The sequence below is a fragment of the Ruditapes philippinarum genome, unplaced genomic scaffold (genome assembly GCF_026571515.1).
Source record: "Ruditapes philippinarum isolate M1 unplaced genomic scaffold, ASM2657151v2 ctg2400_1_1_1_1, whole genome shotgun sequence".
In the NCBI taxonomy this organism is placed as follows: Eukaryota; Metazoa; Mollusca; class Bivalvia; order Venerida; family Veneridae; genus Ruditapes; species Ruditapes philippinarum.
In genome coordinates this window covers 145,784-274,339 of record NW_026856098.1, presented here as the reverse complement: position 1 = coordinate 274,339, position 128,556 = coordinate 145,784, and the positions used below count along the sequence as shown (strand labels likewise).

The window sequence follows — 128,556 nt, the reverse complement described above, 5'->3', positions numbered from 1 at the left end:
GCCCCCCTACTAAAACATTGTACCAAGAGGATATTCTCAACACTGACACAAAAAGACACTTCTAAGCTTTACCCTGAAGACAGGTCACAACTCACACACTGACACACAGGACACTACTCAAACACTGACCTGACACACAGTACACTACATAAACCCTGGATAGATGTGTTCTTCAATCACCTTGTTTCCACGTGTCTCCATATAGGGGAATCAGATGGTTATTTGCGTGTATCCCCAACTACCACCCAAAAGGTTATTTAAACATTACAGGTATTCATCAAAAAAAAAAATATTTCAGATATTTAATGATGTCACAGTGAAAATTATCAAAATGTAATTTCACACTTTTCAATGAAGGGACTACATTTAAAGATTTTCCCCATATAGTATTTCAATGTTTTACAATTGCGGCATTATCAGGGCCGCTTAGACCATATCAAAGCTGAAATACATAAATAACTTTTATTTCAAATGTAAGACAAGGCTCAATTTAGCAATCACCAAGATTTATATATCGACTCTATTTTGTTATTTCATTTTAAAAGTATGAAAAATACACTTTCTTCCACATGTTAAACTGCTCTTGTTGATACCTGGTTATTTAAATATCCCACGATCAATAACTGTACTACGATATATAACAGCAATGACAGAAGGAAACAATCAAGCGTTCGTAAGACAGCCTTTCAAAGTCTGTAACAATCTTCAAACATTTTTTTCTTATGAAAAGATGTAGAATTAACAAATCCAAATGAAATCCTTCTAAATCAGAACTTATCTTTTTGCTCAAGACGTCTGAAATTTGGGACTATAAATGGGGGAAAAAAATTTGATATTGAATTTATTGTTGAGGGAAATTCATTTAAACTTGTTTTTTAAGCATAAAATAAAAAAAGAAAATTTGTTTATTTGTTGTGTACTTATATGTCATTTTATTTCATCTAGTGAACTTCAAAAACAGTATTCTTACGAGTGATGAATACTGTTTTAAAGATCACTCGATGACAAAAAATTCATCTTACACAAAAACAAACAAATACCTCTATATTTTAAGGCGGATTAGCAGACTGAAAAATCATCAGAAATAAACTTCGTCGTGAGTAAAATGTGCTTTACTACAAGAATCAAGCGAAAATCTGCATGTCATGTTACAAATGTCACGAAATTCGGGTAATTATACGACTTTTTCAACAATGTAGCGTAATGTTTTGATGGCGTCGTGGACGAGAGCACAGATTGTTACTAGACTAACTTTTGTAAAGCACGAAATAAGCAGAAATTTGTTTGTCTGTTGTAATACATATTATATGCAGAAAAAAACAAATATCCTCTCGAAATGCAAACGTACCATACCAAAAGTTTGTTTAAATTGTTACTTAAATTGTCATTAGCGAGTATGGAGCAAGCATAATGTAAGTCCAAATATCATCAAGCAAGATGGAATAAATTCACTAATTCTGTTCCATATGAAAGACAGGGCGAAAAAATCTTAAATAAGATTCAATGATTGTGTACATAGCCCCCACCCAGTATATAAAAAAATGATAAAAAACCACCCTGTTTGATTGTGATGCTGGAATATCTGACGACTGAAGCGGTAAAACATTATACAGTTATTATTAAAGTTACAAACTGGATCTTAGTAATGAAACACCATAATTATACTCGTTTAGGAAGTACATTTGTATATAAATCATGCTAATTAAATGTAAATGGCATGTGTTTAAAACATCAATTTATATATGCCTATATTTAGACGCATACGACAAGTTCAGAATTTGACAATCACATGAACCGTTATTTTCATGGATAAAGGGAAATTCAAGAGATTTCCAACTTGAAATCGTATAATTTCACTTCTTTTTGGCATAAGCACTGATATCCCTTGAACTGAAAACACTCTTAATGGTTCATATTACTTGTATCATTCCGTATATAAACTGTGCTTCAAAAATCGAAATTTCTGATAAAATTCAACTTCCGACATAAATTTTATGGGATCATCTCTATCCCTAAGTATCTGTTTGTCAACATTTATTTCCTCAAATACTGTCAGTTCGCGCATATGTTGCACGTATATGGGACGAAATTAATTCAAAATCAATACTCAAAACTAAGTGGTATTAAGTACTACCTCAAGGTAGCCCCCTCCACATCTTCCCCTTCCTATAACACACGGGGAGGAATCACGCCGTTCGTTACCCAAACAAACAAGATGGCGGATGCAGCCAAAAAGTAGGTTTTTCCCTTTTTTCTCTGAAATTCATGATGTTCTTGTGTAAAGGTACATATAACAACCTTCTACACAATTTTCCTTGCACACAGAAATTTATTTCATGGTGTTTCGTCCCGTACTTCTTCTGAAATGCGCGTCACCAGATTCGAAGCGAGAGAATTTTCCACCGGTTTGATCGTGGTAACGTACGGCTTCTTCACTCAAATTCGCTGTTTCTTTTACATATATGTATATTAACTGAAACCACTGACTTTAAAAATTTGTAATATGTTGTCAAGTAATCATTCATGCCCATTTTGGCTAGATTCACTGGTGTAATTATTAATATCGGGGTATTTCTGGAAATGATAACGTATGGCGCATAAAATATCAATGATAACGTGCGGCGCATTTTTCTTCTTGGTGGATTTCTATTTGTCCAGTCAGCTGATAATAAATTATTTGTATGTAGGAAATGATAGATATTTAAAAAAAAAAGTTTGTCATTTCAGAAATAAATTATTGAACAATGCTGCACCATCGGGTATCAATATCTTTAGCTGGTGGCATGATAGATATTCGTTGTAAACACACTTTTATAGTTTGAGAATATTTTTGTATAAAATGCAGAATGGAAAAAAAAGTCTTCACTTTCAGGAAACATTTGTGTATTGTTGTCTTCACTTTAAATTTCGCCAGTGTTGTGCGATAATTATTGACTTATCCCCTTATCAGAAAGAAGAAATGCATTCACCAGAGCAAAAATGTTAAAATGGTACGGAAGACTTGATATATTTTCTTTTCCAAAATTACTTTAACAAATTACAGATAAGAAAATCTTAATATTTGAACCACGTCAAACATAAACAAAACGAAAAGTGATTGCGACTATCTTACACGCAGATGAAATGAGCCTGTGTTTATACAATCTGGTCGCTCATTAAAAGAAAATTCATAAAAGAGAATAATGAATGAGTATAGGTTCTATATTGAATTTATTGAATTAGTTAGAAAATAATGTTTTGCGAAAAAGTTCAATAAATTTATTAAATAAGAATTTCCAGTTTTATTTGAACGAAACGTTTTCTAATTTAGCGTGACGTTGTGCCACTATGAAGTCCAGATATATTTGCACGACATATCCGGAAAGTTTTTATTATAAATGATTTGATCAAAACAATTACATCAAATTCATAAATTTGCCTATCATATTTTGGCGTTTTTATCTCGCAAACGCCCCAACAAAAACAATCAATCTCTTACAAATAGTATTGCAGGTATCGGCAATAAAAGAGTGTCATTGAAATTTGCGGTAAACATTTTACCGACCATGATAAAGTTTCAAATCGGATTTGGATTTCGATGTTTTATCCTTGTCCGAGAACCCGTCTGAAATCATTAAAGCTAGACCGCTCATGAATGCGCTCAGATGACGTCATTATCTTTATAAGATTTTATGCCCACATAAAATAATTTATGTCATTGGTCTGTCCCTATATTATGTAACATTTGTCATTTATGGCATTTAATAAATGCCCTATTTCATTCAACCTAAGTGTTGTGTTTTATCTCATACCAAACAAGTTCGTCTTGCCAGTTATATTTGCTTGACCTGGACAATACATATAAATGAAAGAACAGCTGAAAAAATTACTACGCTACTATGATAATAGTGTTTACGAAGTATATGTTAGTAACATATACTTCGTTAACACTATTATCATAGTAGCGTAGTAATCAGTTAGTGTTCATCTGTGTTGTTCTACAGAATTTAGAAACTTTGACAGGAGCGATAGCGGCCGGAGAATGTTTCTTATTTCCGATGAATACTAACATACTCAATCGCAACTACTCGCCCCTTTCCGTCAGTCTTCGGATAAGGACCTCGAACACAATAGTATGAATACACAGAACGGATGCGGTATTTCGGTATAACCTACGCTCAGAAACTAAACATGTAAAAAAATAGTAATTTTATGCTGGGATTTGTTGACAAGTTTATTTCCAATATATGTAGTAAAAGTCCACCTAAAATAAGTGAACTCATAGGCACAATAGCAAACAATACATTGTTTATATATTTATTATCGATCATGGTTGTAGAAACCGAAAGTACAAAAAACCAACCTGTTGACATTCAGTCGGATTTGTTTAAAATTTGACATCAGTGAGCATATTTAAATTACAAATTGTTGTCAGACATATTTTCAAGCATGAGAGTACCGGGACAGACATTAGATGTCAAATATATACATTCGTTTTACATTATCTCTGTTTCTGTTTACATCTGAAACCACGTGGTAGAACTTCTTTCAATAGGTTATTGCATAGATAATAGCCGAGGCAGTTCTGAATGCTAACATACTTAGTGTCAAGCTTTATTTGGCTTCATTAATATTTACTTTCTTTCGTCACTATACTTGCCTATTTTACGAACACGGTTCTATATGAAGCACTTTGAAAAATAGAAGTTTATGTAGTGTCCAAATTTATTTCTCACCAAATGAAAGCGCTGTATTTCTTAAAAAAATCTGTGCGTTAATTTTCGTTGAAGAACAAAAGACGATACTTTATCGAATTCCGTTCACAGTCGATTTCTCATTTTCATAATAATTCATAGAACAGCATAGTGACGTAATTAAGTGCCAAAAAAGCTTGACACTTAGTATGTTAGTAGTCATCCGTAGCTGTTAACATCCTTCTGTCGCTATCGCTCCCGTCAAAATCTATTATTTCTATAGAACAGTACGGATGAGCACTAACATAAACATAGATATTTGAAATTTGGGATCAAGTTTCACTTTTGACGAAACTTTAATTAGATCACCAAAGGTGGAAAAGTTGCTCTATATTCGACTATGATATGCAAGAAAACATAGCACTCGTGATTACCTATCGGATTTTAATATCCATCCCACTGGCACCTACACAAGGGCTGTAAGTTAGCAAGCATCGTTACAGCCCATTGCGAAAGAGCCATCGGATCGGATATTTCCATTCGATACAAAAACACATGACAGATATCATGCAAACACTAAATAATATTCAGTTTCTTTATTTGGTTCTACACATCCTCTTATGTCTGGTATCTGGTAACATAACTTTTCTCTTATATAGAAAATCAATTAAGCAGACAAAAATGCGCCGTACGTTATCACTGATATTTTGTGCGCCATACGTTATCATTTCCGGAAAATGCCCCGATTTTAATATTTTCAGCGGTTATTCTAGCCAGAATGGGCATGAATGCTTAGATGCCGACATGTTACAACTTTTTAATGTCAGTGATTTCAGTTAATATACATATATGTAAACGAAACAGTGAATTTAAGAGAAGAAGCCGTACGTTACCACGATCAAACCGGTGGAAAATTCTCTCGCTTCGAATCTGGTGACGCGCATTTCAGAAGAAGTACGGGACGAAACCTCATGAAATAAATTTCTGTGTGCCAGGAAAATTGTGGAGAAGGTTGTTATATGTACTTCTACACAAGAACATCACGAATTTCAGAGAAAAAAGGGAAAAACCTACTTTTTGGCTGTATCCGCCATCTTGTTTGTTTGGATAACGAACGGCGTGATTCCTCCCCGTGTATAAGTTCACTCGACACTTTCTTTATAATCTGAATACCTCTTTACTGAAAGGTTTAGGACTGCCTTGACCGTTATGCAATTATATGGGATTTACTTAATGGGTGTGAGTGTAAGTATCGATTCTGAATACGGACCTTAGTCACTACGAAAGTTTGAATGAAATGATGAAAATGGAATGCAGCTAAATGCAAAGTTTAAATATCATAAATCAAGATGGAATCAAGCATAATGCAAGTTCAAATGTCATTTAGCAAGATGGAATCAAGCATAATGCAAGTTCCAATGTCATGAAGCAAGATGGAATCAAGAATTATGCAAGTTCCAATGTCAATAATGAATTAATTCTGTTCCAAAAGAGCCAAATTTTGATTGAAGTCGGTTTATAAAGGGGCAAGCGTTCAATTACCAAGGATTTGACGCTTTTATTACAAAACATATATAACAAAACATTTTCTTTTAATTTATTTCAAAATTCTTAACAAGTAAAACAATAACAGTAGCACATTACAAATGAAAGCACTTAGGTTTGTCATATTTATTTGGATAGTTAAATGTCTATTGCATAGGAAAGTCTACTTCTTGATCGTCTGCTAGTCTTCTGTTTCTCTCCAGCCGTCCAAGATTTAGACTTGACCCGGAAATGACGTAAATCGGAGGCATGGTCCTCGTGCAGCATTGGTTTGTAGCTGATTGGATCGCACAAGTCTTGAAATTTATAGAAGAACGCCTTGTATCCACTGTCGAGTAAATATATTTCGGGGTAGTTCAGAAGTGGGTACCTGTCTTTGTTCAACTCACGATCCTGACTTCTCAAGAAGCGATACCTGAAATGCATGAAAAAAATAGAATACAATATAGTTGCAGAAAAGTATGATACATATTAATTTTTTGATGGAATTCAACATTCTTTTTAAAAGGACTCCACTGAGGTTTTTGACATGACGGGACAGGAAATAATTTTTCAAGATTTCTGTTCCATTTGATGTAGGTGTAGAACAAAAATTAAATTGTGTCCAAAATTTCAGATCATTCGTTCACTCCATTTTTCCAGCATAGTTATTCTAATTGTGAAAAATAAACCAAAATTGAAAAGCGTTGCAACCCTTTTCACTCAAATCCGGCTCAAAATATCACAAAATACGATTTTCAATTTATTACCGAGTATATTTCTTATTTATCTTATGCAAATCTTTCTGTTTTAAGTGTCCCGGTTGATCTAGGTATGATCGAAATTCAAATTTCATGTTTAGGTTTTTGGACCTCAGTAGAGTTCCTTCAATAAAGAATTAGGATTAATTTAGGATTTAGTGCAACAATGTCAAATTTTTAGTTTTATAGAGTAAAATCAAAGACGAATAACTTACATTTTTGGACCCCTCTCTGACGAGAATTCACAGTGAAAGATCAGTACACGTGGCTTCTCCGACGTCGGTGTTTCTTGAAGCAATGTGTTTACAGCGTCTTTTGTATAGAGGTTCACAGCCCCGCGGATATGACCTCCCTCAAATTCGTATGGATATCGACAGTCGACAACAGTAACGTTCCCTAATTGATCGGTATATTTCCCCTGCACAACGTCCGCCATTGTTTCCGAAGAGATGGATTTGAGGTCACCATGTTTTCCGGGAATTGTGGGTAATGTGTAACAACGACTCCCGTCTGCGACAAGTTCACGGGATTCTAAACGCTCAACAGCTTCGATGATGTTGTTGGAATCCTGGAATGTTAAAAAACGATTTTAATTAAGTAATCTTATGTACAACATGTCAAAGCAAGTCCGGTTTCAGAGGATTCCGGTTTTCGAAGGTTTTATACATTTATTGATAATAATGATGTGTTAAAACATGTTTAAATCATTTTGTATTTACTTTTCAACCCTTTTGTCTATGTCTTTATATTTTAATTTCTTTTTTCAGAAAATGTTTTAACTAAAGCTACACAATTCTTGGGTTTTTTTACGTTACATTGTATTTAAATAATTAATTGACGCAACTTACCAAATAAACGTCTCCTTTCTTTGATTTCTTCGTTGCAGAAGATTCTACTTCATGATTATCGTCTGCAAGTCGTTTACCAGAAAACAAGCTTCTTCTAGCGTCAGCGGATTGGTGTGTATTGGTGAAACGGGAAGGAATCTTTATCTGTAAAATAAAAAAAAACAATGAATTAATGTTTTCATTAAATTTCTGAAGCATAAATCAAAGACAGTTAGATATTAGCATACTTAGTCTAGTTGAAAATTTGAAAACCGCTTTAAAGCCAGTGGCAGGGGCCGTAATTATATATAAGTATAAATAGTTCCATATGATTCCATATGTTTGATATTTTATCTGTTGGTTATCATTAACCAATGTTTTGAACAACCGGCCCTTTATTAAAAGTAATTAAAAGACATTAGAAATGATAATTATTTTGTTAATCACCGAAAACTCTGCTCCTGAATCATCTTCTAGTTTATCCTTTCTATACGGCGTTATTACAGCCTCGATCTCGTCCCAAATGTCACCGGAAGTTGTCTGCATCGGAGATTCCCCAGCGTTCTCGAACAAACGAAGTCTGAAAGTAAATTGATTGATCAAATTTAATCATATGATAAATTAAAAAGCATATTTTGTTTGAGATAAATTTATATTTTTTTTGTAAAACCAATAAAAAAGAAAACAACAAAGAAACACTGTTGTTCTTCTATTGTTCTAAAATGCTGAATTAGAAAGAAGAAAATGTGCAATATATAACAGAAAATGCACAGAAATGAATCTTGTATTAAAACGAATTGTTATATATTTAAATTTCAAATATAAACATGTACTCACCGTAAAGCCATATTTCGTTGTGTTCAAGTAAAATTTGTAAATTTTGGTAATATATTTAAACTGTTGTTTCATTAACTGGTGAAGAAGTAATGCCTGAATTACAGAAAACTCTTATTATATACCTTTCAGGCAGTGTCTTATACTCTGTTCTCGTAATTATTAACTAATTATTAAGCTTCCGATATAGCTTTGAGCAGATTTTGTCTGGGCAATAAAAATTGTACAAATACTGTGAAAAACATTTCCGTTTTCCTGTATTTACAACTCCTTTAATTACAATTGTTATACGGGCAGTTTTACACCTATGTATTTTCCGGCTTGTGTGACAAAGTGAACAGGATTTGTGAAAAGATAATATTACTGTTTATTTTATTAATTGCAATTTTACCCAGTTCCTTATTTGTTTAGTTTGATCATATAAAATATGTCATGACAGTATGAGGTGAGGAGAAAAAAAATTAAGTGAACAAATTACCTAATGAATTCTCTTTATAAAATTTATAAACGGTAAAGTTATGTTGTTTCTGAAATCTTAATTATGGTTAATTCTCTAAAGAGATCTAACGTCTCTCTTATTTTACACAATGTCCCGGGGGGGGGGGGGGGTTAAGTAGGATTATAACCGTTTAGCAATTGTTTTGTGCATCTTCTTAAGTTCAAACATTTTTTTTTACTTTTGGCAACAAAATATAGCTTCATTTTATATTTATAAATAAAAAATTGAGAAATAATGATGAAATAAAATGCGTATTTTCTTTTTCTGTATTTACACTGCTTACATTTATTTTTCACTGCAGTAAAACATATTTTCAGTATTTTCACTGGTGTCATGCCGGACTACTGTCTTCTAAATTCAGCCAATACAAAAAATTAAAAGGGAATACTTCCTATTCATTAGGGAAAAAAGAGAAAAAGTAGATAATAAACAGCAAAATCAAGTTTTTGTTCTATTAAAACTGCATTTATTTTCATCTTGTGATAGGAAAATTATCATACATTTATTTCACTTGTGGCTCCCGCAAATTGTGAAATATTTATTTTAATATTGGCTTAATTTCCACATTGAAGAGTATTGAAATAGGCTAGAATCACTGTCAACTACATTGAAGCCCTGGGACATGGGTTCAAACCCCAGAAGGGACAACCTTTTCTTTCTTTCTTTCTTTTTTTAAATTTTATTTTTGAAGGAAGGAACGGACGGACGGACAAACGAATGAAAATCCATATCTAGAGCGATTCTTACCCTAATTTGAGTTAAAAGCGTTTAAACGCTACTCATTCTTAGGTCACTTAACACAATAAAAATTATTATTTTAAAGACGAAATGAGCGATTGACCTGAATTTCTGTACTGAAGTTATTGGTATGGACTTGAAACGATCTTAAAATATGTTCAGTACTTTCATGTAAAAAAAATTTCGGCGGAGTCCCTTTAATGTAATTTGCTGAATTTACTCATGGAGCTAAATATATCTGTGATTTACTTTGTTACATTTAAAGGACTGAAAAATGCGCAAAATAACTGGTTTGCTGTTCTTTAAACTGTATTAAATGTACGTTATTTAAAGGTATGCATAATTTTATATTTCTACATTGAGAACATTTTTCTCTGTTTCGCTACACAGGTGGCAGTATCAGTGTTTGGACACCCCACCCCTATCTGCCCCTGGACCACTACTACAACCCTGAAAAAAATTCCACACTCTACGGCTTACTATAAGGTACCAAATACGAAACCACCGATAAAATGAGAAAAAAAAATCCACTATCAAAATTATAGTTATCTATTATTTTGATGGTGGATTTTTTTAAATAATTCTATCGGTGGTTTTGTATTTGGTAACTTATAGTAAGCCGTAGAGTGTGGAAATTTTTTCAGGGTTGTAGTAGTGGTCCAGGGGCAGATAGGGGTGGGGTGTCCAAACACTGATACTGCCACCTGTGTTTCGCTATAGCAATAGGCTCGCCTTGTGCCTTGTACGCGTCAATTCAAAATGACGTCAGTAACATTCAAACAAAACTGGGACCAACGCTTACAGGGATGCAAAACATTGGATATATTCAAACATTTTAAAACCTCTTTAGGGTTTGAAAATTCTTTATTGCAATTTAATTTTAGAAGCGTTTAGTCTAAGCTTATACTATCATCGCACAAGTTAATCATTGAAACAGGTCGTTACGCTAGAAATAAAGAAATTAGCGATATTGTATATTTTGCAGCAATAGAGATGAAGGAGACGAATATCATTTTGTCATGGTATATCCAGTGTATGTTTTCATTGTACTTGAAGGAGCTTCAATTTTACTGGACTTTCATAAAGCTTGACAAAGAAAAAGTAATTCTTAAAATTTATTCATTAAAATCTTCAAAAAATAACAAATGTACGAGTATTAACTGTAAAAACAATAAAAAGTAAAACTGTATCATTGTGTTCAATGTGTAAGCATTTAGCTTCTGCTGATTTTATATAAAAATGTAAATGGCACTACATATAAACAAGAGGGCTATGATGGCCCTGAATCGCTCACCTGAGTCAGAATATTTATTGATTTGGGTTTTTGAAAAAAAGATTTTTTTGTTATTACTATAAGCATATAATGAAAATCAATTGCTCCGGGCCAATTTTGACCCCAAGGCTTTTTTTTAACAAATTGGTAGATACTCAATAGAAGATATTTCATGCCAAACATTTAAGCTCTAGCTCTTTGGGGTTTTTAAAAAAAACCTTTAAACCTTTTTCTTGTTTTTATAAATATATATAGGAAAATCAATAACCCCCTCCCCACCCCCGACAGGGCAAACATGGTAGACACCCATTAGAAGATGTTTCATGCTGAATATCTAAGCTCTAGCTCATTGGGTTTTTTAAAAGAAGACTTTCTAAGTTTTTCCTATTCACATATTTGGAAAAAGAATGACCCCCTGGGGCGGGGCCAATTTTGTCTCCACAGCTTTTATTTGAACAAACTTGGTAGACACCAATTAGAAGATGTTTCATGCTGAATATCTAAGCTCTAGCTCTTTGGGGTTTTTTTAAGAAGATTTCTAAAGTTTTTACTATATACATATAGGAAAACAGTAACCCCCAGGGCCAATTTTAACCCAGGGATTTTATTTGAACAAACTTGGTAGACACCCATTAGAAGATGTTTCCTGCTAAATATCTAAGCTCTAGCTCTTTGGGTTTTCTTAAAGAAGATTTTTTTAGTTTTTTCTTTTGGTTGCCATGGCAACAAGAGTTTTGCATGGAATTAAATTCTTTGAACAATTTGAAAGGTGACCACCAAAGGAACATTCCCATGAAGTTTGGATGAAATTGGCTTTGTGAATTACCAGAAGATGTCGTTTAAAGTAAAAGTGAACAACAGATTTCTGGACGGCCGGACGAAAAGTAATCACAAAAGCTCACCATGTCGCTTTGTGATAGGTGAGCTAAAATTATATTAACATTTCATAAATACTTAAAGTCTGAACAAAACTTCGCAAAAGAAAATAAACAAAAACATAATTTCTAGTCACAACATTATAAAGCATGAACATAACTTAATTCCTTAACATTAATTAATAATGTGAACAATCTGGAACTATTATTTCCCTGCACACTGCTTTGTCAGCAATGTATTATGAATGGCACTGTAACTCTAAAATAATTAAAAAAATATGGTTCTTCAACACTTAACTTTTCCTTACTTAATACGATCCACCTATGAAGTCTCAATTTTATACCTGCATAAAGTTTTGTGATACACTTAAGGACAAGCAAAGCCCCAATGGCAAGACAGACAAGCTGATTCCAGTATGTGAGAGGGACATAGAGAAAGTACTTAAAAATAACACACTGCAACTGACTGAATAAAACTGCTATCAAAATATTAAAGACAAGTGTAAAACAAGAAATGTCGAACGACACATATGCCCCCCCTTTCTAGCTCTTGACTCACATTATATGTAATTTTGTTATAGAAACTTGCCATAAATGGGTACATGGAAGTGTTCAATTATGGAAAAAAGAAAAATAATGAAGACTTTATGATAAATAGTTTTGAAGATAATGAGACATTTAAGGCCCCTGTGACCTAGACCGTTGAACAAGTGACCCAAAATCAATAGGGGTCATCTAATAGTTATGACCAATCAATATTAAAAATATGAAGACTTTGTGATAAATAGCTTTCAAGATGAGCGGAAACCATACTAACATTCAAGAACCCTGTGACTTTGACCTAGTGACCCTAAAATCAATAGTTACTAGTTATTACCAATCAGTATGTGAAATATGAAGACTTTGTGATAGTTTTCAAGATAATAAGCGGAAACCATTCTAACATTTATGGCTATTGTGACCTTGACCTTTGAATCAGTAACCCCAAAGGCAATCATACTACCATTCGAAGACCCTGTAACATTGACTTTTGACCTGGTGATCTAAAATCCCAATCAATATGTGAAATATGAAGACTTTGTGATGAATGCTTTTCAAGATAATCAACGAAAACCATTCCAACATTTAAGGCCCCTGTGACCTTGACCTTTAACCTAGTGACCCCATAATCAATAGGGGTCATCTACAGGTTATGACCAATCAATATGTGAAATATGAAGACTGCATGTGATTAATAGTAACCAAGATAATAAGCGTAAATCATTTTACCATTTAAGGCCCCTGTAACCTTGACCTTTGACCTAGTGACCCAATCACTTTGTAAAATATGAGGACTTTGAGATAAATTGTTTTCAAGATAATCAAGGGAAATCATGTGGTCTACCGATGGAAAGACCAATAGACAGACAGACCGACCGACATTAGCAAAACAATATACCCCCTCTTCTTCGAAAGGGGGGGCATAAAAATATCACAATTTTTATAAGGTGAAATCTTTAAACAAATATCCACAAACAAAGACTTGTCCTTTTTAATTACTTGTTTCTTAATCTGGTAACTATAAAAAAAGGAAATGATCAATTAGTTTTACAGAAGTTATTGCAATCAACAATATATCCATTAGAGATTTGCACTCAGCTTTATGTCACTATCTTGCTTTTTTTTAAGAATGCTGAGAGAATGTTTCTTTGAGAGGAGTGAGGACATGTTTTAGCACATCAATACTTGATGCTTTCATCAGTTCTTTTTGCCTCTTGCGAAAACTTATGCCAGTATCTGTGTAGTGGATTGGTAATCCGAGAAGTCTGAAAATAAAACAAGTAAATGAGACAAAAGGACTATAAATAAACAAAAGACATGTCGAATATGAAGCTATGGCCATAAATTGCCCATCTATATACTTCTGTAAAAGGTCCACAAGCCAGTTCTTTATACTCAAAGGGCAGCTTTGTGAAGATTGAATATTACAACTAGACATGGTAATGATTATTCCGTTAAAATTTTGATGAAATTGCACCAGCAGTTTCTGAGGAGTAGTTCAGACAAACTTCTGTGTAGCTGGCAAAAACACCTTTTTTTATTCAAGGGCAATAACTCAGTCAAAAATCATTCAAGCAAAAAACATGTGTTTTTTACTTGACCTACCAATTAATCCTGTAAAGTTTCATTGAAATTGCACTAATTGTATATGAGGAGTAGTGCGGACAAATTTTATTATTTCAAGGGCCATAACTAGGCTATAAATCATTCAAGCGGAAAACCCGTGTAATATGCACAAGTGCTTGACCTACCAATCAATCCTGTAAAGTTTCATTGAAATTGCACTAATGGTATATGAGGAGTAGTGCGGACAAATTTTATTATTTCAAGGGCCATAACTAGGCTATAAATCATTCAAGCGGAAAACCCGTGTAATATGCAAAAGTGCTTGACCTACCAATTAATCCTGTAAAGTTTCATTAAAATTGCACTAATGGTATATGAGGAGTAGTGCGGACAAATTTTATTATTTCAAGGGCCATAACTAGGCTATAAATCATTCAAGCGGAAAACCCGTGTAATATGCACAAGTGCTTGACCTACCAATCAATCCTGTAAAGTTTCATTGAAATTGCATTAGTTGTATATGAGGAGTAGTCCGGACAAACTTTAAAAATGAAATAAATTAAGGGCCATTACTCTGACAAAATTCATTGAACCATAAAAAGCCGTTGATATGAACAACTAAACTTGGTACTAAACATTCCTGTAAAGTTTGGATGAAATTGCACCAGTATTTTTTGAGAAGTAGTCCGAAAAAAGCTTTTGTGTATCTGGCAACACAGAAAAACCACCTTTTTTATTAAAAGGCCTAAACTCTACCAAAAATCATTCAACCGTAAAGCCCTTGCAATATGCGTAAGGACTTCAGCTACAAATTAATCATTAAAATTGCATAAGTTGTATAAGAGAAGTAGTCCGGACAAACTTTAAAAATAAAAATTATTAAAGGGCCATAACTCATAAGCATTGAACTGGAAAATGCTGACGATATGCACAACTAGACTTGGTACTGATAATTCCTGTAAAGTTTGAATGAAATTGCACCAGTAGTTTATGAGGAGTAGTCCGGACAAGTTTTGTGACAGCCGGACAGACAGACGGACAAACAGAGAAGTGATCCCTATGTTGCCACAACTCGGTAGAGGTGACACAACAATATATTTTAATTCTGTAATCACTCTTGTAAAGGGACTACGCTCGACATTTTTTTAATTTCTAATGTCAAATACATCAGAGGTAAAATATTGTTTTCTCCTACAAAACATAATTTTTTGGTAAAAAAATAAATAGCTAATTTCATATTGGACCTTGACAGTCAATGACACATTTGAATCAATTATTATGTCTGTTTTGTCATAATAATGTGTTCTTTTGTCCAAGAATGAATTAAATCCATAAATAAATCACAAAGTTATGACAATAAATTCATTAATTTGACCTTCAAGGTCAAGGTCATAAATAAGTCAAGGTCAATTCAGTCTGCTCTTCTTGAAGGTCTTGTCCAAAAGTTGTTGTTAGCAGTTTTAAAGACAAGTATTTAAGAAACAAGAGGGCCATGATGGCCCTGAAATTGCTCACCTGTATAAAGGCCCCTGGCCAAGGCCAATTTTAAACCAATGGCTTTTATTTGAACAAACTTGGTAGACACCCATTAGAAGATGTTTCATGATAAGTATCTAAGCTCTAGCTCTTTGGGGTTTTTAAAAGAAGATTTTTTCAAGTTTTTACTATATGCATAAAGGGATAAACAATGACCCCCAGGAGCGGGGCCAATTTTTACCCCAAGGCTTTTATATGAAAAAACTTGGTAGAAACCCACTAGAAGATGTTTCATGCTTAATATCTAAGCTCTAGCTATTTTGGTTTTTTAAAAGATCACTTTTAAAGTTTTTACTTTACACATATAAGGAAAATCAATGACCTCCGGGACGGGGCCAATTTTAACCCAAGGGCCCTTATTTGAACAAACTTGGTACACACCAACTAGAAGATGTTACATACTCAATATCTAAGCTCTAGCTCTTTTAGTTTTTTTAAAAGAAGATTTTTTAAGTTTTGACTATACAGTCGACATTGTATTAAGAGACCACTCAAGGGTCTGCCAAAAAGTGGTCTCTTAATAAAGTGGTCTCTCAATAGAATTCTGGAAAATTCGAGACTTTTTATTACAAGTCATAGATATAATAACATCTTTTTTATACGAACAAAAACTATACAATATTATGTATGTATTACAGTTTTATAATTACTTATGCCTTTTTTTTAAAAAAAAAAAAGTCATCAATATTGTTTGTTTTTGTTTTTGAGTAGAAATTTGTGTACAAATGTGATCTTCGCTCATGATACTGTCAACAGGTTATTTTGACCATGAAACAAAGCATATTGTCTTATATTTTAATATGTTCATACACATCTCCTGCTGAACATACTTTAGAATCATCAGCCAGTCTCAGCTCCAGATAATTTTTTATGCAATGAGTTTTAAACTTCTTGATTTTTTCAACAATTAGTTTTCACACTACCCCGATTTCGAATTCAATAAGATTTTTAGAGATCTAGGATTTTTTTGTCGAAGGGTCATATTTAATGGGGTACTTTATGTATTTTATAAAGCATCAGATGAGCACCTACACCATCAGCAATGAAAGGCTCCGTTCTGTAATGTTTAGTCCACTACGTTTCACGATTTTATTTCGACTACAATATATGACATTTGCTATTTACTCAGACTCAATTCCATGCACGATTTCCTCATACAATTTATCCGGTCTTATTAGTTGTCTGTTTTTTTTTACGCTCAATCCGACGTCATTTTCGATAAGGGAGGTCACTCTGAGCACATGACAAAACTATGCAAATGCGGTGTTGTGATACGTTATTGCTCTGACAAAATATGTAACAATAAATATTACGATCGGAAAATCCGATTTTGAAACGATTGCAATTGTTTTTCATTTCGTTTTTAAACGACACTTATTTGTGACCAATGACCATGAAAAATATTTGTTTGCTTGTACACATCTAACCTACCCGCTAATTACACAGGTGAGAATGCCCGCAGGGACGATTGTTTGTCACGGCCGTTTAATAGATACTTTAACACATAATTTTGTACATTTGGGCCGACATTCAGTGGCCGCTGGCTGCGATATAGAATAGTCGTTAAATGGAATTGAATTAAATAGTAAAAATCATCGGGAGGGATTTTATGCGGACGCTTAATAAAAAAGTCGCTTAATAAAGGTGGACGCAAGTACGATGCCGACTGTATACAAATAAGGAAAATCAATGACCCCCTGGAGCAGGGCCAATTTTTACCCCCGGGCTTTTATTTGAATAAACTTGGTAGACACCCACTAGAAGATGTTTCATATATAAGCTCTAGCTATTTGGGATTTTTTAAAAGAAGAATTTTTTTTTAGTTTTTACTTTATACAAATAAGGAAAATCAATGACCCCCTGGAGCGGGCCAATTTTTTACCCCAGGGCTTTTATTTGAATAAACTTGGTAGACACCCACTAGAAGATGTTTCATATCTAATCTCTAGCTATTTGGTTTTTTTTAAAAGAAGAATTTTTAAGTTTTTACTTTATACAAATAAGGAAAATCAATGACTCCCCAGGGCGGGGCCAATTTTGACCCCAGGGCATTTATTTGTACAAACTTAGTAGAAACTGACTAGATGATGTTTCATATCATATATTTAAGCTCTAGCTCTTTTGGTTTTCTAAAAGAAGATAATTTAAGGTTTTACCTTCGGTTGCCATGGCAACCAGGGTTCTGCTCGGATTTAAATTCTTTGAACAGTTTTTAAAGGTGACTACCAAAGGAACATTCCTGAGAAGTATGCATGAAATTGGCTTAGTAGTTTATGAGGGGATGTTGTTTAAAGTAAAAGTTTACGGACGGACAACGGACAGACGACGGGCGAAAAGCGATCACAAACACTCACCATGTCACTTTGTGACAGGTGAGCTAATAAAAAAGGCCAGCATTAATGTTTCTGTATGGCAGTGGGAACGACAACCTGACTGTAGCAATAGCTCAAAATTTTTCTTTGAAAAAGTCTAGCTTAAAATGCAAGTTACTTTTCAACTTCTGTTGGCCAAATCTCTACATCCTTTCCATTCATTTTCACAGGTAAAGTAAACACTGTGCTGTCATCAATGTTCATCTTTGGTACAGAGGGTGGTATAATGATTTCTTCCTCCTCCTCCTCCTCTAGGTCACTGCTACCAAAGTCATCCACCAGACTGCTATCAAAAGAGACCTCCTCCTGGCTGCCTCCGGCATGGGTCTCCTCCTCTAGGTCACTGCCACCAAGGTCATCCACCAGACTACTACCAACAAAGACCTCCTCCTGCCTGCCTCCGGGATGGGCCTCCTCCTCGTTGCTACCAACAAAGTTCAAATCTAGTATCCTTTCAAAGGATTCAGATCGGTCATCAGGTGAATCACTAAACACTCCTTCATCAGGATCATTTTGGTCTTCTTTGACTCTTTCAATATAAGTAACTATTGCCCAACCACGTAACCTTTTCACCTGAAAAATATTGCATTTCAGATTTAAATTCCTCTGCCATGAACAAAGAAAGTCATCTTGTTAAAAACCAGGGACTTTCTGACAGCTAAGAGGATAATTGAAACAATCAATTTTACAACAAGTGATTAGAGGTTAGAGGTTATAACCACTTGACCTTGACAACAGATATGATCTTTTCTTATAAACATATACTTAAGTTACTTTTATAAGTATCAAATAAAAGTAAAAGTCCCATATATATTGCAGTTACAACTGGAGTATTTTCAAAATACCTGCACTCACATTTCATATCAACTGATTTTTAACATAGACTTCTATAACCTTGACCTTATTTGTACCAAATCTTCAACTTGAACGACCCTGACCTTATTCTCATGTAATAATACTATAGAAATGATTTGAACAAACGGCTTACTTTTTGTCATCTATTGTAGTTTTAATTCAGCATTTGAATTTCAACAACAACAGAATGGCAAGACTCATCAACAGTGAATCAACCAGCCTCTGGTTACACAGCCCGATGATTTAACAAAACAAGAACTGTCGGAGGACAGTAACGCTCGACTATTCGAAAATTTGTCACAAGGGTGTTTCATTGAGTATAATAATGCTTACCTATATGACTACATAAAATTGTCCGAAAAGGTACAAACTCTTCAAGTTTCAATACATTCCCTTCAGTAGTTATGGAGATACAAGCTTACATGCAAAAACTTAACCAAGAATTCATGAGTCGAAAAAGGGGCATAATTATGCAAAAAAGCAAATCAGAGTAATGGGACTCGTACCAATCATCCTAGATAATCACAGAGACCAAGTGTGTGAAGTTTCAATCCATTCCCTCTAGTAGTAATGGAGATACCAGCTTACACGCAAAAACTTAACCAAGAATTTCTAAGTTGAAAAAGGGGCATAATTATGTTAAAAAGCAAATTAGAGTTATGGGACTTGTGTCAATCATCTTAGATAATCACAGAGAACAAGTGTGTGAAGTTTCAATCCATTCCCTTCAGTAGTTATGGAGATACCAGCTTACACGCAAAAACTTAACCAAGAATTTCTAAGTCGAAAAAAGGGGCATAATTATGAAAAAAAGCAAATCAGAGTTATGGGACTTGTGCCAATCATCTTAGATAATCACAGAGAACAAGTGTGTGAAGTTTCAATCCATTCCCTTCAGTAGTTAAGGAGATACCAGCTTACATACAAAAACTTAACCAAGAATTTCTAAGTCGAAAAAGGGGCATAATTATGAAAAAAAGTAAATCAGAGTTATGGGACTTGTGCCAATCATCTTAGATAATCACAGAGAACAAGTGTGTGAAGTTTCAATCCATTCCCTTCAGTAGTTATAGAGATACCAGCTTACATACAAAAACTTAACCACAGGGACGCCGACGCCGACAAATGGGTGACTGCATTAGCTCGATTATTCTGCGAATAGTCGAGCTAATGACATAACATAGACAAAAACAAACACCATTCATTTTAAAAAACAACTTCTTTGTTTGTTTGTTTCATTTTATGCCTTTTCCCAACAGTATTTCAGTCATATAGGCAGGTAGTTTCCTAACCATCGTTCCTGGAGAGTTACACCAGTACTAGACTACCTTCCTCCGTGCTAAACTACCAAAGCATCTCCCGAGGATCAAACCCATGCCAGAGAGGTAATTGGATTAGAAGTCATCGACTCTAACCCCCGACCACGGAGGCGGTCAACTTCTATGTACTAGCTTATCAACAAAGGCCTGTATTGTGCTATTACCTCAGCAGATCTGTGCACATGTGTCATAATGTACGAATCTAGGTTTGGAACTTGTCCCTTGTTGGCTTTGTAAAACTGGAATGAACTGGAAAGGAAATAACAAGTTTCTAATCAAATTTTAAAGGAGGAATGGTGTTGAATTTTGGCAATTGGTAGCCCTGTCAATTTTAAATATTACAATTCTTATTAGTTATAAAATATTTTAACAGGTTGTATAGACCTATATAAATGGCTGTTTGCATATATTTTTGCATATATTTCAAACAACCATTTATATTCTGCCAAACTTGTCAAAAATATTCATAAAGACTTTATAGTACAACTTCCTTGGTTAGAGAAAAATGAATTTATTTCATAAACTGACAGCAGCCGTGTATATAGTTTATATAAATATCGTTATTATCGATGAAAAGCAGATTTACAAGCATGCAGTATTATAAAGTGACTGATATCAAACAGAAGATAAGACTTAACTTAATTTACATAAAACTAATTCAAAATTTGCATAAAAACAGTCATGTGACACATACAATCCAGAAAATTAGAATTAAAACAATTGGGGTCTGGGAAAAATGATCCCTCGGATTAGCATTTATCATAACAAAATTACATGAAAATTGCAGACTCAGTTTGACTGGGGTTGTACATGAGGAAAGTGCAAAACCCCTCATGCCCCCTAGCTCAAAATTTTCCACATTGTAACTTCTTCAGTGAAAGTGTCAAATTAATGAACCAGTATTTCCTATGATCAACTTCATTTAGAGCAATCAATCTTGATTAACAGAAAAAAGGCCATGGTTGACAAGCTTATTAAAATAAGACATTTTGCAATTAAATCATCCAAACAGGAAAATGCAGAGAAAAAAATGTATCAAAGGCAGAAATGGCCACTGGTTGCATTTATAAACCAAATATCATAACCCTGTGATGTTACAAAACCTTTGAATCCCACAATATGGGACCATATGTTAATGCTGTATACCAAATATCAAGAGGCTGTTGCTGTCAGAGAAAAATTTTACAAAAATTTTCTACCATTGACCACTATATATATGCATGTAAGAGATTTATGAATATTTCTTTAAAGTCGTGTAATGCAGTTGTAATGGGAGATTGTGGAAGATACCCAATGTATATATATGCAACAAAAAGATTAGATGAACTAGGTTATAAAAATTGGGTGACAACTCTACGATTAAATCTCTATAAGAATGGTTTTGGCTATATTTGGGAACAACAAAAGGTTGAAAATGCAAACTTATTCCTTACCCTTTATGTAAATAGATTAAAAGATCAATACATGCAAAATTGGAACAGTGAGTGTTTAGAAAACAGAAAGCTAGTATTCTATAGAAATTTTAAATGTAATATTAATTTTGAAAAATATCTGGACTGTATAGATATATTGAAATTTAGGAGTAGTCTTGCTGCTTTTAGGTCATCTTCTCATCAATTGAGGATAGAGAAAGGAAGACATATTGGTATTCCAAGGGAAATCCATTTTTGTATACACTGTCGATATGAAATTGAATGCGAATTTCATTTTCTGTTAAAATGTCCTTTATATGATAATCTACGTCAACAATTTATACCAAATAAGTATTGGGAACATCCAAATAATCATAAATTTAACTTATTAATGTCATGCAAAAGTGTTAAGACAATACGAAACTTATCAATGTTTTTATATTATGCATTTAAACTGCGAGATGAATCTTTATCTTAAACGTCTTTATGTCAGTTGCTAAATCTTATTACATAATTATATGTTTTGTGAAAATTGGCTAAAATGCTGCTCTGACAACATGTCATTGTACTTTATACAACTCTATGTAAATCTGTATATTATGCGATGTTATATTATCCTAACTAGCTGCCATGTCATTATGCTATTGTGTTTATATATATATATATATATATATATATATATATTTTATGTATACATGTGTATGGGCCGGTGGCCTGAATGCAAATTTGAAATAAACTTACTAAAGTCGAAAATGTAACTAAGTCGGTAAGGTAAACAGGAATTAGATGAGTGACAGACATGAAATTGCATCCCATAATATGGGACCACATGTAAATGCTGTATACCAAATATTAAGAAGCTGCCATAACTAGTTGCTGAGAAAACTGTTACGAAAATTTCCTACCATTGACCAATAAAGTCGAAAATATAACTAAGTCGGTTAACCTACCTTAGATGAGTGACAGACAGGAAATTGAATCACATAGTATGGGACCACATGTTAATGCTGTATACCAAATATTAAGAGACTGCGATTACTAGTTGCTGAGAAAACTGTTACGAAAATTTCCTACCATTGACCATTAATGTGGAAAATTTAACTAAGTCTGTTAACAGGAAATGGTTGAGCGACAGACCTGAAATTAAATCCCACGATATGGGACCACATTTTAATGCTGTATACCAAATATCAAGAGGTTGTGATAAGTAGTTATTGAGAAAACGTTTACGAAAAATTTTTACCCGTCCGTCTGTCGAACCCCCGCCGCCCAACATTCATCATAATATATCCTGGGTTTGCACAATTGGCCAACAAAATAAAACAATTTGTGTCACTTAAGCCAGAGTTTAATAAAATAAACAAACCTGTACAGGGCGGGAATATTTCCCCAGTAATACTTCGGCAGGATGATTGGTGAGAAAAACTGTGCATCCCACATACATGGTTCCCTCTGTAAAAAAAAGGAGTATAAAAAGAGTAAAACAAGTAAAATAACAATCATATTTATCCTTAAAAATATCAGAAAACAATATATGTATGTGATAAAATTGGTGCTTAAAACCATCAACGCTAACAACAGCTGCCAGTCAGGACACCATGTTCAATCTTTCCAGGGCTTTTTATTCAAAGACCATGCTACAGTTACAGTTCTTAATTAGTGAAATACACCCATCATTTAACTGTGAGGTTTCAAGTGTATACCTTCAGTGGTTATAGGTTTTGGATGCAAATCTTAACTATGAAAATAAGAGGGTAGTTTTATACAAACCTCAAATAAATTGGACAGTACTGTTTTGTACTCAGACATCATTGTTGCCGTCGTCTCGACCAGCCAGTATACAGTGTTGGTACCCTTACAGATCAGCTGGATAGTCTTTAACATATCCAACACTTTGAACATCATCCACCCTGATCCATCTATTGTAAGAATAATTCTATCATATCAAAAGCATGCCTCCAAATGAGCAATAAAAAAAATCGAGAAAATCAACTCCGAATAAAATGCTAAAATGTACTAAAATTTTAGGAAAAGTAAAAATATTCACAATTCAAGTAATGATTCACATGATATATGCAATGAATAAATTATTTTGCATCACCATATTTCATCTGTGTGACTAACAAAATAGGCAATTTACGTGGAATGAAAGTAAATTGTTAGTAAATTACTTCCTTCGTTCACTTGTTAATAAAAAAATATTCAAAATTCATAAATCCTGAAGCATGCTGCTTTAACCCTTAGTCTAATGACGACAATTGATTCTACAACTGCAAACAGTAGAAGGAAATCAATCATGGATTCATTGATTCTACAACCGCAAACAGTAGAAGGAAATCAATCATGGATTCAATCATTTTCTAAAATCATCTGCACAACAATATCGGGTCTGAAAAAAACCTGCAACAGCATGCATTTAAAGCCATTGTTAATACTTTACTAGGCTATCAGCTATCTGTTTGTTTGTTTGTTTGATTGGGTTTTATGTCACCCTGTACACTATATAGCAAATTAGGCGACGTTTCCAGCTTTACTGGTGGAGAAACCTCAGGTGGCCCTTTCGGCGCCATTATCTTTCAGGCACAAACGGCACCTGCAGTACGAACCGAACCTTCCACAAGTTAGCTGGATAGCTCCCTCACATGAAAGAAGCTATCTGTTAAGTAAAAGTGTTGTTCAACAATTCATATAGTATAGAGTTATTGAATATGGATATGTTAATTGTAAATGATCTGCCATATACTTGCGTAGAACCTACCATTCAACAAGATTGATGAAATTCAACTTCTAGTTGCTGAAATGCAAATAATAAATTTAACCCTTACCAAATTAAACAAGTTAAATGAACTTGTCCATCTTTCATTCTGGACAAAACCATTCATTACCCCATCTTAAAAGGTTGGTGATATGATGTCATATTACTTGAAAAAAATATGTCTGATTTCATGACTCCATGCTATCATGTTGTCATTACGGTTACATAATTTCAAACTGTGACTTACTAAAGCCTTCATGGTCCCTATTTGTAATATCAAGATCTTCTGTAGGAGGTCTTGCTACAACCAGATCTATTGGGCATATCTCCTTAAGCTGAAACAAATAGGCAAGTACTGTATCAAATCATATTGTCTATAACAGTACTGTATACTTTTGGAAGTAAATTAACAGTACTGCATACCTCTAGAAGTAAATTAACATTTTTACATTAAGATGTGTTATTAATATCCAATCAAGTTATTTTTTTAAAAAAAGGCCAAGCATGGAATTGGAACAAACCTAAGATATTCAAAAGAAAGCCCACTTAACTATTTTCAGTGCTTGATAGTAACACAAGAGCCTAGACAGTTAACAAAGAGGAATATTTCATTTGAAAGTCATACAAGAGTTATGGGTCTTCGAAAGTGAATAACAACAATAATCCTAAATGCATGTGTGAAATTTCCTTTTGCAGTTATAGATATACATGTAGATCTTGTATGTTAAATTTTAACCAGCAATTTGCCAATAGTTCACAAAAGGCTATATAGTCCCTATTACTCTTCTCTTTGAAAAGTCAGGCTTAAGCATAACAAACATCAATCTAATGCCATCCCATGTGCCATACATGGTTACAGGGTTCGTACAGACATCCAGTATCAAAATTCAAGGACTTTTTAAGCACTTTTTAAACATATTTCCATTTTTAAAGCACAATATGTTGCGTCTATATCCTACACAATGTTTAACCAATATTAATTTAGAAGTCATTTTTTGTTGAAAACACATTTTCTGGCTACAGCACACTTTTACAGTTTCTATAGAATAACAACAAAGATGGCAACAAATACAAACTTACACTGCGAAAAATATACTGATATACGGGAATATACGGTCCCGTATTTTTGACATATACGTGCGTGTACGGGATGTATTTGTCGAATATACGGACCAAGTATACGAGTCCGTATAGGGAACACCGGGTATACGGGAAGTCCGTATATGCATCAGGCATATACGGAATTCCGTATTTGCACCATATACATGTACGTATATTTGTTCGTATGTTTGGGGTATACGGAGAATAAAATCCCGTATACGGACTTTATCAAGGTTGTTATCCCTAGTATACTTTAAATATACCAAGGATATACGGGACCGTATTTTCTACGTATACAGAGGATATACGGACTCGTATTTTCTACGTATACAAAGGATATACGGAACCGTATATTCTACATATACAGATGATATACGGACTCGTATTTTCCACATATACAGATGATATACGGAATCGTATTTTCCACATATACAGATGATATACGGAATCGTATTTTCTACATATACAGAAGATATACGGAATCGTATTTTCTATATATACAGGGGATATACGGAATTGCATTTTTTAGTTGTACACAGGGTATACAGAACTGTATTTTCGAGATAAAAGAAGGTACAGATACCATCAAAAGCATGCATTTACATGACCGAAATGCAGGCTTGTACAATAGAACATGTTTGATTACACATTGTGAATGGGAATTGTAGTCATATGCTTAAGAACTTTATCTTCAAAATTGGAGTATTTCAAATAATAAAGTAAAAACCAAATCGAGTCACTCTTAAATATTTATTATTTCATAAACATATATTCAATATGTATACATATATATAACAAAATAAACATGTCTTCGCTACAATAGTCATATATTGTTGTAACCTTATTCCAGAGGGACACATTAATGTAGCGTTGCAACGGAAAGGCGATATACCGGTATGTTGCGATACAGAGTCATGAAATACGTATCACAGTGCAGAACATCTGCACCGCGATATTTTCTTCAGAGATCGAATTATACATGTACATTTCGATATTTTCAAGCCGTAACATTTATGAATTGCATGTTGTTTAAATCTGGAACAAACTATGCTAACTTGAAGTTCTTTTCGATTTATCTTAACAATGATTCATATGAGCCACTTATATTACACCCATAAAACATTTTAAAGATATTCATATCATTTGTTCGTGTTAACATTCACATATTATTTTAGGAAAATGAGTCCATAGCACAAATTGATAATTACAGAAAGTTTTAATAATAATCATTAAAATTAAAAATCCGTATTCACAGAAATTCGTCATTCAAACACTGTTCTTAAAAGCAGTTAAATATATCAATCATCTATAGGAATGATACGTAGACCAGTGTGACGGTGTCTATTTCGTGACGTAGGAAATGTTTTCTCCAGATATTACAATCTTCTTCGGCATGTGTGTATCTGAAAAAAGAGAGTTTAAAATCCTGTTTAAATAATGTCATGAAATAGTTATCACAACTTTCAAAAAGACTATACACAAGCATTTTTTTAAGCGTATACATATATACAATTTTTTTTCTTACTCAAATTTCAAAATTATTTTATATTATTAGGATAAAGATGTCATTTATAAGCAATCATTTACACAGGATTTAAATGAAATAATTAATCTATGACGGATGATAAGTTATATGTTTTTGTTATGAAACTTTTACGAATATATATATTTCACACTTGTAATATAAATTATAATGGTATCTTTGTTCTATGTAAAGAGTATTTTATTGATTTAAAATATATTTAAACAAAATAACATTGCATTGGGAAAAGTGCTGACATAATCTTTTTGATCGTTTTACGATGTATATTAGCATCGTTAGTAGGAGTCAATTCGTTTGGGAAAAAAAAGGTTTAAAATGTACAGATATTTGCTACTCAGATGTAGATCCGTGTTTGCACAATGATATCCAGTTAAGTAAAAGGCAGAATACCCAGCTATACTTCTCATTTATATAAAAACGTAAATCTTAACAAATTTGAATTATTGTTTGTTTCAGTTTCAATTCTTTCAAAAACTATTCCATCACAACTTCACAGCAACGAATGAATACCTTCAATGGACACTAGTGTAGATTAATATTTTTTTACTGTTAAGACTGTTTAACTAGGTAAGTTGACAATAGAATCTCCTACAGTGTGCCATCACTAAAAATAAAGTGATAATTCTCACAAAAATTATAAATCAAAATATTCTCACTTGCCTATAGCATTAATCTAATAGTATGAAATCAAATTCAGATAATGAAATATATGTATCATATGTGACAATTGCATAAAATAACATAGGAAATATTTTAGTTACTACATGCGAATGCGACAGTATTACGTGCGCACGTGAAACATTTACGTATCAACGCCATATGTTTCACGTGCGCACAAGTACTGTGCGTTTAGTATAATAATTAAGTGACGAGGTGGTCAAGTCCACTATCCAGGTGTAAAACAGCTATCATATTGTGTTTATTATCTTCAAACAGGCTAGCTATATAAAACAAATTATCAACAAATTTACCAACTCTCAGCGTAATGCAGTAGGTAAGGTTGTGGTAAATATCAATGCAAGACAGCTAGGCTCGGATTCGCCTTTTCCCCAAAAATATTGCTTTATAATTATCAATCAAGTAAGAAAGTTTTGTATCATCTATTGTAAAGATTATAAATGCTGTGCTATTTTCTATTAACTTCTCATTTTGTTTTAAATGTAGCTACATTTAGCCCTATTTAGCAAGTTGGTGCAAACTTATACGGAATGCATGATACTGTACACAGACTGTTTCAACTATAGTTAAGTTTGCACGAAATACTCCTGCACTGCAAAAGTACTATGACTACTACATACTACACACTATACAGGATAAAAATCACTATCATCCGTGCATGTATGTCTAAATTATTAAATATCATAACAAAACTACCTTTCTATCCCAATTCATTTTTTTAATGTAAAATTAAAAAAAAATATGGAAAGAAAAACGCAAAAAAGTGAGACAACTTGTGAGGCTCGAACTCGTGATAAAATTTAATGTGTATGACATTCGAATGACTTTACTAACTTTTCCATCAAGACATTTCAAATTCTGTTTCTTATCTTACATAATATTCGCTTGTGAAAACCCTGTTTTACCTATTCAGACAAAGGTTGTTAACTTTAGTGTACATGCACAAAAGAAAATGTAGAGTCACTCTCACATTATCAAAGCGGCCTACTTATCGCTTATGCACGTAGTAACTTAAAAAAAATTACTATCATTAACATATGAGCCGTGTCACGACAAAACCAACATAATGGGTTTGCGACCAGCATGGATCCAGACCAGCCTGCGCATCCGCGCAGTCTGATCAGGATCCATGCTGTTCGCATACAGACCCTATAACAAGTAAAGCAACTGATAGCGAACAGCATGGATCCTGATCAGACTGCGCGGATGCGCAGGCTGGTCTGGATCCATGCTGGTCGCAAACCCATTATGTTGGTTTTGTCATGACACGGCTCAATTATATAAAAGTTATATTTTTTGATACAGTAATATGTTTAAGAAAAGAAAACTAATTTAATAAAATAAAGTCGCATGCACAGTGCATCTATATCAAACAATTGTGTGTGTTCGAGTTGTTTCTTCTATTTTATATATTTGATTTTTTCATATTAAAAAGCAAGGATGTTTAGCATTTTCAAATGCGCTGCAAAATGCTTATATGCCTTAATTGACATCATTTTATGAAGTGTGACATCATTCCGCCAACAAGATATAAAAGAGAACCAATGTATTTATAACTAACCACATTCATTCATGTCAAAATAAATGCGTGTAATTAAGGAAATTTGACTTTGCCTTGAGAAAGAATAAAACACATGATGTCAGTACGGATGGGAATATATGAGTCTGGGTAACTCTTCTTTACAGACAGTACGTCCGTGTAATTGTCTTATTTTATTCACAAAATACAACAATGTATATACGTGAACTTACATCTATATTACTTGCTACCATACTTTGCTTCATCTATAATTGCTGTAAAGAGGGCACAGCTGCATTTCTGGAAGATTTAAACACGCTGTACACTGTCCTGAAAAATGATAATATAACTTCAGCATAAACTGATAAAGAGCACATTGAAAATATTTCATAAGTGATCACATGTGCGAAAGTGTTAATACTGTAGGAACGTGTTCACTTTTATGTGCATGTGTAGTTATGTATGTTTGTGTGTTCGTGCGTGCGTGCGTGTGTTACCATATCGCTTTATGTGAAATATAAGTCAAAATATGGAATGTCGAAAAATTTTCTAATGTACAAAGGCTCTATACAGTTTTTCAAGCGTTTAAATTTATGTATAACAAATATTAAATAACTGTTTCCTCAAACAGGCGCGTGTTTGTGACTGACCCATGCGATATCACCTTATGCGTAATGTTTATCTTAAAAACTAAACAAAGTGTTTTAATTATAATAAGAAAAAAATATTTAAATTTTAACTTGTCCAATAAAAAATCCAATGTAAATGTTGAAAACTCAGTTCATGTATATACAATTTAAAATCTGGGTTATCCTGAACAACGTAGATAAATAACCAAGAAAAATCGAATGAACAAAAAAGAGTTGTCCGTCCTGAATTGCGAGTAAACTCGATCTTGCTAATTATTATATATATGCTAAAACAATACAAACAAAACCGTTTTAAAACTTATGGTTCGTCGCTATATTTTATATTCACGAGTTTTAAAATTCTTACACCGACACTAAGCTTCGTATCAATGTAAAAATAAGCATATCTCATGACACCAAGGGTAAAAGGTGAATTAACACGTAACTTTTAAACGTAACACCTGTCGGTCATATAACATGCAATCATGCAGATATTTATCTGTCATTCTTTGTATTAATGTAAATAAAAAAATTCTGACAAATATTGTCATTTTTTATTCATCTAAATGTATAATGATTTAAATGAAAAAATAAATATTTGTTTGCTATTTTTGTTTCAGATTTGTATTCATTTATATAATTATAGTTAATATAAATAAGAAATATATAGAAAAATGTGTACAGAAACTTAAAAAAAAGTGAATAAAAATGAAAAGAGCGGAGTCTTTAAAGTGACTTATATTTGCATCAAATAATAGGGATTTGTATAAAAAAAATAAAAACTGCGAATATAAAACAAGTATTCTGCTCGTTGAATTATCAAGACTGAGAAAGACGATTTTATCTAAAATTTATAAACATATTTTTTAGAAGTACTAAACAATTTTCTTTTAAAATATGTTAATCTGTTAAATCTCATAATTTTTGTTATTATATTTATTAAATTGATTGCACATTGACTCGCACCCCTGATTTTAAGTGATAATTGAGATTATAAAGTCCAATCAGTTGACCAATCAAGCATACATAGGTCGTGTCACACACACTGATTAATCCTTTTGTACTACCATGTCCAGGGGCTGTAATACCTTGACATCTTCGATGTTTAAATGTCGTAAATTTTAACGTCTCTTTCTTACCCAAAAGGGAAGTTATTATTAACGTATTTAAGAAATGCCCTTTTCATTTTGTTGTTTTTGCATTTTTCAAACCACAAGATACAGTTTAGAAATCAAAATCAAACTCGTAACCTCCCAGTCTAAATTTAGGGATATATCCCTGCTTTAATTATCTAATCCGGCGGCCATATTGGATAGCGAAACAGATTAAAAAAGTGTTAAAGTTTTCTAAAAACAAATCAGTTTAACCCTGAAATAAGCTGTTGTTCACAAAATGCAACAATTCTATTGATCGCATATTGATATTACAACGATAAAAAATAACTTTTAACCTACCTTGTTTTGCAATATTCTGAATTTTATTAACCATCCATTTCCAATCGCGTTTTTCTTTTTTCATTTCGCCCGCGCTATTTCTGATTGGTTGATAGGATTCACGTCATACAAAACCAACGCTTCAAACTCATTGGCTGTTTTGAAAACGCGTGATATGTCTAGATACCGTTTGTGTAATTAAGCATTTAGCATTAATGCCACGGATTTATTTTAAGGTCCGTGATAATGCGCTAAGTCAAAATAATGCAATATTAAATAGGAAATATCATGTATCCATAAACGATAACTTTGCATACATGTATGACATAACCATTGATACTTTTTCATAGGCAAAACATTGATTCTAATGCTTAATCGGTTATTTATTTTTTATAATAATAATAATAATAATAATAATAATAATAAAATATAATAATAATAAAAATAATTATCATTTATATTATTTTAGTTAGACAACTATAATTAAATAAATGTATGTGTGTTTTAAAATAATAATAATGATTGATGATGATGATGATGATGATGATGATGATGATGATGATGATGATAATGAATAATTAATAATAATAATAATAATAAATAATAAAATAATAATAATATTTATGATAATAATAAAAGACGTTTTAGAAGCGCTAAGAATATTCATAAATTACACAAATTTTTGTTATAACAACAATAAGCGGGTAAAGCATGAAAATAATATTTAAAAAAAATAACTTATCAAGAGAATGTACTTTTTATATTTCTTTTCCTTTTTAGTCGAATTGTCAAAATTCTAAAATATTAAATTTCTTAAATAAAGGATTGATAATTAATAGTAAAATTTATCATATATTTTAGTTTGACAACTGTAATTAAATAAATGTATGTGTGTTGAAAGCTCAGTATTTATATTAAAAAATAACTTTTTATTCATTATCTGCTCTAATGGAATAACTGTTCTGTTTGGGACTTAATTCACATTATGTCCCAGTTTCTATTATGCAGTAGATTATTACATTTCATTCAAATAGGCTTTAAAGCCGATGAGGACACAAAACATACAAAATAACCAAAAGTGTATGACATCAACATATATACATTATAATAACAATCATCAAATGTTTGGAGATGATCGATTTGATTGATAAAGAAACTACCTGCCAAATTTTTCATGTAGGTACACATAATATTACAAGTCTCTTACCAAGTACATTACACCACGGATTTATATTACTAATGTAATATAAATCCGTGATTACACTCAACGTTATTTCTCTTAAGAACACAAAACTCTTCAGTACAACAATTTTGACTGATATGATTAACACACTGCCAAAGAATGTTGACGTATAGTAATAACTTAATTGTGTCTTGTTTAAATTACGAATTCCGCCAGATAAAAGGATAACAACAACACGACGCTGCAAAAACATTTGAAAGAATACAGCAGCTATGTCTGTTTCATTTTAATATGTCAGGTTATAGTCTTTATAATATCTGGAACAAAATCACATAGAAATGTATGTATACGAATGAGACAAAATATAGAGACTCGGTTATGAGATCACAATTTAATTCCTTTATTTCGTACATGAATTATATTAGAAATTAACAGTAAAAATTACCGTTAAGACATTCAACACCAATTGCGCTAACTTACGTAATCGGAGAAAAACCGAAACTCGTTATACCCTGCTGCGTTTATGATCAATATCCGGATCAATATCCGGCTTAATCAGTATTGGCTTCGATTATCGCAATACAGCACGTGGCTATTACACAATATTATGTCATAAATGAGACCGCGCGAAAAGAATCAAAATTGGGGAAGTCGGAACTTCATAAGATTTCTATTCAAAACTTGTGTACAAAAACGCAAATCTTTATGTTTCCTGAAATAAAAGATTAAATAAATAAATAAATAAATAAATAAATAAATAAATAAATAAATAAATAAATAAATAAATAAAAAAATAATAAATAAATATAAGAATAAATGAGTGATGAATGAATGAATGTATGAATAAATGAATGAATGATTGGTTGATTGATTCAATGAATGAATGAATGAATGAATGAATGAATGAATGAATGAATGAGATATCATTGTTGATTTTTTTTACATATGCAAGTACATGTATTATATTATGTATAGCCTATTTTTTGTAGGACATATATAAACGTAAAATTTAAATGTGTGTGTGGACAATCCCGATTTCATCTTCGTGATTTCACAATTATTTTAACTTTCACGATTTCAACTTCACAGTTTCACGATTTTAATATAATTAATTCATGTTTTAAACATCACAATTTCAACTTTATCATTTTCTCATGTTTGGCTCATCATTATAGAATATCATAATGATAATGAAAAAGAAATTACAAAATAACATGATTCACCATAGATGCAAAATACAAAAAAGGACTATCTAATAGTAATCAATCGCAATGGTAAAGTATTCGCTATTTATCTGCGGATGTATGCTAAAAAGCAAACACAGCGGTATTGAGCTAGAATACCGCGTCTGCATGCTACAGGTGGATGTCGCACTGACGGTATCATTCGCTATTTCTATATACAGAATCCGTATTTGCACGAATACGGAATTTCGTATTTTAGTAATATACGGACTTGTCATAAAAATTCCGTATATTAGTAAAATACGGACTTCGTACATCAAATTTCCCGTATATTACGAGTGTACGGAGTTCGTATACTAGTCATATACGGACTGATATAATATACGGTCCCGTACATCTCCGTATTTCAAGTTTCCCGTATTCTTACACGTATATTAACGATATATAGTATTCCGTACACTTCCGTATATCCATGTCTTTTTCGCAGTGTTAACTGCCACCCTGTTTTATGGCCCTCTGTTAAAACCCTATCTTCAATATATCATGCTACCCCCAAAAAAACAGAATAGTATTTTTGATGATTATTTTTTTCATGTATATTTATACCTGTGCTTATAAGCAGAAAAATTGTGAAAAGAGCACAGATAATCGTTAATCTGCTCTTTTGTTGTTTTACCTGTCAATCAGTCAGGAATCATATTGTTACAAAAAAGTCTCAATTTCATACCTTAACTGTGACATGCAAACACTGCTGAATTAAGTTAATCACACAAGCCCAAAATCAATCATAAAGCCTACACTTTTTACTGATAGAGATGGTGTTTGATTAACTAAGGGGCACAACTAATGCTGGAAGCTTTCACTACAATTGTAATGGCGAACTGCTTCCATTTGTGATTTATGTTTTTCTTTCGTAGGTTTCCGTTTCTTTTACATTGTAAATATAAATTATATAACATGATAAAAATTATGATATATATCTACATTATCAAATTGTTTTACAAAAAATAATGTCAATATTCATTGAATGGTAAGTAAAAATCATTAGCATTATACATAATTGCAGGGGGTGGGGTAATGCGGTGATCTCACGATGAGCGTTACGTATCAGAATCGGGCTAAATGCTGTCTTCACACCTTGGAACACAATATGAGCATTATAAAGGGGTTGAAGTGAAGTTCAAATCAACTTCAATATGTGCCTGTTACATTGAGCAAACATTACAAAATTCATTGATTTTGGTATTGAACAAGATTTTTTTGGTTTTTGTTTGGTAACTGTTGTTTTTTACCGACACAAGTCTGTCATTCAATCATTTTCAAGCACATTTGTAGTGAATTAAGCACTTTTTAAGCACTTTTCAAGACAGTTATCAAATTCAAGGACTTTTAAGCACTTTTTATCATTTTTAAGCACTTTTTATCATTTTTAAGCACTTTTTAAGACTGTACCAACACTGGGTTAATATCAGACATGCAATCTTAGGAATTGCTCGTAGGATTGCTGGTCATTGAGGTTCCAACCCCGTTATGAGCAGCATGCCATTTCTTCCATGAGCAAGGAACTTAATACTCACCACTAGGTCTGGTTGGTTCCTGGGTTGGATTTGAGTGTTACACTTCCAACACAATCAAACTAAAATAAATTTTGTATAAACTCATTGCATCACAATTTGTTTCTTAAACATGTCATACTAACCTTTTCCCTTGTTATAGTATTAAAATCTCCAAGTTCAACGATATCAGATTTAAACTGTTTGTTGCTGATTTGTTTACCAGTTACATCACTCTCAACAGCAAAGTACTTCTCTATGTCCAAGTGCAACTGATCCAGTGCCACCTTCACATATCCCATGCCATCAAAAAGGGAAAGAACTCTCAACTTCCTAGTAGACTGACTCTCAAATACTGGAGACACAGTTACCTGAATAAAACATTCATAACAATCTATGCATTAACCAATTTGAAATAAAATGTATATTCACAATACAATGGGCTTATCAATTTATAAACAAATAATTTTAACAACAGCATACATCTCTCAGGCCTAGTAAAGCATGTTTCACTATCTGACTTCAGCTAACAAAAGCAGTTACATCGAAACTTACAATGTTGATGCATCTCGATATGTTTCATCTGCCACACACATTTGAAGTTTCTAGGTGAATACATTTTAATTTAATGGCCAGATTTCTTGACCTTTTGACCTAAATGTGTACTTTAGTGCTGTTGATAATGACCATAAACAAAAACTTAAAGAAAGAAGGATAACCACGCTAAAATATGTGGATCATGACAACAGCTTTGCTTCAATAAATGTGGCAAATATAATCAATGTATCACACTAAATTATCACCAAGCCAAAGACAGTATGGTAAAAATAAATATGAAACTTATATATTAAACCTGATCAAATTCTGGGTTGAAGAATTTGACAAGTTCATCTTCCCAATCGGCCCTGGGTACCAGTGCACCATGACTCTCTATACTATACTGGTTACACAGGAAACATGTCCAAGGGGATTTCTCTTGTACCTTCAAAGTATTAAAAACACATGCATGACTTAGTGACAGAAAAGAAGACAAGAAAATGGTTATATCCTGTAATTTGGCTTACATATATACATTAAGAGGCCGCCATTAAGGTTTTTTAAATGAAGGCAATGGAAATATTTTTCGAGAATGATGTACCATTTGATGAAGACTAACATTTACTTGTATGCAAAAATTCCCAATAATTTATTTACTTCAATTTTCCAGGAACAATATTTATTATCGTACAAAACAACCAAAATTGAAAAGCATTTAAATGCTTTTAATTCATATCAGACTAAAAATTGCACAAAATTCCATTTTCATTTTATTTCTGAGTATACCTCTTCATTATCTACTTATGTAGATAATTTTGGTACATAAAAAGACAATGCACTCCAATTTCTCTAAAATCAGTATCATTGGAAAGCTAAAGCTAATAAAGAACTGATCATTAAAAAGAAATGTAGGTTTTTTAAAAGTTTTTCAAAATTGCCAGTAACCTTTAGAAATCACCTGAAAAGGAACATTTGATGCAAGAATTTGCAAATTTCATGCATTAGGACCTTTTTTAATGTTTCACTCTTTTTTCATACAAATAATTAAAAAAAAAAAAAAACAGTAATAATCAGACTGGATTTTCTTGTTCTTACCATGGTGCTGTCAGATGACATTTTCCATGGTAAAAGGACTCATAATATGCTTTGAATGACGTCATTCCACAGTCATTACGAAATAACATTGTTTATCTATATATTACTTCAAGAAAATAAAAAGCTGAAAATTCTTTACTTGTTCATTATTTCTCCAACATACACATCTACATTCTTGAAGTGGACATTGAAAGTGACCTTGGGAGAAAATAAATGAGCCGTGTCATGACAAAACCAACATAATGGGTTTGTGAACAGCATGGATCCATACAGTGAGTCCGCGCAGTCTGATCAGGATCCATGCTGTTCACTTACAAAGTCTATAACAAGTAGTGAAACTGATAGCAAACAGCATGGATCCTGATCAGACTGCGCGGATGCGCAGGCTGGTCTGGATCCATGCTGGTCGCAAACGCACTATGTTAGTTTTGTCATGAAATGGCTTAAATACAATTTGAGAATATTCAGTCATTTACATAAATTTACTCACCAGTTTCTGGGCGTCAGTACTCAGATAACGTCTCATACATCTTACACAGAAAGTTCTAGAAAAATTAAAATAAACTTAGTAAATGCAATACAATTGACCTTGTGTGATACATTTTTTTTAAAATCTAGTTTCCTGTCTTTAAAGCTATTTATAATTAATATTGTTTATCTGATTCTCTTGACTCGGTGTGACAGAGGGGTTGCCTTTAATGGTTGAGGCATAAGAATTGCAGTCACAGTTTATCCCTGCGTGATTAAGAGACTAAATGGGTTTGAATAATTGGAGTCTAGGCATTTTTTAGCTCCAGCAGGTGAGGTAGTTTTGACACCTGATGTTACTTTGAAGTTTGTAACACGGTACACCCAAGGTTAGTTCAAATTATCTTTCCTGTTTCAGTGCCATATGACCTATACTGTGCTGATGCGACCTTGAACCAAACAGACAAGCAATCATTTTGTGTTTCGTTCGCATTGACAATGTTGCAACTCTCCAGATTTATTTGCACTGCAAACCTATGTGGTTTATTTTAGGTAAGTGAGGGCATTAGAGTAAAACCAATGGCCTTTTGTAAACTTCTTTACATGAAAGAATTCAAAGTCACTTTCAGGATTTAAATTTACATCTGTAATGGTCATGTAGGCTGTAAGTAATAGATCTAAACCTTTAAGCCACTACCTAATTTTCTATAAAGCTATAACCTTAAATCACTTAAAATGAAGAAGAATATAGTAATCAGTAGTACCCTTAATTCCAACTCTATAACCTCTATATTAATGCTTCTATTTATATCAATTATGTTTAGAAAACTAACCAATAAAGACAAATAATGTATATTAATACATCAATACACCTGCAAAGCTTTTGTAATTTTAGGCAGTACCTTATCCATAATGTTTTACTTAGATTATCAATTACCTGCCACAATCGTTCTCTTCACAGACATACAACTGACCTGACCCTCCACAAATGGAACAGAAAAGCTGTAATATAAACATGCAGTGTAAAACAAGGAAAATCATAACAACTTATGAAAAAAAAAGTAGTCAAATGGTTGTGTTTTTGAAACAAAGACACTGTTTCAATGTCATATGGTAACTTCTGACTGGATAAAGAAGACAACCATATGCCCTTGTTCCTTTTCAGTTACCTGAGGGATATCAAACACTGGCAAGATTGGTATTTCTTTTTAAATAACAAAGTACATGTATACACATATTATACTTTAAATATTATTATAAACTTGTCAAACCTATTAAAATCATATAAATGTATCTGGGCAGATTTTTTTCATTAAGTAAAGGTTGATATTTTTGAAAAACATTACAGTATCAAACAAGAGAAAGAAGCAATCACTGATAAAGCAATAAAGACAAAATTTAGAACAACCCTCTCAAACACATTCCAGGCAATTTTATAGTATTTAAGCAAACATTGGGAGACAACTCTTGTCATGTTTACTTGTGCACATTTATACTGTTACTGGCCCTTATAGCAGTCCCCTTTGAATCAATCTAAAGCAATTTATTGGTTGTTAAATCTTTTAACAAAACAAAATTATTTTACATTTACATGTACTTACATAAAAACCATCTGTATCAATCACATAAAGGCCCTCCAACAGCTTGCCCTGTTAGTATTAAAGTATTAAAATTTACCCTTAATTATCTGCTAAATTTCTAGAATTGACTTGCTAAATTTAAAGTTTTGGAAATGCCCATTTTCAGTTTTGGGGAAATCAGAATGAAAATTTGAAATTAAGTCATCAAACAGTGCTGAGCCTGGTCAGACTGCATGGGTGTTCAGCCTGACCTCGATCTATTCTGGTTATAAAGGTTAATCACTTTCAATTCCAGCAGAGTAAATGTTAAAATGATTTTTCTAAAATTTAAGTGACAAAAAAAGAACTAAATGCCACCTATTGAACATGGCTAAAGTAAGGAATCTTCAAGAAAAGAAGAGAGAAAAAAAAGAATTCCCATAAAAAGAGTATGACTCCTGTCTGTGAGAATGTAAAGTTTTGTTTATTTGCTTGAATTTTTACGGCATGTCAACACATAACTGGCCATATCGTGCCGACTGCTAAAATAGGCTTAAAATGTTATGTAAAACTTTGTAAATGACAATAGAAATGAGCCAATTAGATCCTAGAATACAAGTTTATCTCTTTCAAATAACCAATTATGTTTTTTGATGGAACCGCACCAAAGAGCTCCTTGAGTGAATTTACAGAATAAAATCCATCACGGGCCCGTGAAAAATCATGACATTCAAGAAGAAAATGCTTGACAGTAAAATCCTCACCACAACCCTCACAGAAATGTGAATTAAGGGCTTACAATAATACAACTGTCAAATACTATCATGAAAGTTAAATACATATGGTGACTTTTCAGTTTTACTGGTGGATGAAAACCTTGAGTGCCCTTCTCAGTTCTGTGTATTATTTCAGGCACGAAAGATTTCCTGAGCTTGAACCACAATGTTCCTTTAAGCTGGTGGATAGTTCCCCTCACATTTATGAAATCTAATGGTCCACTGAACGGAATTTTGAACTAAGTGGTGAGGGGAATTATTTGAAGTCAGAAACCTTAAAACCAAACTCAGCCATAGGAAGCCCTAGATTTTAACTACTGGGTTTTGCCTTTATTAAAGAATCCTCCTTTTCATTAAAAACATGCTCTTTTGGAAGAATTAAGTGGTCAAAGAAACCAATATTCAAAGAATTTTACCTTACAACTATTGCACACGTTACCCTCGGAAAATTTTGGATGGTGATAAACAATTTTTCTTCCCAAATACCTTAGCACAAACGTGGTTCTGTGACAAATAAAATCAGCCTGAAATATAGAAAAAAAAAGGCATTTTTTTAAGATCAAGATTAAGATCCAGATACAAAAGCATTATCTTGATTGGAGTTTTAAAATTCAACGGCACTAAATATTATATCTTTTACATATTTTATTTATTTATTTTGAGATCAGAAAGTTTTCATTCATGTTATTTATTTATCAAAGGTGTCTATGGTTTTGAATCTAAGGTATAAAATGAAGCCTATATTCAATGTATTCCTAAAAGAGTGATAAACAGTGGGAGATGAACACTGAGTGATATACAGTGAAAGACATGCAATAAGTGATATACTTTGAAAGATAAACAGTAAGTGATATATTGTAAGTGATATACAGTAAGAGATATACAGTGAGGGATATACAGTGAGGGATAAACAGTGAGAGATATACAGTGAGGGATAAACAGTGAGAGATAAACAGTGAGGGATAAACAGTGAGAGATATACAGAGAAGGATGAACAGTGAGAGATAAACAGTGATAAGATATACAGTTAGGGATAAACAGTGAGAGATATACAGTGAGGGATATACAGTGAGGGATAAACAGTAAGAGATATACAGTAAGAGATATACAGTGAGGGATAAACAGTGAGAGATATACAGTGAGGGATAAACAGTGAGAGATAAACAGTGAGGGATATACAGTCAAGATATACAGTGAGGGATAAACATTGAAGGACATACAGTAAAGATATACAGTGAGGGTTATACAGTGAGAGATATACAGTGAAGGATATACAGTGAGGTATAAACAGTAAGAGATATACAGTGAGGGATATACAGGAAAAGACAAACATTGAAAGATAAACAGTGAGTGATATACAGTGAGAAATAAAGTGTAAGGGATACAGATGAAGATGTATATGGTAAATGATATACAGTGAGTAATATACAGTGACAGATATATCGTGAGTGATATAGAGGAAATGATAAAGAGAGGCATAAAGTGGAAGATATACAATGATACACAGTCAGACTAGTGATATACAGTGAGTGATTTAAAGAAACTGATATAGAGGAGGGGGGCCCAAATTGTGAGATTAAAACATTGAGAAATATGAAAGGTGAGAGATACAGAAAATTTCATTTATAGCGAACAGGGGTTTAAATAGAAATTTCCCGGTTTAAAAAGGGGAAAAAATTTTTTTGGCCCAAATTTTTGGCCTTTTTATTTAATATAAAAAAAATACGGAAAAATTAGGAACCCGGTTAAAAGGAATAATCGCTTTTTTAAGGGGAAAAATTTTCTTAGTCCCAATTTAGTTAACAGAAACAGAAAATAACATTTTAAAATGAACCCCAAAATTGGGCTATCCTTTTAATGTTTTCCCTTTTTTCCAATTTTGGTTTTTCTTTGGGCCCAAGGGGTTTAAAAACCCGGGTGGGGAATGTCCCGTTTATGTTGTATTACTTAAAAACCCATCAAAGGGAAAAATGAATTTTGTATAGCGGGTTATGTTAATAGTTGCCCTATCAAAAAAAATTTTTTTAGAATGAGTTCTTGCCACCAAGATAAAACGGTTATTCCTTTTATTCTATTACATGTATTTCTTTTCTTCAATAGTTTTGCTCTAGTAAAATAATTATAATAAATTATTATTGGTTTTCAACATAATCACGCATGCTGGCAAGCATAATCCATTGAAAACTACAAAGAACGCTTGATTGAAATGAAAAGAAATCTATATCTTTCATTAGTAAAAGTCACCCTTAAAATATAATAGAAGATATTCAATATAAAAGGAAGGAAATATTTAAAATCTGGTTTATTCTTAATCATGGAAAAAAAACAAAAAACACTGAGTTAAGAAACAAAATACGATTTTTTATGTATTGAAAAAGGAAGTAAAACTAAAACTGAAATAGCAAAGAATTTTCAAAAAGTACGCTCTCGGGTATTGTGTCTAAAAAGAAACAAGAGGGCCATGATGGCCCTGAAGTCGCTCACCTGTATATAGGCCCCCAGAGTGGGGCCAGTTTAAACCCCAGGGCTTTTATTTGAACAAACTTGGTAGACACCCATTACAAGATGTTTCATGCTAAACATCTAAGGTCTAGCTCGTTGAGTTTTTTAAAAAATGATTTTTTAAGTTTTTACTATACACATATAGTTCAAAGCAATGACACCCCTAGGGCAAGGCCAGTTTTGCCCCCAGGGCTTTTTTTTTCACAAACTTTGAAGACACTCACTAGAAGATGTTTCATGCTTAATATCTAAACTCTAGCTATTTGGGTTCTTTTTCAAAGAAGATTTTTAAGTTTTTGCTATACACATATAAAGGAAAATCAATGTCCCCCAGGGCAGGGCCAATTTTGACCCTAGGGCTTTTATTTGAACAAACTTTGAAGACACTAACTGGAAGATGTTTCATGCTTAATATCTTAACTGTAGCTATTTGGGTTTTTTCAAAGAAGATTTTTTAATTTTTTGCTATACACATAAATAACATCAATGACCCCCGGGGCAGGGCCAATTTTGACCCCAGGGCTATTATTTGAACAAATTTGGTAGACACCCATTAGAAGATGTTTCATGCTAAATATCTTAGCTCTTTGGGTTCTTTAAAAGAAGATTTTATAAGTTTTTACTATATGCATATAGGGAAAATCAATGACCCTCTGGGGCGGGGCCAATTTTGACCCCAGGGCTTTTATTTGAACAAACTTGATAGACACTCATAAGAAGATGTTTCATGCTTAATATCTTAGCTCTAGTTTATTGGGTTCTTTAAAAGAAGATTTTATAAGTTTTTACTATATGCATATAGGGAAAATCAATGACCCCCTGGGGCCGGGCCAATTTTGACCCCAGGGCTTTTATTTGAACAAACTTGGTAGACACTCATTAAAACATGTTTCATGCTAAATATCTCAGCTCTAGCTCTTTTGGTTTTTTAAAAGAAGATATTTTAAGTTTTAACTATATGCATATAGGGAAAAACAATGACCCCCAGGGCGGGGCCAATTTTGACCCCAGGGCTTTTATTTGAACACACTTGATAGACACTCACTAGAAGATGTTTCATGCCAAATATCTAAGCTCTACCTCTTTGGGTTTTTTAAAAGAAGATATTTTAAGTTTTTTCTATCGGTTGCCATGGCAACCAGAGTTCTGCATGGAATTTATTCTTTGAACAATTTTTAAAGGTGACCACCAAAGGAACATTCCTGTTTGGATGAAATTGGCTCAGCGGTTTATGAGGAGATGTCAATTTAAGTAAAAGTTTACGGACGACAGACGGACGCCGGACGAAAAGCGATCACAAAAGCTCACCCTGTCACTTTGTGACAGGTGAGCTAAAAATAACAAATGCTCTTCAAAATGGCGGATAATGGTAAACAATCAGTTCGTTAAATGTAAATATGTTCGCCATTAAAAATCCTTATACAAGGAACTAATTCGCTATATGCTTAGTTACAAGGAACTCCGGATATAAGGAACAGATTTTGAATGTCCCAATGAGTTCGTTATAAGTGGAGTTTACTGTATACAGCCAGTTTTAAACACTGATGAAATACAATACCTTAGAAGCATTATTAAATATATGTTTATCACACTAGTATCTTTAGATTAAAATCCCATTGCAAGTTCCATACTTCAAACAGACACCAATTATGTAAGATCATGGTTGAGTAATGATCAGATAGTACTAAGACTGATACACTGACTCAATTCCTGACACACATCCTTAGTTTATCTTTTACTGAAATAATGTAAAATGAATCTATGCAGTAGGGATGAAAAAAGTACCATCTTTGTAAACATCAGGCTCAAAACTTTCAACTTCCTCTTCATCATTGTCACTGTCAGGTACACAAACCTCCCTTCGCAATTTTTCAATTTCAATTAAAATGTAAGAGGGAAACTCTGATCCTGTATCATATACAAATATTTTAAAGAAATAACATCTTAAAGAATAGGACAGAATATTTTTCAAATATTATTGCTACTAGATCTAAGTACTATTTTATCAATATAATTGCAAATATTTTATAAATAATATTATTGCTAGAATGCATCAGATCTATTAAAATAACAAAACAAAAAAATTATACAATAAAATAATGCAAGATTATTCACACAAAAAGATACTTAGGCGATATTTTACATATAAAAACACATCAGGGATAGAAAATACACCTCGGCTGCTCGTATTGACACTGCATGTAGGACAAGTAGAAATTTGAAGCTACTTGTCCTGCAGGATAAGTGGCTCTGTAAAAAACTTTTTATTCCCTGTATTATCTTACCTGTTTTAGGTGTAAAAAGGTCTGTTCCTTTTTCAGCAGATTCGACAAGTTTGAGAAAACCCCCATCTAACAGACCCCACCTCTTCACATTTTCAAATCCTGTCACGGGTATCCCAGCTCGGTCAGCACAAATCTGTAAAGTATAAAATTAATCATGTTCAATATCGGAGTTCTGATCTTCTCGAAATTCAAAAATATATGAATTAGAGCTGTCATTGATTGAGTGCAAAGCACTGTTTATAAAATTAATGTCCATTTGGCCACCTGCTTTTGGGTGAAATTTTTATAATTTAATGTAGACATTTAAATAATAAATCAAAATCATAGATTTTTTTAAATGTTCATAGATTATTGATCAGCAGAAAAATATCAATGATATCATACATCAATATTATCTCTATCGATGACAGCTCTAATATGGATACAAGACAGCCAAGCAGCAGCATTATTTCATCTACCCACAACCAGAGCAAGGTTAATACATGTATATACGCCTAAATGCAGATTTATTTGAGGAAACCAACTTACATGTACTATTATGATGATGGAAAAGTTCCAAAAGTAAACACCCGTACAATTCCCTGAAACATTTTATTATATGATACATGTATTATGCAACTTATGTATGCCTGAAATATCACTTCTGCACACTGTTTCCACTTCTGCACACTGTTTCAATAGAAAAAACATGTGAACAAATTAAAATGAGTAAAAGATCCTTAAGCAATTCAAAATACACAAACCATGCACAAAAAGCCATCTCATTCTTTTTATCTTAAACTGTGACCTTGACCATGAACTTGGTGGTCTAGAGAACTGGTTCTGCTTATTTTTTTTAGTAAAGCTTTCAGCCCTATTATAATGTCTATACAGTGGACAAAAAATAATTGATGGTTCACATCTATTACTTTTCAATGTTAAAGATGAATGAAGTAAGGTGCCAGAAATGTGTACTCTACATGTTGTCTCAAAAACATCAACAATTGACTCAAGTATCATGAAAATAGTTCAAGAAATCATACAAAGTAGATATAATACAAAATAGATGGAAGAATTTGCTGACTCATGCCTTTAACCTTAACAGTGACCTTGATCTTCAAGTGGGGCACTTGGATTGCATTTTACATGTTTACATGATTTCTCCAATAGATAAACAATTTGCCCAAGAACCATAAATACTGATTATTCAATCAGTTCAAAATATATGCAGCAGACACAAAACCAAAGGACAGACATTCTACCAAAATGACATTACAGATGTTAAGTTGCAAAATGTTATACCCTCGTTCAGGTCTATTATCAGCTTAAATTACTCGACAAACCTGAAGAGATCACTAGTCGCATGGGTTCAAACCCCATCAGGAGCAAGTCATTGTTACCTTGAGCAAGAAAATTTACACTCATTGCTCAGTACTGGTTGATTCCAGGAACAGATAGGAAAGTGTGTCCATAAGCATAATTATAGTTTAGTTAAGCACAGTTGAAGTAAAATAAATTCTGTGAACCAAACCTGAAGTGCTTTGACTATGGCTATTTCATTTGCTGAAGAAAGCTTGTGTGTAGTGTTCTGCCTAAATCCATCAGCAAACTGCACTACTTGGCCGAGTCCCATCTAGAAAATGACAAAATGTATCTTCATGTAATGAAAATAAAAATCTTGGTATAAATGAAAGTGATAAAGTCATTGTTATCAAAATCTGTATAGTACAACTGTATCAATTAACAAGAGCTGTCGGTAGGACAGCACGCTCGACTATTCTAAGTGCTTGATAGTAAAAGAGCCTTGATAATGTTAAATTTTTTAAGATCACAAAAGGTCTAATTTTTTTTTAATAAATTCATGTTATAGGCCTTAGAGAGAGTCTAATTATACAGTATTGGCTTGACTATTCGGAAGGTAATGTCACAAGGTTGTTTTATTGAGTATAATAATACTAATTACCTATGAATACATAAATTTGACAGAAAAGGTACAAAGGCTTCTAATTAAGATGTTTTATCAAGTAAATCACTGCTTTATTATTATGAATGCATAAAATTGTCCCAAAAAAAGGCACAAACCCTTCAGTAGTAATTGAGATAACAGCTTACAAGCAAAACTTTACCATGAATTTCTAAGTTGAAAAAGGGGAGAAAAATCAGCCTAAATGCAAGATAGAATTATGGATCTTTGTCAGTGACCTACAATTATGACCCTAAATGCATATGTGAAGTTTTAAATAAATATCTTTAATAGTTATTGAGATATGTAAAACTTGCATGTAAACATTAACCAAGAGACTAAGTAGAAAAGGGGATATGAATCAGCCTTAATGCAAGATAGAGTTATGGAACTTGGTCAGTGACATACAATTATGACCCTCCAATTATGACCCTAAGTGCATGTGTAAAGTTTCGAGTAAATATCTTTAAAGACCTTTAACCTTTAACCAAAATTTCTAAGTTTCAAAGGGGCAAATAATTCTTCAAATTTTGCAGGCAGAGTTATGCAATTTTGCAAACTGATGTACATTGTTACTATAAAAAAGTATTTTAAATTTCAATTGAATATCTCAAGCAATAATTGAGATATTTGACTTTACAAAAAAAATTTAACCAAGATTTCTAAGTTAAAAAGGGGCATAATTCTGTCAATATTGTAGGCAGAGTTATCTAACTTGTCAATCTGATGTACCTTGTTACTATTAATAAGTATCGTAAGTTTCAATTGAATATCTCAAGTAATTATTGAGATATTTGACTTTACAAAAAACTTTAACCGAAATTTCTAAGTTAAAAAGGGGCATAATTCTGTTAATATTGTAGGCAGAGTTATCCAACTTGTCAATCTGATGTACCTTGTTACTATAAATAAGTATTGTAAGTTTCAATTGAATATCTCAAGTAATGATTGAGATATTTGACTATACAAAAAACTTTAACCAACGCAGACGCAGACGCGGACGCCGACGCGACTACAATAGCTCTCATATTCTTCGAATAGTCGAGCTAAAAAGGAAAAAAAATCAAATTTATAGCATTAGTATAGTAATTTATATATTCCTTTTACCTTGCCCAATATCTTGAATGGACTTTGTCTATCTTTGATTCTGGACAAAACCATTTGTCCTGGATATCCTGGCTAATACCTTTGTTAGCACTGGATGCAACACGCTAAAGGTTCAAATAAAAGGTTATACTTACTAGAGTTATCTTAAAGTCTTGCAACCATATCAGCCATGTCCAGCCTGGCTTTGCAGGTTTCTGACCAGCCATTGGTCCTGGAAATATCACTCCTGGTAACCAAGTTTTAAGAAACTTTCCCCAAACTATACATCCATTACACAGTGTCTTCTAAAATAAGAAATTGCATTTCATGATATTTATTAACTGCATAAGAAATATTTCTAATAATAACATGCAATTATCATAGTATTGCAAGCAATCCATAAGTCCCCTACCGGTTAGAACCCCATCAACATTCTGAAGGGCCATTGGCCATTCACTAATGTTTCAATTTTTCTCTATTTTAAGTAAATTTGTTGGAAAAGTTCTTTAAAAAAGATCACAGGAAACAGTTTTTCTGAACAGACAGACAGACGGACCGAAGGACACTCTAAAGTTAATATTTGAAACATCCCTGTTACCAAAATATAACATTTTAAAAGCAAAACTCTTAAAGAGGAGATAACTCTTGAATTAAAGATGCTATTTCATAAAGATTTTCAGCTCTTTTTGACTAATCACAAATATTGTTATATTTGCCATGTTTTAAGCCTATTTGTTGCCAAGGCAACCAATATTTTTTCAAAATAGGAAGAACAGATAAGACATGCATAATCTCAAGACTGCCATCTACCCATATGTCAAGTTTCATAAAAATATTTCTATTACTTTTTGCGTTAACACTGGATCCAGTTTATGTGTAAAATTTGCCATATTTTCAGTCTATTTGTTGCCATAGCAACCAGAATTTTCAACATAGGAAGAAAAGTAAAAAGACGTGCATAATCTCCAGACTGCCATCTACCCATATTTCAAGTTTCATTAAAATATTTCCAGTACTTTTTGCGTTATCACTGGATCCAGTTTATGTGTAAAATTTGCCATATTTTCAGCCTATTTGTTGCCATAGCAACCAGAATTTTCAACATAGGAAGAAAAGAAAAAGACGTGCATAATCTCCATACTGCAATCTATCCATATATCAAGTTTCATAAAAATATTTTCAGTAATTTTCAAGTTATCGCGGGATCCAGTTTTGTGGACGGACGGACTGACAGACGGACAGACAGACGGACGGAGGGTAAACCTAAAGTTCCCTAAGGTAAACCGGTAGGGGACTAAAAACATGTCGATATGAAAATTATATAAATGTATTATTAGTTATAAAAACTTTGACAGTTATATGACCCAGTATAAATGGCAATACAATTGGCAGGTCAGGTAATATAAGTTAACAATCAACTGTTTACACATAACCATAATTATAACCTGTCAATGATTTATAAAATATATAAAAAGTTACAGTCTGGACATGAATGTGTATCTTCAAACTCTTCTCGAGAGCATGAGTACCTTCCAACAATAAGTGTGACCTTGACCATGACAAAGTTATAGTCCAGACACAAATGTGTGTACCTATAAACTCTTATTGTGATAAAGTGAAACTTTCAAAATTTTTTAAACGTCCAGTTATTTTGAGGTAGGCTTTTATTTGAACGGACCACTTTTCATGGTAGACAATACCAATTTTTCAAAAATCCTCGATCATGAAAAATTTAAGCCCCGAACACGATAGGTGTGTACCTATTAAATTCTCATTGTGATAATGTGAAACCTTAATAGGTTAGTGTGACCTTGACCTTTAAGGTAGGGATCTATGTAATTCTTGGACGTGACAATATCATTGTCTTGATGTGGTTGACATTTATGCTTAGTTATTTTAAAATCATTTGATGCACGACAAAGTTACAGTCCGGACACAAATGAAGTGGGGATGCACAGACGGACAGACAGACTGACGGGTGGGATTTTAATATGCCATCCTTCGGGGGCATAAAAATGTTGTATAATTTCAATACCCTTTTAGAGTTTCTATGCTGTGATTCCCTGAAGTCCAACATGTTATCAGCGCAACCAGGTGTATGACCTGATCTCATTTCTACATCTGAGGTCTTTTCGTTTTTATCATCAGTTGGTACCATTTTGACATCTGATTTGTTGAATCCAACTAAAATGTAAATAAGACAGTCATGACACAGGGTAAACTTGGAACAAATTAAATTTCTAGAGACCCAAGAGATGATGCCACACTAAAAATATTAATTTAGCTCAAGTTGCCAAGTTAAAATTTTGTGTTTGGTTGCAATGGTAACCAGAGCTCTGCTTAGAAAGGAAATATTGGTTAAAAACCTTTCTGCAAGCATTATCCCTGCACAATAGTTTCAACAACGGCTCAGTAGGTGTCAGGGGTATGTCTTCAGAAACAAAATATGAACAGATATACAAAATAGTATGTACATCTGGCAATCAACAATCTTAAAAAACATCCTGAACATTGCCTGTTTTTTCTCAGGAGAACACATCTATTATATAGTATACAGCAGTATTTTGACTGAGGATAAAAATGTTTATTGAAACGGTCTTAAGTTAGTCCTTAAAGCAGCACGCCTCCAGATTCATGGTAATTTTCATGAAAATTTGAAAATGTATTTAACAGTATAATATCGTGAAAGTTACAAAAAGAATGCAATTTTCACATTATCAATTAGGGGTGTGGATCGTCGGATAAGTGACGATCCGATCCGAACCACGATTCAGCACTTACGATTCACAAATCGAACCACAAATCTTTTGTTATCAAGGCACACATAACAAGGGTGCCATAGTCACAAAATACGCCCGTTTACGAAAAAGCTTTAGATGGAGATGGGGGCATTATGGATAAGTGTTATCTAGCAAGCAAGTTTTTATTCTTGGCACTGTGTTGTTAAATGAACCTTAAAACAAATCAGTAGGGAAGATATGCACAGAATGTGTGACCTTGACCTTGGTCGCAGGGACCTGAATTTTATGCACGGCACTCAGCCTCACAATGATGAACATTTGTTGCCAAATTATATTGAAATCCCTCTATGCATGTAGAAGTTTTGCTCAGACAAGTGTTTTTCTATGAGCTCTAAACTGTGACCTTCACCTTTGACCTAGAGACTTGGCTTATGTGCAGGGCACTACGTCTCATGGTGGTGAAAACAATTCTATAAAAGTAACATTAAAATTCCTCCATGCATGTAGAAAATATGCTCCGGGGACAACATCTGGATATTTAATCATCTCCAGTGACCTTGACCTTGCAAATTATTAACCTAAATTAAAATGTGTAACACCTGTAGTCATGATAGTTACCATTTGTGCTACAATCCATCAATAAATTGATGACTAAATGGTCCCTATAACCATCTTTCAAATTTTTATCTGAACTTTGACCTCTATGTGTAACCTTGACTTTGGTCGCAGGGATCTGAATTTTGCATGCGACACTCAGCCTCACAATGGTGAACATTTGTTGCCAAGTTATATTGAAAACCCCCTATGAATGTAGAAGTTTTTGCTCCGGACAAGCGTTTTTCAATGAGGCTCTAAGTGTGACCTTGACCTTTGACCTGGAGACCTGGATCATGCATGGAGCAATACATATCATGGTGGTGTGAACATTTCCATAAAGTATTATAAAAATTCTTCCATACATGTAGGAGATATGCTCCCGACAAAATCTGGATATTTTCACCATCTTTAGTGACCTTGACCTTGCATATATTGACCTAAAGTACATGTGTCACAGCCGTAGTCATTATAATGACCATTTGTGTTACAATCCCTCAATAAATGATGATTAAATCGTCCCTATACACATCTTCATATTTTTATCTTTTTTTTTAACGGGCGTATAAAAAGTACATGAAATTGTAATTTAATAACTAAAAAAATTCTGATTTAAGATTTTATTCTAGGGAAATACACTTCATTACAATTCTTAATCTTTGAATGAGCTGAACTGATATTTACTTGAAAATTAAAATATAATTAAATTTCTATGAGAAAGTATTTACATTTGATAAGGTAATTACTGTATGATCTTTATGAACAAATACCAAGTCTACAGAACACCATAGTTATCACAGTTAAGAATCTTGACCAATGAATGAAACATGTGTAAATAAATATTATATTCTTTAGAACATACTCAAGTCCAAGAAAAGAGGATTATTTCATGCCCTTTTTATTAAATTCTATTTTTAGAATTGAAAGTGAAAGTAGATCAAGGGAAGTAATTGTGTAAGTCATTTATGAACAAAGTAATAACTTTTGTTGTTGCCCTTTGATTAAATTCTATTTACAAAATCTGGATATTTCATCATCTTTAGTGACCTTGACCTTGTATTATATTGACCTAAATTATATGTATCACAGCCATAGTCTTGATAATGACCATTGTGTGTTACAATCCCTCAATAAATGATGACTAAATGGTCCATATACACATTTTTCATATTTTTATCTGAACTTTGACCTCTATGTGTGACCTTGACCTTGGCCGCAAGGACCTGAATCTTTGCACGCGACACTCCGCCTCACAATGGTGAACATTTGTGCCAAGTAATATTGAAATCCCTCTATACATGTGGAAGTTTTGCTCCGGACAAGCATTTTTCAATGAGCTCTAAGTGTGACCTTGACCTTTGACCTAGAGACCTGGTTCATGTGCGCGGACACTGCTTCCTCATAGTGGTGAAACATTTATATGAAAGTTTCATTAAAATCCCTCCATACATGTAGGAGATATGCTCCGGACAAAATTGGACCCCGCCCGCCCGACCGCCCGCCCGCCCTACCGCCAGGGGTGTTCCCATAATACGTCCCGTTTTTCAAACGGGCGGTATAAAAATATGTACATTAGTTATAAAAACATGTTTATTTAAAACAAAAAACAATACTAAACATTAAACATGAAATATAAACAAGGTTTATGTTTTTATTCTTTTGAGGAGTATTTTTGTTTTGTTTTTAAAACCAATTACTTCCTAGCTCAGCATCATGGTACACCAGCAAATTGTATTTAGGTAAACTTCATATAATTTATATTCACATCGTATTTTTCTCGATTTTTTTAAAAGTGTGTGAAAAACAGTGAATGTATAAAAGAAAATTAGATCGCGATCCACGATCTCTGTGCTTTCAAATATTCAAACTCGATTTTTCACTTTGATTCGTGATTATCCGAGTACTCGGATACTCACCCCAGCCCTATTATCAATGGCATTTACAACCTATGTAAATTTCTATAAAGAGGTCAAAATATGCAAAAATAGCCCTTACTGTGTTAGTAATGCAGTAGAAATATAATCATAAATATTGAAAAATTTGGTCATTAATCACAAATAAAATGTAAATTTTTACTAGAATTTTTAATCTTTTTACCTTTCCTAAAATCTTAATATTTTTTTCTCAGGTTTGATTTTATCGAAATATTTTTGGCCATCTGGAGGCGTGCAGCTTTAAGTTGGCTTTAATTTGTTTTAAGACTAAGGATACACTCGGGACTTTCTATGTAATGCAGCCAAGGTTTTCATTTTCCAATTTACCAATGATGATTGAATCACAAAATTCCAAAACTTAGATGTACACAGTAATTAATGATTATAGTTGTCAAATCTGTTCAGATACATTCTATGCAGGAGTTGAAAAATTCCTCTACAATAAGGAGTGAAAGGTAAATAAATACAAGTGTAGTTCAGAAGACACATCGCTTTAATTAGTATTTTCTTTTATTTCAGTATAGTTTATAGATATATAAAATTATACATGCATGACAATTGACAAGGAATTTTCATAGCATGCAGTGCATGATGTGGCCATCATTCATTTTCGAATATAATGGAGCAATAAAATTGCAAAGCATGCCTGCTTAATATTTTAAAACCTTCATTATCTTGCTAAGACTAGTCATAATGTGGCCTAATTTTCCCAATACCTTTTTTTGCTTTACTTTTTTGTACATTCCTCTCCTCACTACAGCCATTGTCAGTTCCAGCCTGAAAATGTTCGATCCTTGGAGGCTTCATGCGCAAAGAAAATTCATTCCCCTCACTTCTGAGTGGTGGTGGCTGGTATCTGCCGCGCTTCATGCTTTAATTTGACCTGGATCTGGAATGAAAATTGTGACAATCACATTACAGCTGTCAATTGATAGAAAAAATTGTGTACCACTATATCGAAAGCTGCAATTATTGTATAATAGCTTGTACATTTTTGAATATATGTGTAATAAACTGTTATCATGGTTGATATACAAGCATGTACGTTTTTATACTTCACCAACACAATAAACTTATTCTTGTTATCATATCTTTACAGTTTTCTATAAAAAATTAAATCCAGTGTTTCAAATTTTAGGCAAGAAAAGGGGAGATATAGAATGATATTTTCCCAAAAAACATGAAGAAAATGGGTTTTTTAAATTGTATGAATAAATTTTAAATTGCGGATTGATATTGAAATTTGTGTTGGTTGTTGAATATTTTGATGATAAATTGATATCACAATATTCAATGACAGCCCTACAATCAACATGTATCAAATGATCGATGAATTTGCTCAAAAGTAACAAAACAAACAAATGTTGAAGTTAAAAATATTTTAATTTCAAATGAAAATGAAAATACAGTTAATACCCCCCCCCCACAATAATTTACTTTGAATCCAAAGTTAAATAGATCTTTCTTACTTGGAAAAAAAATGAAAAAATGATTTTACAGCTATATTTTAGATTGGTTGAATATGAACAATAATTTTTTGTTACATTTCTAAAAAAGGAGTTTGTCTATTCTGTACCATGTATTTACCTTTTTAACAGGCATCAATATATGTACTTTGCTCAATTATGGAATGCCGGTAGGGACATGCCACTTTGCTTATTTGCCAACTACTTAATTGCTTATTTGCTAATTGCTGATTTGCCAATTTGCTTATTTGCCCAATTTTGCTTATTTGCCAATTTGCTTATTTGCTAATTGCTTATTTGCTTATACATGTATATACATATTTTTTTATGCTATTGTCAGGCGACACGTCCGACTCGCTAAGTCTTGTTTGATATAAAATAACAAGTCCTTTGTAGACTTTATTTCAAGCTCATGAACTATATCATGTTAATATTATGTTTATAAGGTTTTGTTAATTATAAACTTGTGACAATTATGATCAATGCATCATTACCATAGAATATAGGTAGAAAGACAGATGGATACATTTTAATCAATTTCGAAAAAAAATAAATTCAGTTTCAGAAAGTAGTTGTTTTTTTTAATTATCTTTGAGTTTCCGTTTTAGCTCCACTATTCAGAGAATAGGGATGCTATTCTTAGTAACTTGTGTTTTTCTGTCATATCTCTGTTACTTTTGCTGATTCATGCATCTTACTGCAACTTTGCATAAACTTTGCGTTACAAGCATGCATACAAAGTACATGAAGAAGCTGTGCCCGTTATATACTGAATGTCAAGGTCACCAATGTATTTGTACTGAGAAAACCTTTTGTTTTTCTGTCAAAAATTTCTTTTTAAACTATTGCGTATATCAAACTGTTACTTCACAAAAACCCCGTTTAAATAGGCAGCATCCCTTTACACAATTTTCAAAAAAGGTTTTGCCCTTTATCCCTTTACCCTGGGTCAGGGGATATGGTCCTTTTGGTTTCACCGGGGATAGCATTTTAAAATTTTTCAATATGAAAAAAATGGAAAATTTTGCCCAAAAATTTCAAAAACCCCCCCATTAAAACCAAAGCAAAATGTTTAATGAAACTAAAAAAGTGTCCCCAAAATTTAACAGGGGCTAAAAACGAAGCCTTTTTGCTTTAAGGGTGGGGAAAAAAACCCGTGTTAAAGGCATCACCAAATGTTAATTTGTTGTACTTAGTTTTTTCTACCACTAAAATGGGGCCCCTTCTTGAAAATTGCTAGAAAAACCACATTTTATAGGCCCTTAAAAAAATAAAAAATTTTTTTTAAAGGGTTTCTTTTTATTTTCAATTTTTAAACCCAATATTTTTCATTTATATAAAATTTAAAAAAAGGGTGTTTTTTAGGGCCACCAATCTCTAAACTTAAAGCTTGCAAAAAAAAGATCTTATTTTGAAAACCAACATTTTTTAAGGCATTCTAAAAGCACAGTTTGCTGGCGGGAAATTTCCTTGCCCCAACATAAACCTCTTTCCCACTATATCCAAATTTTTTAAAATATTTTTTTAAAATAAAAATTTGGGACATTTTTTAAAACGAAAAAACCCTTTTAAGTATTTTTTTGAGATTTTGGGGGGTATTTTGGTTTTTTTCCTACCGGTATATTTAAAAATTTTTGGCCATTTTAAAATTTTCCCTTCGGGGTTTAGATATAAAAAATATTTTAAATAGAGTTTTTACAGGGGCACGTATAGGGTTGGGGCCGCCCGGGATCTGCCCCAAAGGGCGTCTGTGTTTCTAAAAGGACATTTTCGGGCCTTTCATTTAGAAAATATTCGGCAAAAAGGCATTCCCTCCCAACTTTCATTGCCCCAACAGACTTGGGAAAAACCGGGAATTTAAAAAAAAGAATTACGGGTTGGGTTAAAAGTTCCTCTGACTCAACTGGTTGTTTTAATTTCAGATTTTCCATATCCCTTCCGGAAAACCCAGTGAAAAACTTTTTTTTATTTCCCAAGGGAAAAGAAAAATTTAAGAAATTTTAAGGCAAATAAAAAGTTTTTTTCCTTTAAAAACCAAACGGTTTTAACAAATAAACCAAAAAAATTTAGCCAATTCACATAAATTAAAATTTTAAAAAATTTTTTTTCATTAAGCCAAATACCCCCATTGGGCCCCCCAAAATAAGGCCCAAACCCCGGGCCAATTGGGGCAAATAAGCCAATTCAGGCAATTGGCAAAATAAAGCAAATTGGCATGTCCCTACCGGCATTCCATACTCAATAGTTTTTGCAAATCAACCTAACTTTTCTTCTAACTTAATTATTTTTTTTATTTTTTTTTGTGTTTTTTTTTTTTTTAATCAGACTTAAAATACAGAAAATAATACAAATGTTGTTGCAATTGTTTTTTTGTTTTTTGTTTTTTTTGTTTTTTTTTGTCGTTTTCTGCGAGGATGAAAATGAGTTATTACAGGGCTGGGAATCAAAACTGCGTCGTATCCTACAAAATGTAAATAAACGCCGCCATCTTGGAACGGAAAATGTATGTTTTTGTTTATAACTCATTTTGTTGGAAATGACTGAAAACTAGATATATGTATTAACACGCTACAGTATTTTCCGCTTCGTTCAGTATATGTTTGCTTGCACAACTATTTTTTTAAAAAAAAAAGTTATACCCGAACTTGCAACTCGAAGGGGGCAAAATTTTTTTTAAAATGTGGGGAAACGACGCAGTTCTTTATTCCCCTTTATCTATCTTTTTCCCTTTCAATTCAATTTATACTCGTTTTAAAAGTTCACCAAAAACTTAAAACATTTTTTTGCTTCTTTTTACAAAATTTTTCTTAAAAAAGTGTTTTTTTTTCAAAGAAAAAAATGATTTTACAAAATTGCCCGACCGTTAAAAATTTAAATATGATCGACGAGTTGTTTTTCCATTGGTTTGAATTTTGGGTTTTAAAACTTTTTAAAAATTTTTTGGCTAGGAGTAATAACGTTCAACAAAAATTTTCTTTTTTAGGGACTTAAAGGGTAAAAAGCAGGGGTAATTCTTGGTTTCATAAAAGGGAAATTTGTAAAAAAATTCAAATTAAGGCTGCATTTTTCGGGTGGGCCTTTTAAAGTCCTATAAAGCATCCTACAAAATTCCGAAAAGCTGTTGCCAAGGGTGCAAATACATTTGAAACACGTGATCGCCACCACCCATATGACAACGTGTTCTAGTGTTGCGTTGCATGCTTATTTAAACTTTTCCCATGAGTTCAAATGGGATGGGATTTACCTTATTTGATACAAAATTCAAATATTCCAGATGTAACCTCTCCGGGACCCTTATGAAAATCAGGAATTACTTTTTTTAATAAAAAAAAGAGAAAAAAATTACAAAATTTTGAAAAGGTCTCTCACTATCGGGAGAGAGCTTATGCCGCAAATTGCATGCCTATCTTTGTTACTTGAAAATTAGCAATAATTTCTGTCAATTTTCGTTATTACTTAAATGTCTTTTACGTGGGTGATTGTATTGTATTTCATTTTCTTAATAATCGGTGAGGACAGATAGCTTTTTAAATTTAAAAACTGAACATTAAATTTTTAAAATTATATTATAAGTAGGTTATGCGTTCCGTTTAGTCATTTTATGTTCAGCGACGAGAACTTTACCGCTGAATTTGTTGTACTCGCATTTCTTTATCGCCGTTGAGGAAATATCTACGGAATGTATTTTTTATATTTGCACTTAAGTATCATTCTTCTCCATCAAAAAACTTTAAATTTTCAAAATCGAGTTACACATGATACAACTACAAATCATTTTGTAAAGAAAGTGTCCGTTTTGCAGAGGTATTTTTACGCTGTGCACCGATAAATTTGATACAGATATAGGCAGACATGATTTTTCAACAGTATTGAAGAAGTTTTCACAATATTGAACAGAAAATTTAGGTTAGATTATCGCACCGAATTTTCAACAGACTAGAGACATGACATCTTAACATACCTTCATACTAAAGTGTGATTTTTATTTGATAATGAATTGCCTGAAAACTTACACAAACATTTTCAGAAAACGTCTTCACAGAGGATTACCCCCTGTTTACATTGAAAATTTCTCTGTTAGTCATACCGAAATAAGAAATTTAAATGTTATTCTCTTTATAATTAATTCAAATATTTATAATCTTAAAACTTCACGCCAGAAGTTAATAAAAAAATCTGCTTATTTGTACAGCTGACGTTAACAAATTTTGTTGAAAAAACAAATCAGACAGGTGTGTCCGACCGAGGCCGAGCTGTTTATGTTTACTGAATTCAAATCACTTGAACTGAACTGCTATGAATTCGAAAACCACCAAAACTTTTTATTCTTTCATGTGGAAAACCTATCAAGCTAGTTTAAAAATATCGATGGTTCTCTGCAGGTGCAGCATTTTGCCTGAAATAATGCACAAAGGTCCTCGCCCCTAGTAAAGCTAATGTGTAGAGTGAAAGTTTTGAAAAGAAGTCATTACCCAGAACATGCAGAAACACAGTTAACTTAGAGCGTAGCTAGCCAAAACGAATTCAAGTTAATACATTTCTACATTTTTTTGCAAAAAAAAATAGGGATAACATTGAAAATACAGGAAAATATAAGAACTTATTTCAGATATTATGATCAATTAGGTAACATGTTCATGTTTAACTGAAAAGTAGCTTCCGCAATGTAAACTTTCAAATTATATGTTATACTGGACATGACACAATGTATTTTTAATAATCAAAAGCAACAGAACATTGCTATACACCGCAAATGATCTGGGTTTTATTTATCTAGGGCAAGTGATAATTCCATAAAATAGAAATATATTGCCAAAATTATCCCTGCCAAAAATACAACTGCGTCGTATCATATTTGATTTTCAACTGCGTCGTATCATTTCGTAAAAATCATTTTTTTCTTAGAAAATAAACTTCTCTTTTTAATGAAAGTTTAGTAAATGATGCAAAATTATATTTCAAAGTTTATGGTGAACTCGGAAACGAATATATAATTGATTTGAAGGAAAAAACGATAGATAAAGCAATATGAACTGCGTCGTATCCACACATTTTAAAAAAAATTCTGCCCCGCTTCGAGTTGCAAGTTCGCTATAACTTTTGTTTTACAAAATAGTTGTGTAAGCAACATATACCGAACGAAGCGGAAAATAGTGTAGCGTGTTAATACATATTGCCTGCTGCACAGTAAATGGGCCAATTTTTCAAAAATACATGTAATGCAGGCTTTTTCAAATAATATATGGCATTTTCTATTATTTTTTTGTGTTTTTACAAAGGACTAACTATGAAGCAAATGTGCCCAAAAAATTTTTGTGATAGCATTACCCAAAATAAAGATACAGACATTTTTATACCCTAAAAATGTCCCATTTTACATGTAATGTGTTAGCATCTGTTTTTTTGGTGTTTTTAGAATTAACACCACTATTATCTGTTTTAATTTATCACTTAAATGTTTTTACATGCACATAGAAAATTTTATAACCTTTCCAGTGATATATAATACTTGGTATACATCATCCTGGTTTTTATCGTTAAGATAATTTTAGTAAAATCAGACTTTTGTAATGCATCAGTTTTTTCAAAATTCAGTTGTTAAGTAAACAAGTATACCCTTAAGCAATAACAAATAAAATATAACTTTATTGTCTCAATCTATTGAAATATGAATTAAAAACATATGTTAAGTGTTTTCAATTCAAATTTTCAAACATTTTTACCATAGTAGGCAATATAGTGGTAAAAAAAATTCTGTGATGAAAAAACTGTAACATCCGTCCCCCTCTAATAAAATATCCAACTATAAAACAATACTCATAAAAAACAATGTTTCTGGTGCTTATTGATAGCCTTACTATGAAAATGTTACAAAAAATGCCAATTTCTATGTTTATGAGAAAAAAAATACAATAATGTAAAAGTTGTCTGTAACATCCGTCCCCATAACATCCGTCCTCCTGTATAAGGTGCTTATTAAATCTCACATAAACTGTAACTGAAAAGGGAATTTTACACTAAAACACCAAAGTTACAATGAAAAATAAAGAAATAACAGAAATAAAGCACTAAAATGATGTATTAATAAAAAAATATTATTTGTGAACACTAAATTCCTTAATTTTGAAAAAAAAATCAGCATTTTTTGCTCTGAAAACAAAATTATTTACTTTGAAATAAAAGCTATATGTTATTTTTTAACATCAAGTGGACCTTTGATTTTATTAAGATAATATTTAAGCTTATATGAATTTTTAACAAATATAATCTTTTGTTATTCTGTGTTTACAAACTAAGGGTACAGAAGGGGACGGATGTTACAGAATTGAACTAAAAATTCTTTTTACAGTAATACGAAACTTATCTTGTTCTTATGATGCATGATAGAGAAGTAGTAAGCTGTAACTGTATAGGAATGTTTCACACAACAAATAAAATACTATTTAAAAAAAAACTAGACGAAACAAACACAAAATCCATAACAGTATATATAGAAAGATGTGCAAACGATAAAGATGTTGAAAGTATCTTTATGATTAAAATTGGTCAATTGTTAAAACAAATTCTTTAGCTTTTAATAATTAACAAATCATGTTTCACAGCCCCTCATAAAACAGTGGGATATGGATCCTAACTATATACACACAGAAGGGGCTGGCACTTTATTGGAAGTTAACGAGCTGTATATTGGGAGCTGTGTATATTGTATATTGGGAAGTGTGATATATTACAAAACAGTAGGGGTGCCAATTAAGGGTGATATATATTATGCTTAAAAACAGTGGGAGGGACTAACATATCAGTTTCAAGTATTAAAGTCATAGATCAATTAAGTCAAAGGATTTATTGAACTTAAAAATTTTATAGGCTAAATATGTAGTCAATGAAAAATAAAGAAATATAATTCAACACCCTGATTAAAATTTTTAGATTTTTTCCCCCAAAAAAAACTCAAGCATATTTTCATACAATTTGACCCATTTAATTATTGTTAATAAAGTGAAAAAAACTTGTAAGTAAAGGATATGGTAAGGATTCCTGTAATGAAAGAGTTGGGATAATTGTGAAAATTATTCTGTAAATAAACCCTTCGCAAATTATTTTGCACCTATACATTTTATTGAATGACAAATTAGTTCATTAAATTAAGCAGTTCATGTACACTGAAATATTTACACAGAGAATTATTAAAAGTTAGAAATAATGAGATTATGATACTGAATCATAATGAAATCTTTGGATAATGCTGCTAACATTCCACATTAATTTACTTAAAATTTCATCAAATCGATAGAACTTAATTGCAACAATTTAAAATCTTATAATTTAAATGAAAATTTTTAATTGTGTATAATTTATGTATTAAGTAATGAGAAATTCAAGCTTGCATATGTTTCAATCTGAAAACCACACTGTATCATATCTTTTACAAATATAAATCTTATTAATATTTACCTAAAGTATTTCGTAAATAATTTCATGTATAGAAAGGTACCGTTGGTATGACATTCTATCTTTAACATTAATGCATTATCTGGTAACAAAGATTCTTTTATTTAATTAGCAATGTTTTTATTTTATTCCAAACATTTCAATGTTCATTCAAATGTAAGATAAATGTAAGAAAACTAAGTCAATGCAACTTTTCATTGTGAAACGCAAATAGTAAGAAGCTACATAATTGTCGGGTATATTTCGACATTTTTTCTCATAATTTGTTCAATTATTTTACATTTATTGTACTATACAAAGCATAATTATTCTCTTATAAATATCATTACTTTAAAATAAACCAAAAAAAGTATGAACTATGAGCTTTAAACATCTAGTGTAACATCCGTCCCCCCAAAAATGTAACATCCGTCCCCCTGATACAATTCATTTTTGGATTATCTGACAAGAAATATACATAAGCAAGTCCTATAATTTCTACTGTTTTATAAGAAATGTGATTGCATATTTGATTTAAGTATGATTTGGTGTACCTATCCTTGTTTTTTTCTCTCTGTTTCTAACATGTTTGAAAATTTCATTTTGTGTGAAAAATGCAGAAAATTTGAAAGCAAATACTTTTATATCTAAGATGAATTTTCTGGATTTTTTTGTAACATTTATCAGAGCACATAATATTTTGATAAAATAAAGAGAAATAATACAATTTTTCTTATAAACTGTAAGATATTCAGACTTTAAGTATATATTTGTAACAAACGTCCCCTACCCACACAGTCCGCAAGAGACGTAATATTTTGAAAAAAGTATCCAAAAAGTTATCCTTTCTTTCAAAAAATATTGTTATAGACACCCTAAGGTACTTAAAAAAAGCAAATATCACCTTGTATGTTTAACTTTATTTTTTGACTTAGATGCTAACACAATTGGCCCATTTACTGTGCAGCAGGCAATATATCTAGTTTTCAGTCATTTCCAACAAAAAGAGTTATAAACAAAAACATACATTTTTCGTTCCAAGATGGCGGCGTTTGTTTACATTTTGTAGGATACGACGCAGTTTTGATTCCCAGCCCTGTATTACACAGCATAAAATTGCTTGTCACATGGGGATATGGATGGATATGTTGCTGGCATATCACCAATCAAGCAGTGTTAAGATATGTTAGATATGTATTTCAATTTTCAAATATATTTCATCCAATTGTTAAAACAACAGAATATGGACAGAAAAGGCAATGTCTTTAAAAATCATAAAAAAAATACCATTCACCGGCTGAACCAGCTTCCCGCCAATGTGTCATTTTGGCTACCATTCGGAACTGCCTCTGCTCTTATCCGAAGACTGGCGGAAAGGGCCGAGTAGTTGCGATTGCTTCAAAATGGCATCGATTATGAACAACATTTTGAAAGGTGCATGTAAATTTAAACGAGTTTTTAGATGTGATAGAAGATATTTATTACAGAGAAATGAAAGTGCAACTGCAGAAGACTTGGTAAACAAAATTGTTTTAATGAATTTTGTTTCAGGGCGGCTCTAAACCTTATTCGGCCCAAGTTATTTCGACCCTATACAAATTCGCCGCTTGTAAAATTATTCGTACCATAGACTTATTGATATAACTTACTGGTTATAAAAACATGCATTGTGTCTTTTTCTTGTGAAAAATTATGTAATATTGGTTGTTACACATTGTTCACAGTGTACAAGTTTTAGACGCTAATTATCGTCTAAATATTTTGACTTGTTAGCCCGTGGTTCAATGATATCACAGTATTCAGGGTTCGAATTTAGGCACGCAAACACGCTAATAGCTTGTAGAAATTCTGAATAGCGAGTAACAATAAAAGACACTCGCATTTATTAGCGAGTGAATAAAAAACGGATCCAAATATATAAAAGTCTTCTTTTCAATAAAATGTTTGTGTAAAATTTGAAACAAAACTTAAAACGCCGCAAAATAAAGACAGTCTTGTGCATTTTCGCTATAAATACAATTGCGGAAATCCGATTTTTAGGGGGTTGCCCATTCTTTGGGCATGTGCGTGAAAAAAATGACGTCAATCGGTACCCGACACTACGATTCGTAGATAATTTTTCGTCTCTGATTGGTCTTTATAAATAGACATGTACTGGAAAATCCGATTCCCGTTATGCTTGTTTGTTTGTTTGTTTCATTTTACGCCTTTTCCGAACAGTATTTCAGTCTTATAGGCGGTCCGTTTTGCTTGACTTAATCACGTGAAATAAACAAGGTCAAAATGTCTCAAAGTCTATAACGAATTTTCTAATGACGAAACGGCCGGCGGACAAATCTGATGGAGATTCTATTGCATATCAAATATCGAGGAAACGTCTGAGAAGGCAGTAACTGCAAGCTTGAAAACTGTAAGAACTTAATGTTCACCTGGATATTGTTATGGGTGATTCATCAACCGTGACTCAAATGGCCTGCAAAACATGTAAAATGTTTGCACCTGCAGACAGAGTATCTAGACTAAGGAATTTATATTTAATTAGTTTTTCTGTCTATTTATTAACCAGAATGGAAAGAAAATATCGTCTTGCCCCTTTCTGTCCATTATGTTCGTCTTGTAATGTCCAATCTTTTATATGGTCTTGGGAGTGGGTGGGGGTGCAATAAAAACTGCCTAGGCTAGGGAGGGGTATCGCCATTTTTTTTGTTAGGTTGTAGAAACTGCCTAGGCTAGAGGGGTAAGACCATATTTATTTAAGAAGGCTACACCAGCATAGACATTCTATTTCAACATTACATGATCCATGGCATTATTCTCTCATAATGAAGTCAGTTTTTTTCAAAAGCTTATGACTGTTGTCATTTATAACAACCACCTTATCCAATGCAATGGTCAGAGAAAGAAGAGGCCAACTACAACTCCATATGACCCGAGAACTTGATATGATTTTTACATCATATTTTAATAAATTTGCGTTCTCAATTTCAGCTAGTCACTTTTCATTTTAGCTAGTAAGCATAAAATGCACAAGCTAATTTTAGCTAGTAGTAAATATTGCTAAATTCGAACCCTGGTATTAAAGGTTTATCTGAAAATATCCAATTATAGATGAATTACAGTCAACCCGGCCCCAAGTCAACCCGGCCCCAAGTCAACCCGGCCTCAAAATTGGTCAACCTGGCCCCAAAATTGGTCAATCCGGCCCACAGTATTTTTATTTGGTCAACCCGGCCCCACAGTATTTTTATTTGGTCAATGCGGGTCCCAAAATTGGTCAGTGCGACCCCAAAATTGGTCATTCTGGCCCCAAAATATATATTTTTCAAAGAAAACTAAGTCATTTTGTTGTATGATGGAATAAAAATGATTGATTATTAATTGAAGATTATTAACTATAGAACAATAGTAAAAAAAAAACATGAACCGGCATAAAAGTGTCGGTAAATTTAATTGCGCCGATTAAGTCTTTAATAAGGTGATAATGAATATAACATCAACAATTATATGTACATCAACATTAATTCAGATGTGGTAATCAAACAGTTTAAAGCAATCAATTATTGTTAATTTTTATTTTATTTCTTTGTAAACTTGTGTTTACATTTTAAAGCAAAATAAATAATAAAAAAAATGGGGCCGAGTTGACCAGAAATAACATTAATTTGGGGCCGGTGACCAATTTGGGGCAGGGCTGACATGGGGCCGGGTTGACTTGGGGCTGGGTTGACTTGTACCGATTATAGATATCATACATGAATGAGATTTTTCTTCTATCTAATAAGAGAACCTTTTCTAAAATTGTTTGTGAAAATTTTCTTTGAAAAGATCCAATTTAAATGACATTTTTTAAACTACATGTATTTCCAATGACTGCCATTTAGGGTAATTTCAGAGAACGTAACTATGGTATCACAGTAATCCCCATAAATGCAAGTATGGAAGGATAGATGGGTCAAAATCTTTAAGTTAAGTTGTGAAAGACTTCCAATAGTTAACTTGCTGTGATATTCAAACAATATGAACAGACAATATGTTATTATATGTGACTGTAACATGTTTTAATAGACTGTGTAAAAATAATTCAGGGAAATACATGTAGTAGTCAAATATGAAGATTTTATAAAATAGTTTTCTTCCCATGAATACATTCATTATTCTCAAAATTAAATTCAGTGGCAGATGAAAATGAATTTAGTGTGCCAGTTTTAAAAATATAAGCATCATCGTGTGTTGTTTTTACTAGCAGCCACAGAAAATGTAAATACCGTGATATCATAGAACCAATGATATCATAGGAACTGAGTATACAATCCAACATACCAATTGGATTGAAGTCAGGGTAGTTGGCTGCTATCTGTGTGTAATAACCAGTAATCACACCAGTATGGATTGTGGAATCCAAATGATGGGAATAAGGGCAATGACATGCTTCTACTCAGAGGACCATTGCTGCTGTTCATTGAATTTGGCATGGATCTGTCACATTAAAAGATCAATGATCTTTGCCACTTACATGTATGAATACATCTGCTGATGCTCCAAAATCTATTTTTCTTGTTTCAATTTAGCCAGTGCTAGAGAGCATGGATGGTAGACAGCACATAATACTGCAATGCATCACATAAATATCCCTCTGTACTTCTTTTGAAATTATTACATGTATTTTTAAGGTACAGTTGTCATCTGTCTGTTTTGGAAAAAAAACAACAACAAAAAAACATTTGATTGAATTCCTGTTTTAAAGAAAACATTCTTTAATGTAATGTTTGATTTCAGACAAAGTTTGCCGAGTGCCCTCCATGTGTGTTTTCTGGGATCCAGCCTACAGGAGTACCTCATCTTGGCAACTATCTGTGTGCTATAAGGAAATGGGTAGATATGCAACAACAATATGATAGAATGTTTGTCAGTATAGTAGATCTGCATTCTATAACAGTTCCACAGGATCCTGCTGCACTTAGGTATCATAATACATAACACATCAGTGATTTTACTGCTTATATAACAGACTCAGATAAAAGGCCTCTTCCCAATTGAAATTTTCTTTAAAATCATGCAGTTTTTCCAAAAATCGGAACTTAAACCTTTTTTTACTTCACAAATTAGCACTTTTAGCAATAATTTTCCCCAAAATCAACAGACTTAGGCTTCTTCCCAATTAAGTGAAATAAATCACTGCACATATCTGTAACAGAGCTCTTCTGATAAAGAAAACTGATGAAGTATGATGTATGGTAATTATTTGTCTTTAAGCTTCAAGAGAATGTGAGCTGTTATTTTTTTAAATATTTTGTCCGAGACCTTTTTCTTTTTTTTGTAAAACATTATCTGAGATTTTGTGTAACAAATGATACCCTTGTAAAATGTTACATTGTTTAAGGAAACAAGTATTTAGGTAATCATTTGCATAATTTAAATGGCAATGCAGATAATCATACAAATTGCTTAAACCCTGGTTTTTATGGCTAACCGTCAAACTGTATATCAAGGTATATAGTGATGCATTAATGTGCTAGTCTGAGGTTGTATTGCTTGAGTTGATTATGTAAAGTTGGACCCATTAGTTAAATTTTAATATAAAAACAGTGGTACAATCTCCAAAAATAGCACATTTGGTTTGGTTTGTCCTTGTTGTATACCTTCTGTTTATAAAGCACATCTGAACAAACCAATAAATTATTTTTCTTTATGACTAAACATAGGAATATAAACTCATTTACACATTTGTGAGGTAAATACAAGGTGTGGAATATGTAAAAATCTACATTGTATTTTAATATATGTATATCTTCAATTGAAATTGATACATTGTAGTACCGGTATTTTCTTCAGAATTTAGGTACATATTTAAAATATTTGTATACATGATGGGAAGAAAGCTTTCATTCTTTACATTTCAGAGAAAATATTTTGGTTATGGCGGCATGTTTGATGGCATGTGGAATAGATCATGAGAAGACAATATTGTTTCAACAATCAACAGTAAGTTTTACTTTTAGATTTATGAACCTTTATCACACTTAGTATCTTAAATGGACATGTACATTTTCCATTCATCATTTTCTAGGGACAATTTCAAAATATGTTATGTCTGAATAGTGAACAGTGGAGGCTGAACTTGATTTGCAATGGTTGCATGATTATATTCTGTTTCTTCCTTCAGCCTCAGGGTTAAATATCATCAGTTGCTTTTAAGTTTAAGGGTTATTAGATATAAAACTTTTTGAATTTTAACATTTAAGATCCTGATTTAAGATGTTGAATATCAAGAAGTTCTAGGGCTAAATATCATATTAAAACATCTAATATGGAAATTTGTTCATATGCAGTTGTAACAGTAATGCTATTTGTAGTAAATGATTATATTCCTTTCTTCCTCTCACATACATCTACAGGAAATTACAACTATTTCCAGGTGGCATATCATACCGAACTTGCATGGATCCTCGGATGTTTGTGTACTTTACCAAGACTTAGCAAATTACCACAATGGAAGGTAGGCTTATCATCATCTTATATCCTGAAATATTTTTCATTGTTATGTATAGTTGCCTATTTGGGAGCATCTTCCACTTAGCTTGATAGGAAAAGCATCGGCTTAGTAATCCAGCATATTGAGTCTAATATCATTTGTCTCTCGCCACTTACATGTGATTAGTAGTGGGTGAGAGCAATTAGTAATTACTTGTTATACCCCCCCCCAAAACAAAGTATGGGGGGGGTGTAAGAGTGAGCTTGTCAGTCGGTTTATCTGTCTGTCCACATCATGGTTTCTGGACAATAAGTTATTGGAATTAGGTATTGTAATCAAACTTGGTATATAGCAACCTTACATGAAAACCCCGGTTGGTATTGGTTTATACAGAATTAATTTTAGTTTGATTGTGCAGGAAGCTATAAGCTTATTGACACACTTTCGAATCCGTTCCTGGAACCAACCAGTACTGAGCAATGAGTGTAAAGTTTCTTGCTCAAAGAAACAACATCTTGCCTTTGATGGGGTTTGAATCCATGAGGCTAGTGATTAATAGATTACTAGTCTGACGTGTTAGCCACTTGGTTGGTATTGCATTTGGACCCCCTGGGGTCAAGGTCACAATTACTAAAAATAGAAAAATGGTATCCAGACAATAACTAGAGTTAGGAATGAGATGTTGTAATCAAACAACACATCTGCGGATGTTTCTTAATTAAAAAAATTCATCGTTTTCTTGGTTAAATGTTGAATTCTGCTTGAGCTTGTGCTAGGGAGCGTGGACGGTAACTTCCACTTACCAATACCGTCCATGAACAGGCTAAAATAAACCCCGGGGCCGGGCAACATTTTTTTTTTTTGGGTTTTTTTTGGGGTTTTTTTAAGGTTTTTTTTTTTCCCCTATTTGTTTTTTATAGAAACTTTTTGGGAAACCCTTTTGAGGTAAGCTAAGGCCACCATTTTTTAAAACTAGAAATTTTGGTTTACGGCTTTTTAAGGGGGGGATTTTTTAAGGGAAACTAATGGGGTATTGAAATTTAAAAAATTTTGGGTTTTAGCAAGTTTTATATAAAAACCCCCTTTTTGGAAATTGAAATTTGGACCCCTTTCCGGGGTCAAGGGTTCCCTTTATTTAAAAAAAAGGCTAGCACGAGTTTAAAGAGTAGAATATCCTTTTCTGATATGCAAAAAATTAAGTTTGTTTTAAAATTCTTTCAGGAAAAAATAAAAAAGTAGGTACAAGGGACCCGCTGGAGTTTGGGATTGTATAACGCTATCCCTACTACAGTCTGCTGATATATTACTGTACAAGTAAGTACAAACTTTGATGAAAATATGTTTACATGTTTACTTTTAAAAAACCTTCAAATTATTGATTCAATAGCATAAGTTGAACAATTATTGTTCTTTCTCCATACTTGCTATTAGGCTTGTGATTAATGGTTACCAATTTGTTTAATTATTGAAATTTATTGCAAACAATCTGCTTATGAGTTTTCTAAATTATGATTATATTTTTACTTCCCTTTTACCAGCTTTTGAAGAAGAAATGGTATTTTTGGTCACCATGTTTAAAATGTGCTATTTAGGGTACCGTAGGTTTGTCTGTCTGTCAGAGGAAAGTCAATGGTCACAATGATCTATGTTGAATGTTTTCCACCTTATAAATGGATTAAGAAAACTTTAAACACTTATTTCAAATATCAGTAATCACTTTTCACTCTAAAATTATTAGTGATTTTCTCATGTGATTTATATAGTAAGATGATAATGTATGTAATATTTCAGAGCTACAGTAGTGCCAGTTGGAGAAGATCAGATAATCCATCTAGAACTCTCCCAGGACCTAGCTAGAGCTTTTAACAGAATCTATTCCATCATATTTCCTTATGCTAAACCTCTTATAGGTCAGTATTTCTCCTTCAACAGTGTGTATTTTTAGCTTGACTTTTCAGAGAATATGGGGAGCTATGTGTCGTTATCGGTCCTTTTTGTCACTGGCTTTAATTCATATGCCCTTCACCACTGTGTATTTGAAGCCCTCAAGGGACATTAGATTTTTTCTTTGGAAGGAGCTAACCAGTCAGCTTATGGAAGGTTGGTGGTTCTACTCAGGTGTATGCTTGCCACTGAAATAATGCATGGAATGGCACCTGAGGTCTTCCTCCACTAGTAAAGCTGGAAAGTCGCCATTTGACCTTTACAGTGTCCTCAAACAAAAAAAACAAACTTTTTGTCACACTCTTTTTATATAAGATAAAAGGTAATTAAAGTATTCACTCATATAAGGTAAATCTTGGCCTCTTATTGTATTATACCCCTTTTTGAATATTATGAATAACTATCACAAAAATATTTTAATATTGATATGAACATTGTTTGATTTTATTTCTTAAATGATTTCAGGTGATGTGTCCAAAGTGAGATGTCTGAAGGACCCGGCATGTAAAATGAGTAAATCCAACCCTAATCCTATGTCAAGAATAGGCCTGCAAGATTCTGCTGATCTTGTTGCAACAAAGATAAAGAAATCAGTAACAGACTCTATTAGACTTCTATCTTACGATCCTCAGGAAAGACCTGGTGTTGCCAATCTTATAAACATGCATTCATTGATATCTAATACAAGACCAGAAGATATAGTACAAGAATTTGGAAACTTGAATAAAGTTCAGTATAAGGAGAAAGTAACTGAGGTTATAAATGGAACTGTTCAGCCAATCAATAAGGAGATGACAAGATTGTTAAGTGATAAACATTATTTATATACTGTACTGGATACTGGTATGAACAGAGCATCAGAGATAGCTGAAGTAAATATGAAAGAAATTAAACAAGCAGTTGGATTAAGATAACATCCGATGTTCCATATTTTTTTCTTTTTTTTTTTGTTTCTGATGTGGAAAAATAAACATACTTTCATGATAAGATATTGTTATGTACATGTATTTGAAATTCAGAGAAAATTACTGCATTAACAGTAAGAACATAATACTTCAACATTATGAACATAACCAATCAACAGTACGAACATAACAATCAACAGTATGAACATAACACATCAACAGTATGAACATAACACATCAACAGTATGAACATAACACATCAACAGTATGAACATAACACATCAACAGTATGAACATAACACATCAACAGTATGAACATAACAATCAACAGTATGAACATAACACATCAACAGTATGAACATAACACATCAACAGTATGAACATAACACATCGACAGTATGAACATAACACATCAACAGTATGAACATAACACATCGACAGTATGAAAATAACACATCAACAGTATGAACATAACACATCAGCAGTATGAACATAACCCATCAACAGAATGAACATAACACATCAACAGTATGAACATAACACATCAGCAGTATGAACATAACACATTAACAGTATGAACATAACACATCAACAGTATGAACTTAACACATCAACAGTATGTACATAACAATCAACAGTAAGAACGTAACACTTCAACAGTATGAACATAACACATTAACAGTATGAACGTAACACATCAACAGTATGAACATAACACATCAACATTATGAACATAACACATCAACAGTATGAACATAACCCATCAACAGTATGAACATAACGCATCAACAGTATGAACATAATGCACACATCAATAGTATGAACATAACGCATCAACAGTATGAACATAACACATCAACAGTATGAACAAAACACATCGAAAGTATGAACATAACACATCAACAGTATGAACATAACACATCGAAAGTATGAACATAACACATCAACAGTATGAACATAACACATCAACAGTATGAACATAATCAACAGTAAGAACATAATGCTTCAACAGTATGAACATAACATATCAACAGTATGAACATAACAAACCAACAGTATGAACATAACATACTGAACAATACATGTATGAAAATAACATATGAACATAACCAATCAACAGTATGAACATAACATCAACAGTATCACCATAGGAAATCAACAGTATGAACATAACAAACAACAGTATGAACATAATGCATCAACGGTATGAACATAACAATATGAACAGAATGGATCAGCAGTATGAACATAACACATCAGCAGTATGAACATAACAAACCAACAGTATGAACATAACACATCAGCAGTATGAACATAACAAACAAACAGTGTGATCATAACTCATCAACAGTATGAACATAACACATCAACAGAATGAACATAACACATTAACAGTATGAACATAATTCATCAAAATGACTTTAATCCTGTTGTTATCCTGTTTTGATGTTCCATGTGTTATAAACACAAGGACAAAATGCAGTTTGAAATCACCGCTTGGGCCGACTAGTGGGTTCACCTGAAGGTATGCGAGTCGGCAACATACACCTGTGACACCTGCAACATGAGCATTTACCGAAAGAAGCAATTTGAAGACCACATGGCTATGCACAAAGGGGAGAAGAACTACGCCTGTCCTTTTGTCACATGTGCATTCTATCGGCCCTTGTAATTTCTTGTGAAGTCGGCTAAACGGCGAATCTGCTTCCACAATTGTAGACAAACTGCATTTCATCCTTGTGTTTATAACATCTGTACAACACCACATACCGATAACACACTCTATATAGAGCTGTAACACCTATTTAATAATTATTTGAAGTTATAAATTGTATTAACCACTGTTGTGTCATAATTGAAAAAGTGCAACAATATAAGTTTACAAGGGAGCCTTGCCCCAAAGAACTCACCTGAGGACAGACTGTTATTTGTGTATTACAAGAATTTGAACGATGACGCTTCTTCATAAACATGGTCCTAATTTCATAGCTGTACATGAAAGCAAGATAAATATGTCACTGAATCAATATTTTGTTCATCTGATATCAGATTTCAGTTCTACACCTGACACAAAATTGTTCAAAGTGTCATAGCTGTATGTAAAGAAGCACGAAAGTACAACTGTAGGTAACTTTGTCCAAATCTGAGTCAGCTGATATCAAAGTTCAATTCTAAATTTACTACCGTGTACATGGTCCAAATTTCATTGCTGTCCATCAAAGGACAAGGAAGAAGGACAGTTCGTCAAAATCTAGGTCAACTGATATAAAAGTTCAAGTCAACATCTGAAACAGTGCACATGGTCCATATTTCATAGCGGTATATAAAGTTACAAAAATAGTATGCCAGTGTATCCCCTTTGGCAGGACAATGACAATTCTGACCCCAAGGCTTTAATTTAATCAATATAAGTACAGGTCCACCAGACCGTTACTCTTGTCAAAGACCTAAGCTCTAGCTATCTCCGTTGCAAAAAAATCTTTTTAATTGTTGTTTAATGTATATATTACGAAAACACATGACCCCAAGTGCGGAGCCTTTTTACCTTAGGGCCATAACTTGAACAATCTTTATAGAAATTCACAATGTTACAGGCCTGTGTGGTGATATTTCATTTTGTAGATACATTTATACACAGTAAGTCGATTTATTTTCATACTCCCGTGCATTATCCGTGAGGTCTTCCTCCACCAGTAAAGCTGGAACGTCGCCATATGACCTATACTGTGTCGGTGTGAATTTTATTTTCATTTGTTTTCTTCAACTCATTTATCGTATGGAAATTAATCAATACAAGAAAGAAAGTACTTACATGTATATTCAAGTTAAACGCTTAAAATGAACCATCAGAGAATTGTGAAATAACGAGCGACATATCTACAAAATGTGATGACATCAGTGATGAATAGTCTCTTGATTAAGCTATCAAAGAAAGCACCAGTGCATAAATGGTTTGACAATATTCCCAAAACCATATTGTCCAGATAAGAAACAAAGAGTACACAAAACCAAAAGTGACTGAAAATATAAGTACTTACAAAAGTGAAATGTTTGATTAAGACAATGTTACGGCGGACGGCGAGAAAAGGGGCGATCACAATTTATCTGAAGTTGATAGAAAGGGGCGTCCGTGGCCGAATGGTTAAGGTCGTTGACTTCAAACCATTTGCCCGTCACCGCTGTGGGTTCGAATCCCGACAGGGACTTTGGATTCTTTCATGTGAGGAAGCAATCCAGCTAGCTTACGGAACGTCGGTGGTTCTACTCAGGTGCCCGTTCGTGCCTGAAATAATGCACGGAAGGGCACCTGAGGTCTTCCTCCACCAGTAAAGCTGGAACGTCGCGATACTTATACTGTGTCGATGTGACGTAAAACCCAATAAACAAACAAACAAAAGTTGATAGAAACGTGTGAAAAGCCAGGCAAGATTGGAAAGAAGAAATACTGCCATGGCAACAGTTGAAACAGTTTGTTTTGGTTTGTGCATTTGTACGTGTCAATGGTGGTAGTTAGCCCAACACTTGATGTAGATGGCCTTTTGCATGGAGTTGGAGTCGTTTTAGCTAGACGATCTTTCATGTTAAATAGTGCTATAAATCCCATTAGAATGATTATAGTGAAATGTATCGCAAAATGCCGAATAATTTACGAAACTCACTATGAATGAATTATTCAACAATTTACATTCTTCACTGACAGTGATATTATGATCATTTTACGCGAATAATCATATGCATTTTACTATTAACTATTGTTGTACTTTTATTACAGAAATTTTTAAAACTTCAAATGTACTTAGAATAACTTTATCGCCGTCAGTAGAATTTTAGTAAGGTTTTTACAAACTTGTAAAACGAATTCAGCTTGTAGTATTCGTAGTTAATTGTTTTTGTTTGAAAAAGTAAAGTATGAAATTATAAGTCTAAGAACATGCAGAAATACCTGTTTAATGTATTTCATTATTTATTTTATCTGAATTATTTTCAATACAATATAATTATTTCGCTATATATTAAGTGCTTTTGTTATCCTACTTACGTAAAAATAAATAAACATACATGTACATTCTAATATGTATAATTTTTACTTTTTAGAAATGGTGGTGAATATTATCTGTTGATGAAAAAGATTCAAATGTTAATCGACCAGTCGCAATAGAAGCTTTATTCAATATTTTCAAACACTGTACGTAGGACAAAACACCCGACCATTCGAAATCAAGCTGCATAATTTTATGGATTTCTGATATTAACCTTAACTTTCATAGAAGCACCAGTTGATTGAGCCAAGTCAGTGCATATCAAAGTATGTCATTTACATGTAAAGTGAAATTCGTCATCTAGATCGCCGCAGTATAGTGACATTTACATGTAAAGTGAAATTCGTCATCTAGATCGCCACAGTATTGTGACATTTACATGTAAAGTGAAATTCGTCTTCTAGATCGCCACAGTATTGTGACATTTACATGTAAAGTGAAATTCGTCATCTAGATCGCCACAGTATTGTGACATTTACATGTAAAGTGAAATTCGTCATCTAGATCGCCGCAGTATAGTGACATTTACATGTAAAGTGAAATTCGTCTTCTAGATCGCCACAGTATTGTGACATTTACATGTAAAGTGAAATTCGTCTTCTAGATCGCCACAGTATTGTGACATTTACATGTAAAGTGAAATTCGTCATCCAGATCGCCGCAGTATAGTGACATTTACATGTTAAGTGAAATTCGTCTTCTAGATCGCCACAGTACTTCTAGATCGCCACAGTATATAGTGACATTTGCATGTACAAAGTGAAATTCGTCTTCTAGATCGCCACAGTACTTCTAGATCGCCACAGTATATAGTGACATTTATACATGTACAAAGTGAAATTCGTCTTCTAGATCGCCACAGTATAGTCACATCCTTGGGACACACACTGAACTTGGTTAACACATTTTGAAGTTTCCACAATAAATATAATCTGTTATCTTGTCTTTAAAATTTATATGGCAAATTTCAAAATATTGTTGGATAAAAAAGAATATAAAGATTTCTCACCAGACCATACATATCTTTACTTTCAAACATGTTACAAATACGTGTAATTAAAAGAACTAGAATGATATAAATATATGAATATATCTTAGTCTAGGAGCGGTTGTTCATTAAATGGTATCTAGACCGGAGATGGTACATCAGTACAATATGTTTATGATTTTGCCAGAATTTTTGTAATACTTGTATATGAAATGTACAGTAAAGGATGAAGTTCCGATGATCCACTTGACGAAGATTAAAAAAATAGTCAGTGCCAAAAATTTTGCAATAGGCATAGAATTGCCAGCAATGAAGCTGTAAAAAGGGGCGTGACAGCCCTGCCCCCGTTGATGTCATCCTCCAAAGTCTCATTCAAAATTTCACGGTTGCATGAGTCTAGCCGGGCGAACCAGGAGGAAAGGTCTAGTTTACCCTTTGTCGTTCTTTTTATAGCGTTTCTTATGAAGTCACCGACGTCTCCCGAGAAACACGGTTGCTGCTTAAGTTCTCTTACGTAGTTAAAACATTCTTTTCGACATTCTTCCGGAACGCAAAGTGCATTCACCGTCATGGTTATGTTCATTGTTTCGGGATTCCTTTAAGAAAGATGTATGAAATGTATAAATTTATGATAGTTCAATTAAATTCAAACTTAGTTTAATTCTGATTTGAAAGGTGAATGTTGTGGTCGCAACGTAGTAATACAATCATATTAATTAAAAAACTGGTGGATAAATTACAATTTTTGCAACAATTCAGAAAATAGGTCAGTTAAAAATTATAAACAAGAGACACGGCCGGGCGGCGGGGGCAACGCTCGACTATTTTATCTAAAAGCAAACAAATAAAAGGTTTAAATAAATCTGTAAAAAGAAAATTATAGAAAAAAGCCAAAGTATGCCACTAGGTCATAATCTAGACCAGCTGATAATCAAGTTTAATGTTACATCTAAAACTGTGCACATGATCCAAATTTCATAGCTTTTAATCAAAGGACAAGAAGGTAGATCACCAGGTCAAAACCTAGGTCACCTAATATCAAAGTTCATTCAAATCTAAAACTGTGTATAAAGTCCAAATCTTGCAACTGTAAGTGATAGCTATACATCAAAGAACAAGAAAGTAGTTCACTAAATTAAAATCTAGGTCAGCTGATGTAAAGTTCAAGTTAAATTTGAAACTATGCATATAGTTCAAATTTCATAGCTGTACATCAAAGGACAAGAAATTAGGTCACTAGGTCAAAATCTAGGTCAACTGACATCAAAGTTCAATCCTACATCTTTAACTGGGCACATGGTCCATATTTCATAGTTAAGGCATAAAGTATATGATAGAATAAGAGAATTTCATTAATTTGACCTAAACGGTCAATCAAAGGTCAAAAGGTCAAGGTCACATCTGAATTATTCAAAATGTGTTTTTTGTTTGTTTGTTTGTTGTTGTTTTTAATGTTTTTTTGTTTATTTTTTTTTTTTTTTAGAAAGTCTTGTTTTGTCCAAGTATAAATCAAATCCATACATTAGTAAATCTCAATAATTTTACCTTCAAGGTTGCCCAATGTCAATTTGAGTTTAATATACATGAAGGTCATTTCCTAAATAATGTTTGTCTTCATATGAAGTTAATTCATTCATAAATAACAAAGATATTGCCAGTTACAGAAAAAGAAGACAATTTCCTTAATTTGACCTTGACGGTAAAGGTAAATTTAAGGTTAAGGTTACATCTTAATTATTCAATATGTTTATTTGGTATCAATACTTGTTTTATCCAATAATAAATCAAATCCGTACAAAAATAACAAAATTATGACAATTTAACCAAAATTCAATAATTTGACCCCGATGGTCAATGTCATTTAACACTCAATGTCAAGGTTAGTTCAACCTTATAGAAGATCTTGTCCAAAAGGTTGTTTTATCTAAGTATGAAGATAATCCATCGATTAAGTACCATGTTACAGACAATTATAGCAAAATTAGTGAAAATTCAATAATCTAACATTCAAGGTCAATGTCATCAATGAGCCAAGGTCAGTTTATTTAATCATACATGAAGGTTTTATCCTAAAGAATGTTTTATCTTAATATGAAGTTAATCCATTTATAAATAACAAAGTTATAGCCAGTTACAGCAAATAAAAAAGAAAATTTCAATCATTTGACCTTCAAGGTCAAGGTCATTTATCAGTAAAGGTAAAGGTCTGTGTAGCTAACTTGAAGGTCTATCCTGATAGGTTCTTATGTTTAACTTTGAAGACAATCCATCCAAAAATTACAAAATTAAATCCACTAATAGCAAAAATTAAGCAAAATTTAGACATATAACCTTAAAGGTCAAGGTCATTTATGAATGTAGATCAAGTTTAGTCTGGTCTATTTGAAGGTCTTGTTCAAAGGGTTGTTATGATCAAGGTACAAGTTTGCGGGCGGCAACGGCAACGCCTACATGACTGTAACAATACCTCTATTTTTTCCACGAGAGCCAAACATATTACAACATTAAAATAATATTAAACTTAAGTGTGGTAAAAATAGGTCGACAAGAAATTATTATGTAACATCTTACGCAAGGTTTAAGATTTTACGTTTGTTACAACCACGGATCACATCTTGGTGTCTCATTTCACAAAAGCTTAAACTTTTCCAGGACAAACATTCTGCAAAAGAATCACATTTGCTGTCAACAGGTTAATTGATTTATTGTACGAATCATGTAACTGATAAGCCAACTTAACCTCAAATAAGCATCTTTAAGAAGAAACAACGGCAAATAAAAACTTTATCTATGCGGTCAGCAAATGAAGCAAATTTGATTTTAAATTAAATCTATCCTTGTAAAGTAATGGTAAAGTCAGTATATAACTCTCTTATATTCGGAACACCTTTCTATTTGCAAAACTTGGTAGTAGTCCTCATACTGTTAATTTAGATCTGAGAAGTTTCGATTTGCTTAAATTCACGTTCTTAATGTAAAGTGGCACACTACATGCAGTTATTGAATGGTTAGAGAGGATTTCTTGGATATTATGACAATAAAGGCTTTCAATGACCTGTTGTCTTTAAAGTGTATTTTCAGCAGAAAATTTGTTTTTGTGATTACTACGGAAGAGCATTAGTGCCAGGTGTATGTTTTTTATTAACTCGAAATTTCGACTTACTTATGTCGAAATTTCGAGTTACTAACTCGAAATTTCGACTTACTAACTCGAAATTTCGACTTAGTAACTCGAAATTTCGACTTACTAACTCGAAATTTCGAGTTACTTATTTCGAAATTTCGACATACTAACTCGAAATTTCGACTTACTAACTCGAAATTTCGAGTTACTTATCTCGAAATTTCGAGTTACTAACTCGAAATTTCGACTTACTAACTCGAAATTTCGACTCAGTAACTCGAAATTTCGACTTACTAACTCGAAATTTCGAGTTACTTATCTCGAAATTTCGACATACTAACTCGAAATTTCGACATACTAACCCGGCCAAAGTTATTAGTTAGATGGTATAAGATATAGTAGGGAGTGCCGTTGAACGATGGAGATGGAGAAACGGGTGCCTGGACAAAAACTATTGAAATTTAACTTAAACTTAGTAATGGCATGTACACACCCGACCTAAAAAATACAAGGCTTCCTTTAATTTGTACGTTCAGGCGTTCTTAAGACGTTGTATTGTATCCCATCTGTTCGAACATATCTTTTCACTAATCATATTCTTCTCATCCCTGTAAAAAAAACCGATCCTATACTTCACGTGTGGGACATCTGTACGGAATGCCGTTAGGGCCATCGCCTATGAATGTGTTGATCTAAAACGCGATAGTCGATAGTACGATGGTGAAAACGCGAAATTACGAAACTACGATGGCGAAAACGCGAAAGCACGATGATGAAAACGCGATGGTACGATGATGAAAACGCGAAATCACGAAACTACGATGGTGAAAACGCGACAGTACGATGGTGAAAACACGATAGTTTATCGCGTTTTCATCATCGTAGTATCGTACTGTCGCGTTTTCATCATCGTACTTTCGCGTTTTCATCATCGTGCTTTCGCGTTTTCACCATCGTAGTTTCGTGATTTCGCGTTTCACCATCGTACTATCGACTATCGCGTTTCAGATCAACACATTCATGGGCAATGGCCCTAACGGCATTCCGTACATCTGAGGAAAGTATCGCGGCGTGGCCAAAATAGGGCGTGCTGAGGCCTTTGTCAAAATTGTTGGACTGACTATATTTCTTGTAAAATCGGATGCTTTTATATTGTTCCCAACATATATATTATAACAAGTATCACTTTTATCAACTTTTATCAACACAATATGAATCAAAGTATTAGTAAATAATGAATAATGATACAAAAACATTATTAGTATAAAGAAACGTGACAGACTAACTGGCGTATACACGTCATTTAAAACTTATTTAACACATGATATTGCACAGTTTACAATAGGGTGGGTTTTGGACTTGTTGTTTCTCCATATGATGGTTGTATGTGTGCTTAAGAAAAGGAAACACCCGGTTAACACGGAAATGTGGAAAGTGTGATTTTACATCCCCCCTCCACAAAAAAGCGAAGGATATGTTCAGTATGTGTGGAAAATTTGACCCTATAAAATTGTCCTGTTAAATAAATGTTAAAGGTGCTCTGTCAATGTGCAACAGCTACACACGAAAGAAAGTATCTTGAATTCAATCCTTGCTTTCACCGGCAACCAATGAAAGTCGTGCAATGTAAGTCGAAATTTCGAGTTACTAAGTCGAAATTTCGAGTTACTAAGTCGAAATTTCGAGTTACTAAGTCGAAATTTCGAGTTAGTATGTCGAAATTTCGAGTTACTAAGTCGAAATTTCGAGTTAGTAACTCGAAATTTCGAGTTAGTAACTCGAAATTTCGAGATAAGTAACTCGAAATTTTGAGTTAAGTAAGTCGAAATTTCGAGTTAGTAAGTCGAAATTTCGAGTTAGTAACTCGAAATTTCGAGATAAGTAAGTCGAAATTTCGAGTTAGTAACTCGAAATTTCGAGTTAATAAAAAACATACACCTGGCACTAATGCTCTTCCGTAGATATCTAATATAATCACTGGCAAATTCTAAAACATGGCCAGAATTCTGTCAAGGCCGCCGTTTTTTGTAAACATTCTTTAAACAAACAAAAAAAAACATGCTCGATAAAAACAAATCATTTTTACATATACGAGTAATAAACTTTAAGCAGTAGCAAAAAATCTACAAGGTGAAGCACTTCTTGCTTGTGATAGTTTGCATATAAAGGTAGTTGATAAATAAGAGACAGTATTTCTTTAGTCTGCATATTTTAGGTATTTTTGGCAGAAGGGACGGAATGTGTTGTTTTTGGTCTAGGATCACAGTAGATTTTGGGCTTCAACGGATTGAAGTGCAACTTTTTTGACTGCCGGGATATTTTCATTGTAGATTTGCAATCTTGTCATATATGTTATCAACAAAATGTGTTTTCTTTTTACAGGTTTTTAGTTTGGGATGACAATTATCAGACATAATTGAGCCGTGTCATGACAAAACCAACATAATTGGTTTGCGGCAAGCATGGATCCAGACCAGCCTGCGCATTCGCGTAGTCTGATCAGGATCCATGCTGTTCGCTTACAAACTCTTTTACAAGTAGAGAAACTGATAGCGAACAGCATTAATTGATCCTGATCAGACTGCGCGGATGTGCAGGCTGGTCTTGATCCATGCTGGTCGCAAACCCATTATGTTGGTTTTGTCGTGACGCGGCTCAAATTGCTTTCATTGTAAGACATTGACGGCAGGAACTTGAAATTTAGTGAGGAGTGCTACCTAAGGTACTTACGGCCAGACATGAAATTTTCTTTGGGGTAGTAGGTAAAGAATGCAAGACACATCTCATCTGAGGTCGCGTCCCCAAAACTTGTTATATGTGACTTTGATACAGACGAATAAACGCACGTGGTTTTCAGCTCATCACCCTTTTGTACCATCACCGGGTCCTTATGGCTGAAAGTCAACACAAATTTAAATATATATCTATATGAAATATAACCAAAAAACACACAAACACATACACACACACATACGCACACTCGCATAAACACACACGCGCGCTCAAAAAAAACAACAAAAAAACAAAACATATTAATATTGAAAAGATTTGAATGAAAAAAAGTTTTAACCCGAACAACATACTCATTCACATCTGCTCTAAGGACAAGGAATAAGGAATTGCATAGCAACGTTAAAATCATTATAAGTATTCAATGTTTTAAGGCAGTAACAAACATTCATTCAGGGTTAACATGTACTCTTTTTTTCTGTTTTCTGCGTGTGCGTGTGAGGTTAGATGTTAAACAATGAATACCGCTCAAGCCGATTTGAGTGTGAGAGATGTTGCAATATTATCTCTCATGAACGCAGTCTATCAAACCGAGTCTACAATTTTCATAATATGAGCCGCGTCATGACAAAACCAACATAATGGGTTTGCGACCAGCATGGATCCAGACCAGCCTGCGCATCCGCGCAGTCTGATCAGGATCCATGCTGTTCGCTTATAAACTCTATAACAAGTAGAGAAACCAATAGCGAACAGCATGGATCCTGATCAGACTGCGCGAATGCTGGTCGCAAACGCACTATGTTGGTTTTGTCATGACGCGGCTCATATAATACTGTTTATTGTTTTCATTGCTACTGTTTATTGTTTCCATTGCTTCATAGTGATAAGGCGTTTGCGAGATGGGATTTTATAGCGTCTCCAAGAAGTAAACAGGTCAATCAAAAGAAATTATTAACAACCATATGTATATTCATAGCGCAAACAACATACGAGTATTAAAAATATTTTAAGGAAACTTACGAATGAATAATAGGCGTGTTGTAGTCATAAACTCTGTCCTCGGCAAGATTCGCCAAAAACGAGTTGTTTCTTCGTAGAACTGTGTATTGTGCTGTACCTTTAAGGTTTAAATGGGATATATGCCAGTACATGTATTCATTTGTTTTTTCCCCACTTTTCTTTTTTTGATAACATTAAATTAAAATTAATCACTCTACAAACATTGCCCCGTGAATATTACTTACTGGTTACTACTCACTACATGAACTTTGCTCAATACGCACTTTACCTCAAAAATTCATGAATATCACTCACTCACTTTTACCCACTCCAAAACTATTACTTATTGAACGCTAGTTACTCCATTAACATTAACAATACTTCTCATTCAGCAAACATTATAAACTGAACACAACCACTACCTACCACTACCTTCATTAACTATTAACAGTTTCCACTTTATTATATTATATTATATTATATTATATTATATAATATTATATTATATTATATTATATTATATTATATTATATTATATTATATTATATTATATTATATTATATTATATTATATTATATTATATTATATTATATTATATTATATTATATTATATTATATTATATTATATTATAGGACCAGGACCTGTTGAATGTTTTTTCCCACTAAAAAAAACTATTTCACTTCATGAGAATACTCACTGAGCACTTTAATTCTTACTCCAAAACATTTTTTCTTTGGTATTACTCACTATATGAACATAATGAGCATTAATTACTCCCGCAAAATAACTCACTACATAAACATTACAAACATTAATTAATTTCTCCGCAAAATTACTCACATTTCTCTTTGCTCACTTTTGATATACATATATTTCAAATTTGAAACATTGGCATTGAACACCTTTCCATTTTAACTACAATGAATCTAAAATAAGATTTTCAACTCCTATTGAAATATTATTTAGTTAACTGAAATTCTGTGAATATAATTTTGATAAAAGTGGACATAATCACCAAGGAGATGCATGTGATTGGTAACTTGTGTGACGTAGATGGTACCATTCATCATTTGGGATAGACAACTTCCGCCACAAGAACCGGAAACTTCGTAGTGTGACTCTCCCGGTGGGATTTCAAAGTGAACCTGACCAGTCATAAGGAAGCCAGCGTTGTAAGGGCGGAGCTTCGGGGTCAAGTAAAAGGTCATACCAGAACTGTCTGTATAGTTTGATAGTTTTTGAGGGTTGTTCCAATGATGCTACAAAATAATTTAAAAAAAAAGCATTTTGCTCTATAATTAAACACTGTGTATATATGTATTGTTTTTCTTTCAGGCGCGCGGTGTCACACATCGCACTTTTGGGGTCATAAGCAACGGAAAAGGTTGATCATTCGATTTTGTTTGTCTAGACTTTGTGTTTAAATGATAGATATCAGTGCTTCAAAAGGTGTACAAAGGTCATTAAGTAAATGAGTGGTCTACTGAATAGACAGTCGTAAATGCTATGTTTTCTTATCGTCAACGACTGGTTAATAATCGCTGTTTTTTTCTTGGTACTGGCACATGATCAGTTTAAACATTAAACTGATGTACGACTAGAACACATTTGCAAAAATCTACAGGTGCGCGATGACGCGTGACGTAATGCCAAACGGTCAAAATGAGGATCTGCAGAAAACATTTAGTCTTGTTATATTGACTTTATTGTCAATATAAGCTTTATAAAACCGAAAATGGGCTTCACTACTTATTCTGACACATAAAATAAAAATCTCAAATATTAACCAATCACCTTTTAGCAAAAAAGCGTTTACAGTAATATCGTACCTGCATCACGGCATATTTTAATCCTTTGTTGGCCCCTATAAGATATCCAGCATTTGGGTTATAGCAAGTCCCCACGCCACCAATAGCCCATGCAGCAATGAGTTCCCGACAACCCTCCATTGCTCCGCCACATTCTGTCGGCTTCATGAGTTCCGTTGGGGCCTCATTGACTGTAATACAATTATGTATAATAGTACAAGTTCGTGAAAATTCGGTAAATATCATCACGTTCGGTCTTTTAGTATTGAACAATGGATATCTTCTAAAATCGGTGCTTTGAATAAAAGACTTTAATACACAACGGTGATTACGAAGCTGGTTAATTTAATATGTAGAATTATTTTTATATACATTCATGAAAAACACAAAACATAGGTACCTTTGCTTTTAAAAAAAATAGGGTTCTTATTTAAAGGCCACTATATTTTACAATCATGTTTCTTTAATTGTGTAAACCTCGTACACAGCAATGCGCGTACACATTAATTTTTGATTTAAACTTGAGTAATTGTGTAAGACTTCAGCCCCCTATTCAACCAACTAAGCCTGACCCTGTGAACCCCTGATTATAAAGAAATAAGCAACCATTAATGATGTCTGACCTCCCTTGCACCCATACATCAATGAATGATGCATTATGTTGGAGTTGTCTATCACGGGCTCCGTTGCAATTAGGTGGTACTCGTTGTCCATCGGCAGCTCAAACGTAATACATATGTACGTGGTCTCTTTGTTTGGCACATCCGTTTCCGGGAATCGAACCGTATAGTTAAAAGTGTCTGTAAAAAATAAATTATTATGTTAATATGTACCATTTAATGTATTTCAAATACAACAGAACAAATGCACATCTTTTACTATAATTGAGAAAATGTAGGAAGGGCCAACACGCTAATGTTATTAAAACTTGTGGTCCGACCCTTTTGCTTTTTATAAACAAGTTCAGTATCCTTATAAATCAAAAATGTTTTGTCCCATGTTTGCATGTGACATATCGTACCTGTTTTGTAAAGAAAGAAAAAAAGCAATAAAATACATGTGCATGTATTACTATACTAAGCTAAGCTAAGCTAAATTAAACTAATTCCGTCCGTTATACTCATGACGTTAACTACGAAAGAAAAAAGACAGCAAATGTCCAATTTCTGTGTCCCACTTTAGTGGCGGGCATTTAGATTTACCCTTGTCCGTCCGTCCGTCCGTACAAACCAGAGCTACATTATGGGGTTTGGTCTATTGTTCTCATAAGAATAGATGTCTTTGATGTCATTCATTCCGTTTCTCTTGTGGGGTTATTTTCTGCATTGTGGGGTTAAAAAGAACAAAAGAAATAACAAAAGAAAACCCCATAATGTAGCTCTGGTAAGAATGTCCGTCCTTCCGTCCGTCCGTCCGTTCTCTTTTGTGTCGCACGTAACTCAAAAAGTATTTGACCTAGAGTCATGAAACTTAACAGGAATGTTGATCAGCATGTGTAGTTGTGCGCCTGGGTATTTTCATCTGGATATTTTTAGTATTTTCAGAGTTATTGCCCTTGACTTAGTAAAATTTTGCAATTTTCAACTTGTGTCGCAGGTAACTCAAAAAGGATTTGCCCTAGAGTCATGAAACTTTACAGGAATGTTGATCAGCATGTGTAGTTGTGCACCTGGGTATTTTCATCTGGATTTATCTAGTATTTTTAGAGTTATTGCCCTTGACTTAGTAAATTGTTTGCAATTTTCAACTTGTGTCGCATGAAATTCAAAAAGGATTTGACCTAGAGTCATTTAACCTTACGGGAAGGTTGCTCAGCATATTTAGTTTTGCACCTGGGGTTTCGCTTGTGGATTTATCCAGTATTTGTTATTTCCCTTGACTTAGTAAAAAAACGTTTCATTATGTTGTTATTTGTTCCTTGAGTGCTTGAGTTAGAATCAACAAACTTTAAAGGAATAATGATCAACATCACTAAATTACAGGAATAATGATTCACATCACTGTGAAGCTATGCACCTGGGACTTTGCATGTGGATTTTTTAGAGTTTTGTTAGAGTTATTGCCCTTGACTTACATTAGTATAAATTTGCAATTTCCAACTTGTTCATGCATAGCTCAAAAAGTATTTCACTTGTAGGCCTGAAAGTTTACAAGAATGTTCGTCAGCATGTGTACTTGTGCACCTTTTGGTTTGCTTGTGGATTTATTTAGTATTTGTAAAGTTCTTGCCCTCGCTTTACTTAGTAAAAGAATTTTAGTTTTCAAAAAATATTTGACCTAGATTTATAATGATTGTCAGAACAGTGGCGCGGTGGGGGCACCCGTGTCCTATGGACACATTTCTAGTTATTCTTTGGATGATCAAGGGAGTTCAATCGGCTAGCTTCTGTTTTATGTGATTTTCGAAATTAACTACCAATTCTTTCATTACAGTAAATGGTTTCAAACTGATATAAAAATTGGAAAAATATAATTTAGGCGTTTTGCATATATGGTTATTAGCTAAAATTCATTTCTTGCTTGTTGTGTTAATTTACCTGGCTGGTCTATGGCGTCGCACTCCAGTCGCCCAGTATCTTCACAGTTCACAAATGAAGGTTTTCCGCCGCAAAGTGGACTGTCAAAGGGCTGACATATCCCTAAAAGACAAGCAATCTTTTTAGATTTTGTTGTTGTTGTTTCTTTTTTTTCTTTTTCTTTTTTTAATAAAAAAGATAAATTTGAAGCATTTTAATTACAAGAAAAAGACATAAAATCGTATAAAATGAAAGGGTAAATTTGATCAAAGGGAGGCTTGACTCCATTCTATATAAATTGATGTTAGGTCATATTAAGTTTGTTGCCAAGTTTCAACTATATACTAAAGAATATATCTCATATGGGGTTGCGATAAAGAAAGATTGACTATTTGTTTTAATGGCCTTAGCTTGTCCAACTTTTTGTAATTTTGGCTCATACGGGACATGCTTTTATTTAACTTTGTATTTTGGCATATATACTTGTCCAACGTCAGATTATCTGCTAGCTTCTTCTACCGAAAATTTAAAGTAAACTATAAAATACAAAGAGCATGTTATTTTTGGTTGTTTCAATTTAAAGTAAATTACATGTGCTTATTCCATTATAAAACAACTGATAAACCAGACTGACAGAGTATTATGTAACAAGCTACTGAATGAATATGTACAAAACTAATGATCCCATGTCAGTTTTAACACCAAAATGACTATCATATCTCTCTGTTAGCCATTTTGAGACATTGTTTTCCCATTTAAAATCGAAGTACATTGTATATAATGTATCCTTAGTAAAGTATTTATAAGACAATGAAAAGAGACATAAAACATAAAAAAAAACAATCTTTTTAATAGTATTGAACACGAAAGAACATGCAATATACAAAAAGCAATAAAAATAATGGATAATAATTCTATGAGCACCCCCACCCTCACGAAATTACACTTAAAGAATTATGTACATAAATTAACGTTAATTTATATTAAATTTAAGAGGCATGATAAAATCTTATTTCCTTGTATTTTTGCAATTTCAAGAAAACTTAACTGGCCGAAGATTTTATATAATATTTTGAAAGAAAAGAAACCTAATAAAATCGAAACATTTTTATAGCATGAAAATATATAATCGTATAATTATAAATACACCATCATATTTTTATATAGTAGCAGGTATACCTACCAACACTGCTTTAAAAACTTGGCACATGAAAAACGATTGATGGACTCCGTGTGATTTGAAAAAAACGTTTAATGTGTGTCATTAAGATGCACCTATCGCAGTGATAGCATTTGCCTTTAAACTTTCATTTGTTATCTTTTCTCAAGATGGGACATTTAGCGGCAATAGTGCGACATTTACCGGCAATAGTGCGACCTTTACCGGCAATAGTGCGACATTTAGCGACAAGATGGATGAACTACTGTCTCAAAATGTTTCATTATGAATCACAGGGAACAATTATCCATTCAATTAGACAGAATGTAAACATATATTACAAGATGTGATCCGTATGATCACGCCAATGTTCAATTATGCACGAGCGATGTGTTGTAGGTACAAATATCTTATCATTTCTTAGCTTCCGTATAAAAGCAAACATATTGAAATTGTACATTGACTGTTGAAGAATGGTAAATGTGCATGTATACAGAGTATCGATTGTCTAAATTATAAATATTTATAATACTGTACATTTTTTAACATATCTTTCATTGGATAATCGTGACGTTTACATGAACTATATAAACGACTGCTGTCATTTTATGAAGTAATTTCATATATTTCTCTAATAAAATAAAATGTGCTGTATAACAAATCGTTATAAAGGTCTTGACAGGTTATATGGCCATATTTAAACGGTTGTTTGCAATATAGCCCGAGTGGCTATATGCAAACAAGCGTTAAAATAGGTCTATATACACCTGTAATGGAATAACCCATGATGGAATCATACAAAAGAATATTACCCGGATGTGACAAGTTTTCTGTAGTGTTGGGTTGTGAGCCCGGAGTCCACGTGCAATCTGGGTCACCTAATTCCTGTCCATTAGTTAACCCGTCACCGTCGGAATCCTTGTTGCAAAGCACAGTGTCCCATACCTTAATTTAGAAATACATTGCTTTATACAAAAATGTGTATATATTTTCCGGTGCTAATAACAAGAAATAATTGACTATGCCATGTCAATACCTAAAAGGACCTTTAAGTCCCCAAATGTTTGTATGCTTGTATGCTTGTGTGTTTTGTATCAGTTTCCGGTTACTCATTGACCATATATATAGCTCACAAGCATTTGATTTCGGGAGAAAGACCATTTTAATGAATAAGTACCTTAAAATTTATCCTAATGTAACGATCTTTTAACATTATTACCCGCCGTTTTACATGTGTAACATGTACTTATTGAAAAACGGGCGCGTATTAAAACAAACTTTTATTAAAGATCGTGTCATAAGGATAAATTTACAGCTACTGATTTGTTCAAAGGGTCTTTGTACGGAAGTGCCTATTCTTTAGCTGACCCATCTTCTGCTCGGGTGGAAGACAAAATTCCACTCTCTTCAGATCTCAATTTTTGAGTTTTTCTGGGGTGCCACTTTTATTACCCCATTGCTGCTTTCTCCACCTAATAATCGTCTACACATGACATGATAAAAACAATTAAAACATTATTAAACACAGGTTTTCCTTTTCTTGCAAAAAACTTATTTAGTTTGATAGGTTGTGATTTGACATGGCCGAGTGGGTAACGCGTCGAACTAGTAATCTAAGGATTGCTCGCCGAGTGGATTCAAACCCGGTCAGGGACAAGCCGTTGTGTGCTTAGTAGGAACGGATTTGAGTGTTTCAATAATCTTACAGATTCCAGCACAATCAAACTAAAATAAATTCAAATCAACTATAAAGTAATGTGGATTTGAATTTATCATTTAAGAAGGCATTGTTGCAGCCAGTTAACAGTTTTAAAGTGAATCAGACAACAATTGGTAAGATTCCATAAATTTTCAAATATTGACAAAAACTATAGAAATGTATCATTATGAAATGTTTGTATTATATCTATTTCTAAGTGCTTTAGTATAAACATTTATATGATGAATAATTATATTCTGTAACAAAACAATTAATTATCTGCTTTATAAAACTTAGAAAAATTTGCAATGTTTCCTCAACAATCATTTTATGTTTTCTGTTCTGTTCTGTAATCACGTACGGTACTGAATACTATCAATTTAATTATTTATGGTATTGTATGGACCACGTTATCGGACCTGTTGGAATTTCGAGATATATAAAAAAAAGTAAAAAAAAGGATAAAAAAACAACAAAAATCACAGCCAAACAAAGAACAAATGAATAGATAAATAAATAATCAAACAAACAAAATGAAACAAAACCAAAAACAACAAATTTTGTACATTCAAACAAAAAAAGTAAAGAATTAAACCTTATTATTGTTCTCAAAGTCCAATCCAAAAATGTTCCGTGTTCCAGCCCCTTTGGGATTCTCGTGCCCGACACCTTCCCAGTAGCGTCCCTTGATGCACGGGTGTGGCACTTTATTTCCATTTGGAATACTTTCCTTGAAGTACGGGTAACATATACAAGCCGAGACTAAACTGTACCATGTGAATACTTTGAAACACCAGCTCCTTGGTCCACAAAGTTTACTGAACATTGTAAATGTTGTCGCAAGTATTAAAATGATGATAATAATTAATAATAACAATAATAAAATCAGTTTCATTAAAATGTTTGGGGATACACAGGGAAAATTATTGTAAAAATTGGCGGAGATATATTTCAATAAACGAATATTAATGTCACTGAAAATGTTGATATTCTTGTACATTCTATCAGATCAGAACTTAATTAGAACTTAATTATGTGAGCCCTTTTGGGCATTTACAATGAAAACTGAGTATATTCTAAAACAGATTTGTTGCAATCGGTCTGTAATATTTAGATGTCAATAAATAAATAAATAAATAAATAAATAAATAAATAAATAAATAAATAAATAATATAAATAAATAAATATTTTTTCTTTCTTAAACAATACATGTATGATATATATCTTAAAATAAACTTCGGAACGAGAAAAAAAGTATATTATTAATAATCGTATTTTATGTGATTTCATTTATTTTTTTTTTAAATAATATTTATAGCTATTATTCAAATATAAATATTTAATTCAATTTATTTAACTTATGTACCTCATATTAAGCAAGTCTCAATATATATGCTATGTCCGAAACTTAATCTAAAATTTTAACAATCTTGACTAATATTATGGGTTTTATAGACAAAAGCCTTGAAGCATAAAGCGGTCAGTGAAACGTAGCATCTTTTAATCTCCACAAATATGTGGGTCACACAAAAACGAAAGATAGGGGATTTAGTCACATTTAATTTAAAGTCATAGCTTTTAACTGTATGATATTGCAGTTTATGCAGCTATGGACTTTTGCAGAGATATGTATTTCATTCTAAACTTACACGTCTTTGTTATATGTCTTAACCGCATTTCTTTTTCATTTCCTTCACTTCAATTTCCTTTCAATTATTGTAACCTATTAATTTCCTTCACTTCAATTTCCTTACAATTATAGTAACCTATTCATTTCTTTTACATCATTTTTTTCAGTTATTTTAACCTTTTGATTTCCTCCACTTCAATTTCTTTTCAATTATTGTAACCTATTCATTTCCTTCACTTTAATTGTATTTCAATTATTGAAGCCTATTCATTTCCTTCATTTCAATTTTCTTTCAATTATTGTAACCTATTCATTTCCTGCACTTTAATTTTATTACCTATTCATTACCTTCACTTTAATTTCGTTTCAATTATTGTAACCTATTCATTTCCTTCACTTTAAATTCCTTTCAATTATTGTGAACACTTGAAACTTAGTAAATCAATTCGATGGATTCATTTGCTTTTATAATAAGCTATAGTAAACGTAAAATACATTGACTCGGTGCCGTATAATTTTTTTTTCATGCACTATCTTTACTTAATTAAATTATATTAAGAAATGAAACTTCTTTCATACGATCAAACAAGAGTTCAATAGCCATAATCGGTTGTAAGGCATCATACAGCGGCAAATACTTTGAAAACATTTCTGTATGTTTTTGACGTCACCGCTTAAGACGTTGTAACAACGTTCAGACTGCGCGCATGCCTATTACAATGTTTGCTTAGATATGCATGTGGTGGTTAAAATTGTTATTTTTGTTTGGTTTGTTTCAATGTAAAGAGGATACATTACGTATCAATATATTGTTTGTTATATGAACTTTTGATGGATATTATAAAATTTATGGCTTCATTTTGGGCTTATCTGGACCACCCCTTGGATATTTTCAATATGAAGTGGACAAAAACATCCAGCCAAATAGTTTTATAACTACTTGTTGAAATTAAAAGGAAATTGAAGTGAAAGAAATGAATATGCTCATCTTCATATGAGAATTTAATATGGCGAATAAGATTTTTATGTCTTTCTCAGTTTGCATGAAGATGTACATTGTACTTGCAGGCTATTTTCTATTATTAACTATAGCACATTTTTACCACTGAACTATACAACAGTGATGCATGTACGTGTTTACCAACGTAAAATCTACTAATAATATTCATAATGTAATTGTTACAACTGGATTTTCTCTTTACGGCGATAAGAGGGTCCTTGCTTTTTACCTTGCACGAATATTGTATTTTAATCAACACAAATGGCAAACTTATCTTAAAACGTTATTGTGTCACTTGACCGGCAATGTTCAATGAACAGTCCTGGTTTTTAAACGTAGCCGGACGTTTTCAGTCACATATTTTGCTATGATTGTTTATCAACCTCAAACGAACATCGGAATTTACAGGGAATATCTATGTCATACAAGTACAAATGTTGCTGTGATGCAGCAATTGAGAAGCTCCGCGCAAAACAAATTACCTTACCAATTATTCCTACGCACAGGTCATGTTATATTTAGATTAAGTACTATTGTAGATTTTTTCCGAATGTTTTGTAAACCATTTTTTGGATAATTATACTTATCTTATGCACTGTCCATAATTAAAAAGAGGGGCCAGATATTTAATTTGAAAAAAATGCTTTCACTCATGCCTACCTGGTAAGGAAAGTAATTCCATTGAATATAAACAAGACGTACAAGACTTGTAAATAACTTTACTGTGTTTAGTTTGTGTCACTACTGTAGTCAGTAACATAAGATGATAAAAATATCAATGTCTGTTTTTCATTATTATAATTGTAACAAATATACAAATAGTAACAAATGGGACTAATATTATAATATAGTAATATAACATGCATTTTTTCATGTCAAATTAAAAAAAAATGGTTTCTTTCAATACTGATAGAAGACTGTTACCTGAATTTTAGGTATGAGGACATTCACTAACATCATGTTCGTGCGAGTCAAAGATATAAAAGCTACTTGACATTGGTGATATATAAAAAGCTATTGTTAATTGATTTATTGGGAGATCAATATACTTTTTTGCAGAATTGCTTAAAACCATTCATAAGAAAAATAAATACACCTCATGTTCAAACTGCAGATCAAAGTTTCTGTTGTTACCAATGTTGCGATCTATCTATCTATAGTCTATGCTTAATTCGGGTCCATCCGCCCGTACGGGCATAAAATGCAGCTTTCGCTGTCGAGTACGGACCCCGGACATATCATCAAGACATTACCAATGATGCATGTGTATGTAAGTTAAAGCTTAATGAGGGTCCATCCGCCCTTTCGGGCACAAAATGCAGCTTGCGCTGTCGAGTACGGACCCCGGACATGTCACCAGTCATGTCCTTAAAGAGTTAATTTTGAAGCACAAAATGGTGATAATTTACCTCTATGCAATTTCCACGGAGTATTAGCCAAAGATATGAATTTTGAGCCGAAAAGTAGGTCACTGTACGGCGGTCAATGAGAACCTAAATGTACAGTAACCTGTGACAATAGGAAAGGTGTTTTTAGCCCTGAAAAGGGCTGTTGGTGCCAGCTATAGGCCTGCCTTACAAGCCGTCTATCTGTACTAGGGGCTCACGCACCCTAGTACACCATCCTCGTCGTCTCAGCCTACTTTGTAGGGCCACTCCCCTCGGCATTAGTCAGGACATCGGCAGCTGGTCCGCAGAAGTGACGAAGTAGGAGTTCCGTAGTTACCGCCAACGGTTGAAGGCAAAATTTAAGTTGTCTACCAGCCAAGTTGTAAATCTTCTGCCGATGCCCTGTGCCTTCTCAGCGACGTGCACGCTCCGAGGGGAAGTGAGAAGTTACCAATGATGCCAATGAAATGTAACATTATATACTAAAGTTATAATTATTTCAAAACAACCAATATATCAACATGGAATTAATAAATCATTTAGTTTCATGAATATAAATTAAGAATAATTATCAAAAGCAAAATTATTTAAGTCTTATGCATGAAATCTTCTTTATATTGACAAATTCAATCACTAATAGTATACTTGATATGTTGTGTGTAAATGTTATTCAAAATGTAACAAATTTTAGTGCTCGCCAAATTTTTTAAGCCAATCACCGACGAGGATTTTTCAAATTTTCAGGTTACAAATCTTAATAGAACAGATTTTATATAAACTGGACGTTTTATATTATAAATCGCAAGTGGGCGGAGCACTAAGCCGGTTAGAGTGCATATTGGATGTTCTTCGTAAATAAGAAAGCTACAGTCGCTTCGCAAGCTCCGCTCCTTTTTAGCTTTCTTATTTACGAAGAACACCCAATATGCACTCTAACCTATACATAATTTCATGTACTACTAAAACAGGGAATAACAAATTTATAATCTAAGTGTCAAAAATCAGAACATTTATAGCTATTTATAGCTTTCGAATTCATGTACAGCAGAACTGCTTTCCGGTTCTCATTCATTAATATGACATGCTGCGAATCACCGAAGGGGGAACCAATATAATAATCGGAAGGAGTTATTGAATCCGAATTTATTTTTAGCTGTAAATCGAAGGGATTAATTGATAAAATCCGGGACCATCGACAAAAAAATAGTAGACAGTAGACAGTAGACATTTTATTTTATTCCAATAGGCTTTAAAGCCCATGCGGACATAAATCATGCACAATAACGAACAGTGTATGACATAAACATATATACATAATGAACAAAAAAGTTTGGAGAAGATCAATTTTGATTGATAAAGTAAATACCAGCCGAAAATATTCTTAAGTAGTTACATAATAAACATTTTCATATCAAAATTGATCTTTGAACCACTAACTTATAGATCTATTATATATACATATAAACATACATACACACATATACATGTACATACATACAAAAAACAAAACATAAATTACATGAGCCATTTATGCAAAATTTGTTGTAAATTAAATGAATTTTAATACATAAACGCATTGCCATATATTTATACACACATCCTAAAAAAATTAAAGTCCCTTCGCATCAATTGCAGATTTAATAATTGTAACAAATCTTTATCATTCATTTTGGATTTTTGAAACTTCGAAAGTCCAATTTCAAAAGTGATTTGACTATTCATGTTAAGTTGCAAAGAGACCTTCGAGCTGACTTAATTGCTAACCTTATCATATAAACATGACATTCATATCAATAGAAAACATATTATATATAATTATGTAAACACAAATAACTCCGCGCCTGTTATCAAGAGTGCGACAGTAGTTCGGTGTTGTTTTGTTTTGATTGTAGTATTACAACAGTATTAAATAAAATAAGATATAAAAATACCTACTTAATAGATAATACCTATTTAAATAACCCGTTCATCAAAGCCTGTTTAAAATAAATTCTAGTACATGATCTGTGAATCGTGACATGTTGGCTCTTATATTGACATACGGCTCTTATATTTGAAAATTATTGCCGCAGTATAAGAGGTTTGACTATTATATTTGAAAATTGTTATCGCAGTTTATGAGGTAGGACTCTAATATTTGAAAATTGTTATCGCAGTATATGAGGTAGGACTCTTATATTTGAAAATTGTTATCGCAGTATAAGAGGTTGGACTTTTATATTTGAAAATTGTTATCGCAGTATAAGAGGTAGGACTCTTATATTTGAAAATTGTTATCGCAGTTTAAGAGGTATGACTATTATATTTGAAAATTGTTATCGCAGTATAAAGAGGGTTGGACTATTATATTTGAAAATTGTTATCGCAGTATAAGAGGTTGACTATTATATTTGAAAATTGTTATCGCAGTATAAGAGGTAGGGACTCTAATATTTGAAAATTGTTATCGCAATTCAAGAGGTAGGACTCTTATATTTGAAAATTGTTATCGCAGTATAAGAGGTTGGACTCTTATATTTGAAAATTGTTATCGCAAGTCAAAAAGTGGGACTTTAATATTTGAAAATTGTTATCGAAGTATAAGAGGTATGACTTTTATATTTGAAAATTGTTGTCGCAATTCAAGAGGTGGGACTTTAATATTTGAAAATTGTCAAAAGAGAAGTACATATGTTTCAACATATACTTTTATTAGTTAAAGCACAATAATAAATATGTCAAGATATGAAAAGGGTCTCAATATACATGAAGCTCGCTTGTTATCAATGTAAAAATATACCAATTATGCATTCCTTTGAATAACATACCGTTAATACATTAATTAACAGCAAATCAGTAATTGTGCACCTTATTTTTGGCATATCTGTCTTAAAATGTAATAAACAGAATTGTATAATCCTTGTTATTACATATAGATTCAGTTAATTACCAAACAGGGACTCTACTGAGTTTATTTTTGTACATTAAAAGACACATTTTTAAACCCAATTTATCTTTAAAAAAAACAAACATTTTTATTATGTAAAGTGACCTTAAAATGAAAAGTGCTTAAAAACTTTTAACCCAAATTGAAAAAAAAATCGCATTCATTCATTCATTCGTTCATCATTTAAGCCGCGTCACAACAAAACTAACATAGTGGGTTTGCGACCAGCATGGATCCAGACCAGCCTGCGCATCCGCGCAGTCTGATCAGGATCCATGCTGTTCGCTATCAGTTTCTCTACTTGTAATAGGGGTTGTAAGCGAACAGCATGGATCCTGATCAGACTGCGCGGATGCGCAGGATGGTCTGAATCCATGCTGGTCGCAAACGCACTATGTTGGTTTTGTCATGACGCGGCTCATTTATGTTTTCTGTTCTGTTCTGTTCTGTTATCACGTACGGTACTAAATACTATCAATATTATTATTTATGGTATTGTATGGACCACTTTATCGGACATGTGGGAATTTCGAGATATATAAAAAAGTAAAAAAATAAATAAAATAGATAAAATACAACAAAAATCACAGCCAAACAAAGAACAAATGAATAGATAAATAAATAATCAAACAAACAAAATGAAACAAAACCAAAAACAACAAATTTTGTACATTCAAACAAAAAAAGTAAAGAATTAAACCTTATTATTGTTCTCAAAGTCCAATCCAAAAATGTTCCGTGTTCCAGCCCCTTTAGGATTCTCGTGCCCGACACCTTCCCAGTAGCGTCCCTTGATGCACGGGTGTGGCACTTTATTTCCATTTGGAATACTTTCCTTGAAGTACGGGTAACATATACAAGCCGAGACTAAACTGTACCATGTGAATACTTTGAAACACCAGCTCCTTGGTCCACAAAGTTTACTGAACATTGTAAATGTTGTCGCAAGTATTAAAATGATGATAATAATTAGTAATAACAATAATAAAATCAGTTTCATTAAAATGTTTGGGGATACACAGGGAAAATTATTGTAAAAATTGGCGGAGATATATTTCAATAAACGAATATTAATGTCACTGAAAATGTTGATATTCTTGTACATTCTATCAGATCAGAACTTAATTAGAGCCCTTTTGGGCATTTACAATGAAAACTGAGTATATTCTAAAACAGATTTGTTGCAATCGGTCTGTAATATTTAGATGTCAATAAATAAATAAATAAATAAATAAATAAATAAATAAATAAATAAATATTTTTTCTTTCTTAAATAATACATGTATGATATATATCTTAAAATAAACTTCGGAACGAGAAAAAAAGTATATTATTAATAATCGTATTTTATGTGATTTCATTTTTTTTTAAATAATATTAATAGCTATTATTCAAATGTAAATATTTAATTCAATTTATTTAACTTATGTACCTCATATTAAGCAATGTCCGAAACTTAATCTAAAATTTTAACAATCTTGACTAATATTATGGGTTTTATAGACAAAAGCCTTGAAGCATAAAGCGGTCAGTGAAACGTAGCATCTTTTAATCTCCACAAATATGCGGGTCACACAAAAACAAAAGATAGGGGATTTAATCACATTTAATTTAAAGTCATAGCTTTTAACTGTATGATATTGCAGTTTATGCAGCTATGGACTTTTGCAGAGATATGTAATTCATTCTAAACTTACACGTCTTTGTTATATGTCTTTACCTCATTTCTTATTCATTTCCTTCACTTCAATTTCCTTTCAATTATTGTAACCTATTAATTTCCTTCACTTCAATTTCCTTACAATTATAGTAACCTATTCATTTCTTTTACATCATTTTTTTCAGTTATTTTAACCTTTTGATTTCCTCCACTTCAATTTCCTTTCAATTATTGTAACCTAATCATTTCCTTCACTTTAATTTTATTTCAATTATTGAAGCCTATTCATTTCCTTCATTTCAATTTTCTTTCAATTATTGTAACCTATTCATTTCCTGCACTTTAATTTTTTTAATCATACAGCGGCAAATACTTTGAAAACATTTCTGTATGTTTTTGACGTCACCGCTTAAGACGTTGTAACAACGTTCAGACTGCGCGCATGCCTATTACAATGTTTGCTTAGATATGCATGTGGTGGTTAAAATTGTTATTTTTGTTTGGTTTGTTTCAATGTAAAGAGGATACATTACGTATCAATATGTTGTTTGTCATATGAACTTTTGATGGATATTATAAAATTTATGGCTTCATTTTGGGCTTATCTGGACCACCCCTTGGATATTTTCAAATATGAAGTGGACAAAAACATCCAGCCAAATAGTTTTTATAACTACTTGTTGAAATTAAAAGGAAATTGAAGTGAAAGAAATGAATATGCTCATCTTCATATGAGAAATTTAATTATGGCGAATAAGATTTTTATGTCTTTCTCAGTTTGCATGAAGATGTACATTGTACTTGCAGGCTATTTTCTATTATTAACTATAGCACATTTTTACCCACTGAACTATACAACAGTGATGCATTACGTGTTTACCAACGTAAAATCTACTAATAATATTCATAATGTTAATTGTTACAAGCTGGATTTTCCTTTACGGCGATAAGAGGGTCCTTGCTTTTTACCTTGCACGAAATTGTATTTTAATCAAACACAAATGGCAAACTTATCTTAAAACCGTATTGTGTCACTTGGACCGGCAATGTTCAATGAACGAGTTCCTGGTTTAAAACGTAGCCGGGACGTTTTCAGATCACATATTTGCTATGATTGTTTTATCAACCTCAAACGAAACATCGGAATTTACAGGGAATATCTATGTCATACAAGTACAAAAATGTTGCTGTGCAGGCAATTGAGAAGCTCCGCGCAAAACAAATTACTACGAAAGACCGGTGGTGAACATTTTCAGTGTTCACGAGTTTCATGATTTCAAGACTTTAAATATTTCATTATTTTTAGAGTGAAAAATTGAAATTTTTACATCGTGAATTCGTGAATTCACAATTTTTTTGATTCTCTTTAACAACCTGAATAAATTGAAATAATGAAATCGTGAAATCATGAATTCACGAATTTCACGTTTCATTTTTTAAAGTGAAAATCGTGAAATAATGCAATCGCGAATTCATTGAAATTCGCGATTTATAATTTCACATTTCTCTTTTAAAAAACCTGAATAAATGAAATAATGAAATCGTGAATTCATGAATTCACGATTTCATTGTTTTTAAAGTGAAATCGTGATCTTATGAATTCGTGAATTCGCGATTTCATAATTTCACGATTTCTCTTAAAAAAAACTGAATAAATGAAATAATGAAATCGTGAATTCATGAATTCACGATTTCATTTTTATAAAGTGAAATTGTGAAATTATGAATTCGTGAATTCACGAATTCACAATTTCATCTGCACAGTTGTTACGTCACGATGTCAAGTATGACACGACGCTTGAGCATGCGCTTATGGCTTTTTCCGTTCAGAGTAAAGGTGGCGAGAGTTACAGGAGTTCCAATTCATTTTTTTTTTCAAAAGTAAGTACTCTTCCTTTAGATTTAAGTTTATTTGACACTATACTTTTCATAATCATGCATAAATTTACATAGGTCGCCCTTTCAGGTATCGATACAGTTTTAGAATCTGTCCGCACTGAGAATTTTTTATGTCAGGCCAACACTCTGTCAGAGGTCAGGGTCATCAAAGACGATGCAATGTTGAGCTTTTGCCTAGAGTATAAAGAGAATGCGTTGCCTACATCTAACCTATGTATACATCTTTTTCCTTGATCTAAAGCTTATAGAGTCAGTTTGAATTAAAACGAGTGGGTATGTCATTGATACCTCAAGTACACGAGCATGTTTAACTCATTAAATAGGTGAATAAGTTAAGCTGAGTTCTGGCTTTTGAATTAAAAAAGAAATTTGTCCCATAATTAATTTGCTATCAGCAGGTGACACATATGATCACTGCTCTAGGAAAAAAGAATAGTCTGAATTTATGTATGATGAAAAAACAAACACAAGCTTAATCTTACATGAACCTTATTATTTCCTATTATTCCCTCAATTGCTTGTTCTCTTTGAGTTCCTTGTCGGTTACAGGTTGTTTGTCGTTTTGGTGATTAGCCTGTCCGTGCTCTGCCTTGTGCCCTGTACTGTTTTTGTTGGGGTCCGCCTGGGCTCCTTGCCACTGGTTCTTGTTGCTGGGTCATGTGGGGGTTGCGTTCATTGACGCCGCCTTTCCTTGTTGATCTTGTTTATCATATTGACTAAAATTTATCCAGAGACTAACATTTCTTTGTCATCTCAATGAAACTTTGTCAAAATGATTTACTATTCATACCTAATAGATTAATTTAAATATGGTCATGTCAGACCAAAAACTAGGACACTAGGTCAAATTTTAGAAATAACCTTGTATCTATCATAAAGTCTGCAATTGTCATCAGGTCTTGGTCAAATGATCGCTACAGTGAAAACTAAATCACCATTTCAGATAGTAAAAATATGAAATATACAATTGATCGTAATTTTCTTTAAGACTGATAGTTTATCATAGTTTGTTGCCGATATTATTGCAGATGGACTCAGGTTAACAATATTGAGTCATCAATGCTCTCTTATGAATATCAGTGTGCTCCTGAAATACCCAATATGTTCATATACGATGCATTGTATTGATATTTTGATTTTTCAGCCTGAGCAAGATAAAGAAATGACAGTAAAAATCGCCTGCAAAGTGAGGTCAATGTCGGGCACTCGCAGTCTATCAAATAAAAAAAAGGTGGAGTACACGAAATTAGACTGAAAAAGCATGAATCTACTTATGCATATATCAAGAGTGAAGTTGAAAATAATTTAAAGGGAATGTTGAACCTGGACTGGGTGATACTGGAAAAGATATCTGGAATGAATCTTGATGATGGAGGGGATGATGATAATGATGACTCTGATAGTGAGGGTACCAAAATACTTTTAGAAAACATGAAAAAAGGGCCTGAGTTATCTACAATGAGGGGCAGAATTTCCAGATGCAGTTATTGAAATTGTCAAGAAATGTTTAATGTATAATTTGACAAAAAGACCAAGTGCTTTTGACATTATTGTTAAACTGCAACACTTGCAGGAAAATTGTATCAGATGCTGCAAGTCTTCTGTAATACCTAGTGGTGTAATCACATTCAAAATATCGATCACTTAACTAACTAATTAATTAAGAGGTTAGCAAGTTACGTAACTAGTTAACTCTTAACAAATTAGTAAATTAAGAGGTTAACTAAAACGTAACTAGTTAACCTCTTAATTAATTAACTAGTTTGTTAGGAGGTTAACTAGTTACGTAACTAGTTAACCTCATAATATTAAGCTGGTAAAATAAAAAAAGGATGGCAGTTGTAAGAACTAACATGCATTCATTTCCCGTTATGATCTTTTATTAATTGAAAAAATTAATTAGTTACGTAACTAGTTAACCTCTTAATTAACTAGTTAATTAAATATGCCACCATATATATCTCGATTTTGAAGTTGATATTGCGATTTAAATGTTAATGTTTAGATGTATTTGTGTTCATTTTTTATTAAAAAATATTTTATGAAGGGTTTTCAAATCCATTCGGTTTCTGATAGTTTGTGTGACCTGTCTATAAATCCGAATGGCCAAGAACTCGGTTTTTTCAAGGCAACTTTGTCTATAAGCTGTGTTATAAAGGGTAACTTAGAAAATATTCTGAATTACCTGAAATATGATTTATTTTTACAACTGATAAAATTATTCTGACCAGTCAACAACTGGTCTTTGTCTGTTGTTTCCATTGTTATCTCATTATTGTAATCATTTAGTTATTGTGTTCTTTGATGTTTGACATGCGGTGGCATGGCATTTGCTAATGGAGCCTTGTTTCAAGATGATTAATATTAAACATCCCTAGATTTTAATTTGGGATAAGTTTCTAATTGTTTTCAATTTTACTTTTATGGTAGTCATGATAAACAGTATAAATAATAAAAAATAATTACATTTTAACTTTTTGTGTTAACGTCTGTCAGATGTCACGCTGTTTGCTTTGTGTCCAAAATATAATAAAAAACTTTAGATGGTTTTTAGCATTTTAATAACGACTTTAAGTCCCTAAAAGGGTTTGTTGTAGGCCAAAATGTAAAATACAAAAATTTTATCCGATGACATTGGATAATTTTTTTACAAAGTGATAGTACTTTTTGTGCGGTAGTGATCATGTCTTTCTGATTTCAAAAGACTGGTTGACAAGAGTTCTGACTACGCTATATACATGTAGCAGGCTATCAATTTTTCATATCAAAGTACTGAAGGTACTGATGATGAAGAAACGACGGCGTTTATTAGTTTAAGCTATGTCTAAAAGGATATTTTTTATATTTGTTGTCAAGAGGTAAAACAACGATACAGGTTTTTTCGGAAATACATGTAGGGCTTTAATCAAACATGTCATGCGAAACAGGACAATCTTTTCTGAAACTGTAAGCGGTTTATGACTCGCCACACTGTATATATAAGATACCTAAAGTAAATCGAATCTGTCATATAATTAGCTGCAGAAGTGTGCTTTTCACTTGTTTTGACTTTACAAATACGAGTGCCGTGCGATTCTTAGGACAACATTTCACTATATCCAAGTATATGTTTGAAAAACTTGAAGTTTTTCTTCTTTTGCTTTGCAGCAATGTATGTATGTATGTATGTATGTATGTATGTATGTATGTATGTATGTATGTAAGCCCTAAACAGAAGGTTTGAAGATTTGTGAAACATTCAGAAAAAAAAAACAAATTATAAGGTTTTGAATTACACATGTATTTGTCTTGAAAAATAGTAAAATCAATATAACAAAGTACTATTATGCTTTATAAACGAATATATAGTTGCTTTGTTCCCTAAAACTAAATTACGTTACCAACAGTTGTGCACATTATAACTTTTTTACAATGAGACAACAAATTTTTGTCAATGATACATAAAATACTTTTTATACATTATTAAGATGCAAAAATAGTCGTTAATCCAAATGTATCGAGCACACTATTTTGTTTAGGAATAAAACATTTTTGAACATGAATTGTATACATGACACCAATAATATAATACTTCGAGTAAATTGTAAAAACGTGCTAAAACGATCATAGGAAAACCAAACCTTTACAATTCAGTTAAAATCTATAATAGTCTTTTTTAATAAGAAAGAAAAGCCAACATGAATATTTCATTTTGTTAAGTTCGTTACGGTAGATTACCTGACCAGGACATGTCCAAAACTGCTAGTAAAAGTGTAGGGACAATCTTTGATGTCAAAGGCTCTGCAAGGCTCAAAAGTTTTTATGGCTGCAAGTGACTTTTAGTATGAAATTTTCAGATATACTCATGTTGTGTGGCTACCTATTTTAATTTTTTGTCAAATATTTCGTGGTATTTTACCAGAATATTACTAAATATATAAGATACGATATATAAAAGAGTTACCTCGGTAAACCTGACACATTAGTTTAGTTTAAACTTATTTATTTTAGCTCGACTGTGAAACAAGTTTACTTACAACTTATATAAATCACTCTTGAGTCCGCTTCCTGGAACCAACCAGTACTGCTGCCATATAAGGAATCATGGTCGTGACCCGTTGGGTAAACACACAAAAAGTTCAAATCACTAACAAATTAAATGGTGACAGAACGTTTCCACCCCCAGTTACGAGTTGACACTAGACCGATTCTACCTCAACCAGTGCATTGTTATAATATTCGGAAATATATAGAATAATATGGTAAAACATGTTTCATCAATAATTTGTTTCGAAACATCCTGAAAATTCTGGAATGGAATCGTCCTTGGGTCGAAACATTCATAGGGAAACAACCTTTGTTACCTTTGTTGATGTGTTAGCCAAATCATAAAAAAAGAGTTGAAACATTTTTCGACAAAGTCATAACAAGACTGAAACCGCGTATTTAGTGTGCTTTAAAATAGAAACTGTTTTTACGAATAAATGACGTACTATTACGACGGACAAAAGTTGCCAGCACCTAAGTACAAGAGAGCTAAAATATTAAATACATTATAAACATAAACATAAATTATGTATAGATGAAACATTTATATTGTTACATTCGATCAATAAATTATATGATAGATATATGAAGATTAAAAGGCAGCTTCAGCATTCATCAGTTCCACTCTACCGTTAAAAACTTTCAAATCAAAACAAGGTAATAAATTCAGACAAACAGCCCGACGTGTTTGGTTGCCGCGTATATAATGTTTTACATATGTCTATATCACCATGGTGACCATTGATGGTGATAACTTTTCTTCTTTTTCAACTCGGGTATGGTAATTAAACAATATCTCAGTTTTTCCTTGAGGACCACCTTCCTATTGAACAAGATTAAATGTCATGCAACTGATGCAAGTTTCACTCTTGTCATAAAATTTTGAAGATCCCGTGAAACAATATAATAAAATTGCGATGAAAAATATCTGCATCATTATAAAAAACCTGTGCAACGCATATCTTTTTAATAAGTTGATCCTGAAATCCATGCCTTGTCGGCGTAACATTGCTCATAAAGACTCTATCCTTTGGTTTGAAGTACTTTTGCCCAATAAAAAGCTTCTTCCTCCTGAATGGGCATCAACATGGCCTTGTCTGAAAAATATCTTTAGCTGACGAACTATTACGTTTTTTTCGTGCCCAGATCACTACCAATTTAAAGTTGGAATAATGGCGCCTAAATTCTCAACGGTTTGTAGAAAATATCTTGCAACTGATTTTGGATCGTTATTATTTGTTCAAACAGACAGCCACAAGATTCGCCTACTATATCCGTCAATTGACCATGTATAAGCGAATCCGAATGGCTTTAATTTGTCATATCCGTCAATATGCCAAACAAAATAAGGACCTGGACAAGAGTATTGCCGTCGAGTAATTCGCCTTCTCTTCCGCTTTCTCTTCCGCCTTCTCTTCCGCCTTTCCATTCCAGCTTTTGTCCACAGCAATCCACATTAATCGAAAAACGGTAGAAACGACACATCCTTAGTCAGCCGTTTCCACATTTTGTACCCAAATACACTTCCCACTCCCTGAAAATCCTGAGTATTGCTCGAAATCGCTTCGTCAATCATGCTTTCAGGGATCCGTCGACGTAAGTTTAGAGATTTAAGTAAATCTTTTCAAATGTCTTAAATTCAATTTTATTCCATACACAACTAAAAGAGCACTTAATATTTCTTTGTACTTATATCCTATGGTGAAATAGTTGGTTATAACCTGCACTATTGTTTCATGATTCGCTTCGGGTCTTGTGAATGCGCCATAATCCTCTTACATGAGACAATAGCAGAATCTGCAAAATAAAAAAAAAGATCCTGCTGTATCTTGATATCAGTGTTTAATTTACTACATTCTTTAATAACATTTTTAATGCTGTTCATGGCCGTAGGACAAGGGAGGTCGGTTGAGGGGCTTAACCCATAATGATTTCTGCCTATATTTCAACGGTTAGCGTGCAACCCGTCCAAAATGAGCCAATTTTTGGCAAAATCTTTGAAAATATAACGTCACATAATGATGAATTATTAAAATCTTAAAATTTTTTGGAACTCTTATGAATATTAAATATACTTTTTCTTTTCAATCTATACAATCTGATTTTGGCTCGTTTGCTTATTCATTAAATTCAAGCTTCAAGATACAATGGCCAAGTTTATTATCAGTTTTTAAGAAAAACAATTTTTAAAATGAAAATCAGAGAATAACAATAACATTAACTTTAATGTTTTTATGATTAAACTGCCCAAAACCATCCCTGTCAAGATGTTTGAAGATTTTTTAAAATGTAAAATCCGATTATTAAATCTGTTGAACTAGAAATATATTGGATATATTATTCAACAATCACATAAAAACAACTTACCATCGCCAAATTGCCAAAGAAAACGTGCCATGATGATATCCTTTAATATGCACAGAATCAAATGAGCTTTTCCTTTCAAAAATTAATTTTCTGACTGCGCATGTCATATCTGACGTCACAGATAGAATTATTGAAATTGTGAAATCGTGAATTCATGAATTCGCGATTTCATTATTTCACGATTTCACTTTAAAAAATGAAATCGTGAATTCGTGAATTCATGAATTCGACATTTCATTATTTCACGATTTCACTTTAAAAAATGAAATCGTGAATTCGAGAATTCATGAATTCGTGATTTCATAATTTCACAATTTCTCTTAAAACCAGAATAAATGAAATAATGAAATCGTGAATTCACGATTTCATTTTTTAAAGTGAAATCGTGAAATAATGAAATCGCGAATTCATGAATTCACGATTTCACTTAAAAATGAAATTGTGAATTCATGAATTCACGATTTCATTATTTCATTTATTCAGGTTTTTAAGAGAAATCGTGAAATTATTAAATCGCGAATTCATGAATTCACGATATAAAAATTCAATATTTCACTCTAAAATAATGGAATATTAAAATCTTGAAATCATGAATTCGTGAACGTGAAATGTCACCACCGGTCTTTCGTAAATTACCTTACCAATTATTCCTACGCACAGGTCATGTTATATTTAGATTAAGTACTATTGTAGATTTTTTCCGAATGTTTTGTAAACCATTTTTTGGATAATTATACTTATCTTATGCACTGTCCATAATTAAAAAGAGGGGCCAGATATTTAATTTGAAAAAAATGCTTTCACTCATGCCTACCTGGTAAGGAAAGTAATTCCATTGAATATAAACAAAGACGTACAAAGACTTGTAAATAAACTTTTTACTGTGTTTAGTTTGTGTCACTACTGTAGTCAGTAACATAAGATGATAAAAATATCAATGTCTGTTTTTCATTATTATAATTGTAACAAATATACAAATAGTAACAAATGGGACTAATATTATAATATAGTAATATAACATGCATTTTTTCATGTCAAATTAAAAAAAAATGGTTTCTTTCAATACTGATAGAAGACTGTTACCTGAATTTTAGGTATGAGGACATTCACTAACATCATGTTCGTGCGAGTCAAAGATATAAAAAGCTACTTGACATTGGTGATATATAAAAAGCTATTGTTAATTGATTTATTGGGAGATCAATATACTTTTTTTGCAGAATTGCTTAAAAACCATTCATAAGAAAAATAAATACACCTCATGTTCAAACTGCAGATCAAAGTTTCTGTTGTTACCAATGTTGCGATCTATCTATCTATAGTCTATGCTTAATTCGGGTTCCATCCGCCCGTACGGGCATAAAAAGCAGCTTTCGCTGTCGAGTACGGGGACCCCGGACATATCAATCAAGACATTACCAATGATGCATGTGTATGTAAGTTAAAGCTTAATGAGGGTCCATCCGCCCTTTCGGGCACAAAATGCAGCTTGCGCTGTCGAGTACGGACCCCCGGACATGTCACCAGTCATGTCCTTAAAAAAGAGTTATATTTTTTGAAGCACAAAATGGTGATAATTTACCTCTATGCAATTTTTTCCACGGAGTATTAGCCAAAAAGAATAATGAATTTTTTGAGCCGAAAAGTAGGTCACTGTACGGCGGTCAATGAGAACCTAAATGTACAGTTAAAAATGTGACAATAGGAAAAGGTGTTTTTAGCCCTGAAAAGGGCTGTTGGTGCCAGCTATAGGCCTGCCTTACAAGCCGTCTATCTGTACTAGGGGCTCACGCACCCTAGTACACCATCCTCGTCGTCTCAGCCTACTTTTGTAGGGCCACTCCCCCTCGGCATTAGTCAGGACATCGCAGGCTGGTCTCCGCAGAAGTGACGAAGTAGCGAGTTCCGTAAGTTACCGCCAACGGTTTGAAGGCAAAATTTAAGTTGTCTACCAGCCCAAGTTGTAAAAATCTTCTGCCGATGCCCTGTGCCTTCTTCAGCGACGTGCACGCTCCGAGGGAAGTGAGAAAAAGTTACCAATGATGCCAATGAAATGATAACATTATCATACTAAAGTGTATAATTATTTCAAAACAACCAATATATCAATGGATGTGTTTGGTGGAATTAATAAATTCATTTAGTTTCATGAATATAAATTAAGAATAATTTATTCAAAAGCAAAATTATTTAAGTCTTATGCATGAAATCTTTCTTTATATTTGACCAAAATTCAATCCAATCACTAATAGTATACTTGATATGTTGTGTGTAAATGTTATTCAAAAATGTAACAAATTTTAGTGCTCGCCAAAATTTTTTTTAAGCCAATCACCGACGAGGATTTTTTCAAATTTCAGGTTACAAATCTTAATAGAACAGATTTTTATATAAACTGGACGTTTTATATTATAAATCGCAAGTGGGCGAGCACTAAGCCGGTATTTAGAGTGCATATTGGATGTTCTTCGTAAATAAGAAAGCTACAGTCGCTTCGCAAGCTCCGCTCCTTTTTAAAGCTTTCTTATTTACGAAGAACACCCAATATGCACTCTAACCTATACATAATTTCATGTACTACTAAAACAGGGAATAACAAATTTATAATTCAAAGTGTCAAAAATCAGAACATTTATAGCTTATTTTATAGCTTTCGAATTCATGTAAACAGCAAGAACTGCTTTCCGGTTCTCATTCATTAATATGACATGCTGCGAATCACCGAAAAAGGGGGGAACCAATATAATAATCGGAAGGAGTTATTGAATCCGAATTTTATTTTTAGCTGTAAATCCGAAGGGATTAATTGATAAAATCCGGGACCATCGACAAAAAAATAGTAGACCAGTAGACAGTAGACATTTTATTTTATTTCCAATAGGCTTTAAAGCCCATGCGGACAAATAAATCATGCACAATAACGAAACAGTGTATTGACATAAACATATATTTTTTTACATAATGAACAAAAAAGTTTGGAGAAGATCAATTTTGATTGATAAAGTAAATACCAGCCGAAAATATTCTTAAGTAGTTACATAATAAACATTTTCATATCAAAATTGATCTTTGAACCACTAACTTATAGATCTATTATAATATATACATATAAACATACATACACACATATTACATGTACCATACATACAAAAAACAAAACATAAATTACATGAGCCATTTATGCAAAATTTTAGTTGTAAATTAAATGAATTTTAATACATAAACGCATTGCCATATATTTTACACACATCCTAAAAAAATTAAAGTCCCTTCGCATCAATTGCAGATTTAATAATTGTAACAAATCTTTATCATTCATTTTGGGATTTTTGAAACTTTCGAAAAAAGTTCCAATTTCAAAAGTGATTTGACTATTCATGTTAAGTTTGCAAAGAGACCTTCGAGCTGACTTAATTGCTAACCTTATCATATAAACATGACATTCATATCAATAGAAAAACATATTATATATAATTATGTAAACACAAATAACTCCGCGCCCTGTTATCAAGAGTGCGACAGTAGTTCGGTTTGTTGTTTTGTTTTGATTGTAGTATTACAACAGTATTAATAAAATAAGATATAAAAATACCTACTTAATAGATAATACCTATTTAAATAACCCGTTCATCAAAGCCTGTTTAAAATAAATTCTAGTACATGATCTGTGAATCGTGACATGTTGGCTCTTATATTGACATTACGGCTCTTATATTTGAAAATTATTGCCGCAGTATAAGAGGTTTGACTATTATATTTGAAAATTGTTATCGCAGTTTATGAGGGTAGGACTCTAATATTTGAAAATTGTTATCGCAGTATATGAGTAGGACTCTTATATTTGAAAATTGTTATCGCAGTATTAAAGAGGTAGGACTTTTATATTGTGAAAATTGTTATCGCAATTCAAGAGGTAGGACTCTTTTATTTGAAAATTGTTATATCGCAGTATAAGAGGTTTTTGACTATTATATTTGAAAATTGTTATCGCAGTTTATGAGGTAGGACTCTTATATTTGAAAATTGTTATCGCAGTATATGAGGTAGGACTCTTATATTTGAAAATTGTTATCGCAATTCAAGAGGTAGGACTCTTATATTTGAAAATTGTTATCGCAGTATAAGAGGTTGGACTCTTATATTTGAAAATTGTTATCGCAGTATAAGAGGGTTGACTATTATATTTGAAAATTGTTATCGCAGTTTATGAGGTAGGACTCTTATATTTGAAAATTGTTATCGCAATTCAAGAGGTTGGACTCTTATATTTGAAAATTGTTATCGCAGTATAAGAGGGTTGACTATTATATTTGAAAATTGTTATCGCAGTATAAGAGGTAGGACTCTTATATTTGAAAATTGTTATCGCAGTATAAGAGGTTTGACTATTATATTTGAAAATTGTTATCGCAGTATAAGAGGTAGGACTCTTATATTTGAAAATTGTTATCGCAGTTTATGAGGTATGACTATTATATTTGAAAATTGTGATCGCAGTTTATGAGGTAGGACACTTATATTTGAAAATTGTTATCGCAGTATAAGAGGTTTGACTATTATATTTGAAAATTGTTATCGCAGTATAAGAGGTTTGACTTTTATATTTGAAAATTGTTATCGCAATTCAAGAGGTAGGACTCTTATATTTGAAAATTGTTATCGCAGTATAAGAGGTTGGACTCTTATATTTGAAAATTGTTATCGCAGTTTAAGAGCTAGGTATAAAAATATACCAATTATGCATTCCTTTGAATAACATACCGTTAATACATTAATTAACAGCAAATCAGTAATTGTGCACCTTATTTTTGGCATATCTGTCTTAAAATGTAATAAACAGAATCGTATAATCCTTGTTATTACATATAGATTCAGTTAATTACCAAACAGGGACTCTACTGAGTTTATTTTTGTACATTAAAAGACACATTTTTAAGCCCAATTTATCTTTAAAAAAACAAAAACATTTTTATTATGTAAAGTGACCTTAAAATGAAAAGCGCTTAAAAACTTTTAACCTAAATTGAAAAAAAAATCGCATTCATTCATTCATTCGTTCGTTCGTTCATTCATCATCCAGTCAGTCATTCATTCGTCCATCCATGCATCATCCAGTCACACATTCATTCATCCATCCATCCATCTATCCATTCGTCCATTCATTCATTCATTCATTCATTCATTCATTCATTCATTCATTCATTCATTCATTCATTCATCAATTCATTCATTCATCCATCGTTTCGGTAGCTCGTTTATTCATCTATCCATCAATTCATTCATTTGTTTATTGATTAATTCATTCATAAATTCATTCATTTATCAATCCATTCATTCATTTATCCATTCAACCATCCATCCATGCATCCAACCATCCATCCATTCATTTATTCATTCATCATCCAATCATACATTCATTCATCCATGCATCATCCGTCCATTCGGTTATTCATTCATTCATCCATTCATTCATCCAGTCATCCATCCATTCATTCATGGATTCATTCATTTATTCATCCATCAATCAATCCATTCATCCATCAATTCATTCATTAATCCATCCATCCATTAATTTATTTATTCATTCATTCACCCGTCTGTTCATTCATTCATTTGTTTATTTATTTATTCATTCATTCATTCATTCATTCATTCATTCATTCATTCATTCATTCATTCATTCATTCATTCATTCATCAATCTATCTATCTATCCATCCATTCATGCTTTCATTCATTCATCCATTCGTTCGTTCGTTCATTCATTCATCCATCAATTCATTCTCTTGTTTATTCATACATTCATTCATTTATCCATTCATCAATTTATTCATTCATTCATCCATCAAACCCTCCATTCATTCTCTTTCATTAATTTATCATCCAGTTATTCATTCATTCATCCATCTATGCATCATCCATCTATCCATTCATTCATTAACTCATCAATATATCCATTCATTCATTCACTCACGCATCCAGTCAGCTATCCATCCATTCATTTATGCATTCATCCATCAATACAATCATTCATTCATTCATTCTTTTATTTATTTATTCACCCGTTCGTTCGTTAATTCATTCATTCGTTTATTCAGTCATTCATTCATCCATCCATCATTCATCCATTTTTTTATCCATCCATCCATTCTCCATTCATTAATTAATTCATTCATTAAAAAAATTGTTTGAACTTTGAAACGCTTAAAATCCTTCTAAAAATATTGGCTTGAACTATTGTGTTAAAGGTACATTATGCCTCAAAATCAAATAAAAGTTTACTTCTTTAGAAAGGAAAAGCATAAATTCTTATAATTTTTAGATAATGTTTTTTTGAGAAATCTTAGATGTTTGTTGCACGAAATGGTAGTGATAAATGTTAAATTGTTTGTCATAAAAGTAGCAAAATGTTAACAAAGTAGTATTTTGACTTCCATAAAAAATATTAATTTTTCTATAACTGAACTCATTGCCAAAATTGCTTAAATTGCAATTATTAAAATAATCAGTAACATTATCTTTTCACAAATCCGGTTCACTTTGTCACACAAGCCGGAAAATACCTAGGTGTAAAATTGCCCGTATAACAATTGTAATTAAGGAGTTGTAAATACAGGAAAACGGAAATGTTTTTCACAGTATTTGTACGATTTTTATTACCTAGACAAAATCTGCTCAAAGCTATATCGGAAGCTTAATAATTAGTTAATAATTACGAGAACAGAGTATTAGGCACTGCCTGAAAGGTATATAATAAGAGTTTTCAGTAAGCCAGGCATTATTTCTTCACCAGTAAATGAAACACAGTTTAATTATATTACCAACATTTTTTTATTTTACTTGAATACAACGAAATATGGCTTTACGGTGAGTACATTTTTATATATGATATATAAATATATAATTATTTTGTTTAAATACAATATTCATTTCTGTTTTCAGACATAACATTATAATTTCTGCTAATTAATGTTTTTTTTTTTTTAAATTCAGCATTTAACACTAAATACTTAAGAATTCAACACTGAAAAGAGCAGTGTTACTTTGTTTGTTTAATCAAAGCGTATATATTTTATTGAATTTAAATAAATTATCTAAAAATGAAAATATGATTTGTTATTTATCATACATATTTATCAATTTACTTTCAGGCTTCGTTTGTTCGAGAACGCTGGGGAATCTCCGATGCAGACAACTTCCGGTGACATATGGGACGAGATCGAGGCTGTAATAACGCCGTATAGAAAGGATAAACTAGAAGATGATTCAGGAGCAGATTATTCGGTGAGTGAAATGAACAAAAGACACGCAAGAAAAAATAAGAAAAAATACATATAAAAAAACATAAAAAATAACAAAACAAAAAACGATTAAAATTTCAAGTCTTTTATAAGTTGTCAATTCTAATGTCCTTTACTTAACTTACTATAGGTGTATATAGAGCTTATGGAGTTATATGGAAATATTTACACAGCCACCTGCTTTTAAGCGGTATTCAATCTTCAACTAGAATTCTTATGTTTAACTGCCTTAGATAGATCTATATGTTTAGAAATTTTATGGAAATGGACATGCATTTCTTTTCTATTTTACAGATAAAGATTCCTTCACGTTCCACCAAGAAGAGCCAATTCGCCGACGCTAGAAGAAGCTTGTTTTCTGGAAAACGACTTGCAGACGATAATCTTGAAGTAGAATCTCCAGCTATGAAGAAATCCAAGGCAGGTGACGTTTATTTGGTAAGTTGTATGAATTAATTATTTTGATACAATGTATAGTAAAAAACAACAACAACAGCCGGACATATTTGACAGTATAAACTCTGAATACCGGACCCTGCCCGAACTTCACCAAAGGTCCAGTTTTCAGATGATTCTGGGTTTCAGATGTTCTATACACTGTAAAAATTTCCCGTAAAATTTTACGGGAAAAGTCCTGGCAGCTGGTTTCCAGGACTTCCCCGTATATTTACGGGCTATCCGTAACATGTTTTGGCGTAAAAATACTGGTCAAGCAGTAAAATTACAGGCCTTAAACATTACGGAGGCCCAGTAAATATACGGATCAATGCTGGAGTCCAGCTGCCAGGTGGGTGGGGTAGTAATTTTCAGATATTAAGCATCATTTTATAAAAGCTTTAGATCGAGTAATCAAATGACATTCTGAAAATCAATTAAATATAACTTTTTGTTCTTTGAAAATCGAAAATAAAAATCCGTAACGAGCAAATTCTTGTACTAATTAGGATTTTTTGTAAGACATGTTTTACCTCTTGTCACACTTAGTAAAATGGCTGCCGTGCAACGCTATCCCGCAATGCAACGCAAACGAGGGTCCGGTACCGTATGATAGTGTACGGGATAAACCCGTTACGGAATACCAGTAAACGACTATAAATTTAACGGTAAATTTTTACAGTGTACATTTATCAATCATAATGTGTTTGAACATTGACTTTTTTTACACTTTCGTATCTACTTGTCAACCCTTTTGTCTTAGTTTTATAACTCCACGATCAAACTTTTAGGCAAAACAGGAACAACATTTAACAAAGTTTCTCATTTTTCTCCACATTTTATATGGAAAAAAAAACAACAACAAATTAAAATATTTTGAAAAATCATCACGATCATGATAAACTAAAACTGTATCTTAACATTCTAGGATTCCAACAACATCATCGAAGCTGTTGAGCGTTTAGAATCCCGTGAACTTGTCGCAGACGGGAGTCGTTGTTACACATTACCCACAATTCCCGGAAAACATGGTGACCTCATATCCATCTCTTCGGAAACAATGGCGGACGTTGTACAGGGGAAATATACCGATCAATTAGGGAACGTTACTGTTGTCGACTGTCGATATCCATACGAATTTGAGGGAGGTCATATCCGCGGGGCTGTGAACCTCTATACAAAAGACGCTGTAAACACATTGCTTCAAGAAACATCGACATCGGAGAAGCCACGTGTACTGATCTTTCACTGTGAATTCTCGTCAGAGAGGGGTCCGAAAATGTAAGTTATCCTTCTTTGATTTAATCTTTCATATACCCTGTATAAAACTGAAAATTTGACATTGTTGCACTAAATCCTAAATTAATCCTAATTCTTTATTAAAAGGTCCACTGAGGTCCAAAATCCTAGAAATGAAATTTGAATTTCATACATAGATCAACCGGGACACTTAAAACAGAAAGATTTGCATAAGATAAATAAGAAATATACTCAGTTATAAATTGAAAATCGTATTTTGTGCTACTTTGAGCCCGATAGGAGTGAAAAGCTTTGCAACGCTTTTCAATTTTGGTTTATTTTTCACAATTAGAATAACTATGCTGGAAAAATGGAGTGAACGAATGATTTGAAATTTTGGACACAAGTTAATTATTGTTCTACACCTACATCAAATGGAACAGTAACCTTGAAAAATTATTTCCTGTCCCGTCATGTCAAAAACCTCAGTGGAGTCCTTTTAAAAAGAATGTTGCATTTCAACTAAAATTAATATGTATGTATCATATTTTTCTGTAACTATAATTATATTCTATTTTTTTCATGCATTTTAGGTATCGCTTCTTGAGAAGTCAGGATCGTGAGTTGAACAAAGACAGGTACCCACTTCTGAACTACCCCGAAATATACTTACTCGACAGTGGATACAAGGCGTTCTTCTATAAATTTCAAGACTTGTGTGATCCAATCAGCTACAAACCAATGCTACACGAGGACCATGCCGCCGATTTACGTCATTTCCGGGTCAAGTCTAAATCTTGGACAGCTGGAGAGAAACAGAAGACGAGCAGACGATCAAGAAGTAGACTTTCCTATGCAATAGACATTTAACTATTCAAATAAATATGACACACCTAAGTGCTTTCATTTGTAATGTGCTACTGTTATATTGTTTTACTTGTTAAGAATTTTGAAATAAATTTTTAAAAAATGTTTTGTTATATATGTTTTGCAATAAAAGCATCAAATCCTTGGTAATTAAACACTTGCCCCTTATTGTTGCCGACTTCAATCAAAATTTGGCTCTTTTGGAACAGAAATAATGCATTGTTGACATTTGAACTTGCATTATGCTTGATTCCATTTTCATTATTTCATTCAAACTTTCGTAGTGATTCAGAATCGATACTTACGCTCACACGTAAATCCCATATAATTGCCTAACGGTGAAGGCTTTGCACCTTTCAGTAAAGTGGTATTCAGATTATAAAGAAAGTGTCGAGTGAACTGAGGAGGGGGCTACCTTGAGGTGTCCTCAATAAAATAGTACTGAATACCACTTAGTATTGATTTTGAATTAATTTCGTCCCATATACGTGCATCATATGCGCGAACGGAAATAAATGTTGACAAACAGGGATAGAGATGATCTTATTAAATTTATGTCAGAAGTTGAATTTTATCAGAAATTTTGATTTTCGAAGGAGTTTGCACAGTTTATATACGGAATGATACACGTAGTATGAACCATTAAGAGTGTATTCAGCTCACGGGATATCAGTGCTTATGTCAAAAAGAAGTGAAATTATACGATTTCAAATTTCTTGAATTTCCCTTTATCCATGAAAATAACTGTTCCTGTGATTGTCAAATTCTGAACTTGTCGTATGCGTCTAAATATAGGCATATTTACATTTAATGTTAGCATGATTTATATACTTTCCTAAACGAGAATATGGTGTTTAATCACTTAAATCAAGTTTGTAACTTTAATAGCTATATAATGTTTTACCGCTTCAGTCGTCAGATATTCCTGCATCACAATCAAACAGGGTGTTTTTTTATATATAATAGGTGGGGGTTATTTATACAATCATTGAGTCTTATTTAAGATTTTTTCGCCCTGTCTTTCATATGGAATAGAATTAGTGCATTTATTCCATCTTGCTTGATGATATTTGGACTTACATTATGCTTGCTCCATACTCCCTTATGACAATTTAAGTAACAATTTTAACAAACTTTTGGTATGGTACGTTTGCATTTCGAGAATTTTTTTTTTCTGCATATAATATGATCTTACAACAAACAAACAAAATTCTGCTTATTTCGTGCTTAGTTTACAAAAGTTAGCTTCGTAACAATCTGTGCTCTCGTCCACGACGCCATCAAAACATTACGCTACATTGTTGAAAACGTCGTAATTACCCGAATTTCGTGACATTTGTAACATGTCATGTGCATATTTTCGCTTGATTCTCTATAAGTAAAGCACACTTTACTTACGATGGAGTTTATTTCTGATGATTTTTCACAGTCTGCTAATCCGCCTTAAAATATAGTCTGGCCTGTGTAAAAGTTATAATATAGAGGGCATTTGTTTTTGTTTTTTGTGTAAGATGAGTTTTTTGTCATCGAGTGATCTTTAAAACAGGATTCATCACTCGTGAGAATACTGTTTTTGAAGTTCACTAGATGAAATAAAATGACATCTAAGTACACAACAAATAAAAATAATTTTCTTTTATTTCATGCTTAAATACAAGTTTAGATGAAATTCCCTCAACAATAAATTCAATATCAAAATCTGTTTCCCCCATTTGTAGCCCCAAATTTCAGACGAATTTCTTATAAATACATGAAGTCTTGAGCAAAAAAAAAGTTCAACGTTGAATGGTGATGATAAAATTTATATTATACAAAATTAGAATGATTGCTTGTTTTAATAATAAATAATTAAAACAAACAAAATGCTGCACCATGCTTAGATAATATTTGTTATTTTCCGCAGTTTATATTAGTCTTACTCTAGAAATGTAAGCGACCGCCATTTTTGTGTTTGTGTGTTTCACGGGAGGAAAAACAAAATGTGTCTGATTTAGAGGGATTTCATTTGGATTTGTTAATTCTACATCTTTTCATAAGAAAAAAAATGTTTGAAGATTGTTACAGACTTTGAAAGGCTGTCTTACGAACGCTTGGTTGTTTACTTCTGTCATTGCTGTTATACATCGCATTACATTATTACATTACATTATTGATCGTGGGATAGTTAAATAACCAGCTATCAACAAGAGCAGTTTAACATGTGGAAGAAAGTGTAGTTTTCATACTTTTATTTTGTGGCATATTTCTGCCACCAGATAACCTGATAACTAACTAGTTAATTAAGAGGTTAACTAGTTATGTAACTAGTTAACCTCTTAATTAACTAATTAGTTATCAGGTTATCTGGTGGCAGAAAATTGCCACCATACTTTTAAAATGAAATAACAAAACAAAATCAATATATAAATCTTGGTGATTGCTAAATTGAGCCTTGTCTTACATTTGAAATAAAAGTTATTTATGTATTTCAGCTTTGATATGGTCTAAGCGGCCCTGATAATGCCGCAATTGTAAAACATTGAAATACTATATGGGGAAAATATTTAAAAGTAGTCCCTTCATTGAAAAGTGTGAAATTACATTTTTGAAATTATCAAATATCTGAAGTATTATTATTTTTTTTTTTAGAAATACATGTACTGTTCAAATAACCATTTACCTTTTGGGTGGTAGTTGGGGATACACGCGAATAACCAACTGATATGGAGACACGTTGAAACAAGGTGATTCCATAATGAAGAACACATCTACCTTGCTGTATATCTCTTGCATTAATTCCTAAAAATACCTTCTGTTTGGAGGGCAAACATGCTACCTTCGAATTACCAAGTACTCATTGGTAGTTGGGATTCGCGCGAATAACCAACTGGGTCCCTCCTTTATTCTGTATGATATGTTCGAACACAGTGGATCCTTGGTCTGTGAGTCATGTTTACAATTTCAGTAGTGTTCTATGCGTCAATGTGTGGACAGTGTGTGAGGAGTGCAGTATGTGTCAGGTCAGTCTTTGAGACGTGTCCTGTTTGGTGGGGTTTATGTAGTGTGTCAGGTCAGTGTTTGAATAGTATCTTGTCTGTCAGGTTAGTGCGTAAGAAGTTTCCTGTGTGTCAGTGTTTGAGTTGTGTCCTTTTCAGTGCCCTGCGTATCAGTGTTTTAGTAGTGCCTTGCATGTCATTGTTTGAGAAGTATCCTGTGTGTTAGTGTTTTAATAATGTCCTGCGTATCAGGGTATGAGTAGTCCTGTGTTTCAGTGTTTGAAAAGTTTCCTGTGTTTCTGTGTTTCAGTGTTTTAGTAATGTCCTGCGTGTCAGTGTTTGAGAAGTGTCCTCTGTTTCAGTGTTTGAGTAGTGTCCTGTGTGTGATTGTTGCAGTAGTGTCATTTGTGTCAGTGTCCTGTGTGTCAGTGTTGCAGTAGTGTACTCTGTGTTAGTGTTGCAGTAGTGTACTGTGTGTCAGTGTTGCAGTAGTGTACTGTGTGTCAGTGTTGCAGTAGTGTCCTGTGTGGTAGTAGTGTTCTGTATATTAGTGTTTCAGTAGTGTCCTGTGTGTCAGTGTTATAGTTGTGTCCTGTGTGTCAGTGTTGCAATAGTGTACTGTGTGTCAGTAGTGCAGTAGTGTACTGTGTGTCAGTGTTGCAGTAGTGTCCTGTGTGTCAGTAGTGCAATAATGTCCTGTGTGTTAGTGTGCAGTAGTGTCCTGTGTGTTAGTAGTGTTCTGTATGTTAGTGTTTCAGTAAGTGTCCTGTGTGTCAGTGTTATAGTTGAGTCCTGTATTTCAGTATTGTCCTTTGTGTTAGTGTTGCAGTAGTGCATGTGTGTCAGTAGTGTCTTGTATGTCAATAGTGTCGTGTGTCAGTAATGTCCAGTGTGTTAGTGTTCTGTGTGTCAGTAGTGTCCTGTGTGTCAGTGATGCAGTAGTGTCCTGTATGTCAGAAGTGTCCTTTGTGTAAGTGTTGCAGTAGTGCCCTGTGTGTACGTAGTGTCGTGTAATGTCAGTAATGTTCCGTGTTCTGTGTGTCAGCAGTGTCATGTGTGTCAGTGTTGAAATACTGTTGTGTGTCAGTGTTGCAGTAGTGTCCTGTGTGTCAGTGTTGCAGTACTGTCCTATATGTTAGTGTTGCAGTAGTGTCAGTGTGTCAGTAGTGTCCTGTGTGTCAGTGTTACAGTAGTGTCCTGTGTGTCAGTAGTTTCCTGTGTGTCAGTGTTGAAGTACTGTTGTGTGTCAGTGTTGTAGTAGTGTTCCAGTAGTGTCCTGTATGTTAGTGTTGCAGTTGTGTCCTGTGTGTCAGTAGTTTCCTGTGTGTCAGTCGTGTTCTTTGCAGTAATGTTATGTGTGTCCTGTGTGTCAGTGTTGCAGTTGTGTGTCAGTAGTGTCGATTGTGTCAGTGTTGAGGTAGTGTTCTGTGTGTCAGTGTTGCAGTAATGTTCTGTATGTTAGTGTTGCAGTAGTCTAAGTTTGTCAGTAGTGAGTTGTGTCTTTTGAGTTAGTATTGTGTGTATAGTGTCATGTGTAAACATTTGAGTTCTCTATTATTTATTATAATTATATTAATTACTATACGAAAGATTGTCAGTATTTTAGTGAAGTAGAAAGATTGTTAGTATTTTAGTGGAGTAGCGGGGGATCGAACTCGCAACCCCTAGATTTGTAGTCAGACAGTGTTACCACTGCACCACAGCGCCCGCTCTGATTAATAACTATTTTGGAAGTCCCTATATACATTATCACATTAGTAAACTTGAAATTGAATAATGCAATTTAATTTTCACACCTAAATAGTTAATATAGCTGTTAGCTCTAAAGTGTTTTACAATGGCTGACATTCGTATCCTTGCTCCAAGGTTATGATAAAGGACTTACAAAAACGAATAGTAAAAAGAAAATAAGTAAGACTGTTGACAGGCAATAAAAAACATGCCAGAAAAAAAACATGTTTCGTTTGATATAATCGCAGTTCTAATATTGACAGTAATTAAGCGAAATTACTAGTAATACTTGTTGTTAATGATAAATGATGGTTTGAAGTCTTTTAAATATAATTTTCACATTTTAAAAATAACATTGTTAGTGGAAATTAGGTGAAAAAAGTATCTTCAAGCTGCAAAACTCCAGCCACATACTCATTTTCATGATTTTTTTTAATTAATGTAAATTAAATGTATAACATTTTCGAGGGAACAAAGAAACTAATTTACACATTTGCAAAGGACACTCTCAATCCACGTAAATTAGCAAATTAATTTAGATATATGCAAAAAAAAAAATTACAAATATATGACACGTTAGATGAATTCTACCAAATGGTATTACCACGCACTCTACGTCGACCAAGGCACACAGTTGGTTATTTGCGTGAATCCTCAGTTACCTTGGTAATTTGGATATTGCATGGATATTAACGGTTGGTTATACGTATAACAAGATATGTGTTTCTATAATACGGTAACACCCCTTCACCATACATCGACCAAGGCACACCGTTGGTTATACGCGTGAATCCACAACTACCTATTAGAAGGTAGTTTGCAACTCGAACTTTGCATGTTTGCCCATAATAAAAGAAAGTGTGTGTTTTTTTTTCAGAATAAATATGACGGGTATATAGCCAGATAGATGTATTCTTCAAAATTGAAAAACCCCGTCTCCCTATGTCATCCAGGGGACACAGTTGGTTTTTCGCTTGTTTACAAAACTACTTACTGGAAGGTAGTTGGTAATTTGGATATTGCATATATTCCTCCGAAAACAAAGTATTTTTTTCTGAAACAAATGTTACCGTTATATAACTAAATATGTGTTTTCTACATGTATACTATGGTAACCCATAATAACAGAAAGTGTTTTTTTCAGAATAAATAGGACGGGTATATAGCAAGATAGATGTATTCTTCATTATTGAAAAACCCCGTCTCCCTATGTCATCCAGGGGACACAGTTGGTTTTTCGCTTGTTTACAAAACTATACACTAGAGGGTAGTTGGTAATTTGGATATTGCATATATTCCTCCGAAAACAAAGTATTTTTTTCTGAAACAAATGTTACCTTTATATAACTAAATATGTGTTTTCTACATGTATACTATGGTAACCCATAATAACAGAAAGTGTTGTTTTTTTCAGAATAAATAAGACGGGTATATAGCAAGATAGATGTATTCTTCATTATTGAAAAACCCCGTCTCCCTATGTCATCCAGGGGACACAGTTGGTTTTTCGCTTGTTTACAAAAGGTCTCAACCCGGTACGGAATTAGACCCAGCCCGTTGTAGTCTAGAAAGTAGTTCTTTTAAATTTTGAAATGGCCTATTTCAAGTCATCTTAATTGATACTGGTTATATTTTAAGTATATCTTTAGTTATTGTGTACATAAAGTTTCATTTCTGAGTACTTTAAAGGTTGTTTTTGATGTATTTTTGCAGGATTTCATTTCTGGGTGGAAGGTTTCAGCAGGCACTATGCACAAGAATACACACCAGTTACTATTTGGAATAATCTATAGTGATTACAGAAATTAAAAGCTGCAGAAAAACTCCAAGGGCTAATGTATTATTTTTTTGTGCTGAATTTATTAGGACTGCATTGTTGTTTAAAGAAATGGTCATGAAATTTCGGTACCGGATTTGCTTTGTGCAGAATTTAGCCTTAAATGTAATGGATTTACTATAGGATATATGGGTCGAAAATTCAGTGGGCCGTCTCCAAAACTACTTACTGGAAGGTAGTTGGTAATTTGGATATTGCATATATTCCTCCGAAAACAAAGTATTTTTTTCTGAAACAAATGTTACCGTTATATAACTAAATATGTGTTTTCTACATGTATACTATGGTAACCCATAATAACAGAAAGTGTTTTTTTCAGAATAAATAGGACGGGTATATAGCAAGTTAGATGTATTCTTCATTATTGAAAAACCCCGTCTCCCTATGTCATCCAGGGGACACAGTTTTTTTTCGCTTGTTTACAAAACTATACACTAGAGGGTAGTTGGTAATTTGGATATTGCATATATTCCTCCGAAAACAAAGTATTTTTTTCTGAAACAAATGTTACCTTTATATAACTAAATATGTGTTTTCTACATGTATACTGTGGTAACACACTTTTCACTATAAATCGACCTGGGAACTCAGATGGTTAATAGCTTGAATCCCAAACTGCCCACCAGAAGGTAGTCGGTTATTCGAACTTCTGGTAGGTAGTCACTAAAAAAAATCACAAAAAAGTAACAGATATATGACAAGATAGATGTATTCTACCAAATGGTATCACCCCGTCTCCCTACGTCGACCAGACCCTCTGGTGGTTATTTGTGTGAGTCCCCAACTACCTACCACAAGGTAGCTGGTAATCCGAACTTTTGCTGTTAGATAGTTAGGGATTCGCGCGATAAACAATTAGGTTCCCTCCTTTATTCTGTGTTTAAAAGTGTATGATGTGTTCTAACATTTCATGCTAATGATATTGGATTGAATTGCCAACTACTAGCTGTTGAATAGTTGGGAATTACGAATAACCAACTATCAGCTAGTAGGTAGTTGGTTATTCGAATAACCAACTACCAACTACCTACCAAATTGACGCTCATTCATTTTTGTATCTTTAAAAGGATTCAACTGAGGTTTTTTGGCATGATGGTACTGAAAATATTTATTCCAGATAAATGAACCATTTGATGTAGATTAAGACCAGTAATCTTTGCGCGAAATTTCAGATCATTCGCGCACTTTTTTTTTTTTTTCAGAATAATTATTCAAATTGTGAAAAAAGACCCAAAATGAAAATCGTTTAAACACCTTTCACTCAAATCGGGCTTAGAAAAGCATAAAAACACGATTTTTCATTTATTCCAAAGTATTTTTCATAACTATCTTTGCATTATTTATATTTCTGTTTAAAGTGCCCCAGATTATTTATGTAAGGAATTCAAATATTTACACAATTTTGCCTTGTATCAATACATGTATGTGCTCTCATCACATGAAAGAATCCAAAGTCCATGAAAGGAGTCAAATCAACATGAAGAAACAACAACCATAACCACTTTCCCACGGCTGTCCCAAACTAATTTAAGGGCCATTTTCTTATTTCATACTTCAGAAAAAAACTTGACACTTCATTTACAGTACATCGAGACACTACATGCACATAAAAATGTGTAAAAATCCTCAATCTCAGTTCACTTACATGAAATCTTCTTACAAATCAACATCGAATTAAACCAGTTAATTTGCATGGCTCAAAATTGTGTCTTTGCTTTTTTATTCAAGCCAAAGACAAAGAAAACTTTCTGCGATGAAACTGACCGTAATTGAAAACTTCAAAATTTGGAGGAATGCAGGAAAATCTGACACAGTTCTATCACTTAATTAAGGTTTCTGTCCAAAAGTCTAGAAAAAACTTACAAAGGAAAAGTTCGTTAGAATAATGAAAGGAAAGTGAAGACAGTATGTTTCCTGTCTGCTAACCATTTCTGGTCAAATGATATAACCTATTGTCATGCGAGTTACAGTCGAGTAGCAAAGCGTGACATAACCTCTACGAGAAGTTTGGCATGTAACAAAAGTTACCTGCTCTATTGTCTGTCAACCAAAATTAATTTAACATCTCTGGCGTTTCCTCCGTCATAATCTTCCTACTATTAATCGTACTTCCAGAAATGCGTTTCATTTTAACGATATTCAGAAGATTCCCAATGAACTTCACTTTGGAGTTTATCTAATGGCACCATACACAATACGAGACGCTTCAATATAGATAATATGACAATACCTTGTGCAATCCTCTGAAAGGTAGACGCAAAGAACTCCTTTAACATTTTTGACGCGCCAAACGCAACTAACGCTGTACTAGAACTTGCCTGTTCCCTATGATAGTGGCTACTTCACCCACTTGTTATCATCGGCGTGGCCCAGCATAACCGTCAAGGTATTAGAATTCACTGATCATCATGGTGTGTCCGCCATTAAAATTGCTTTATCAAGGCTCACTGATATTCTTTGATTCTATGTTGGTACCTATTTTGAATAATGGTTTTGAGATTTTGGAGTAGACTATACAATTATAAAGAAGTGGTCAAGCTACATACTAGTATGAGGTTTTTGAAATATATTTTAGGGGTCCGAAAACAAATATCTAATTATGCAGTTTTGGATGAATTGGGCAGATTTCCACATTCTGTTATTGCTAAAGAAAGGTCACTTAAATTTTGAATAAAAACTTATTGATTTACATATTTATGGCTTTATATGGATCAATGTGTAAACGTTACTGGCATTAGCTGGTCTAATCGGATACATTCTATCATTAATCATCTTGGATTCGCATATTTATGCAATCTTGATACAACGATGGATACTTTACATCTGTTAAAAAGGACATAGCGAGATCAGATCATTCAAGAGTGGGAAACATGTTTAAATAATACATCTAAACTTTATAACTACTACATTTTAGTATGAGTCAATAGTTTGGATAAAATATCGAATGATGAATTAAGGAAAACGTTCACTTGATTAAGACTATGCTCACATAAATTAGAGATTGAGCTGGGTATAATTTTTTGAAATTCATAATTTATATGTTGGGCATAGTTCATGGCTGACAATAAATATATTTATATTTATGTTTGCACCTGGCAAGACTCAGCAGTTTACTTATGTCAAGATAAAGTAGAACAAATACCAATTTGGATGAAAATGTCCAGGCCCAGAGGGCATTGGACTGTTTATTTAAAAAACAAGAGAGAAAGGCATATAAAGCTTATATAAGTAAAAATCATGACATTAAGTTGGACAGCAATTCGTCCTGTACATATAAAAGTAACATGTAGTAAAACAAACAATATTAAAACTAGGCAAGTAGTTGTGGTGGGGTGGTGGCGGTAGAGTGAAAAACTTTTCAGATAAAAATTTTGCGTGCGACACCTAGTGGTGAAAAATTTTCTATGATCCGAAAGATAGAATTACACCGAAAAGTGTTTAAACACCAGAAATGCCTTAAATGTGCTAAGATGTAAAATAAGATGTAACTGTACAAACATAAATCACTTTATACTGTTCCACTATATAAAGTATAATTTTATATATATTATACAGGAAGTTATGGCCAATGTTAAAGTTTTCGGACGGATTGACGGACTGACGGACGGACTTTTAAAAACAAATATCCCTTTCCCTTTTCGGGAAATGCCCCCAAGTTTTTTGCAAAAATCTGTGTCCCCAAAAAACCTTTTTGATTGTTTTTGGGAAAGTTGAAAATTTATTTTTTAAATATCGGGAATTACATTTTAAAAACCCAGACACGCACTGCGCTTGTTTTGCTCCAACAAGGTTATTGGGGGCTCAAAGGGGATTAAGGGAAAAAGGGGTTAATTTCGTTTTTTATAAAGGGAATTTCATTTTTTAATTTAAATTTTCGCCAGAAGACTTTTTTGAGCATCTGTTTAAGGTTGGGGAAGGGCCCCAAAACTTCACCAGAATCGACTTTTTCAATTTTAAAATTTGGCCCGGGAAAAAAGTTGTTCCATTTTTCAATTTTTCCCCCGATGGACTGGCACCGGAAAATTTTCCCAATCAAATTGTCGCCCAAAACCGGGCAATACTTTACTTTAGGGCATACCCCGGAAAAAAACCCATTGCTAGCTAACTGCTTTCCCGTTTTTTTAAAAAAGTTGTAATCTTAAAAAAAAAAAATAGAAAAATAAACCTTTTTTATGTGTAAAACGTCTTGACCGGTCCTTCAAAAACCGGGGAAGGGAAAATTTTTTAAACTTTTTAACCGTTTGGACTTTTTACACTCGTTTGGGATTTAAAAGGGGCCGTAAAAAAAATTGTTAAATTATTGAAATTTATATAAGCCATTTTTTTACTTTTTGTAATTTTTGGGTCAAACCATACTCCGGCATTTTTTGAAAAGGGCCAACCCCAATTTGGGTTTTTCGTTTTCCCAAAAATAAATTTAAAAAATTTTCCAATTACTAATGTTGGGATCCCCATTACTATTTTTTTCATTATATTTTTTTGTCGTCCCAATCCACGCAATTGTTTGTGTGACATATTTGGCCTATCCACCTTAACAATCGCTCTAATTGAACATGATGATCATTTTCGGCATTTCGAACGTAATCAATCCCGAACGTAATACCCGCGCTACAGCATTTAAAGTAGTTTGATCATCTTTTTTTTTTAATTTTCATAGTCATATTTCAATAATTATGTGTGTTTAACATTGTTTTTATCTAAAATATGTATTTGATATTAGGTTTATTCACGGATTTACTATCTTAGACTTTATCAGCGTATTATCAACAATAGACAACGTATTGACACATACCATACTTGTATTATACATGAATATACAAAAAAAAGTCCTGATTATGTATAACACACCATAATTGTTTAAGTATTTAACAGCATTAGGATTTTTTGATTAGAACATTTCTTCCTATAATATCGTTAAAGTAAGTAGTATACCCAAGGCGAAAAATTAAAAGGGTTTGCGTTAAATACATTTCGGGAATAATTTCCCAAATTTTGGGAATTTAAAAACCACTTTTTAAATTTTCCCTTTTCAATTTTATCATTTCCGTTTTAGCTCCCCAAACCATACCCCTTCCTTTTTGCTCCTCCATTTCGACTTTAAAACCATGGGAAATCCATTTATTCAACTTTTTTTAAATTATTTTTTCGGGGGGGCTTTCCGGGGCCAAAGGGGTTTTAAGGGTCTTTTGACTTCAAACTACTTGCCCCCCACCGCTGGGGTTCAAATTTCCCGGGACAGTGATTTTGGGATTCATGCGAAAAAGCTATCCCCCAGTTACGGAACGTGAT

General features: G+C 32.8%; 5 protein-coding genes and 1 long non-coding RNA gene across 6 annotated transcripts; 1 reads left to right on the top strand and 5 right to left on the bottom strand.

The window, feature by feature from the left end:
• Positions 1–7,088: 7,088 nt before the first annotated feature.
• LOC132745386 (M-phase inducer phosphatase-like) lies at positions 7,089–8,445 on the bottom strand. The gene is made up of 3 exons (XM_060734294.1): positions 8,233–8,445; positions 7,807–7,950; positions 7,089–7,526 (listed from the first exon to the last, which is right to left on the bottom strand). The coding sequence occupies exons 1-3, from the start codon at positions 8,329–8,331 to the stop codon at positions 7,170–7,172; spliced, it is 600 nt and encodes a 199-aa protein (XP_060590277.1). The 5' UTR covers positions 8,332–8,445; the 3' UTR covers positions 7,089–7,169.
• A 2,513-nt stretch (positions 8,446–10,958) lies between these two features.
• Positions 10,959–39,912, bottom strand: LOC132745392 (DNA (cytosine-5)-methyltransferase 3C-like). Its single transcript, XM_060734306.1, has 12 exons — positions 39,892–39,912; positions 38,884–38,931; positions 38,220–38,284; positions 37,305–37,359; positions 36,036–36,164; positions 35,329–35,553; positions 24,607–24,694; positions 23,375–23,523; positions 22,971–23,056; positions 20,357–20,441; positions 18,137–18,591; positions 10,959–13,809 (listed from the first exon to the last, which is right to left on the bottom strand). The coding sequence occupies exons 1-12, from the start codon at positions 39,910–39,912 to the stop codon at positions 13,668–13,670; spliced, it is 1,548 nt and encodes a 515-aa protein (XP_060590289.1). The 3' UTR covers positions 10,959–13,667.
• On the bottom strand, positions 26,129–31,415 carry LOC132745385 (uncharacterized). Its single transcript, XR_009627831.1, has 3 exons — positions 31,284–31,415; positions 29,434–29,530; positions 26,129–26,863 (listed from the first exon to the last, which is right to left on the bottom strand). It is a non-coding gene; the product is annotated as an uncharacterized LOC132745385 (long non-coding RNA).
• A 3,877-nt stretch (positions 39,913–43,789) lies between the features above and the next one.
• LOC132745384 (uncharacterized) lies at positions 43,790–53,586 on the bottom strand. Its single transcript, XM_060734293.1, has 6 exons — positions 53,418–53,586; positions 49,468–49,616; positions 47,588–47,737; positions 45,915–46,016; positions 44,405–44,537; positions 43,790–44,027 (listed from the first exon to the last, which is right to left on the bottom strand). The coding sequence occupies exons 1-6, from the start codon at positions 53,569–53,571 to the stop codon at positions 43,879–43,881; spliced, it is 837 nt and encodes a 278-aa protein (XP_060590276.1). The 5' UTR covers positions 53,572–53,586; the 3' UTR covers positions 43,790–43,878.
• Positions 53,587–62,954: 9,368 nt separating this feature from the next.
• On the top strand, positions 62,955–71,001 carry LOC132745389 (tryptophan--tRNA ligase, mitochondrial-like). Its single transcript, XM_060734303.1, is given in 7 exon segments — positions 62,955–63,115; positions 66,375–66,559; positions 67,499–67,580; positions 68,014–68,095; positions 69,297–69,384; positions 69,862–69,980; positions 70,480–71,001. Coding segments are annotated over 7 exon segments (1,119 nt in total). The 5' UTR covers positions 62,955–63,001; the 3' UTR covers positions 70,929–71,001.
• A 5,015-nt stretch (positions 71,002–76,016) lies between these two features.
• On the bottom strand, positions 76,017–119,496 carry LOC132745391 (DBH-like monooxygenase protein 1 homolog). Its single transcript, XM_060734305.1, has 11 exons — positions 119,384–119,496; positions 116,531–116,555; positions 89,100–89,232; positions 87,150–87,251; positions 85,236–85,412; positions 84,634–84,803; positions 83,820–84,063; positions 82,825–82,921; positions 81,802–81,965; positions 78,519–78,609; positions 76,017–76,543 (listed from the first exon to the last, which is right to left on the bottom strand). The coding sequence occupies exons 1-11, from the start codon at positions 119,494–119,496 to the stop codon at positions 76,216–76,218; spliced, it is 1,644 nt and encodes a 547-aa protein (XP_060590288.1). The 3' UTR covers positions 76,017–76,215.
• Between the last annotated feature and the right edge of the window lie 9,060 nt (positions 119,497–128,556).

Coding starts and splice junctions, on each gene's coding strand:
- LOC132745386 (XM_060734294.1), bottom strand. CDS start 8,331: ATGCAGACAACTTCCGGTGACATTTGGGACGAGATCGAGGCTGTAATA. Junction 7,951..8,232: donor ATTCAGGAGCAGAGTTTTCG/GTGATTAACAAA, acceptor TTTATTTTACAG/ATAAAGATTCCTTCCCGTTT. Junction 7,527..7,806: donor AGAAAGGAGACGTTTATTTG/GTAAGTTGCGTC, acceptor TTAACATTCCAG/GATTCCAACAACATCATCGA.
- LOC132745392 (XM_060734306.1), bottom strand. CDS start 39,912: ATGGCTGAGTTTGGTTTTAAG. Junction 23,524..24,606: donor TAGGGACCATGAAGGCTTTA/GTAAGTCACAGT, acceptor TTCTTACAATAG/ATGGATCAGGGTGGATGATG. Junction 18,592..20,356: donor ATGTGCACAGATCTGCTGAG/GTAATAGCACAA, acceptor AATATTTTTCAG/GTGAAAAGGTTACGTGGTTG.
- LOC132745384 (XM_060734293.1), bottom strand. CDS start 53,571: ATGAAGCGCGGCAGATACCAGCCACCACCACTCAGAAGTGAGGGGAAT. Junction 49,617..53,417: donor AAAAAGTAAAGCAAAAAAAG/GTATTGGGAAAA, acceptor TTTACATTTTAG/TTGGATTCAACAAATCAGAT. Junction 46,017..47,587: donor AAGACTTTAAGATAACTCTA/GTAAGTATAACC, acceptor GTCATTTTCTAG/ATGGGACTCGGCCAAGTAGT.
- LOC132745391 (XM_060734305.1), bottom strand. CDS start 119,496: ATGCAAGAGATATACAGCAAGGTAGATGTGTTCTTCATTATGGAATCA. Junction 84,064..84,633: donor TAAAATATGCCGTGATGCAG/GTACGATATTAC, acceptor ATTATTTTGTAG/CATCATTGGAACAACCCTCA. Junction 82,922..83,819: donor CAATCACATGCATCTCCTTG/GTGATTATGTCC, acceptor TAAACCTTAAAG/GTACAGCACAATACACAGTT.